The 116618-nt window shown below is 43.4% G+C and overlaps 31 non-coding genes and 85 pseudogenes across 31 annotated transcripts; 30 read left to right on the top strand and 86 right to left on the bottom strand.

Moving 5' to 3' along the window:
• Positions 1–23850: 23850 nt before the first annotated feature.
• LOC136726750 (uncharacterized) lies at positions 23851–23969 on the bottom strand (annotated as a pseudogene).
• A 209-nt stretch (positions 23970–24178) lies between these two features.
• On the bottom strand, positions 24179–24297 carry LOC136727031 (uncharacterized; annotated as a pseudogene).
• A 216-nt stretch (positions 24298–24513) lies between these two features.
• On the bottom strand, positions 24514–24632 carry LOC136726800 (uncharacterized; annotated as a pseudogene).
• A 205-nt stretch (positions 24633–24837) lies between these two features.
• On the bottom strand, positions 24838–24956 carry LOC136727298 (uncharacterized; annotated as a pseudogene).
• A 216-nt stretch (positions 24957–25172) lies between these two features.
• Positions 25173–25291, bottom strand: LOC136726702 (uncharacterized; annotated as a pseudogene).
• Positions 25292–25503: 212 nt separating this feature from the next.
• Positions 25504–25622, bottom strand: LOC136726726 (uncharacterized; annotated as a pseudogene).
• Positions 25623–25838: 216 nt separating this feature from the next.
• Positions 25839–25957, bottom strand: LOC136727248 (uncharacterized; annotated as a pseudogene).
• A 212-nt stretch (positions 25958–26169) lies between these two features.
• On the bottom strand, positions 26170–26288 carry LOC136727363 (uncharacterized; annotated as a pseudogene).
• Positions 26289–26507: 219 nt separating this feature from the next.
• Positions 26508–26626, bottom strand: LOC136727198 (uncharacterized; annotated as a pseudogene).
• Positions 26627–26843: 217 nt separating this feature from the next.
• Positions 26844–26962, bottom strand: LOC136726677 (uncharacterized; annotated as a pseudogene).
• Positions 26963–27173: 211 nt separating this feature from the next.
• On the bottom strand, positions 27174–27292 carry LOC136726933 (5S ribosomal RNA). Its single transcript, XR_010808308.1, has one exon. It is a non-coding gene; the product is annotated as a 5S ribosomal RNA (ribosomal RNA).
• Positions 27293–27512: 220 nt separating this feature from the next.
• LOC136726991 (5S ribosomal RNA) lies at positions 27513–27631 on the bottom strand. The gene has a single exon (XR_010808361.1). It is a non-coding gene; the product is annotated as a 5S ribosomal RNA (ribosomal RNA).
• A 216-nt stretch (positions 27632–27847) lies between these two features.
• LOC136727204 (uncharacterized) lies at positions 27848–27966 on the bottom strand (annotated as a pseudogene).
• A 221-nt stretch (positions 27967–28187) lies between these two features.
• On the bottom strand, positions 28188–28306 carry LOC136726951 (5S ribosomal RNA). Its single transcript, XR_010808325.1, has one exon. It is a non-coding gene; the product is annotated as a 5S ribosomal RNA (ribosomal RNA).
• Positions 28307–28522: 216 nt separating this feature from the next.
• LOC136726579 (uncharacterized) lies at positions 28523–28641 on the bottom strand (annotated as a pseudogene).
• A 210-nt stretch (positions 28642–28851) lies between these two features.
• On the bottom strand, positions 28852–28970 carry LOC136727054 (uncharacterized; annotated as a pseudogene).
• A 224-nt stretch (positions 28971–29194) lies between these two features.
• On the bottom strand, positions 29195–29313 carry LOC136727276 (uncharacterized; annotated as a pseudogene).
• A 214-nt stretch (positions 29314–29527) lies between these two features.
• On the bottom strand, positions 29528–29645 carry LOC136726781 (uncharacterized; annotated as a pseudogene).
• Positions 29646–29870: 225 nt separating this feature from the next.
• LOC136726706 (uncharacterized) lies at positions 29871–29989 on the bottom strand (annotated as a pseudogene).
• Positions 29990–30205: 216 nt separating this feature from the next.
• Positions 30206–30323, bottom strand: LOC136726975 (5S ribosomal RNA). Its single transcript, XR_010808346.1, has one exon. It is a non-coding gene; the product is annotated as a 5S ribosomal RNA (ribosomal RNA).
• A 218-nt stretch (positions 30324–30541) lies between these two features.
• LOC136727275 (uncharacterized) lies at positions 30542–30660 on the bottom strand (annotated as a pseudogene).
• A 219-nt stretch (positions 30661–30879) lies between these two features.
• On the bottom strand, positions 30880–30998 carry LOC136726902 (5S ribosomal RNA). The gene has a single exon (XR_010808280.1). It is a non-coding gene; the product is annotated as a 5S ribosomal RNA (ribosomal RNA).
• A 214-nt stretch (positions 30999–31212) lies between these two features.
• On the bottom strand, positions 31213–31330 carry LOC136726780 (uncharacterized; annotated as a pseudogene).
• A 225-nt stretch (positions 31331–31555) lies between these two features.
• On the bottom strand, positions 31556–31674 carry LOC136726705 (uncharacterized; annotated as a pseudogene).
• Positions 31675–31890: 216 nt separating this feature from the next.
• LOC136727057 (uncharacterized) lies at positions 31891–32008 on the bottom strand (annotated as a pseudogene).
• A 219-nt stretch (positions 32009–32227) lies between these two features.
• Positions 32228–32346, bottom strand: LOC136726936 (5S ribosomal RNA). The gene has a single exon (XR_010808311.1). It is a non-coding gene; the product is annotated as a 5S ribosomal RNA (ribosomal RNA).
• A 221-nt stretch (positions 32347–32567) lies between these two features.
• LOC136726792 (uncharacterized) lies at positions 32568–32686 on the bottom strand (annotated as a pseudogene).
• A 215-nt stretch (positions 32687–32901) lies between these two features.
• LOC136727274 (uncharacterized) lies at positions 32902–33020 on the bottom strand (annotated as a pseudogene).
• A 220-nt stretch (positions 33021–33240) lies between these two features.
• On the bottom strand, positions 33241–33359 carry LOC136726500 (5S ribosomal RNA). Its single transcript, XR_010808207.1, has one exon. It is a non-coding gene; the product is annotated as a 5S ribosomal RNA (ribosomal RNA).
• Positions 33360–33573: 214 nt separating this feature from the next.
• On the bottom strand, positions 33574–33691 carry LOC136726779 (uncharacterized; annotated as a pseudogene).
• Positions 33692–33916: 225 nt separating this feature from the next.
• On the bottom strand, positions 33917–34035 carry LOC136726704 (uncharacterized; annotated as a pseudogene).
• A 209-nt stretch (positions 34036–34244) lies between these two features.
• LOC136727187 (uncharacterized) lies at positions 34245–34363 on the bottom strand (annotated as a pseudogene).
• A 556-nt stretch (positions 34364–34919) lies between these two features.
• Positions 34920–35037, bottom strand: LOC136727152 (uncharacterized; annotated as a pseudogene).
• Positions 35038–35256: 219 nt separating this feature from the next.
• On the bottom strand, positions 35257–35375 carry LOC136727025 (5S ribosomal RNA). Its single transcript, XR_010808392.1, has one exon. It is a non-coding gene; the product is annotated as a 5S ribosomal RNA (ribosomal RNA).
• A 222-nt stretch (positions 35376–35597) lies between these two features.
• LOC136726829 (uncharacterized) lies at positions 35598–35716 on the bottom strand (annotated as a pseudogene).
• Positions 35717–35931: 215 nt separating this feature from the next.
• LOC136727126 (uncharacterized) lies at positions 35932–36050 on the bottom strand (annotated as a pseudogene).
• A 220-nt stretch (positions 36051–36270) lies between these two features.
• On the bottom strand, positions 36271–36389 carry LOC136727236 (uncharacterized; annotated as a pseudogene).
• Positions 36390–36614: 225 nt separating this feature from the next.
• Positions 36615–36733, bottom strand: LOC136727114 (uncharacterized; annotated as a pseudogene).
• A 209-nt stretch (positions 36734–36942) lies between these two features.
• On the bottom strand, positions 36943–37060 carry LOC136726778 (uncharacterized; annotated as a pseudogene).
• Positions 37061–37284: 224 nt separating this feature from the next.
• Positions 37285–37403, bottom strand: LOC136726824 (uncharacterized; annotated as a pseudogene).
• A 216-nt stretch (positions 37404–37619) lies between these two features.
• On the bottom strand, positions 37620–37737 carry LOC136726973 (5S ribosomal RNA). Its single transcript, XR_010808345.1, has one exon. It is a non-coding gene; the product is annotated as a 5S ribosomal RNA (ribosomal RNA).
• A 219-nt stretch (positions 37738–37956) lies between these two features.
• LOC136726948 (5S ribosomal RNA) lies at positions 37957–38075 on the bottom strand. Its single transcript, XR_010808322.1, has one exon. It is a non-coding gene; the product is annotated as a 5S ribosomal RNA (ribosomal RNA).
• Positions 38076–38296: 221 nt separating this feature from the next.
• On the bottom strand, positions 38297–38415 carry LOC136726854 (uncharacterized; annotated as a pseudogene).
• A 215-nt stretch (positions 38416–38630) lies between these two features.
• LOC136727082 (uncharacterized) lies at positions 38631–38749 on the bottom strand (annotated as a pseudogene).
• Positions 38750–38969: 220 nt separating this feature from the next.
• On the bottom strand, positions 38970–39088 carry LOC136726623 (5S ribosomal RNA). The gene has a single exon (XR_010808218.1). It is a non-coding gene; the product is annotated as a 5S ribosomal RNA (ribosomal RNA).
• Positions 39089–39303: 215 nt separating this feature from the next.
• On the bottom strand, positions 39304–39422 carry LOC136726460 (uncharacterized; annotated as a pseudogene).
• A 209-nt stretch (positions 39423–39631) lies between these two features.
• LOC136727129 (uncharacterized) lies at positions 39632–39750 on the bottom strand (annotated as a pseudogene).
• Positions 39751–39959: 209 nt separating this feature from the next.
• Positions 39960–40078, bottom strand: LOC136726953 (5S ribosomal RNA). The gene has a single exon (XR_010808326.1). It is a non-coding gene; the product is annotated as a 5S ribosomal RNA (ribosomal RNA).
• Positions 40079–40633: 555 nt separating this feature from the next.
• Positions 40634–40752, bottom strand: LOC136726727 (uncharacterized; annotated as a pseudogene).
• Positions 40753–40971: 219 nt separating this feature from the next.
• LOC136726722 (uncharacterized) lies at positions 40972–41080 on the bottom strand (annotated as a pseudogene).
• Positions 41081–41288: 208 nt separating this feature from the next.
• Positions 41289–41407, bottom strand: LOC136726603 (uncharacterized; annotated as a pseudogene).
• Positions 41408–41618: 211 nt separating this feature from the next.
• LOC136726666 (uncharacterized) lies at positions 41619–41737 on the bottom strand (annotated as a pseudogene).
• Positions 41738–41953: 216 nt separating this feature from the next.
• On the bottom strand, positions 41954–42072 carry LOC136726828 (uncharacterized; annotated as a pseudogene).
• Positions 42073–42291: 219 nt separating this feature from the next.
• On the bottom strand, positions 42292–42410 carry LOC136726761 (uncharacterized; annotated as a pseudogene).
• Positions 42411–42959: 549 nt separating this feature from the next.
• LOC136726760 (uncharacterized) lies at positions 42960–43078 on the bottom strand (annotated as a pseudogene).
• Positions 43079–43289: 211 nt separating this feature from the next.
• On the bottom strand, positions 43290–43408 carry LOC136726833 (uncharacterized; annotated as a pseudogene).
• Positions 43409–43619: 211 nt separating this feature from the next.
• LOC136726664 (uncharacterized) lies at positions 43620–43738 on the bottom strand (annotated as a pseudogene).
• Positions 43739–43955: 217 nt separating this feature from the next.
• Positions 43956–44074, bottom strand: LOC136726977 (5S ribosomal RNA). Its single transcript, XR_010808348.1, has one exon. It is a non-coding gene; the product is annotated as a 5S ribosomal RNA (ribosomal RNA).
• A 218-nt stretch (positions 44075–44292) lies between these two features.
• On the bottom strand, positions 44293–44411 carry LOC136727251 (uncharacterized; annotated as a pseudogene).
• Positions 44412–44627: 216 nt separating this feature from the next.
• On the bottom strand, positions 44628–44746 carry LOC136726830 (uncharacterized; annotated as a pseudogene).
• Positions 44747–44967: 221 nt separating this feature from the next.
• On the bottom strand, positions 44968–45086 carry LOC136726719 (uncharacterized; annotated as a pseudogene).
• Positions 45087–45291: 205 nt separating this feature from the next.
• Positions 45292–45411, bottom strand: LOC136726539 (uncharacterized; annotated as a pseudogene).
• A 219-nt stretch (positions 45412–45630) lies between these two features.
• Positions 45631–45746, bottom strand: LOC136726752 (uncharacterized; annotated as a pseudogene).
• Positions 45747–45956: 210 nt separating this feature from the next.
• LOC136726615 (uncharacterized) lies at positions 45957–46075 on the bottom strand (annotated as a pseudogene).
• Positions 46076–46966: 891 nt separating this feature from the next.
• Positions 46967–47085, bottom strand: LOC136727265 (uncharacterized; annotated as a pseudogene).
• Positions 47086–47299: 214 nt separating this feature from the next.
• Positions 47300–47418, bottom strand: LOC136727093 (uncharacterized; annotated as a pseudogene).
• Positions 47419–47965: 547 nt separating this feature from the next.
• LOC136726495 (uncharacterized) lies at positions 47966–48084 on the bottom strand (annotated as a pseudogene).
• A 216-nt stretch (positions 48085–48300) lies between these two features.
• Positions 48301–48419, bottom strand: LOC136726647 (uncharacterized; annotated as a pseudogene).
• A 555-nt stretch (positions 48420–48974) lies between these two features.
• LOC136726616 (uncharacterized) lies at positions 48975–49093 on the bottom strand (annotated as a pseudogene).
• Positions 49094–49633: 540 nt separating this feature from the next.
• Positions 49634–49752, bottom strand: LOC136726797 (uncharacterized; annotated as a pseudogene).
• Positions 49753–49962: 210 nt separating this feature from the next.
• On the bottom strand, positions 49963–50081 carry LOC136726461 (uncharacterized; annotated as a pseudogene).
• A 220-nt stretch (positions 50082–50301) lies between these two features.
• Positions 50302–50420, bottom strand: LOC136726846 (uncharacterized; annotated as a pseudogene).
• A 217-nt stretch (positions 50421–50637) lies between these two features.
• LOC136727234 (uncharacterized) lies at positions 50638–50756 on the bottom strand (annotated as a pseudogene).
• A 210-nt stretch (positions 50757–50966) lies between these two features.
• LOC136726545 (uncharacterized) lies at positions 50967–51085 on the bottom strand (annotated as a pseudogene).
• Positions 51086–51301: 216 nt separating this feature from the next.
• On the bottom strand, positions 51302–51420 carry LOC136726629 (uncharacterized; annotated as a pseudogene).
• A 544-nt stretch (positions 51421–51964) lies between these two features.
• LOC136726771 (uncharacterized) lies at positions 51965–52083 on the bottom strand (annotated as a pseudogene).
• Positions 52084–52293: 210 nt separating this feature from the next.
• On the bottom strand, positions 52294–52412 carry LOC136726907 (5S ribosomal RNA). The gene has a single exon (XR_010808285.1). It is a non-coding gene; the product is annotated as a 5S ribosomal RNA (ribosomal RNA).
• A 12262-nt stretch (positions 52413–64674) lies between these two features.
• Positions 64675–64789, top strand: LOC136726893 (U5 spliceosomal RNA). Its single transcript, XR_010808272.1, has one exon. It is a non-coding gene; the product is annotated as a U5 spliceosomal RNA (small nuclear RNA).
• An 8423-nt stretch (positions 64790–73212) lies between these two features.
• LOC136726613 (uncharacterized) lies at positions 73213–73332 on the top strand (annotated as a pseudogene).
• Positions 73333–73548: 216 nt separating this feature from the next.
• LOC136727101 (uncharacterized) lies at positions 73549–73667 on the top strand (annotated as a pseudogene).
• A 215-nt stretch (positions 73668–73882) lies between these two features.
• On the top strand, positions 73883–74001 carry LOC136726715 (uncharacterized; annotated as a pseudogene).
• Positions 74002–74219: 218 nt separating this feature from the next.
• LOC136727141 (uncharacterized) lies at positions 74220–74338 on the top strand (annotated as a pseudogene).
• Positions 74339–74554: 216 nt separating this feature from the next.
• Positions 74555–74674, top strand: LOC136726552 (uncharacterized; annotated as a pseudogene).
• A 209-nt stretch (positions 74675–74883) lies between these two features.
• LOC136726602 (uncharacterized) lies at positions 74884–75002 on the top strand (annotated as a pseudogene).
• Positions 75003–75218: 216 nt separating this feature from the next.
• LOC136726573 (5S ribosomal RNA) lies at positions 75219–75337 on the top strand. The gene has a single exon (XR_010808214.1). It is a non-coding gene; the product is annotated as a 5S ribosomal RNA (ribosomal RNA).
• A 216-nt stretch (positions 75338–75553) lies between these two features.
• Positions 75554–75673, top strand: LOC136726736 (uncharacterized; annotated as a pseudogene).
• A 220-nt stretch (positions 75674–75893) lies between these two features.
• LOC136726457 (5S ribosomal RNA) lies at positions 75894–76012 on the top strand. Its single transcript, XR_010808203.1, has one exon. It is a non-coding gene; the product is annotated as a 5S ribosomal RNA (ribosomal RNA).
• A 221-nt stretch (positions 76013–76233) lies between these two features.
• LOC136726472 (uncharacterized) lies at positions 76234–76352 on the top strand (annotated as a pseudogene).
• A 224-nt stretch (positions 76353–76576) lies between these two features.
• LOC136727094 (uncharacterized) lies at positions 76577–76695 on the top strand (annotated as a pseudogene).
• A 221-nt stretch (positions 76696–76916) lies between these two features.
• On the top strand, positions 76917–77035 carry LOC136727065 (uncharacterized; annotated as a pseudogene).
• A 210-nt stretch (positions 77036–77245) lies between these two features.
• Positions 77246–77364, top strand: LOC136726827 (uncharacterized; annotated as a pseudogene).
• A 216-nt stretch (positions 77365–77580) lies between these two features.
• Positions 77581–77699, top strand: LOC136726660 (5S ribosomal RNA). Its single transcript, XR_010808222.1, has one exon. It is a non-coding gene; the product is annotated as a 5S ribosomal RNA (ribosomal RNA).
• A 6733-nt stretch (positions 77700–84432) lies between these two features.
• LOC136726474 (uncharacterized) lies at positions 84433–84551 on the top strand (annotated as a pseudogene).
• A 216-nt stretch (positions 84552–84767) lies between these two features.
• LOC136727144 (uncharacterized) lies at positions 84768–84886 on the top strand (annotated as a pseudogene).
• A 219-nt stretch (positions 84887–85105) lies between these two features.
• On the top strand, positions 85106–85224 carry LOC136726971 (5S ribosomal RNA). Its single transcript, XR_010808343.1, has one exon. It is a non-coding gene; the product is annotated as a 5S ribosomal RNA (ribosomal RNA).
• Positions 85225–85758: 534 nt separating this feature from the next.
• LOC136727063 (uncharacterized) lies at positions 85759–85878 on the top strand (annotated as a pseudogene).
• A 216-nt stretch (positions 85879–86094) lies between these two features.
• Positions 86095–86213, top strand: LOC136727384 (uncharacterized; annotated as a pseudogene).
• A 219-nt stretch (positions 86214–86432) lies between these two features.
• Positions 86433–86551, top strand: LOC136726574 (uncharacterized; annotated as a pseudogene).
• Positions 86552–86757: 206 nt separating this feature from the next.
• Positions 86758–86876, top strand: LOC136727341 (uncharacterized; annotated as a pseudogene).
• Positions 86877–87093: 217 nt separating this feature from the next.
• LOC136726937 (5S ribosomal RNA) lies at positions 87094–87212 on the top strand. The gene has a single exon (XR_010808312.1). It is a non-coding gene; the product is annotated as a 5S ribosomal RNA (ribosomal RNA).
• Positions 87213–87746: 534 nt separating this feature from the next.
• Positions 87747–87866, top strand: LOC136727247 (uncharacterized; annotated as a pseudogene).
• Positions 87867–88082: 216 nt separating this feature from the next.
• LOC136726534 (uncharacterized) lies at positions 88083–88201 on the top strand (annotated as a pseudogene).
• Positions 88202–88421: 220 nt separating this feature from the next.
• On the top strand, positions 88422–88539 carry LOC136726834 (uncharacterized; annotated as a pseudogene).
• A 207-nt stretch (positions 88540–88746) lies between these two features.
• LOC136726999 (5S ribosomal RNA) lies at positions 88747–88865 on the top strand. The gene has a single exon (XR_010808368.1). It is a non-coding gene; the product is annotated as a 5S ribosomal RNA (ribosomal RNA).
• Positions 88866–89072: 207 nt separating this feature from the next.
• On the top strand, positions 89073–89191 carry LOC136726657 (uncharacterized; annotated as a pseudogene).
• A 213-nt stretch (positions 89192–89404) lies between these two features.
• Positions 89405–89523, top strand: LOC136726462 (uncharacterized; annotated as a pseudogene).
• Positions 89524–90515: 992 nt separating this feature from the next.
• On the top strand, positions 90516–90622 carry LOC136726898 (U6 spliceosomal RNA). Its single transcript, XR_010808276.1, has one exon. It is a non-coding gene; the product is annotated as a U6 spliceosomal RNA (small nuclear RNA).
• Positions 90623–92047: 1425 nt separating this feature from the next.
• trnak-uuu (transfer RNA lysine (anticodon UUU)) lies at positions 92048–92120 on the bottom strand. The gene has a single exon. It is a non-coding gene; the product is annotated as a tRNA-Lys (tRNA).
• A 235-nt stretch (positions 92121–92355) lies between these two features.
• trnay-gua (transfer RNA tyrosine (anticodon GUA)) lies at positions 92356–92444 on the bottom strand. Its single transcript is given in 2 exon segments — positions 92356–92391; positions 92408–92444. It is a non-coding gene; the product is annotated as a tRNA-Tyr (tRNA).
• A 3416-nt stretch (positions 92445–95860) lies between these two features.
• Positions 95861–95933, bottom strand: trnak-uuu (transfer RNA lysine (anticodon UUU)). The gene has a single exon. It is a non-coding gene; the product is annotated as a tRNA-Lys (tRNA).
• Positions 95934–96168: 235 nt separating this feature from the next.
• trnay-gua (transfer RNA tyrosine (anticodon GUA)) lies at positions 96169–96257 on the bottom strand. The gene is given in 2 exon segments: positions 96169–96204; positions 96221–96257. It is a non-coding gene; the product is annotated as a tRNA-Tyr (tRNA).
• A 3542-nt stretch (positions 96258–99799) lies between these two features.
• On the bottom strand, positions 99800–99872 carry trnak-uuu (transfer RNA lysine (anticodon UUU)). Its single transcript has one exon. It is a non-coding gene; the product is annotated as a tRNA-Lys (tRNA).
• A 3728-nt stretch (positions 99873–103600) lies between these two features.
• trnak-uuu (transfer RNA lysine (anticodon UUU)) lies at positions 103601–103673 on the bottom strand. Its single transcript has one exon. It is a non-coding gene; the product is annotated as a tRNA-Lys (tRNA).
• A 235-nt stretch (positions 103674–103908) lies between these two features.
• Positions 103909–103997, bottom strand: trnay-gua (transfer RNA tyrosine (anticodon GUA)). Its single transcript is given in 2 exon segments — positions 103909–103944; positions 103961–103997. It is a non-coding gene; the product is annotated as a tRNA-Tyr (tRNA).
• Positions 103998–106963: 2966 nt separating this feature from the next.
• Positions 106964–107036, bottom strand: trnak-uuu (transfer RNA lysine (anticodon UUU)). Its single transcript has one exon. It is a non-coding gene; the product is annotated as a tRNA-Lys (tRNA).
• A 235-nt stretch (positions 107037–107271) lies between these two features.
• trnay-gua (transfer RNA tyrosine (anticodon GUA)) lies at positions 107272–107360 on the bottom strand. The gene is given in 2 exon segments: positions 107272–107307; positions 107324–107360. It is a non-coding gene; the product is annotated as a tRNA-Tyr (tRNA).
• Between the last annotated feature and the right edge of the window lie 9258 nt (positions 107361–116618).

Below are 116618 nucleotides of genomic sequence, written 5' to 3'. Positions count from 1 at the left end.
AATTGCTAGTTCCCACCCCATTCAGACGAACAGTTCTCAATCTGGCACATGGGCATATCCTGGGGGGACATCTGGGGATGGACAAAACCAAGGATAGACTCCTGAGGAGGTTTTACTGGCCAGGCGTACATGCAGACGTGACAGAACATTGTAGCTCATGTCCTGAATGTCAACTACATGCTCCTAAACCAGCCTTCAGAAGCCCACTGGTCCCTTTGCCCATCATAGAGACCCCCTTTGCTAGGATAGCTATGGATGTGGTGGGACCTCTCCCGAAATCAGCCAGAGGGCATCAGTATATACTGGTTATTTTGGATTATGCCACCAGGTACCCAGAAGCCATTCCACTGCGGACCATGGCTTCAAAAGGTATTGCAAAAGAGCTAATGTTGATGTGTAGTAGGGTGGGGATACCGAGGGAGATATTAACAGATCAGGGCACACCCTTTATGTCTAAGGTTATGACCGATCTGTGTAAATTGTTGCAGGTTAAGCAGTTGAGAACATCAGTCTACCACCCACAAACAGATGGGTTGGTTGAGAGATTTAATAGGACCCTGAAGTCCATGCTAAGAAAGGTAATCGATAAGGATGGGAAAAATTGGGAATTCATGCTGCCCTACTTGATGTCTGCCATTAGGGAAGTCCCACAGGCTTCCCTGGGCTTTTCGCCTTTTGAACTGTTATATGGGAGGCACCCCAGGGGGATATTAGACATAGCCCGTGAAACGTGGGAACACGAGTCCACTCCTTTCCGGAGTGTAGTCGAGCACATCAATGCTATGCAAGAGAGAATAGCCACAGTCACTCCCATTGTGAGAGAGCACCTAAGGCAGGCACAGGAACACCAACAATTCGCCTATAATCGTCAGGCTACACTGAGGGTGTTCCAGCCTGGTGATAGGGTGTTGGTGTTGGTTCCCACTGTAGAATGTAAATTTCTGGCTACGTGGATGGGACCTTATGAGATTATAGAGCGAATACGGGAAGTGAACTATAAGGTTCAGCAACCCGGCCGCCGACCCCCAGAACAAATATATCATGTCAACTTAATAAAAGCCTGGAAGGACAGGGAAGTGTTGATGTTGACTTACCCCCCTCAGCCACTAGGGACACCGAAGGTGAATATTGCAGCTGCCTTGTCACCTGACCAGTTGAAGGAGGTGAACGACTTGATAATACGTAATAGGGAAGTTTTCTCAGGCATACCGGGGCGTACCCATTTAGTCTCTCACAACATTGTGTCTCTCCCAGGAAAGAAGGTAAATATGAGGCCTTACAGGGTACCAGAAGCTCGCAGGAACACTATTAGAAATGAGGTTAAGGAAATGCTGGAGGCAGGGGTTATTGAAGAATCCCACAGTGAGTGGTCCAGCCCTATAGTCATGGTTTCCAAACCTGATGGCTCCTGGAGATTCTGTAATGATTTTAGAAAGGTTAATGAAATTTCAAAGTTTGATGCATACCCAATGCCCCGAGTAGATGAATTGTTAGAGAATATTGGGAATGCTCGCTATATTTCAACTATTGACTTAGCCAAGGGCTACTGGCAGATTCCCTTGACCCCGGGTGCCAAAGAAAAAACAGCCTTTGCAACCCCAGATGGTCTGTTTCACTACACAGTGATGCCCTTTGGCCTGCATGGTGCTCCTGCCACCTTTCAAAGGTTGATGGACCACATACTTAGACCACACAGGACGTATGCGGCAGCATATTTAGATGATGTGGTCATTCACAGTCCAGATTGGGAATCACATTTGTCTCAGCTCCAAGCGGTATTGGATTCAATACATGCAGCAGGCCTGATGGCTAATCCAACCAAATGCAATTTGGGGTTGGAAGAGGCCAAATACTTGGGCTATACAGTAGGGAGGGGTATGGTGAAACCCCAAATATCCAAGGTTGAAGCCATAAACTCTTGGCCTAGGCCTGTCAATAAAAAGCAGGTTAGGGCATTTTTAGGGTTAACTGGGTATTACCGGAGGTTTATTCCCAACTATGCTACCTTAGCGGCCCCTCTGACTGATATGACTAAGGCTACAGAACCCAATATGGTTAGATGGGGTGATACAGCAAACCGGGCTTTCCGGAGCCTACAGGAGGCGCTCTGCCGCAACCCCGTTTTAATGGTACCTGACTTTCAGAAAGAATTTATAGTCCAGACGGACGCCTCTGAGGTGGGGATCGGAGTGGTTTTGTCCCAAAGAATGGGTGATCACGAACACCCGGTGTTGTTCCTTAGCAGAAAGTTGGAATCCAATGAAATAAATTATTTGGTAGTTGAAGAAGAATGTTTGGCAGTGAAGTGGGCTTTGGACAGTCTTCGATACTATTTGTTGGGCAGGCACTTCACCCTGATCACTGACCATGCCGCCCTCACTTGGATGCATCGTTCGAAAGACAGGAATGCCCGTGTGATGAGGTGGTTTTTGAGTCTCCAACATTTTCATTTCACCCTGCAGCACAGGCCAGGGAAGGCCATGGGGAATGTTGATGGGCTGTCCCGGGTGCATGCTTTTTTGCGGCTGTCGCTCGACCTATGGGGTCGCAGCTGGGGGGGAGGATGTGGGACAAACCAAGGGGCAGGGTCATACATGGCAGACATGTCAGGCCAGGTCTGCTGCAAGGTCTGCACTCTAGGGAAGAAAACCGACCCTAGACAACTACACTCCCCAGAAACCCTCAGGCAGCCTAATGTGGTCACTTGGTGCTACTTCCTCAATTATTCACCAAGTATATAAGGCGGAAAGATAGAGTCAAGCTAGAAGGTCAGGCCAGAAGCTAGTTTGATTTCTGTTTGTTATTTACGATGAGAACCTTGGAAACAATGTCAAACGGTATGACCTACGTGCCTGTTCCCTAAAACCATGTGTAGACCTATGGACTCTGTTCTATAATGATATATGTTCTGCTTAGTTAGCCTTTAAGATAACATAGTAATGACTTTCTAGCATGTATGCATGTATGTATGTCCAATTGCTTTGACAATACAAATGAATTGAATTGAGAGGGAGAGAGAGAGAGAGAGAGAGAGAGAGAGAGAGAGAGAGAGAGAGACAGACAGACTGAAAAACAGACAAACAGACACACACACACACACACAGACATACACACACACACACAGAGCCAGCCAGCCAGCCAGCTCAGCGATGACATCACGAGCCTCTCTCAGCTGACTGCTATGACATCACAGAGCACGTACATTCCGTTGCTTGCCGTCTGACAACCACTCAGTCACTGCCAGCCAGACTGGCTGGCTGGCTGGATGTGGGGGATGCTTGTTGCTGCTGCGTACCTTAGCAAGCTTATTTGCTTGACCGGCCTTCCAACTCCTCTGCCCACATGCCCACCTATGCCCGATCTGCTGTTCACCTGGTCACAGCTCCGCCCCAACAAGGCAGATTCTCCCAAAAATGGTACAAACTGATCCACGTTCCCCTCCACGGAAAGCTTTAGCCCAAAATAAGGGACAAATTCTGTAACAACATAATGGATGCCCACCCAACCTGTGACAAAACTGAGAAAAAAGAAAAACGCCAGTCCTCCTGGGGGAGGGACACACAGCCACCCTGGCTGCCCAATATGTCAGCGCCTACCACAGCCTGAGGGACACAGTGACACACGAGCACCGGCTGTAAATATAATGTAAATACTTGTTTGTTATGCATGTCATTGTATTTCAAAAAAGGAATCTGGAAATAGTAAACCTATTTTCTTTATTTGTATGTATTAAAGATCACATTTTTTTACATTTTCATTTTCTGAACTTCATTACATCTTATTGTGATTCATAATTCTATTATTTATTTTCCGTGTAGATGTATGTATGTATGTATGTATGTATGTATATGTATGTATGTCCAATTGCTTTGACAATACAAATGAATTGAATTGAGAGGGAGAGAGAGAAAGAGAGAGAGAGAGAGAGAGAGAGAGAGAGAGAGAGAGAGGAATATGAGCTCCTAAAAAACATTTGTTTTTATACATAAGCGGATTTAATTTGTCATTTACAAATGAATATATAGCACTATAAACATACACAGAAGACATGGAATAGAAATTCAGAAGAATAAGTATTCAAAAAATAATAATTTTAAGAGAAACACAAAAAGAAGAAAGCAGAGAGACAGTTCAGGAAGAAAAGTCAGAAAAGAAAAGCTGAAGACAAGAATTGGAGGTAAGACCTTTCAGCTGCCTTTTGAAATCCGATACCCTGAAGACATTCGCTCTGCACAGGCTATAAGGACTACAAACAAGCTGTGATGAGAGCATCTCCTGAGACCCTCATCCTAGACTACACCGGTAAAGGAGAAAACAGGGTCAAGAACAATCTACTGTTCTACACTCAGTACCCCACCGCCTTTCACAAAACCCTGTGCCAGACATACCCCAATAACAAGAAGAGGGGCATTAGCAGAGGCAGGCAGATCTCAGTGCTGGTAGAGAAAGACACAGACAGTGTGATGCTTACTTTTAATGTATACCACAACGGGACCATCATGGTGCAGGACAGCGAGAGCAGCCTGGACCAATTATCTCTCGGCTTCCACACCTCAAAGCAGCAGACTGAGGTAGAGAAACACGAGCCAGAGCCGGCCACCCTGCAGTCTGCCCCCAGCCACACGGAGCCAGACAGTGCCCCATCTCCCACAGACTGCCCCCCTGTCTCCCCAAAACTCTCCAGCAACATTAAAACACTAAAGGAATGCCTATCAGTGCTGGAGCTGAAGTTTGCGGAGTTCAGGGACTAAAGATGCACCACAAGGCTGAGATCCATAAGCTGAGAGCAGCAGTGAGAGACCAGGAGGAGCAGAGCCAAACCCTGAGGACGGAGCTGCACAGAGCGAGGGAGGAGCTGACCAGGACACCCCAGCACAGCCAGCTGAGGAGCCTGCAGAGCCAGCTGGAGAAGCTAAGAGAGGAGCACAGAGACTGCACTGCACTGACCCCACAACACCTACAACCCCTGACGCACCCACTGACGCACCCACTGATCCACCCACACTCCCCACCACTCCTGACACCCCCACTATCACCAGACCTGCCACTAATACACAAACCCCTGAAACGCCACTCCCCTAAAACACACCCGCTGCCCCCACCACTCCCGACGCAAAACCCGGAGTGGCAGGTCAACACAGAGGTGGTCATTCTGAGCGACTCCAATGGGAAGTTCCTGGATGAGAGGCGCCTCTTCCCTGGGCGAAAAGTGAAAAAGCTTTGGTGCCCGACAGCACAGAGAGCCCTGGAGCTGCTCTCCAAGAGGAGGCTGTGCCAGGTCAAACACATCCTCATCCACACCGGCACTAACGACCTGAGTGCCCGCAGGGGCGATGTGGCCTCAGCCCTGAGACAGGTGGCAAAGAAAGCCACAGAGGAATTCCAAACTGCCAAAATCACCATCTCCACACTGCTGCCCCGCACAGACGTGCCCCTGCACATCATCCAGGCCATCAACGCAGAAGTATCCCGAAGATGTGCCCTCCTCCCCAACGTCCACCTGGCACACCACTGAGACATCCAGCCACATCACCTGTATGACCACGTCCACCTCAACAAGACGGGTGTGAGGAAGGTCCGTTTTTAGTGTTTCTCTGAACACATCCAAGCTTACCTAGGCGCTACATATTATTTTCAATTACCCGTAATTCTGATCTGTATTTTGGCTTGTTAATAGAAGTTATTGAAGTTGGACTCCTAATTCAAAATAACCAATATGTATCTCAACGTAATTTACTGACAGACATCACTCTTTATCACTTTCACTTTTGAAGGAACTGCTTTGTATTCTGTGTATTGTTTTATTGTAGTGCTGCTTCCTTTCTTGGCCAGGTTTTACTTGCAAAAGTGATTTTATTCTCAATGTAAGCTCAAAGTCAAATAGTTTAAATAAGAAAACAATGTATTGAAATGAGAACATCATGAACCTGTGTAATTGTGCTGAAGGACAAGCACTGAAAGCAGAGAGAATTTTGTGTTTGGCATTGAATAGCCTTAAAGAAAACTATGCCGTTTTTGGAAACTTTCATATTTAAGTTGAATGTAGGCAAAAACATTCCAGTCACTCTGAAGAGAGAATACAGTTTACTGTTCGAATAAGTAGCCCCTGAATTGAAGATAAAAATCAAAAGTGCTGTTCGTAATTAGTTTACACTTTTACATCAGATGTCTTGTTTTTGCGTTCCAAATTGAGGAGTTGTGGCATATAATGTAAATGAAGTTACTTCACTAGTAGTGCGATTTTTACGTTGTGTATGTGTGTTTGTATATATGAACTCATACATTTTTTAAAGATTGTATTTGGAAAACAAATTCAGGTATAGCACGTGTCCCCCTTTTGAATGGGTTCTATATATAACATTTTAAAACGAATGGTTCTGTGTAGAACGCTATGTTTGGGGGTTCTTCATGTAACCCCTTTGAAGGGGTTCTACATAGAACCATAAAGGGATCCACCAGAGCGATTACTCGAGGAACCCTTTATGGTTCTGTGCAGAACAATTTCTTCTAAGAGTGTGGAGTGTCGCCACACAATTTCTCTCAGAGGGCTTTTGACCAATGGCAATCCAATCCTGAATGACGTCACCACTATCCTGTTGTACTTTATGGGAGAGATGTATTAAGTAGTTTATAATGAGAAGAATAACAATAATCACCTGTTTTTCATAGGTTTTGTATCCATGGTCTCCTTCATATTAGGAAAGGAAGTTGATCCATAGCCTACTCAGAGACAACTGAGAGTTGGTCTCTGAGCAGCAGCACAAAGGGGTCGAGTCTCTCAATGTCCGTGTGTTGGAGATATTCCACCATATTGGTCCCAGCCTTTAAAACAATGTTAAAGAAGATGTTAAAGATATTGTAGAAATATATTGCAGAAGAGCAGAACTACAATCACACTTTTTCAATGCTATTGCTGTTTTCTACCTCCCTGGTGAGGTACCAATGCGGGAAGTTTGAGAGAGTATTTCTAAAATGTGTATGATCCAATACACACAGTTATTTAAAAAGCTGACGTCTTGTACATGCTCACCAGAACCAAGCCTAATTAAATAACACATTTAATATTAAATAAGTACATGTGCAGTAGCCACTTGGACAATTACAGATCCCCAGGTCAAAACACAACAGAAAGACATGGAAGATCGTATTTTCAAATCACATCTGTGGCCCCCATAACTGTAATTTGGTATTAGTGGGTCAAAGGATTTATTTGGTTCAAGTGATAATAAGATCATATTTTGAAAACAAACACTACAGGATGTCATATTTAAAATGACTGTGAGTACCTTTCTTTAGTGACGGTTCTGAGGGGGGCAGGGATTAGTTGAGTGTGCTAATTGGAGCTGTGAAGTGTGCAGAGAAAATACAAATGTTTTCTTTTAATATGAAAACAAAGAACTTTTTTTTAACACCGACCTGGGATTGTGTTTCTTTCCAAGTTTCCTTATTGTTTCTGAGAAGAGACTGTTCACTTGCAAAGTGAACTGGACCCGTGTGACTCGCAGGTAAGGAGAGCCCGTGTTGAACTAAGATGGCTACAGTGAGTTTTCCTGGACAAAGCTCGGGCAAAGGATAGCGCAGAGTGCACCTGCACCTGAGATTGTGTTGAGAAGCTTTGTGATAAGAGCAGGTAAAGAGGGAAAAGAAACACAAGTATTTTCTTTGTTTGAAGAACACATTTTGTTTTAACTGAAACGGGACTACAACTTTTGAAAGGGAAATAGTTGCTAGTGCACTGTATTTTTATTGAGTTTATTAGAAGAAAAAAGCTTATATTTTGGACAGAACGAACTCGTTTGGCATGCAACTAGCAGCAAACGATGTGAAGCAAACAAAACAGTTAGCAAGTTAGCAAGTTACAGTCTGTCCTAGGTCCGGGGGTGCTTATGGTTGTTTATGGGTTCCCTTACCTTAGCCAGTGTCATGTACGGGTGTCCGTACCTTACTGGAGTGTTTGTTTTTATTATAATATACACTCACCTAAAGGATTATTAGGAACACCTGTTCAATTTCTCATTAATGCAATTATCTAACCAACCAATCAAATGGCAGTTACTTCAATGCATTTAGGGGTGTGGTCCTGGTCAAGACAATCTCCTGAACTCCAAACTGAATGTCTGAATGGGAAAGAAAGGTGATTTAAGCAATTTTGAGCGTGGCATGGTTGTTGGTGCCAGACGGGCCGGTCTGAGTATTTCACAATCTGCTCAGTTACTGGGATTTTCACGCACAACCATTTCTAGGGTTTACAAAGAATGGTGTGAAAAGGAAAAAACATCCAGTATGCGGCAGTCCTGTGGGCGAAAATGCCTTGTTGACGCTAGAGGTCAGAGGAGAATGGGCCGACTGATTCAAGCTGATAGAAGAGCAACTTTGACTGAAATAACCACTCGTTACAACTGAGGTATGCAGCAAAGCATTTGTGAAGCCACAACACGTACAACCTTGAGGCGGATGGGCTACAACAGCAGAAGACCCCACCGGGTACCACTCATCTCCACTACAAATAGGAAAAAGAGGCTACAATTTGCACAAGCTCACCAAAATTGGACAGTTGAAGACTGGAAAAATGTTGCCTGGTCTGATGAGTCTCGATTTCTGTTGAGACATTCAGATGGTAGAGTCAGAATTTGGCGTAAACAGAATGAGAACATGGATCCATCATGCCTTGTTACCACTGTGCAGGCTGGTGGTGGTGGTGTAATGGTGTGGGGGATGTTTTCTTGGCACACTTTAGGCCCCTTAGTGCCAATTGGGCATCGTTTAAATGCCACGGCCTACCTGAGCATTGTTTCTGACCATGTCCATCCCTTTATGACCACCATGTACCCATCCTCTGATGGCTACTTCCAGCAGGATAATGCACCATATCACAAAGGTCGAATCATATCAAATTGGTTTCTTGAACATGACAATGAGTTCACTGTACTAAACTGGCCCCCACAGTCACCAGATCTCCACCCAATAGAGCATCTTTGGGATGTGGTGGAACGGGAGCTTCGTGCCCTGGATGTGCATCCCACAAATCTCCATCAACTGCAAGATGCTATCCTATCAATATGGGCCAACATTTCTAAAGAATGCTTTCAGCACCTTGTTGAATCAATGCCACGTAGAATTAAGGCAGTTCTGAAGGCAAAAGGGGGTCAAACACAGTATTAGTATGGTGTTCCTAATAATCCTTTAGGTGAGTGTATATACATAATATAATATATAATAATGTAATATTTCAGATAAATCGTCACAGTGAGTGACACCAGCATTATTGGTTTTTTGAGAAATAAAAAAACAGAATGTAGAGAAGAAAATGTTGGAAGGAAGTTGGGAGAAAGACTGGTCTCCGAAGGAGCACCGGGACTGGTGGAAGCAACAAAAACCAGATAAGACAGAGAAAGGAATTGTGATATTGTGTCAGGTTGGTGAGAATCAAGAAAAGAAAATAACAGAAATGGAAGATCATCATAAACAGTAATGTGAATTGAGAAAAGAAGTTGTGAAAAATACGATAGAATTAATAGAACTACAAGGCAAATTAGAAGGGCAAGAAAAGGTGAAGGTGTAGGTGCGCGATGTGCTGCCGTGTTAGGAGCGCGTCGCGACACAGATCACTCCGAGGACGACAGGCCCGATTGGGATGATTTAGATCGCAAAGCATGGGAATATGAAAAAGGAGGTTTTGCTAGCGCTCCTCCCCCATATAATCCGGAATATAAATCAATCACTGATTTTGGTTATAATAATACATTGTATCCAGATCTGACCGCTCTGAAAACGGTCCCAGCTGCACCCATGCAAGTCAAAACTAGACAGAGTAAAGAGGAAGGTCAATCAATAGTCTATACGACTAAAACCCATGTCCCCTTCTCCCCAGGAGAAAAAGAAATGATATGGGCGTCCCTCCCAAAATTAAAACCAAACCAGGGTAACACAACTTTTTGGGATATTCTAGATGAAAAGATGGTTATTCACCTCCTTCACCCGCACGATGTACACATCATCGTGAAGGCTAAATGTCCGCCCAACATTTGGATACAGTTACTACGAGAATATCAGACCGGGGAGTGGGCTAATGTAGCCTCTACAGATGAGGAGGAAATAACAGAACTTTTTCACAATGGATCAAGAAAACTGAGATAGTGAAATAATGAAATAATCGAGTGGGATTATTAGACATTTTATTCTAAATAATCATAAGCTTAAATAATAAGTTATAAGGGCTGTTTGAGACACTGCAGGGTCAATAAAACATGCCACAGATCGGATATCTGAATTATCTTTAGATATCAATGTGTATGTGCTTTGTGTGTTTATGAATATGTATAGTTTGAAGGTGATATAAGGTAAATGTCTATGTTTTGGCAATCATTTTAGAATTATATTTAAAAATGTAACAACAGATTTATCATATTCATGAGGATCTTTGGCTCTATACAGAGTGCCTCAAGCATCAGAAATCAGAAAGAAAGACTATTATAAGAAAAGTAATCCAAAATATACATTGAATAAACAGATGGATAATAATAGTAATACATAAATAGTCATGGTGTCTCCACAAGAAGAACCAGAATTTGTTTGTTAAACATCATGTTATGGACAAGCTCTGTCAAAAGTCAAATTCAAGGAAACAAAAGGCTAGAAGAGAGCCTGGTGCAGCCCTGACAGCCTGTGAAAGCAGGAGAATGTAAACAGTCTGGTGACATGTTACAGTCTTTCAGAAAATGTTTGGTTATTGGTGCCTAGCATATAATACCTGAAATGAAAGTCAAAGTAGACCATGGTTTTAAGATGAGTGATGTAGGAAAAGGGTAAGATACCGCAGAAGTATAAGATTACAACTATAGAATAAGTAAGCTCAAGTAATATAAAATGCTTTACAGGAGAAAAGTAAGAATGGAAAGGAAGAGTAAAAGAGAAGGTGTCCTAGGATTATGGGAATCATTATTGAGATCAATGGCCTATTGGCTAATATTTTGTTAGGTACATATATGACTTCAATAAACGAATAATGGAGTGACATCTGTATAAATATAAATAAAACATATTGATAAAAAAACCTGAATACATTTCTTGTAAGAAATTAAGAATAGGAGAAAGAATAGCTGTTAGAATGCAGAGCAATGTTAACCAAAGTTGAAGAGGGTTTGAGTAAGTTGACGAGGGTCTGAGTAAGTTGATAAGGCTTGGGAAGCAGGAAAAGGCGAGTTTGATGTGTGTGAGACTAATGTGCTGCCACTTTTAGCACAGAGAGCTTCTGATGGTGATTGAATGAAACGTGGGAAAATAAATAAACTTGATGTAGGATAAATGAATAAATAATTGAATGAGATATGAGCCGCAGAGACCTCCCACATTGGAAAGTGGACTACAGCAGATAATCCTCTCCTCTCCCAGGGCAGGGTGATTAAGTGGGGACGCGTGTGAAGAGTGCAGGTGGACCCAGGTGAGTTGTGAAAGAAAGAAGAAACAAAAATAATAAGGCACGCGTGCAAACAATCAAAATAATACTAAGTGAATAACAAATTAAACAATAAAGTGAAAGATAATCAACACACAAAATAATGGCAATATAGAACCAAACAAAATACACAAGCCATATTGCATAAAGTGAAGTGAAATATAAATATAATAAGTAATGGTGATTAAGGAGCTAATTAACACCGTCCGTGACATTTACATTGGTTGGGTGTGTGGATACCAGTAATAATTTTTGTTTTATTGAAATACAAAATAATTCTATTTTTCCGAAGTGCTGAACTTTAATACAGTCTAGAAAGATTAATATTTTTTGTCTTGGGCTATATTATTATTACCATAGTTTTTCTATTGTATAAGTATCTTGGAGTAGAGGCATAGGTGGGCATGTGGGCAGAGGAGTAGGAAGGCCGGTCAAGCAAATAAGCTTGCTAAGGTACGCAGCAGCAGCAAGCAGCCCCCACATCCAGCCAGCCAGCCAGTCTGGCTGGCAGTGACTGAGTGGTTGACAGACGGCATGCAACGGAATGTACGTGCTCTGTGATGTCATAGCAGTCAGCTGAGAGAGGCTCGTGATGTCATCGCTGAGCTGGCTGGCTGGCTGGCTGGCTGGCGGACTGGCTGGCTCTGTGTGTGTGTGTGTTTGTGTGTGTGTCTGTTTTTCTGTTTGTCAGTCTGTCTGTCTGTCTCTCTCTCCCTCTCAATTCATTTGTATTGTCAAAAGCAATTGGACATACATACATTCATACATATATATACACTCACCTAAAGGATTATTAGGAACACCATACTAATACTGTGTTTGACCCCCTTTCGCCTTCAGAACTGCCTTAATTCTATGTGGCATTGATTCAACAAGGTGCTGAAAGCATTCTTTAGAAATGTTGGCCCATATTGATAGGATAGCATCTTGCAGTTGATGGAGATTTGTGGGATGCACATCCAGGGCACGAAGCTCCCGTTCCACCACATCCCAAAGATGCTCTATTGGGTTGAGATCTGGTGACTGTGGGGGCCAGTTTAGTACAGTGAACTCATTGTCATGTTCAAGAAACCAATTTGAAATGATTCGACCTTTGTGACATGGTGCATTATCCTGCTGGAAGTAGCCATCAGAGGATGGGTACATGGTGGTCATAAAGGCATGGACATGGTCAGAAACAATGCTCAGGTAGGCTGTGGCATTTAAACGATGCCCAATTGGCACTAAGGGGCCTAAAGTGTGCCAAGAAAACATCCCCCACACCATTACACCACCACCACCAGCCTGCACAGTGGTAACAAGGCATGATGGATCCATGTTCTCATTCTGTTTACGCCAAATTCTGACTCTACCATCTGAATGTCTCAACAGAAATCGAGACTCATCAGACCAGGCAACATTTTTCCAGTCTTCAACTGTCCAATTTTGGTGAGCTTGTGCAAATTGTAGCCTCTTTTTCCTATTTGTAGTGGAGATGAGTGGTACCCGGTGGGGTCTTCTGCTGTTGTAGCCCATCCGCCTCAAGGTTGTACGTGTTGTGGCTTCACAAATGCTTTGCTGCATACCTCGGTTGTAACGAGTGGTTATTTCAGTCAAAGTTGCTCTTCTATCAGCTTGAATCAGTCGGCCCATTCTCCTCTGACCTCTAGCATCAACAAGGCATTTTCGCCCACAGGACTGCCGCATACTGGATGTTTTTCCCTTTTTACACCATTCTTTGTAAACCCTAGAAATGGTTGTGCGTGAAAATCCCAGTAACTGAGCAGATTGTGAAATACTCAGACCGGCCCGTCTGGCACCAACAACCATGCACCGCTCAAAATTGCTTAAATCACCTTTCTTTCTCATTCAGACATTCAGTTTGGAGTTCAGGAGATTGTCTTGACCAGGACCACACCCCTAAATGCATTGAAGCAACTGCCATGTGATTGGTTGGTTAGATAATTGCATTAATGAGAAATTGAACAGGTGTTCCTAATAATCCTTTAGGTGAGTGTATATATATATATACATACATACATACATGCTAGAAAGTCATTACTATGTTATCTTAAAGGCTAACTAAGCAGAACATATATCATTATCGAACAGAGTTCATAGGTCTATACATGGTATTAGGGAACAGGCACGTAGGTCATTCTGTTTGACATTGTATACAAGAGAGAAAAACAGTTGTGAGAAAAGAATTTCTAACTTTCCTTCCACACATACATACATACATACATACATACATACATACATACATACATACAAACCAGAGGCATGCAAAAAAATATAAAGAGGAAGAAAATGTTGTATAGCACATACAAAAGGGATGGTGATGATACAAAATACATAGAATATGTTGAGCTGCAAAGAGATCTTAAGAAAGGGATCAGGAAAGCAAAGAGGGAAATAGAAAGAAACATAGCTCTTGGAGCTACAACCAATGCAATGAGCTTTTTTCAAAATTACAACAGCAAGCGGTCAATTAAGGAGGAGGTGAAACAGATAAAGGGCAAAAATGGAGGTATCTTGGAAAACGAACAAGATGTGGCAAATATTCTAAATGAGTATTTCACAGAGGTTTGTACAAAAGAAAAAACAGATGACATGCCACAGGTTGACAATCAATCCAGTCAAACCCTAAGAGAGATCAGGATAAATGAGGAGGAGGTACTAAAGGGACTAGCAGAATTAAAATCAAACAAATCACCTGGGCCAGATGGGATATTTCCAACAGTACTTAAAGAAATGAGGGAAATTATGTATAGGCCGTTAACTCGATTATTTCAAATGACACTTAGAACAGGGGATGTTCCCACTGACTGGAAGACAGCAAATTTCATACCAATCCACAAGAAAGGGGACAAAACTGAGCCAGGAAATTACAGACCAATCAGTCTCACCTGCATCACCTGTAAAATGTTGGAAAAAATGATTAGACAGAAAATAGAGGAGCATCTCAATGAAAACCATATTCTTGGAGATAGTCAACATGGGTTTAGACGAGGCAGATCATGTCTTACTAACTTAATACATTTTTTTGAACATGCAACTGCAGCTGTAGATCACGTGAAAGCATATGATATGATATACTTAGATTTCCAAAAAGCTTTTGATAAGGTTCCACACCAAAGACTGATCCTCAAATTGGAAGCTGTAGGCATTCAGGGTCATGTAAGTAGATGGATTATGAACTGGTTGATGTATAGGAAACAGATTAGAGGAGTCACTTCTAACTGGAGTGAGGTTGTTAGTGGAGTTCCACAGGGATCAGTACTAGGGCCTTTGCTTTTTCTAATCTATATTAATGATCTGGACTCTGGGATACTTAGCAACCTTGTCAAATTTGCAGATGATACTAAAATAGGTGGCTTAGCAGATACAATCTTGGCAGCACATGCTATTCAGAGGAACTTAGATAAATTCAGTTGTGGGCTGACACCTGGCAAATGAAATTCAATGTGGACAAGTGCAAGGTAATACATGCAGTAAAACAAAAATGTCCACTATAATTACACTATGGGAGGTACAGATCTAGATGAAGTAATGCATGAGAAAGACCTAGGAATCTATGTGGATTCACTTTCTCCATCCAAACAATGTGGGGAAGCAATACAAAAGGCATACAGAATGCTAGGGTATATCGTCAAAAGTGTAGAATTTAAGTAATGTTAAGACTGTACAATGTGCTAGACCTCATCTGGAATACTGTGTACAGTTCTGGGCACCACACTTCAAGAAGGATATTGCTGCTTTAGAGACAGTTCAGAGGAGAGCAACCAGACTTATTCCAGGTCTGAAGGGAAAGTCCTACTCGGAGAGACTGAGGGAACTGAACCTTTTCACCCTGGAACAGAGGAGATTACGTGGGGACTTGATCCAAGTCTTCAAAATCATGAAAGGTTCCTCAAACCAGAGGAGCTTTTCCAGATCAGCAGGGACACACGCACCAGGGGACAACAAATGGAAATTGGGCTTCAAGGCATTCAAGATGGAAAGTGGTAGAAGCTGAAAGTTTGGGAACATTTAAAAATAGACTGGATAGGATCCATGGATCACTTAGATATTAATGGACACCAAACGAGCATGATGGGTCGAATGGCCTCCTCTCGTTTGTAAACTTTCTTATGTTCTTATGTTCTTATGTTCTTATGAATGTTCCCTAAGCATGTTTCAAATGTTCCCTAATTTATGTTACAAATGTGCCTTAGCACCTCTCTCTCTCTCTCTCTCTCTCTCTCTCTCTCTGTCTCAATTCAGTGCATTTGTATTGTCAAAGCAATTGGACATGCATACATACATACATACATATATATGGAAAATAAACAATATGTGTACATCTCTGCATTAATGGTGCCCTAACAGATGTGCAAGTTACATGACAGACAGACAGACAGACACTCACACACACTTTCACACACACACACACACACACACACTTTCACAGACAGACAGACAGACAGACACACACACACACACACACACACACACTTGTATACCTGACACGTATAGAAGACTGGATAGGGAGATATAAATAGCAATGGGGAGACTCTTGTACTTGGTGTGGCTCTATCCATATAGTGGGGCCAGCAGCCACTTAGCAGGTGTAGCAATAGAAGCTCAGCCTGGGGAGACTGGATTTAGCATTTCCTCTCCATTTTGATAAGTATCCATAATCATTTCTGCAAAATACTTCTATGATACCTATGTATGTTTTTTACTTGTACTATATTATACTATCAAGTATCAGTGTACACATACAATGTGACCTGTTACATTAATACAGAGGCCACGGAAGGCCAGATCAGTAATAGCCACTGTCCCCTGATATTACACTTTTTTACAATCACTTTGGCACTCATTTCAGAACCTTGATGTCATTTTTCAAAACTCTAGACACAAAACTCACACCCGATGATCAAAATGCACATTTTTCAATTGCTTGGATACAATACACATCAACCTCAGATCATTTGTTCATTGAACTAAAATGACACAACTTAACATCAAAGTATTACCATTTCAAAATGCAATTCACACATTACATCTGAGATCACTGTCTATTCATTTCATTACAAAGATCTAACTATCAATTGATACAGCTGCTCAAAATGATAAGTGACTGTTGCATTACTCTTAATGCATAGTTTTATGGAAACTGACAAACAGTATTCCATGTTTCGATCATGAAAGTTTCAGGATAATGAGATCCATTGACACCAATAACCGAGGAGCGTGGTTTCTTAGGGTTACCATAGACTTGACTGTGTCTTCTTGTTTGTGAAGGAACAGGACTGTGTTTTCCTGTCTGGGTTCCCGCAGGCTTAAGTGTGTTTGTAAACTGCAGCGTAGGTTTGACCTACTATTAGAAAAAAAAAAAAAAAGGAGCGCTAATTAATTGTTCAATATCTGATACGCCGGTGATAATATAAAATAACGTGTTTATAGTTTATAGAAGTTTATAGTGTTTATGGTAAATGAAGAAAAGTCATTAAGTTATATACAAGTTCTATAAATGCAAACATTGAAAAGCATGTTTGTTGTTATTCCTATATAGGATTTAGTATTATTTGTGTTTTCTTGTTTTTTGCTATGTTTTCTCCCCTGTCGTTTATTGTTATTTTGCGGGCTTGCACGCCTTGGTTGTTGTGTACAAAACGATACATAGAAAATGGGAAAACGTGTTACTGTGTGGGAACAGCTCTAGTAAGACGGGCGACCCGCCACTTAAAGGTACACATGTAAGGTACATGTATGATAACTATGGAGTGAAGCGGTGCGTTTGACTGGACAATAGGTGACAGAAAATTAAGGTTTCCAGAAGATGGGACTTTTGATTCAGATAGACTTGAGCACCTAAAAACGGTTTTGCAAAATAGGAATACAACGCATTTAGAAATGAGAAACCAAAGCTAGCTATCTTAAAACATTTGTTAGAGAAAAGAAAGAAAAGACAACAGGCATAATTCAATCTGAATGCCCCGAAGACAAATTAAAAATATATATATATATGTTTTTCAGTATAAATGACAGTCCTCAAGATACTGAAGGAAAATTACTAGATAAGTAATAAATAAGGGTAGTTTGAGACACTGCAGGTCAATATAACATGCCAACCAAAACCATGGTATCTGAATTTACTATGGATATAAATTAATATGTGTCTCTTTGTATGTTTGTACGTTTTCAGTTTGCGCAAGGTAAATGTCCATATTTTGACTTTTTCATGTACTGTATAGTCCAGAATATGACTAAGAGAGTCATAAGTCACAAATAGTTACAGAATGATAGCTAAAAAACGCCAGTTAAATATGTTGTAATAACAGACCTACAAGAAAGTCAGCATTTAACTGTACACAGAATGCTATTGCAAACAGAAATAATAATACAAAATTAAGTTATTTAAATAGGTCTTACGAATACAGAAGTTAAAAGTAACATGTTAGAAATGGAATTAGAGCCAAATTTAGAAATAGGAATCCGAGGCAACCACAAACATTCGGTGAAGGTTTCTTACATATTGATAAATAGATAACCAGATACTCCAGGAAATTAACGATGTGCTCATTTGGAAGCTATGAGTTCCACAATGAAGAGTTTTTAAATCCCTAGTAATAGATCCCTAAATACAATGTGTAGGTAAGAAATTAACTATTGATCAGTTCAATCTGGATTCGGGAACAGTTCTTCTGAACCTGTACTGGTGTAGATTGGACTTCAATAGGAGGAAGTGACACAATAAAGACATGAGCCGCGCAGGAGGACAGTCTTAGTGCCCACGCAGGTTCTTAGTTGGGGAAATCATTGACTGGACACATTTTTTGAAAATGTGCTTTCCTGAAGTACCTGGACATCATTATTCAGATCAATGAAAAGGCTTATTTTCCAAAGATTAAATACATTCATTAACTACAATAATGTAGTGAAATGTATATAAATAGTAATAATACAAATCGATCAAATATAACTTGCATTTTCTTGTAAGAAATTAGGAATAGGAGAAAGAACAGCTGTTGGGATGCAGTGCGATGTTATCCAAAATTGAAAGCGGTTGAGAAAGGAGAGTTTGTTCTGTGTGAGACAAATGTACTGCCACGAGAGACTCTGATGGTGATTGACTGGAATATGAGGGAAAATAATGAAGTTACTACAGGTATAACTAAAGGTGTAACATAACTAATTTAATGAAACATAGTCATGGCAAGTTATAAAACTGTTTGGAAATAGTCCTTTCACAAACAGAAATACCCTATCAATTAGGAAGAGGGGGGCAGGGGGCAAGGGCCGTATGTGCTCCTCTGCTCCCCCTGTTCGCCTGAGCAGACAAGCAGCCTGAGATGAGAGAGAGAGAGAGAGAGAGAGAGAGAGAGAGAGAGAAGTCAGAGACAAGGCAGAGACTGTAAGTACGTGTAAGGGTTCATAACTTATTACAAACAGAGCAAGAGTGTAATGAATGGTAATTTACACTGCTTGTATTAATAATGATAATAATATTGATGTTGATACAGACGAATACATCACATACTAGATGACAACCGCATAAAACTAATAATAATGAAAATAGGAATAATAGGAGTATGGAAATAATTTCAAATTATGGTTTATTGGTAAAAAATGAATTGAGAAACAAAGATTAATAACTGCCATCATTTACCCAACTACTATTAACTATGGTGTTGAAGGAGCTGCTGTAATAGTTATTGTAATGTTCTCAGGTATTTAAGTTAGATAAAAGGACAAAGATAAGCACATTGTTTTGAAACTTTGACAACTCCACACAAAAAGAGTATCTACACTAGGAAGTAAAGCTGATTCAATAAACACAGGAGATATGATGCTGCTGACGACAGCTGAGTGCTGTACTGAAATAATTTGATAAATGAGATAAATTGGAATCAAGATTATTATTATTTTGAATTGTCCCTTTACTAGAAACCTTATAGATTGTGCGAATGTCAACTAATGTGATAGAGATGCCTTTTAAAAGGACGATCTCTGATGTTGTGTGAACCACACATTGTGTCTTCAGACTGATTTATTCCACATGGCAGATATGCATATTATGAATCGTGTCCTGAAGGAACCGATGTCTGACCCATATGGAGAAGATGGTGGTGTTCTTGTTGAGACACAGTAGGCCAAGGGCGCGGCTTTAAAGACAGCCTCACAGCAACTTGAACAGACCAATGCTGAGGTCCACTACGCTGAAGTGATGCTTGACTCAGTGGAGAAATAAGTTAAAATACTATAATTAAAGGTTTTCCAGATTATAGGAATCTACAATATATTGTGAAACTGCTCAGATGACGTCCGCAGTAGCACATATTCTTCTATTGATAGTTTAATTTATAATGTACTATTAGTGGAGATGTCACATTATTCAAATGAATAGAATGACAGCCATGAAGTCAGAATCAGTCCATTGCCCTTCACTTAAGATTTGTACAATGTATAATGTTTATAAATCAAAACGCAACAAATATATGTACAATACAGTTTACAAACTGAATTTGTAAAAAAGAATGTTTTGCTGAATTTTGTATTCTCTTTGAAGCAACAAAATGTATGTGTTATGTATGTCGTAACTAGGGTTTGACTTTTATGACCTGGGGCTGGATGAAATTTAATTTGAGATGCACTGTAAAAGCTCCAGGAAATTGCAACTGGCCACTGCACCTTCCATAAGAGAGCTCAAACATTTGCTAATGCATTGGTTGCCTCACAGGCACTCTTTCCCTGGTTTGCCCATGTGGCGCATGGTGTTGGCCACACGGGCAAAGGGGGGATGTGTGCATCAGTCTTTTAAATTGGTTTGCCCCAGGTTTTATAGTAACAGCTTAGCAATATTGTAGAACTTGCCACATTTGTCAAGCTCATAATCCTGCAATATGCAAATAGATTGTGTTCAAAAGCTTAAATGTTGTGGATATGAATATATACTTGTAATAATATATAGGTGTTCTAAATGGGTTGAAGCCTATCCCGTAGGAAGGCTGAAGTAGTAAAAGTAGCAAAAATACAGTTAAGGGATGTTATATGTAGATTTCGCATTCCAGGGAAATTTCCAGTGATAGGAACACTCACTTCACTGGGACAATAGTGCAGGAACTATGCAAAGCCCTGCGAGGTAAACAACATTTTCACTGCCCCATCAGGCTCAGTCAGCTGGAGCAGTGGAGAAACAAAATGGGATATTAAAGAATAAGCTGTCTAATATATGCAAACAAACAGGACTCAAACGTCCAGATCCCCTTCCTATAGTCCTAATGACAATGAAATCGTCAGCAAATTGAGAAAAACAGGTCTTTCTCCGTGTGAGATTATTATGGGATGACTTATGAGACTCTCCATCACTCCTCCATTGTCTGTAAGGGAAATGGACATCCACTCGATGGATGATGCTATGTTGTCTTTTTGTATGGGACTAACACATGCTTTCGAAGCTGTCCATTCACAGATGAAAGCCGCCCAGACTGAACCATCCCAGCAGGTTTACCACCCCTTCCAGCAAGATGACTGTGTATATCAAAGCACACAAGAGAAAGTCCTCCCAACAGCCCAGGTGGACAGGGCCCTACCAGGTGCTCCTGACCACCCACACAGCTGTGAAGTGCCTAGGAACGACGACATGGATCCACTCCTCACACTGCAAACTTGCCAATCGAGGCGATCAGCACAACCCTGGTGGAGAACAGAGGGATAAAGGAATTGTTCTTCCACATCAGATTTGACATTACTGTATGTATGCAGGCCCTTGTAATTGCTTTTCCAATACTGCCAACTGGTTATTGATGATTGATTTCACATTGTGGTACGAGTATCGAGTGAAATGCGTGCTATCCACCTCAACAACACAGCGATAACATGGAGCCGGCAGGTGATCCAGGTCACAATAGAGGTCAAGCAGTGGGAGGAGGAAGACGTGGTGGTCAAAGGTGTAGCGTAAGGTACACTTATAAAATTCAATTAAAGAAGTGAATTTATAGTATCACCTTATCACGAATCCTGGAATCTTGTAGAACTCATTTTCTGTAATAATTGGATGCAGACACCAATTCCAAAGATATAAATTGTCAAATTTATTCAAAAACAAAGACTAAATGTAGCACTACACTAATTATACAAAAGGGAAAACTAATTAAAATTCAACTCTAGATCAACAAATCAAAGACAAATCACTTCCGTGACCAAATCAAAGACCATGGGATCGCATATGATAACACACAAATCATTAAACAAAAAGGGTTATAAACACATTGACTACAATACCGGTTAGTAAGACGAAGGTGAGTCTCTCATTAGTATTGTTAGTCAGACATTCAATAACTACGCAGGTTAGTATTTATGTCAGGTAACTTCTCGTTATATATATATCAGTCTCATTAACGTTTAGGTGGAGAGAAAGATCCTATCATTACTTGTTACCACAATTTCCCTTAACTGATTATTATTCAATGATTAAGGATAGGCAGGGCCACCTATAATCTGGTGTCTATTAACTTGTGTCAATTTCAGACTAAACAGTTAAACAGGAATGAGAAGATATTTCTCGGCGTTGACAGATTTTATTTCTAAAATTATCAACAAAACAGTTGAATGCAACACACATTTATATTTAAGAAAACTAAATGATATTACACATTCTAGAGTTATGAATCACAGATTAACATTTCTAATTGATTTCTCAAATGTCATGAATCATGAACTCCAAACTGTTAAACTTATGTGAACTTCGTCGCAGAGAGGCCTCTCTGGCTTCGGGCTCAGATAACAGCACACGGCACGAGGTCCGTGTGGTTTGGAACAAAGGCAGTCCGGTTCGGCTTTGTCCAAGAACTTCCACTCAGTCGATGCACCTGGAAGTTGGGGTTTCGCGAATGTAGAGTCTTTTCCAAACAGATTTTCCACTGGTTTGAAGGCTCCAAGGTTGTGCACAAAATCTTCTTTGTAAGCAGGGTTCCACCGTAGTTACTTGAAGACAAAGTCTTTGAGGAAAGCAGGGCCCTGTTCGTTCCAAGGGTCAAGTTTCTTAAGACTCAAATAGCTATTTAAGTGACTGACACTTTCGTATTCAGTCGACTTAGTCAATTGTCCAGCTGTAAAACTCCACTGATCAGGTGGGTCTGTGAAGTTATTTATTTAATAAAGTCCTTTAAAATAATTCTTCGCTCAATCTCCTTCTCCCAGTTTAACTCTTCTGTTGCCGGCAAAGACTTGGTTGGTTTCTGATTCCGGTTCTGGAAACAGAGCTACAGGTTGAGCTGTGGCAGCGAGATTCTGGTTCAGGTGAGAGAGAGAGAGAGAGAAAGACTGTCCGCTGTTCCTTATAGTCTGTCAGATCAGTAGGTGATTGGTCCCTGAGTTCTTGAGATTGGATTTCGGTTTCAGCCCCCAGTGTCCTATTGGAGGGAGGCTTTATTTATGACTGATGTCAATCCATGCCATCTTTTGGAAATGCCGGTTGGCCTGGGTTCGTAGCTCTATGTCGGGATTTCGGCTCTCATCCACTTCAAAGAGTTTTTATCACCTACAGGCCCCTTTCTCCAGACATCTCATAGCAGAATTCCAAACTATTTGGCCTCTTCTCGGTGCCATCCTCCCCAAAACTGTCACTTTGATGCAAACCAGTTCCAAGCTGATGAGCTAAGGAAATCTGATAACTTTGGGGGGGAGAGGTCTTCTTTAGATCAGTGCTTCAGCTCAGAGCCCAAATGCTCTTATCAAAATACACCCAACATAACGCTACATATGTATGTATGTATGTATATATGTGTAGAAGGAAAATTAGAAATTATTTTCTTACACCTGTTTTTCTCTCTTGTATACTTAAGAAAGATACGGTCAAGCTAGAAGGTCAGCCCAGAAGATAGTTTGATTTCTGTTTGTTATTTACGATGAGAACCTTGGAGACATTGTCAAACGGTATGACCTACGTGCCTGTTCCCTAAAACCATGTGTTGACCTATGAACTCTGTTCTATAATGATATATGTTCTGCTTAGTTAGCCTTTAAGATAACATTGTAATGACTTTCTAGCATGTATGGATGTATGTATGTATGTATATATATATATATATATATATATATGTATGTATGTATGTCCAATTGCTTTGACAATACAAATGAATTGAATTGAGAGGAAGAGAGAGAGAGAGAGAGAGAGAGAAAGAGAGAGAGAGAGACAGACAGACAGACAGACAGACAGCTCAGCGATGACATCACGAGCCTCTCTCAGCTGACTGCTATGACATCACAGAGCACGTACATTCCGTTGCTTGTCGTCTGTCAACCACTCAGTCACTGCTAGCCAGACTGTCCCTAAGACAAAGTGTACAATACTTCAATTATATCTCCTCCAGACAGATAAAGAGTATTAAGAGCTACGATGAAGTTACCCAGGAGACGTAAAAAGCTTGCATCACCTGGTATTTCCTGGAGGTCACCCATCCAAGTACTGACCAGGCCCTGGCCCGTTTAAATTCCGAGATCAGACGAGACGGGGTGCGTCCAGGACGGTGTAGCCGCATGCCGAGAGGCCTGGCTGCATGATGTCTCTTAAAGGCTGACGGGTGTTGACGGAACTTCCAGCAAATAAAAAAAGAAAAATGGAGGGAAAAATATCAGTTCAGCAAAGGGTGTTGAAAGTAGCCGGGTACGTGTACATTTCTTCAATTATATCTCCTCCAGACAGAAAGAGAGTATTAAGATCTACGATGATGTTACCCAGGAGACGTATAAAGCTTGCAGCACCTGGTATTTCCAGGAGGTCACCCATCCAAGTACTGACCAGGCCCTGCCTTGTTTAGTTTCCGAGATCTGATGAGATCGGTCACGTTCAGGACGGCGTGGCCGCAAGCCGAGAGGCCTGGCAGCATGATGTCTCTTAAAGGCGGGCGGTTTTTGACGGACCTTCGAGCAAAAAAAAAAAGAAAAAACAAAAATGGAGGGAAAAATATCAGTGCAGCAAAGGGTGTTGAAAGTTGCCGGGTACGTGTACATTTCTTCAATTGTATCTTCTCCTGACAGAAAGAGAGTATTAAGAGCTACGATGAAGTTACCCAGGAGACGTAAAAAGCTTGCAGTACCTAGTTTTTCCAGGAGGTCACCAATCCAAATACTGACCAGGTCCTGCCACGTTTTGCTTCCTAGATCTGACAAGATCGGGCGCGTTCAGGACGGTGTGGCCGCAAGCCAAAAAGCCTGGCTGCATGATGTCTCTTAAAGGCTGGCGGGTATTGACGGAACTTCCAGCAAAAAAAAGAAAAATGGAGGGAAAAATACCAGTGCAGCAAATGGTGTTGAAAGTAGCCGGGTACGTGTACAAATCCTCAATTATAACACCTCCAGACAGAAAGAGAGTATTAAGAGCTACAATGAAGTTACTCAGGAGACTAAAAAGCTTGCAGCACCAGGTATTTCCAGGAGGTCTCCCATCCAAGTACTGACCAGGCCCTGCCCCGTTTAGCTTCCGAGATCTGACAAGATCGTGCACGTTCAGGTCAGTGTGGCCGCAAGCCTAGAGAGCTGGCTGCATGATGTCTCTTAAAGGCTGGAGGGTATTGACGGAACTTCCGGCAAAAAAAAAAAGAAAAAAGAAAAATGGAGGGAAAAATATCAGTGCAGCAAAGGGTGTTGAAAGTAGCCGGGTATGTGTACAATTCTTCAATTATATCTCCTCCAGACTGAAAGAGAGTATTACGAGCTACGATGAAGTTACCCAAGAGACGTATAAAGCTTGCAGCACCTGGTATTTCCAGGAGGTCACCCATCCAAGTACTGACCAGGACCTGCCCCGTTCAGCTTACGTGATCTGACGAGATCGAGCGCGTTCAGGACGGTGTGGACACAAGCCAAGAGGCCTGGCTGCATGATGTCTCTTAATGGTTGGCGGGTATTGACGGAACTTCCAGCAAAAAAAAAAAAAAAGAAAAACGGAGGGAAAAATATCAGTGCAGCAAAGGATGTTAAAAGCAGCCGGGTACGTGTACAATACTTCAATTATATCTCCTCCAGACAGAAAGAGAGTATAAAGAGCTACGATGAAGTTACCCAGGAGACGTAAAAGCTTGCAGCACCAGGTTTTTCTAGGAGGTCTCACATTCAAGTACTGACCAGGTCCTGCCCCGTTTAGCTTCCGAGATCTGATGAGATCGGGCGCATTCAGGACAATGTGTCCGCATGCCAAGAGGCCTGGCTGCATGATGTCTCTTAAAGGCTGGAGGATATTGACGGAACTTCCAGCAAAATAATGAAGAAAAAAGAAAAATGGAGGGAAAAATATCTGTGCAGTAAAGGGTGTTGAAAGTAGCCGGGTACGTGTACAATTCTTCAATTAAATCTCCACCAGACAGAAAGAGAGTATTAAAAGCTACGACGAAGTTCCCCAGGTGACGTAAAAAGCTTGCAGCACCTGGTACTTCCAGGAGGTCTCCCATCCAAGTACTGACCAGGTCCTGCCCCGTTTAGTTTCTGAGATCTGACGAGATCGGGCGCGTTCAGGACGGTGTGGCCACAAGCCGAGACGCCTGGCTGCATGATGTCTCTTAAAGGCTGGCGGGTATTGACGGAACTTCTAGCAAAAAAAAAAAAAAAGAAAAATGGATGGAAAAATATCAGTGCAGCAAATGGTGTTGACAGTAGCTGGGTACGTGTACAATACTTCAATTATATCTCCTCCAGACAGAAAGAGAGTATTAAGAGCTACAATAAAGTTACCCAGGAGACGTAAAAGCTTGCAGCACCAGGTATTTCCAGGAGGTCTCACATTCAAGTACTGACCAGGTCTTGCCCCGTTTAGCTTCCGAGATCTGATGAGATCGGGCGCGTTCAGGACGGTGTGGCCGCAATCCTAGAGGCCTGGCTGCATGATGTCTCTAAAAGGCTGGCGGGAATTGACGGAACATCCAAGAAAAAAAAATTAAAAAAAAATAGAAAAATGGAGGGAAAAATATCAGTGCAGCAAAGGGTGTTGACAGTAGCTGGGTACGTGTACAATACTTCAATTATGTCTCCTCCAGACAGAAAGAGAGTATTAAGAGCTACGATGAAGTTACCCAGGAGACAAAAAAGCTTGCAGCACCTGGTATTTCCAGGAGGTCACCCAACCAAGTACTGACCAGACCCTGCCCCGTTTAGCTTCCGAGATATGATGAGATCAGGCGTGTTCAGGACGGTGTGGCCGCAAGCCAAGAGACCTGGCTGCATGATGTCTCTTAAAGGCTGGCTAGTATTGACGGAACTTCCAGCAAAAAAAAAAAAAAAAAATAGAAAAAGGGAGGGAAAAACATCAGTGCAGCAAAGGGTGTTGAAAGTAGCCGGGTACATGTACAATTCTTCAATTATATCTCCTCCAGACAGATAGAGAGTATTAAGAGCTACGATAAAGTTACCCATGAGACGTAAAAGCTTGCAGCACTAGGTATTTCCAGGCGGTCTCACATTCATGTACTAACCAGGTCCTGCCCCGTTTAGCTTCCGAGATCTGACGAGATCGGGCACGTTCAGTATGGTGTGGCCGCAAGCCGAGATGTCTGGCTGCATGATGTCTCTTAAAGGATGGCGGGTATTGACGGAATTTCCAGCAAAAAAAAAAATAGAAAAATGGAGGGAAAAATATCAGTGCAGCAAAGTGTGTTGAAAGTAGCCTAGTACGTGTACAATTCTTCAATTATATCTCCTGGAGACAGAAGGAGAGTATTAAGAGCTACGATGAAGTTACCCAGGAGACGTAAAAGGCTTGCAGCACCTGGTATTTCTAGGAGGTCTCCCATCCAAGTACTGACCAGGCCCTGCCCCGTTTAGCTTCCGAGATCTGACAAGATCGGGCGCATTCAGGACGGTGTGGCCGCAAGCCGAGAGGCCTGGCTGCATGATGTCTCTTAAAGGTTGGCGGGTATAGATGGAATTTCCAGCAAGAAAAAAAAAAAAAAAAATAGAAAAATGGAGGGAAAAATACCAGTGCAGGAAAGGGTGTTGAAAGTAGCCGGGTACGTGTACAATTCTTCAATTATATCTCCTGCAGACAGAAAGAGAGTATTAAGAGCTACGATGAAGTTACCCAGGAGACGTAAACAGCTTGCAGCACCTGGTATTTCTAGGAGGTCTCCCATCCAAGTACTGACCAGGCCCTGCCCCGTTTAGCTTCCGAGAGCTGACGAGATCGGGCGCATTCAGGACGGTGTGGCCACAAGCCGAAAGGCCTGGCTGCATGATGTCTCTTAAAGGTTGGCGGGTATTGACGGAACTTCCAGCAAAAAAAAAAAAAAAAAAAAAGAAATGGATGGAAAAATATCAGTGCAGCAAAGGGTGTTGACAGTAGCTGGGTACGTGTACAATACTTCAATTATATCTCCTCCAGACAGATAGAGAGTATTAAGAGCTACGATAAAGTTACCCAGGAGACGTAAAAGCTTGCAGCACCAGGTATTTCCAGGAGGTCTCACATTCATGTACTGACCAGGTCCTGCCCCGTTTAGCTTCCGAGATCTGACGAGATCGGGCGCGTTCAGGATGGTGTGGCCGCAAGCCGAGATGCCTTGCTGCATGATGTCTCTTAAAGGCTGGCGGGTATTGACGGAACTGCCAGCAAAAAAAAAAAAAAAAAAAAAAAAGAAAAATGGATGGAAAAATATCAGTGCAGCAAAGGGTGTTGACAGTAGCTGGGTACGTGTACAATTCTTCAATTAAATCTCCTCCAGACAGAAAGAGAGAATTAAGAGCTACGATAAAGTTACCCAGGACACGTAAAAGCTTGCAGCACCAGGTATTTCCAGGAGGTCTCCCATCCAAGTACTGACCAGGTCCTGCCCCGTTTAGCTTCCGAGATCTTACGCGATCGGGCGCGTTCAGGACGGTGTGGCCGCAAGCCGAGAGGCCTGGCTGCATGATGTCTCTTAAAGGTTGGCGGGTATTGACGGAACTTCCAGCAAAAAAAAAAAAAAAAAAAGAAAAATGGATGGAAAAATATCAGTGCAGCAAAGGGTGTTGACAGTAGCTGGGTACGTGTACAATACTTCAATTATATCTCCTCCAGACAGATAGAGAGTATTAAGAGCTACGATAAAGTTACCCAGGAGACGTAAAAGATAGCAGCACCAGGTACTTCCAGGAGGTCTCACATTCATGTACTGACCAGGTCCTGCCCCGTTTAGCTTCCGAGATCTGACGAGATCGGGCGCGTTCAGGATGGTGTGGCCGCAAGCCGAGATGCCTGGCTGCATGATGTCTCTTAAAGGCTGGCGGGTATTGACGGAACTGCCAGCAAAAAAAAAAAAGAAAAATAGAGGGAAATATACCAGTGCAGCAAAGGGTGTTGAAAGTAGCCGGGTACGTGTACAATTCTTCAATTATATCTCCTGGAGACAGAAAGAGAGTATTAAGAGCTACGATGAAGTTACCCAGGAGACGTAAAAAGCTTGCAGCACCTGGTATTTCTAGGAGGTCTCCCATCCAAGTACTGACCAGGCCCTGCCCCGTTTAGCTTCCGAGATCTGACGAGATCGGACACATTCAGGACGGTGTGGCCACAAGCCGAAATGCCTGGCTGCATGATGTCTCTTAAAGGTTGGCGGGTATTGACGGAACTTCCAGCAAAAAATAAAAATAAAAAAAGAAAAGAGAAAAATGGATAAAAAAATATCAGTGCAGCAAAGCGTGTTGAAGGTAGCCGGGTACGTGTACAATTCTTCAATTATATCTCCTCCAGACAGATAGAGACTATTAAGAGCTACGATAAAGTTTCCCAGGAGACGTAAAAGCTTGCAGCACCAGGTATTTCCAGGAGGTCTCACATTCAAGTACTGACCAGGTCCTGCCCCGTTTAGCTTCCGAGATCAGACGAGATCAAGCGCGTTCAGGACGGTGTGGCCGCAAGCCGAGATGTCTGGCTGCATGATGTCTCTTAAAGGTTGGCGGGTATTGACGGAACTTCCAGCAAAAAAAAAAAAAAAAAGAAAAATGGATGGAAAAATATCAGTGCAGCAAAGGGTGTTTACAGTAGCTGGGTACGTGTACAATACTTCAATTATATCTCCTCCAGACAGATAGAGAGTATTAAGAGCTACGATAAAGATACCCAGGAGACGTAAAAGCTTGCAGCACCAGGTATTTCCAGGAGGTCTCACATTCATGTACTGACCAGGTCCTGCCCCGTTTAGCTCCAAGATCTGACGAGATCGGGCGAATTCAGGATGGTGTGGCCGCAAGCCGAGATGCCTGGCTGCATGATGTCACTTAAAGGTTGGCGGGTATTGACGGAACTTCCAGAAAAAAAAAAAATATAAAAAAAGAAAAAAGAAAAATGGATGGAAAAATATCAGTGCAGCAAAGGGTGTTGACAGTAGCTGGATACGTGTACAATACTTCAATTATATCTCCTCCAGACAGAGAGAGAGTATTAAGAGCTACGATAAAGTTACCCAGGAGACGTAAAAGCTTGCAGCACTAGGTATTTCCAGGAGGTCTCACATTCATGTACTGACCAGGTCCTGCCCCATTTAGCTTCCGAGATCTCACGAGATCGGGCGCGTTCAGGATGGTGTGGCCGCAAGCCGAGATGCCTGGCTGCATGATGTCTCTTTAAGGCTGGCGGGTATTGACGGAACTTCCAGCAAAAAAAAAAAGAAAAAAGAAAAATGGAGGGAAAAATATCAGTGCAGCAAAGGGTTTTGAAAGTAGCCGGGTACGTGTACAATTCTTCAATAATATCTCCTACAGACTGAAAGAGAGTATTAAGAGCTATGATGAAGTTACCCAGGAGACGTAAAAAGCTTGCAGCACCTGGTATTTCCAGCAGGTCACCCATCCAAGTACTGACCAGGCCCTGCCCCGTTAGCTTCCGAGATCTGATGAGATCGGGCGCGTTCAGGACGGTGTGGCCGCAAGCCAAGAGGCCTGGCTGCATGATGTCTCTTAAAGGCTGGCGGATATTGACGGAACTTCCAGCAAAAAAAAAAAGAAAAAAAATGGAAAATGGAGGGAAAAATATCAGAGCAGCAAAGCGTGTTGAAGGTAGCCGGGTACGTGTACAATTCTTCAATTATATCTCCTCCAGACAGATAGAGAGTATTAAGAGCTACGATAAAGTTACCCAGGAGACGTAAAAGCTTGCAGCACCAGGTATTTCCAGGAGGTCTCACATTCAAGTACTGACCAGGTCCTGCCCCGTTTAGCTTCCGAGATCAGACGAGATCAAGCGCGTTCAGGACGGTGTGGCCGCAAGCCGAGATGTCTGGCTGCATGATGTCTCTTAAAGGCTTCGGGTATTGACGGAATTTCCAGCAAAAAAAAAAAAAAAAAAAATAGAAAAATGGAGGGAAAAATATCAGTGCAGGAAAGGGTGTTGAAAGTAGCCGGGTACGTGTACAATTCTTCAATTATATCTCCTGGAGACAGAAAGAGAGTATTAAGAGCTTCGATGAAGTTACCCAGGAGACGTAAAAGGCTTGCAGCACCTGGTATTTCTAGGAGGTCTCCCATCCAAGTACTGACCAGGCCCTGCCCCGTTTAGCTTCCGAGATCTGACGAGATCGGGCGCATTCAGGACGGTGTGGCCGCAAGCCAAGAGGCCTGGCTGCATGATGTCTCTTAAAGGTTGGCGGGTATTGACGGAACTTCCAGCAAAAAAAAAAAAAAAAAGAAAAATGGATGGAAAAATATCAGTGCAGCAAAGGGTGTTTACAGTAGCTGGGTACGTGTACAATACTTCAATTATATCTCCTCCAGACAGATAGAGAGTATTAAGAGCTACGATAAAGTTACCCAGGAGACGTAAAAGCTTGCAGCACCAGGTATTTCCAGGAGGTCTCACATTCATGTACTGACCAGGTCCTGCCCCGTTTAGCTCCAAGATCTGACGAGATCGGGCGAATTCAGGATGGTGTGGCCGCAAGCCGAGATGCCTGGCTGCATGATGTCACTTAAAGGTTGGCGGGTATTGACGGAACTTCCAGAAAAAAAAAAAATATAAAAAAAGAAAAAAGAAAAATGGATGGAAAAATATCAGTGCAGCAAAGGGTGTTGACAGTAGCTGGATACGTGTACAATACTTCAATTATATCTCCTCCAGACAGAGAGAGAGTATTAAGAGCTACGATAAAGTTACCCAGGAGACGTAAAAGCTTGCAGCACTAGGTATTTCCAGGAGGTCTCACATTCATGTACTGACCAGGTCCTGCCCCATTTAGCTTCCGAGATCTCACGAGATCGGGCGCGTTCAGGATGGTGTGGCCGCAAGCCGAGATGCCTGGCTGCATGATGTCTCTTTAAGGCTGGCGGGTATTGACGGAACTTCCAGCAAAAAAAAAAAGAAAAAAGAAAAATGGAGGGAAAAATATCAGTGCAGCAAAGGGTTTTGAAAGTAGCCGGGTACGTGTACAATTCTTCAATAATATCTCCTACAGACTGAAAGAGAGTATTAAGAGCTATGATGAAGTTACCCAGGAGACGTAAAAAGCTTGCAGCGCCTGGTATTTCCAGCAGGTCACCCATCCAAGTACTGACCAGGCCCTGCCCCGTTAGCTTCCGAGATCTGATGAGATCGGGCGCGTTCAGGACGGTGTGGCCGCAAGCCGAGAGGCCTGGCTGTATGATGTCTCTTAAAGGCTGGCGGGTATTGACGGAACTTCCAGCAAAAAAAAAAAAAAAAAAAATGGAAAATGGAGGGAAAAATATCAGTGCAGCAAAGGCTGTTGAAAGTAGCCGGGTACGTGTACAATACTTCAATTATATCTCCTCCAGACAGATAGAGAGTATTAAGAGCTACGATGAAGTTTCCCAGGAGACGTAAAAAGCTTGCAGCACCAGGTATTTCCAGGAGGTCTCCCATCCAAGTACTGACGAGGCCCTGTCCCGTTTAGCTTCCGAGATCTGACGAGATCGGGCGTGTTCAGGACGGTGTGGCCGCAAGCCAAGAGGCCGGGCTGCATGATATCTCTTAAAGGCTGGCGGGTATTGACGGAACTTCCAGCAAAAAATACAAAATAAATAAATAGAAAAATGGAGGGAAAAATATCAGTGCAGGACAGGGTGTTGAAAGTAGCCGGGTACATGTACAATTCTTCAATTATATCTCCTCCAGACTGAATGAGAGTATTAAGAGCTACGCTGAAGTTACCCAGGAGATGTAAAAAGCTTTCAGCACCTGGTATTTCCAGGAGGTCACCCATCCAATTACTGACCAGGCCCTGCCCAGTTTTTCTTCCGAGATCTGACGAGATCTTGCGTCTTCAGGACGGTGTGGCCTCAAGCCAAGAGGCCTGGCTGCATGATGTCTCTTAAAGGCTGGAGGGTATTGATGGAACTTCCAGGAAAAAACAAAAGAAAAAAGAAAAATGGAGGGAAAAATATCAGAGCAGCAAAGCGTGTTGAAGGTAGCCGGGTACGTGTACAATTCTTCAATTATATCTCCTCCAGACAGATAGAGAGTATTAAGAGCTACGATAAAGTTACCCAGGAGACGTAAAAGCTTGCAGCACCAGGTATTTCCAGGAGGTCTCACATTCAAGTACTGACCAGGTCCTGCCCCGTTTAGCTTCCGAGATCAGACGAGATCAAGCGCGTTCAGGACGGTGTGGCCGCAAGCCGAGATGTCTGGCTGCATGATGTCTCTTAAAGGCTGGCGGGTATTGACGGAATTTCCAGCAAAAAAAAAAAAAAAAAAAATAGAAAAATGGAGGGAAAAATATCAGTGCAGGAAAGGGTGTTGAAAGTAGCCGGGTAGGTGTACAATTCTTCAATTATATCTCCTGGAGACAGAAAGAGAGTATTAAGAGCTACGATGAAGTTACCCAGGAGACGTAAAAGGCTTGCAGCACCTGGTATTTCTATGAGGTCTCCCATCCAAGTACTGACCAGGCCCTGCCCCGTTTAGCTTCCGAGATCTGACGAGATCGGGCGCATTCAGGACGGTGTGGCCGCAAGCCAAGAGGCCTGGCTGCATGATGTCTCTTAAAGGTTGGCGGGTATTGATGGAACTTCCAGCAAAAAAAAAAAAAAAAAGAAAAATGGATGGAAAAATATCAGTGCAGCAAAGGGTGTTTACAGTAGCTGGGTACGTGTACAATACTTCAATTATATCTCCTCCAGACAGATAGAGAGTATTAAGAGCTACGATAAAGTTACCCAGGAGACGTAAAAGCTTGCAGCACCAGGTATTTCCAGGAGGTCTCACATTCATGTACTGACCAGGTCCTGCCCCGTTTAGCTCCAAGATCTGACGAGATCGGGCGAATTCAGGATGGTGTGGCCGCAAGCCGAGATGCCTGGCTGCATGATGTCACTTAAAGGTTGGCGGGTATTGACGGAACTTCCAGAAAAAAAAAAAATATAAAAAAAGAAAAAAGAAAAATGGATGGAAAAATATCAGTGCAGCAAAGGGTGTTGACAGTAGCTGGATACGTGTACAATACTTCAATTATATCTCCTCCAGACAGAGAGAGATTATTAAGAGCTACGATAAAGTTACCCAGGAGACGTAAAAGCTTGCAGCACTAGGTATTTCCAGGAGGTCTCACATTCATGTACTGACCAGGTCCTGCCCCATTTAGCTTCCGAGATCTCACGAGATCGGGCGCGTTCAGGATGGTGTGGCCGCAAGCCGAGATGCCTGGCTGCATGATGTGTCTTAAAGGCTGGCGGGTATTGACGGAACTGCCAGCAAAAAAAAAAAGAAAAATAGAGGGAAATATACCAGTGCAGCAAAGGGTGTTGAAAGTAGCCGGGTACGTGTACAATTCTTCAATTATATCTCCTGGAGACAGAAAGAGAGTATTAAGAGCTACGATGAAGTTACCCAGGAGACGTAAAAAGCTTGCAGCACCTGGTATTTCTAGGAGGTCTCCCATCCAAGTACTGACCAGGCCATGCCGCGTTTAGCTTCCGAGATCTGACGAGATCGGGCGCATTCAGGACGGTGTGGCCACAAGCCGAAACGCCTGCCTGCATGATGTCTCTTAAAGGTTGGCGGGTATTGACGGAACTTCCAGCAAAAAATAAAAAATAAATAAATAGAAAAATGGAGGGAAAAATATCAGTGCAGGACAGGGTGTTGAAAGTAGCCGGGTACATGTACAATTCTTCAATTATATCTCCTCCAGACTGAATGAGAGTATTAAGAGCTACGCTGAAGTTACCCAGGAGATATAAAAAGCTTTCAGTACCTGGTATTTCCAGGAGGTCACCCATCCAATTACTGACCAGGCCCTGCCGAGTTTTTCTTCCGAGATCTGACGAGATCTTGCGTCTTCAGGACGGTGTGGCCTCAAGCCAAGAGGCCTGGCTGCATGATGTCTCTTAAAGGCTGGAGGGTATTGATGGAACTTCCAGCAAGAAACAAAAGAAAAAAGAAAAATGGAGGGAACAATATCAGTGCAGCAAAGCGTGTTGAAGGTAGCCGGGTACGTGTACAATTCTTCAATTATATCTCCTACAGACTGAAAGAGAGTATTAAGAGCTATGATGAAGTTACCCAGGAGACGTAAAAAGCTTGCAGCACCTGGTATTTCCAGGAGGTCACCCATCCAAGTACTGACCAGGCCCTGCCCCGTTAACTTCCGAGATCTGAGGAGATCGGGCGCGTTCAGGACGGTGTGGCCGGAAGCCAAGAGGCCTCGCTGCATGATGTCTCTTAAAGGCTGGCGGGTATTGACGGAACTTCCAGCAAAAAAAAAAAAAAAAAAAATGGAAAATGGAGGGAAAAATATCAGTGCAGCAAAGGCTGTTGAAAGTAGCTGGGTACGTGTACAATACTTCAATTATATCTCCTCCAGACAGATAGAGAGTATTAAGAGCTACGATGAAGTTTCCCAGGAGACGTAAAAAGCTTGCAGCACCAGGTATTTCCAGGAGGTCTCCCATCCAAGTACTGACGTGGCCCTGCCCCGTTTAGCTTCCGAGATCTGACGAGATCGGGCGTGTTCAGGACGGTGTGGCCACAAGCCAAGAGGCTGGGCTGCATGATGTCTCTTAAAGGCTGGCGGGTATTGACAGAACTTCCAGCAAAAAATTAAAAAATAAATAAATAGAAAAATGGAGGGAAATATATCAGTGCAGGACAGGGTGTTGAAAGTAGCCGGGTACATGTACAATTCTTCAATTATATCTCCTCCAGACTGAATGAGAGTATTAAGAGCTACGCTGAAGTTACCCAGGAGATGTAAAAAGCTTTCAGCACCTGGTATTTCCAGGAGGTCACCCATCCAATTACTGACCAGGCCCTGCCCAGTTTTTCTTCCGAGATCTGACGAGATCTTGCGTCTTCAGGACGGTGTGGCCTCAAACCAAGAGGCCTGGCTGCATGATGTCTCTTAAAGGCTGGAGGGTATTGATGGAACTTCCAGGAAAAAACAAAAGAAAAAAGAAAAATGGAGGGAAAAATATCAGTGCAGCAAAGCGTGTTGAAGGTAGCCGGGTACGTGTACAATTCTTCAATTATATCTTCTCCAGACAGATAGAGAGTATTAAGAGCTACGATAAAGTTACCCAGGAGACGTAAAAGCTTGCAGCACCAGGTATTTCCAGGAGGTCTCACATTCAAGTACTGACCAGGTCCTGCCCCGTTTAGCTTCCGAGATCTGACGAGATCGGGCGCGATCAGGACGGTGTGGCCGCAAGCCGAGATGTCTGGCTGCATGATGTCTCTTAAAGGCTGGCGGGTATTGACGAAATTTCCAGCAAAAAAAAAAAAAAAAAAAATAGAAAAATGGAGGGAAAAATATCAGTGCAGGAAAGGGTGTTGAAAGTAGCCGGGTACGTGTACAATTCTTCAATTATATCTCCTGGAGACAGAAAGAGAGTATTAAGAGCTACAATGAAGTTACCCAGGAGACGTAAAAGGCTTGCAGCACCTGGTATTTCTAGGAGGTCTCCCATCCAAGTACTGAGCAGGCCCTGCCCCGTTTAGCTTCTGAGATCTGATGAGATTGGGCGCATTCAGGACGGTGTGGCCGCAAGCCAAGAGGCCTGGCTGCATGATGTCTCTTAAAGGTTGGCGGGTATTGACGGAACTTCCAGCAAAAAAAAAATATAAAAAAAGAAAAAAGAAAAATGGATGGAAAAATATCAGTGCAGCAAAGGGTGTTGACAGTAACTGGATACGTGTACAATACTTCAATTATATCTCCTCCAGACAGAGAGAGAGTATTAAGAGCTACGATGAAGTTACCCAGGAGACGTAAAATGCTTGCAGCACCTGGTATTTCTAGAAGGTCTCCCATCCAAGTACTGACCAGGCCCTGCCCCATTTAGCTTCCGAGATCTGACGAGATCGGGCGCGTTCAGGATGGTGTGCCCGCAAGCCGAGATGCCTGGCTGCATGATGTCTCTTAAAGGCTGGCGGGTATTGACGGAACTGCCAGCAAAAAAAAAAAAGAAAAATAGAGGGAAATATACCAGTGCAGCAAAGGGTGTTGAAAGTAGCCGGGTACGTGTTTAATTCTTCAATTATATCTCCTCCAGACAGATAGAGAGTATTAAGAGCTACGATAAAGTTACCCAGGAGACGTAAAAGCTTGCAGCACCAGGTATTTCCAGGAGGTCTCACATTCATGTACTGACCAGGTCCTGCCCCGTTTAGCTCCAAGATCTGACGAGATCGGGCGAATTCAGGATGGTGTGGCCGCAAGCCGAGATGCCTGGCTGCATGATGTCACTTAAAGGTTGGCGGGTATTGACGGAACTTCCAGAAAAAAAAATATATAAAAAAAGAAAAAAGAAAAATGGATGGAAAAATATCAGTGCAGCAAAGGGTGTTGACAGTAGCTGGATACGTGTACAATACTTCAATTATATCTCCTCCAGACAGAGAGAGAGTATTAAGAGCTACGATAAAGTTACCCAGGAGACGTAAAAGCTTGCAGCACTAGGTATTTCCAGGATGTCTCACATTCATGTACTGACCAGGTCCTGCCCCATTTAGCTTCCGAGATCTCACGAGATCGGGCGCGTTCAGGATGGTGTGGCCGCAAGCCGAGATGCCTGGCTGCATGTTGTCTCTTTAAGGCTGGCGGGTATTGACGGAACTTCCAGCAAAAAAAAAAAGAAAAAAGAAAAATGGAGGGAAAAATATCAGTGCAGCAAAGGGTTTTGAAAGTAGCCGGGTACGTGTACAATTCTTCAATAATATCTCCTCCAGACAGATAGAGAGTATTAAGAGCTATGATGAAGTTACCCAGGAGACGTAAAAAGCTTGCAGCACCTGGTATTTCCAGCAGGTCACCCATCCAAGTACTGACCAGGCCCTGCCCCGTTAGCTTCCGAGATCTGATGAGATCGGGCGCGTTCAGGACGGTGTGGCCGCAAGCCAAGAGGCCTGGCTGCATGATGTCTCTTAAAGGCTGGCGGGTATTGACGGAACTTCCAGCAAAAAAAAAAAAAAAAAAAATGGAAAATGGAGGGAAAAATATCAGTGCAGCAAAGGCTGTTGAAAGTAGCCGGGTACGTGTACAATACTTCAATTATATCTCCTCCAGACAGATAGAGAGTATTAAGAGCTACGATGAAGTTTCCCAGGAGACGTAAAAAGCTTGCAGCACCAGGTATTTCCAGGAGGTCTCCCATCCAAGTACTGACGAGGCCCTGCCCCGTTTAGCTTCCGAGATCTGATGAGATCGGGCGTGTTCAGGACGGTGTGGCCGCAAGCCAAGAGGCCGGGCTGCATGATGTCTCTTAAAGGCTGGCGGGTATTGACGGAACTTCCAGCAAAAAATACAAAATAAATAAATAGAAAAATGGAGGGAAAAATATCAGTGCTGGACAGGGTGTTGAAAGTAGCCGGGTACATGTACAATTCTTCAATTATATCTCCTCCAGACTGAATGAGAGTATTAAGAGCTACGCTGAAGTTACCCAGGAGATGTAAAAAGCTTTCAGCACCTGGTATTTCCAGGAGGTCACCCATCCAATTACTGACCAGGCCCTGCCCAGTTTTTCTTCCGAGATCTGACGAGATCTTGCGTCTTCAGGACGGTGTGGTCTCAAGCCAAGAGGCCTGGCTGCATGATGTCTCTTAAAGGCTGGAGGGTATTGATGGAACTTCCAGCAAAAAACAAAAAAAAAAAGAAAAATGGAGGGAAAAATATCAGTGCAGCAAAGCATGTTGAAGGCAGCCGGGTACGTGTACAATTCTTCAATTATATCTCCTCCAGACAGATAGAGAGTATTATGAGCTACGATAAAGTTACCCAGGAGACGTAAAAGCTTGCAGCACCAGGTATTTCCAGGAGGTCTCACATTCAAGTACTGACCAGGTCCTGCCCCGTTTAGCTTCCGAGATCTGACGAGATCGGGCGCGTTCAGGACGGTGTGGCCGCAAGCCGAGATGTCTGGCTGCATGATGTCTCTTAAAGGCTGGCGGGTATTGACGGAATTTCCAGCAAAAAAAAAAAAAAAAAAAATAGAAAAATGGAGGGAAAAATATCAGTGCAGGAAAGGGTGTTGAAAGTAGCCGGGTACGTGTACAATTCTTCAATTATATCTCCTGGAGACAGAAAGAGAGTATTAAGAGCTACGATGAAGTTACCCAGGAGACGTAAAAGGCTTGCAGCACCTGGTACTTCTAGGAGGTCTCCCATCCAAGTACTGACCAGGCCCTGCCCCGTTTAGCTTCCGAGATCTGACGAGATCGGGCGCATTCAGGACGGTGTGGCCGCAAGCCAAGAGGCCTGGCTGCATGATGTCTCTTAAAGGTTGGCGGGTATTGACGGAACTTCCAGCAAAAAAAAAAAAAAAAAAGAAAAATGGATGGAAAAATATCAGTGCAGCAAAGGGTGTTGACAGTAGCTGGGTACGTGTACAATTCTTCAATTATATCTCCTCCAGACAGAAAGAGAGAATTAAGAGCTACGATAAAGTTACCCAGGAGACGTAAAAGCTTGCAGCACCAGGTATTTCCAGGAGGTCTCCCATCCAAGTACTGACGAGGTCCTGCCCCGTTTAGCTTCCGAGATCTTACAAGATCGGGCACGTTCAGGACGGTGTGGCCGCAAGCCGAGAGGCCTGGCTGCATGATGTCTCTTAAAGGCTGGCGGGTATTGACGGAACTGCCAGCAAAAAAAAAAAGAAAAATAGAGGGAAATATACCAGTGCAGCAAAGGGTGTTGAAAGTAGCCGGGTACGTGTACAATTCTTCAATTATATCTCCTGGAGACAGAAAGAGAGTATTAAGAGCTACGATGAAGTTACCCAGGAGACGTAAAAAGCTTGCAGCACCTGGTATTTCTAGGAGGTCTCCCATCCAAGTACTGACCAGGCCCTGCCCCATTTAGCTGCCGAGATCTGACGAGATCCGGCGCGTTCAGGATGGTGTGGCCGCAAGCCGAGATGCCTGGCTGCATGATGTGTCTTAAAGGCTGGCGGGTATTGACGGAACTGCCAGCAAAAAAAAAAGGAAAAATAGAGGGAAATATACCAGTGCAGCAAAGGGTGTTGAAAGTAGCCGGGTACGTGTACAATTCTTCAATTATATCTCCTGGAGACAGAAAGAGAGTATTAAGAGCTACGATGAAGTTACCCAGGAGACGTAAAAAGCTTGCAGCACCTGGTATTTCTAGGAGGTCTCCCATCCAAGTACTGACCAGGCCCTGCCGCGTTTAACTTCCGAGATCTGACGAGATCGGGCGCATTCAGGACGGTGTGGCCACAAGCCGAAAGGCCTGCCTGCATGATGTCTCTTAAAGGTTGGCGGGTATTGACGGAACTTCCAGCAAAAAATAAAAAATAAATAAATAGAAAAATGGAGGGAAAAATATCAGTGCAGGACAGGGTGTTGAAAGTAGCCGGGTACATGTACAATTCTTCAATTATATCTCCTCCAGACTGAATGAGAGTATTAAGAGCTACGCTGAAGTTACCCAGGAGATGTAAAAAGCTTTCAGTACCTGGTATTTCCAGGAGGTCACCCATCCAATTACTGACCAGGCCCTGCCGAGTTTTTCTTCCGAGATCTGACGAGATCTTGCGTCTTCAGGACGGTGTGGCCTCAAGCCAAGAGGCCTGGCTGCATGATGTCTCTTAAAGGCTGGAGGGTATTGATGGAACTTCCAGCAAGAAACAAAAGAAAAAAGAAAAATGGAGGGAAAAATATCAGTGCAGCAAAGCGTGTTGAAGGTAGCCGGGTACGTGTACAATTCTTCAATTATATCTCCTCCAGACAGATAGAGAGTATTAAGAGCTACGATAAAGTTACCCAGGAGACGTAAAAGCTTGCAGCACCAGGTATTTCCAGGAGGTCTCACATTCATGTACTGACCAGGTCCTGCCCCGTTTAGCTTCCAAGATCTGACGAGATCGGGCGAGTTCAGGATGGTGTGGCGGCAAGCCGAGATGCCTGGCTGCATGATGTCTCTTAAAGGCTGGCGGGTATTGACGGAATTTCCAGCAAAAAAAAAAAAAAAAAAATAGAAAACTGGAGGGAAAAATATCAGTGCAGGAAAGGGTGTTGAAAGTAGCCGGGTACGTGTACAATTCTTCAATTATACCTCCTGGAGACAGAAAGAGAGTATTAAGAGCTACGATGAAGTTACCCAGGAGACGTAAAAAGCTTGCAGCACCTGGTATTTCTAGGAGGTCTCCCATCCAAGTACTGACCAGGCCCTGCCCCGTTTAGCTTCCGAGATCTGGCGCATTCAGGACGGTGTGGCCACAAGCCGAGATGCCTGGCTGCATGATGTCTCTTAAAGGCTGGCGGGTATTGACGGAACTGCCAGCAAAAAAAAAAAGAAAAATAGAGGGAAATATACCAGTGCAGCAAAGGGTGTTGAAAGTAGCCGGGTACGTGTACAATTCTTCAATTATATCTCCTGGAGACAGAAAGAGAGTATTAAGAGCTACGATGAAGTTACCCAGGAGACGTAAAAGCTTGCAGCACTAGGTATTTCCAGGAGGTCTCACTTTCATGTACTGACCAGGTCCTGCCCCGTTTAGCTTCCGAGATCTGACGAGATCGGGCGCGTTCAGGATGGTGTGGCCGCAAGCCGAGATTCCTGGCTGCATGATGTCTCTTAAAGACTGGCGGGTATTGACGGAACTTCCAACAAAAAAAAAAAAAAGAAAAATGAAGGGAAAAATACCAGTGCAGCAAAGGGTGTTGAATGAAGCCGGGTATGTGTACAATACTTCAATTATATCTCCTCCAGACAGAAACAGAGTATTAAGAGCTACGATATACTTACCCAGGAGACGTAAAAGCTTGCAGCACCAGGTATTTCCAGGAGGTCTCACATTCAAGTACTGACCTGGCCCTGCCCCGTTTAGCTTCCGAGATCTGACGACATCGGACACGTTCAGGACAGTATGGCCGCAAGACAAGAGGGCTGGCTGCATGATATCTCTTAAAGGCTGGCGGGTATTGACGGAACTTCCAGCAAAAAAAAAAAAGAAAAAAGAAAAATGGATGGAAAAATATCAGTGCAGCAAAGGGTGTTGAAAGTAGCCGGGTACGTGTACAATTCTTCAATTATATCTCCTCCAGACAGAAAGAGAGTATTAAGAGCTACGATGAAGTTACCCAAGAGACGCAAAAGCCTGCAGCACCAGGTAATTCTAGGAGGTCTCCCATCCAAGTACTGACTAGGCCCTGCCCCGTTTAGTTTCCGAGATCTGACGAGATCGGACGCTTTCATGACGGTGTGTCCGCAAACCGAGAGGCCTGGCTGCATGATGTCTCTTAAAGGCTGGCGGGTATTGACGGAACTTCCAGAAAAAATAAATAAATAAATATATATAAAAATGGAGGGAAAAATATCAGTGCAGCAAAGGGTGTTGAAAGTAGCCGGGTACGTGTACAATTCTTCAATTATATCTTCTCAGACAGAAAGATAGTATTAAGAGCTACAATGAAGTTACCCAGGAGCTGAAAAAGCTTGCAGCAACAGGTATTTCCAGGAGGTCTCCCATCCAACCACTGACCAGGCCCTGGCCCGTCTAGCTTCCGAGATCTAACGAGATCGGGCGCGTTCAGGACAGTGTGGCCGCAAGGCAAGAGGCCTGGCTGCATGATGTCTCTTAAAGGCTGGCGGGTATTGATGGAACTTCCAGCAAAAAAAAAAAAAAGAAAAATGGAGAGAAAAATATCAGTGCAGCAAAGGCTGTTGAAAGTAGCCGGGTACATGTACAACACTTCAATTATATCTCCTCCAGACACATAGAGAGTATTAAGAGCTACGATGAAGTTACCCAGGAGACGAAAAAGCCTGCAGCACCAGGTAATTCTAGGAGGTCTCCCATCCAAGTACTGACAAGACCCTGCCCCGTTTAGTTTCCGAGATCTGACGAGATCGGACGCTTTCATGACGGTGTGTCCGCAAACCGAGAGGCCTGGCTGCATGATGTCTCTTAAAGGCTGGCGGGTATTGACGGAACTTCCAGAAAAAATAAATAAATAAATATATATAAAAATGGAGGGAAAAATATCAGTGCAGCAAAGGGTGTTGAAAGTAGCCGGGTACGTGTACAATTCTTCAATTATATCTTCTCAGACAGAAAGATAGTATTAAGAGCTACAATGAAGTTACCCAGGAGCTGAAAAAGCTTGCAGCAACAGGTATTTCCAGGAGGTCTCCCATCCAACCACTGACCAGGCCCTGGCCCGTCTAGCTTCCGAGATCTAACGAGATCGGGCGCGTTCAGGACAGTGTGGCCGCAAGGCAAGAGGCCTGGCTGCATGATGTCTCTTAAAGGCTGGCGGGTATTGATGGAACTTCCAGCAAAAAAAAAAAAAAGAAAAATGGAGAGAAAAATATCAGTGCAGCAAAGGCTGTTGAAAGTAGCCGGGTACATGTACAACACTTCAATTATATCTCCTCCAGACACATAGAGAGTATTAAGAGCTACGATGAAGTTACCCAGGAGACGAAAAAGCCTGCAGCACCAGGTAATTCTAGGAGGTCTCCCATCCAAGTACTGACAAGACCCTGCCGCGTTTCGCTTCCGAGATCTGATGAGATGGGGCGCGTTCAGGACGGTATGGCCGCAAGACAAGAGGGCTGGCTGCATGATATCTCTAAAAGACTGGCGGGTATTGACGGAACTTCCAACAAAAAAAAAAAAAAGAAAAATGAAGGGAAAAATACCAGTGCAGCAAAGGGTGTTGAATGAAGCCGGGTATGTGTACAATACTTCAATTATAACTCCTCCAGATAGAAACAGAGTATTAAGAGCTACGATATACTTACCCAGGAGACGTAAAAGCTTGCAGCACCAGGTATTTCCAGGAGGTCTCACATTCAAGTACTGACCTGGCCCTGCCCCGTTTAGCTTCCGAGATCTGACGACATCGGACACGTTCAGGACAGTATGGCCGCAAGACAAGAGGGCTGGCTGCATGATATCTCTTAAAGGCTGGCGGGTATTGACGGAACTTCCAGCAAAAAAAAAAAAGAAAAAAGAAAAATGGAGGGAAAAATATCAGTGCAGCAAAGCGTGTTGAAAGTAGCCGGGTACGTGTACAATTCTTCAATTATATCTCCTCCAGACAGAAAGAGAGTATTAAGAGCTACGATGAAGTTACCCAAGTGACGTTAAAAGCTTGCAGCACCTGGTATTTCCAGGAGGTCAACCATCCAAGTACTGACCAGGCCCTGCCCCGTTCAGCTTCCGAGATCTGACGAGATCGGGCGCGTTCAGGACGGTGTGGCCGCAAGCCAAGAAGCCTGGCTGCATGATGTCTCTTAAATGCTGGCAGGTATTGACGGAACTTACAGCAAAAAAAAAAAAAGAAAAAAGAAAAACGGAGGGAAAAATATCAGTACAGCAAAGGGTGTTGAAACAAGTCGGGTACGTGTTCAATACTTCAATTATATCTCCACCAGACAGAAAGAGAGTATTAAAAGCTACGATGAAGTTACCCAGGAGACATAAAAACCTTACAGCACCTGATATTTCCACGAGATCTCCCATCCAAGTACTGACTAGGCCCTGCCCCGTTTAGCTTCCGAGATCTGACGAGATCGGGCGCGTTCAGGGCGGTGTGGCCGCAAGCCAAGAGGCCTGGCTGCATGATGTCTCTTAAAGGCTGGCGGGTATTGACGGAACTTCCAGCTAAAAACAAAAGAAAAAAGAAAAGTGAAGGGAAAAATATCAGTGCAGCAAAGGGTGTTGAAAGTAGCTGGGTACTTGTACAATTCTTCAATTATATCTCCTCTAGACAGAAAGAGAGTATTAAGAGCTACGTTGAAGATTCCCAGGAGACGTAAGAAGCTTACAGCACCTGGTATTTCCAGGAGGTCTTCCACCCAAGTACTGAACAGGCCCTGCCCCGTTCAGCTTCCGAAATCTGATGAGATCGGGCGCGTTCAGGACAATGTGTCCGCATGCCAAGAGGCCTGGCTGCATGATGTCTCTTAAAGGCTGGCGGGTATTGATGGAACTTCCAGCAAAAAAAAAAAAAAAAAAAAATAGAAAAATGAAGGGAAAAATATTAGTTTAGGAAAGGGTGTTGAAAGTAGCCGGGTACGTGTACAATACTTCAATTATATCTCCTCCAGAAAGAAAGAGAGTATTTAGAGCTACGATGAAGATACCCAGGAGTCGTAAGAAGCTTGCAGCACCTGGTATTTCCAGGAGGTCTTCCATCCAAGTACTGAACAGGCCCTGCCCCGTTCAGCTTCCGAAATCTGATGAGATCGGGTGCGTTCAGGACAATGTGTCCGCATGCCAAGAGGCCTGGCTGCATGATGTCTTTTAAAGGCTGGCGGGTATTGACGGAACTTCCAGCAAAAAAAGAAAAATGGAGGGAAAAATATCAGTGCAGCAAACGGTGCTGAAAGTAGCCGGGTACGTGTACAATACTTCAATTATATCTCCTCCAGACAGAAAGAGAGTATTAAGAGCTACGATGAAGTTACCCAGGAGACGTAAAAAGCTTGCAGCAACTGGTATTTCCAGGAGGTCACCCATCCAAGTACTGACCAGACCCTGCTCCCGTTAAGCTTCCGAGATCTGACGAGATCGGGTGCGTTCAGGACGGTGTGGCCGAAAGCCGAGATGCAGGGCTGCATGATGTCTCTTAAAGGCTGGCGGGTATTGACGGAACTTGCAGCAAAAAAAAAAAAAAAAAAAAAGAAAAATGGAGGGAAAAATATCAGTGCAGCAAAGGTTGTTGAAAGTAGCCGGGTACATGTACAATTCTTCAATTATATCTCCTCCAGACAGAAAGAGAGTATTAAGAGCTATGATGAAGTTACCCAGGAGACGTAAAAAGCTTGCAGCACCTGGTATTTCCAGGTCTCCCATAAAAGCACTGACCAGGCCCTGCCCCATTTAAATTCCGAGATCTGACGAGATCGGGGGCGTTCAGGACGGTGTGGCCGCAAGCCAAAAAGCCTGGCTGCATGATGTCTCTTAAAGGCTGGCGGGTATTGACGGAAATTCCAACAAAAAAAAAAAAAGAAAAATGAAGGGAAAAATACCAGTGCAGCAAAGGGTGTTGAAAGAAGCCGGGTATGTGTACAATACTTCAATTATATCTCCTCCAGACAGAAAGAGAGTATTAAGAGCAACGATGAAGTTACCCAGGAGACGAAAAAGCTTGCAGCACATGGTATTTCCAGGAGATCACCCACCCAAGTAGCGACCAGGTCCTGCCCCGTTTAGTTTCCGAGATCTGACGAGATCGGGCGCGTTCAGGACGGTGTGGCCGCAAGCCGAGAGGCCTGCCTGCATGATGTCTCTTAAAGGCTGGCGGGTATTGACGGAACTTCCAGCAAAAAACAAAAGAAAAAAGAAAAATGGAGGGAAAAATATCAGTGCAGCAAAGGGTGTTGAAAGTTGCCAGGTACGTTTACAATTCTTCAATAATATCTCCTCCAGACTGAAAGAGAGTACTAAGAGCTACGATTAAGTTACCCAGGAGACGTAAAAAGCTTGCAGCACCTGGTATTTCCAGGAGGTCTCCCATAAAAGCACTGACCAGGCCCTGCCCCATTTAAATTCCGATATATGACGAGATCGGGGGCGTTCAGGACGGTGCGGCTGCAAGTCGAAAAGCCTGGCTGCATGATGTCTCTTAGTGGCTGGCGGGTATTGACGGAACTTCCAGCAAAAAAAAAAAAAAAAAAAGAAAAATGGAGGGAAACGTATCAGTGCAGCAAAGGGTGTTGAAAGTTGCCGGGTACGTGTACATTTCTTCAATTATATCTCCTCCAGACAGAAATAGAGTAGTAAGAGCTATGATGAAGTTACCCAGGAGACGTAAAAAGCTTGCAGTACCTGGTTTTTCCAGGAGGTCACCAATCTAAATTCTGACCAGGCTCTGCCATGTTTTGCTTCCAAGATCTGACAAGATCGGGCGTGTTCAGGACGGTGTGGCCGAAAGCCAAAAGGCCTGGCTGCATGATGTCTCTTAAAGGCTGGCGGGTATTGACGGAACTTCCAGCAAAAAAAGAAAGAAAAAAAAATAGAAAAATGGAGGGAAAAATATCAGTGCAGCAAAGGGTGTTGAAAGTAGCTGGGTACTTGTACAATTCCTCAATTATATCTTCTCCAGACAGAAAGAGAGTATTAAGAGCTACGATGAAGTTACCTAGGAGACGAAAAAGCTTGCAGCACCTGGTATATCTAGGAGGTTACCCATCCAAGTACTGACCAGGCCCTGCTCCGTTTAGCTTCCGAGATCTGACGAGATCGGGCGCGTTCAGGACGGTGTGGCCGCATGCCAAGAGGCCTTGCTGCATGATGTCTCTTACAGGCTGGAGGGTATTGACGGAACTTCCAGCAAAATAAAAATAAAAAAATAAAAATGAAGGGAAAAATATCAGTGCAGCAAAGGTTGTTGAAAGTAGCCGGGTACGTGTACAATTCTTCAATTATATCTCCTCCAGACAGAAAGAGTGTATTAAGAGCTATAATAACTTACCCAGGAGACGTAAAAGCTAGCAGCACCAGGTATTTCCAGGAGGTCTCACATTCAAGTACTGACCTGGTCCTACCCCGTTTAGCTTCCGAGATCTGATGAGATCGGGCGCGTTCAGGACGGTGTGGCCGCAAGCCGAGATGCCTGGCTGCATGATGTCTCTTAAAGGCTGGCGGGTATTGACGGAATTTCCAGCAAAAAACAATAAAATAGAAAAATGGAGGGAAAAATATCAGTGCAGGAAAGGGTGTTGAAAGTAGCCGGGTATGTGTACAATTCTTCAATTATATCTCCTCCAGACTGAAAGAGAGTATTAAGAGCTACGATGAAGTTACCCAGGAGACGAAAAAAGCTTGCAGCAACTGGTATTTGCAGGAGGTCACCCATCCAAGTACTGACCAGGCCCTGCACCATTTAGCTTCCTAGATCTGACAAGATCAGGCGCGTTCAGGACAGAGTGACCGGAAGCCAAGCTGCCTAACTGCATAATGTCTCTTAAAGGCTGGCGGGTATTGACAGAACTTCCAGCAAAAAAAAAAGAAATAGAAAAATGGAGGGAAAAATTTCAGTGCAGCAAAGGGTGTTCAAAGTAGCCTGGTACGTGTACAATACCACAATTATATCTCCTCCAGACAGAAAGAGAGTATTAAGAGCTACGATGAAGTTACCCAGGAGACGAAAAAAGCTTGCAGCAACTAGTATTTCCAGGAGGTCACCAATCCAAGTACTGACCAGGCCCTGCCATGTTTAGCTTCCGAGATCTGACGAGATCGGGAACGTTCAGGACGGTGTGGCCGCAAGCCAAGAGGCCAGGCTCCATGATATCTCTAAAAGGCTGGCGGGTATTGACAGGACTTCCAGCAAAAAAAAAAAGAAAAAAGAAAAATGGAGGGAAAAATATCAGTGCAGCAAAGGGTGTTGAAAGTAGCCGGATACGTGTACAATTCTTCAAATATATCTCCTCCAGACAGATAGAGAGTATTAAGAGCTACGATGAAGTTACCCAGGAGACGTAAAAAGCTTGCAGCACCTGGTATTTCCAGGAGGTCTCCCATAAAAGCACTGACCAGGCCCTGCCCCATTTAAATTCCGAGATCTGACGAGATCGGGGGCGTTCAGGACGGTGCGGCTGCAAGTCGAAAAGCCTGGCTGCATGATGTCTCTTAGTGGCTGGCGGGTATTGACGGAACTTCCAGCAAAAAAAAAAAAAAAAAAGAAAAATGGAGGGAAACGTATCAGTGCAGCAAAGGGTGTTGAAAGAAGCCGGGTACGTGTACATTTCTTCAATTATATCTCCTCCAGACAGAAATAGAGTAGTAAGAGCTATGATGAAGTTACCCAGGAGACGTAAAAAGCTTGCAGTACCTGGTTTTTCCAAGAGGTCACCAATCTAAATTCTGACCAGGCTCTGCCATGTTTTGCTTCCAAGATCTGACAAGATCGGGCGTGTTCAGGACGGTGTGGCCGCAAGCCAAAAGGCCTGGCTGCATGATGTCTCTTAAAGGCTGGCGGGTATTGACGGAACTTCCAGCAAAAAAAGAAAGAAAAAAAAATAGAAAAATGGAGGGAAAAATATCAGTGCAGCAAAGGGTGTTGAAAGTAGCTGGGTACTTGTACAATTCCTCAATTATATCTTCTCCAGACAGAAAGAGAGTATTAAGAGCTACGATGAAGTTACCTAGGAGACGAAAAAGCTTGCAGCACCTGGTATTTCCAGGAGGTCTCCCATAAAAGCACTGACCAGGCCCTGCCCCATTTAAATTCCGAGATCTGACAAGATCGGGCGCGTTCAGGACGGAGTGGCCGCAAGCCGAAAGGCCTTGCTGCATGATGTCTCTTAGTGGCTGGCGGGTATTGACGGAACTTCCAGCAAAAAAAAAAAAAAAAATGAAAAATGGAGGGAAACATATCAGTGCAGCAAAGGGTATTGAAAGTAGCCGGGTACGTGTACAATTCTTCAATTATATCTCCTCCAGACATAAAGAGAGTACTAAGAGCAACGATGAAGTTACCCAGGAGTCGAAATAAGCTTGCAGCACCTGGTATTTCCAGGAGGTCACTTATCCAAGTACTGACCAGGCCCTGCCACGTTTTGCTTCCAAGATCTGACAAGATCGGGCGCGTTCAGGACGGTGTGGCCGAAGCCAAAAAGCCTGGCTGCATGATGTCACTTAAAGGCTGGCGGGTATTGACGGAACTTCCAGCAAGAAAAAGAAAAATGGAGGGAAAAATATCAGTGCGGCAAAGGCTGTTGAAAGTAGCCGGGTACGTGTACAATTCTTCAATTATATCTCCTCCAGACATAAAGAGAGTACTAAGAGCAACGATGAAGTTACCCAGGAGACGTAAAAAGCTTGCAGCACCTGGTATTTCCAGGAGGTCACCCATCCAAGTACTGAACAGGCCCTGCCCCGTTTAGAATCCGAGATATTAGGAGATAGGGCGCATTCAGGACGGTGTGGCCGCAAGCCGAGAGGGCTGGCTGCATGATATCTCTTAAAGGCTGGCGGGTATTGACGGAACTTCCAACAAAAAAAAAAAAAGAAAAATGAAGGGAAAAATACCAGTGCAGCAAAGGGTGTTGAAAGAAGCCGGGTATGTGTACAATACTTCAATTATATCTCCTCCAGACAGAAAGAGAGTATTAAGAGCTACGATGAAGTTACCCAGGAGATGAAAAAGCTTGCAGCACCTGGTATTTCCAGGAGATCACCCATCCAAGTAGTGACCAGGCCCGGCCCCGGTTAGCTTACGAAATCTGACGAGATCGGGCGCGTTCAGGACGGTGTGGCCGCAAGCCAAAAGGCCTGGCTGCATGATGTCTCTTAAAGGCTGGCGGGTATTGACGGAACTTCCAGCAAACAAAGAAAGAAAAAAAAATAGAAAAATGGAGGGAAAAATATCAGTGCAGCAAAGGGTGTTGAAAGTAGCTGGGTACTTGTACAATTCCTCAATTATATCTTCTCCAGACAGAAAGAGAGTATTAAGAGCTACGATGAAGTTACCTAGGAGACGAAAAAGCTTGCAACACCTGGTATTTCCAGGAGGTCTCCAATAAAAGCACTGACCAGGCCCTGCCCCGTTTAAATTCCGAGATCTGACGAGATCGGGCGCGTTCAGGACTGTGTGTCCGCAAGCCGAGAGGCCTGGTTGCATGATGTCTCTTAAAGGCTGGCGGATATTGACGGAACTTCCAGAAATAATAAAAAAGAAAAAGAATAATGGAGGGAAAAATATCAGTGCAGGAAAGGGTGTTGAAAGTAGCCGGGTACGTGTACAATTCCTCAATTATAACACCTCCAGACAGAAAGAGAGTATTAAGAGCTACGATGAAGTTACCCAGGAGACATAAAAAAGCTTGCAGCACCTGGTATTTCTAGAAGGTTTCCCATCCAAGTACTGACCAGGCCCTGCCCCGTTTAAATTCCGAGATCTAAGGAGATCAGGTGCGTTCAGGACGGTGTGGCCGCAAGCCAAGAGGCCTGGCTGCATGATGTCTCTTAAAGGCTGGCGGGTATTGACATAACTTCCAACAAAAAAAAAAAAGAGAAATGGAGGGAAAAATATCAGTGCAGCAAAGGGTGTTGAAAGTAGCCGGGTACATGTACAATTCTTCAATTATATCTCCTCCAGACAGAAAGAGAGTATTAAGAGCTACGATGAAGATACCCAGGAGACGTAAGAAGCTTGCAGCACCTGGTATTTCCAGGAGGTCTTCCATCCAAGTACTGAACAAGCCCTGCCCCGTTCAGTTTCCGAGATCTGATGAGATCGGGCGCATTCAGGACGGTGTTGCCGCAAACCAAGAGGCCTGGCTGCATGATGTCTCTTAAAGGCTGGCGGGTATTGACGGAACTTCCAGCAAAAAAAAAAAGAAAAATGAAAAATGGAGGGAAAAATATCAGTGCAGCAAAGGGTGTTGAAAGTAGCCGGGTACGTGTACAATACTTCAATTATATCTCCTCCAGACAGAAAGAGAGTATTAAGAGCTACGATAAAGTTACCCAGGAGACGTAAAAAGCTTGCAGCACCAGGTATTTCCAGGAGGTCTCACATTCAAGTAATGACCAGGCCCTCTCCCGTTTAGCTTCCGAGATCTGACGAGATCCGGCGCGTTCAGGACGGAGTTGCCGCAAGCCGAGAGGCCTTGCTGCATGATGTCTCTTAAAAGCTGGTGGGTATTGACGGAACTTCCAGAAAGATTAAAAAGAAAAATGAAAAATGGAGGGAAAAATATCAGTGCGGCAAAGGCTTTTGAAAGTAGCCGGGTATGTGTACATTTCTTTCACTTGTATCTCCTCCAGACAGAAAGAGAGTATTAGAGCTACGATTAAGTTACCCAGGAGACGTAAAAAGCTTGCAGTACCTGGTTTTTCCAGTTGGTCACCAATCCAAATACTGACCTGGCCCTGCCACGTTTTGCTTCCAAGATCTGACAAGATCGGGCGCGTTCAGGACGGTGTGGCCGAAGCCAAAAAGCCTGGCTGCATGATGTCTCTTAAAGGCTGGCGGGTATTGACGGAACTTCCAAAAAAAAACAAACAGAAAAATTAAGGGAAAAATACCAGTGCAGCAAAGGGTGTTGAAAGAAGCCGGGTATGTGTACAATACTTCAATTATATCTTCTCCAGACAGAAAGAGAGTATTAAGAGCTACGATAAACTTACCCAGGAGACGTAAGAAGCTTGCAGCACCTGGTATTTCCAGGAGGTCACCCATCCAAGTACTGAAGAAGCCCTGCCCCGATCAGTTTCCGAGATCTGATGAGATCGGACGCATTCAGGACGGTGTTGCCGCAAACCAAAAGGCCTGGCTGCATGATGTCTCTTAAAGGCTGGCGGGTATTGACGGAACTTCCAACAAAAAAAAAAAAGAAAAATGAAGGGAAAAATACCAGTGCAGCAAAGGGTGTTGAAAGAAGCCTGGTATGTGTACAATACTTCAATTATATCTCCTCCAGACAGAAAGAGAGTATTAAGAGCTACGATGAAGTTACCCAGGAGACGTAAAAAGCTTGCAGCACCTGGTATTCCCAGGATGTCACCCATCCAAGTACTAACCAGGCCCTGCCCCATTTAGCTTCCGAGATCTGACGAGATCGGGCGCGTTCAGGACGGTTTGGCCACAAGCGGGGAGGCCTTGCTGCATGATGTCTCTTAAAGGCTGGCGGGTATTGACGGAACTTCCGGCAAAAAACAAAAGAAAAAAGAGAAATGGAGGGAAAAATATCAGTGCAGCAAAGGGTGTTGAAAGTAGCCGGGTACGTGTACAATTCTTCAATTATATCTCCTCCAGACAGAAAGAGAGTATTAAGAGCTACGATGAAGTTACCCAGGAGACGAAAAAGCTTGCAGCACCAGGTATTTCCAGGAGGTCTCCCATCCAAGCATTGACCAGGCCCTGCACCGTTTAGTTTCCGAGATCACAGCGTACACTGGCCAGCCATGTTTTGGCTTTTTCCCTTTCTGCCATTCCACAGCAGCTGAACAGTCAGTTTGCGGGTATCCATCGTCATCCATCTTGGTGTCATCATATTTAAGTATGGCTTCGGTTTCCACCTCGCTATACATCCCAGCATCCTCCCCACTGACCCATTGGACCACTGCAAACTTTCTCATCACACCTTGGGCTTTAGAAGACTTTGGCTTTTAGTGAATTTAGATCACGGCTGTTTCATCAGATCTCACATGGGAAGGTCACAGTTTTGTGTCTTGTGAGTCTGATTGTAGAGTCATGGGCATCATTTTTGCTTTGTAAGAACAGTTTGCCAGACACAGACATAATGCTAGGCCAGCTAAATGTCAGCTGCATGATCTGTGAAAGATTAGTACAATCGATAATTAGGGCTGTCGATTTAACGCGGTAATCTGATTCATTAACGTTAGTTGTGAGAAACGAACGCGATTCAAATATTTTAACTCAATTAACCCACCCGCCCCTGACCAACGTAGGTAGATTTGTGTAATGAAATAGATTAAAAACTGAATCGCTTGACAGTAAAAAAAGTAAATGTAGTCTAATGTTAACGGTATAATACCCATTCAACATAAACCAACAAATACATGAATCCAGTTCACGTTACCTAAATACACGAAGCGAGGGCAATATCAAAGTTGTTACTGGCTCAGTTAGCTCCTAGCAAGGTAACCTTAACTCTTGCAACTGTTGTCTTATTGAACAAACCAACTACTTTGCTTATAAATTACTAAATGAACCAACCTGAATCAACACAAATCCCTGAGTAATAATTACAACAAGATACAATTATTCTTTCCTTCGGGGTGACGTTAGAAATCCATGTTTAATCGATCTGAAACCTCTGTTGAAACTTAAAGCAACGGCCCGTTTTACTGCTGTCTGGCTGCTTCAATGAGTCAGTGATCTGGATTTCTATTGGATCCCGCGCAGCAGTTCAAACTTCAACCAATCGGCATATTGTATGGTCTTATGGCCCTAATTCACTTGCCTACATGTAGCTATGTGTTCAGAAAATAGGCTACTTTTATATTATGCAAAATGGCGAAACGAAAATTGTGTTGCTTTAACAGTTGCCAAGAAGAAAGAATGATTCCTCGTCGTACTCGGACCAGGTGGAAAACAAGGCAAAACTTGTTTTTCCAGCAAAGTTTTGGTCATATTGATAATTTATAGGCCGTATTAAATATGATAAACTATAATATATTCATAAATAGGCATTATACTTATTGTTGAACATAATTGTACAAATAATGTTTAGTTTAAGTTATGTTAAGTTTTAAGGTTTTAAAAATGTGTTTAAAATGTTGTAAAATGCATTGACAAACATATCTGAAGGCGAGTAGATTTCCCACTACAGCTGGTCATGTTGTTTTAAAATGCTGCCCGTGAACTGAACAATGAACGAAGTCACCATATCTAAATATTCACAACAAACACCCTTTCGACATGAAACCAAGAAATGAGAGCAATGCTTTCACTGCTCGCCATAGCGTCTCAATGTTAGTGTCCCTCAGCAGGATATGTCGCCCATTTTAGGTTTACAGGCATTCTATAAATTAGCAGCCTGGCATTAGTACTGTCAGTAAAATATTATGCATGGCTAATAATTTTATGTCATAATAATATATTCATCTGTAGCCTATGGAGTTGGCTTCCATCTCAAGACACCAATATAAATCTAAGCACAACAGCAATGCTAAAATGTAATGTATTATTGTGTCTGTAAAAGTGAAAGGAGCATACAGGTAGATGGTGGGGTGGGTTGTGAACACTAGCTTTAATCTTGATGAACATCCTGGGAATTAATAAAAGTCAAAACAGCTTGCCATATTGTTGAACAAGAATATCAACATTTAGAGTAAAACAGGTTTCTTTTGGTACACACTTTGCTTATGATCACTCAAATTTGGATTCTTTCCCATTTGTTACAGAATACCAACCAATCAAACCAGGTGTCTTAAGGTCCCTCAAATGACCATGTCACAGATGCCAGTTGGCTGAACATCCTCGCATTTTCCATGAAGCACAATGTAACAGAGGCTTTAATGGAGGACCTACTGAAGCTGTTAAGGTTATGTAGTGGGGATGCTGCAAGCATCCCAAGTAGCAAGTACATGCTAGAGAAGGAGTTTAAAGATTATGTAGACAAATCAGAATACCATCATTATTGTGGTGTTTGCAGCTCTTACATTGGCCTCTCAGTGTCAAAGGACGGTGAATTAAAATGTCAGATTTGCTCATCAACCCAAACTGTGAGACAAAGTTTAGAGTTGGGTCAATTTTTTATTTGTATACCTTTGAGGAATCAACTTCAAGCTCTTTTGGAGAATGAGCCTATTCCAAATATTTACAATGACCAAAACAGATGGAATAACAGATTTTTCAGATGGGAAGTTGTACAAATATCTGAAATCAGTTAGTGATTCATTCTTTTCCCTGTCTTTCAATTGTGACGGAGTGCCAGTGTTCCAGTCATCTAAATACAGCATATGGCCCTTACTATGCTCTGTTAATGAATTACCCCCAGAGGAAAGAGATACAAATGTCATACTATGTGCCTTGTGGTTTGGGTCATCAAAACCACAAATGACTAGCTTCCTCAAACCTTTTGTGGAGGAATGCAAAAGTCTTGGACAAACAGGTCTTCAGTGGCAGGATCCAGTAGATCACTCAATCAAAACGACAAAGGTCTATGCATTATGTGCCATATGTGATGCTGTTGCACGACCTTTACTGCAAAATTTCAAGCAGTGTAATGGAGAGTATGGGTGTGGGCACTGTCTTCATCCAGGTGTTCCTTAGAGATCATGACACAACTGTGCAAATAGGTGAGATTGCCAGATTTTGACCTGATCAATGGCATGGTCCCTGATTACATGCATTGTGTGTTGCTGGGGGTTTGCCGGCAAATAGCCACTTTATGGTTGGTTGGAACACTGTAACAGTGGATGTAAATCTTTTAGCAATCAAGCCTCTAAGCATTTTTTCCAGAATCCCACGGTCTATTGTTGAGCTAAGGTTTTGGAAAGCTCACGAATGACAGAACTGGCTTTTATATTACAGTTTGCCAGTCCTGAAGGGGATACTTCCAAACAGGTATCTTTGCCACTGGGCTCTACTTGTGGAGGTTGTGAGCATTTTGCTAGGTTCAGACATTAGCCAAGAGGATATTGACCATGCTCATGAGGCTCTTGAGCTTTATGTTAAATCAGTTCAGTCTTTGTATGGCGAAGATCAGGTGACCTACAATATGCATTCACTTCTGCATTTGACTAAGAGTGTTGAGAATTTGGGTCCTCTCTGGGCCCAGTCTGCTTTCATGTTTGAGAGCTATAATGGCTACTTGCTCAAGCAAGTCAAAAGCAGTAATGCAGTGCCTCAGCAGCTTTGCAAAAGAGTAGCATGGTCTCGGGCATTGCCACGCATAGCTAAGGCCTGCTCATCCAATGATGTCTCACCTGAAATTAAATCATTCTACACAGAAATTACCTCTGGTAAACGTCATGTAAAGAATTATGCTAAATATGACTTGCACTTGGAGTGCCAAAGATTAGGCCAGTGTCTGAAAATAATATGAATGCATTGCATGCATTGCTAGATGTACCTGGGACCTCTATTGGCAGGTACTACAACAGAATAGTTATCAACGGAAAGGTCATTCAAAGCCAAACATACACAAAGAAAAGGAACAACTCGGTTGTGATATTGAAAGATGGCAGTATTTTCACGGTTTCACACTTTCTCTGTGTCAGTGATGACCAATATCACTTATATGCAGTTGGCAAATTTGGAAATTGTACAGTGCAGAAGCTGGTTCGAGGATCTGCTGTCAAAATATCACTGACCTTTATGCGGCTGTTCATTTTCCTACAGGATTTGAAAGAGCAGTTGATCTAAGGTTGATTATACAGTATATGACCATGTTTGATTATAGGCATAGGGCTCCACTTAGGACAAGGCAAGAGCATGAGTTAAGTACAGCCTTATACTGCTAAACTGCACTGTGTTTTATACATGTCTTCATATGCTGGAAATTCATATTAAATTTGCACTATTTTCCTATGTTTTTATTTCATCAAAAACTATATGCCTTTAGTTGTATGTAGGGCATATATGATTAAAAATACATTAATATTATGCAATTTATATATGTGTTTTTTGCAGCATATATGTCCCTTACAATATTCTGTTTGAACATATAAGAATCACAGGTTTTTTTAGGAAAAGGAAAGGATACAAGTGCAGGCTTTAGAGTTGAAGCAGATAATCCAATAAGGGCAAAATGAGAGAGCATAAACAGGGACAGTCCAGGTCAAACGATCAAGCGAACAGGCTAGTAGGGAGATCCAAAAGGGGTAAACGAGAGAAGGAAGCAAGAGGTCAAAAATACATGGGAAGGCAATCAAGAAACAAGGCTTAGAATTGATCCAGAAGAGAATGCAAGACTTCACGATGAATCTAGAAAACAGAGGGGTACTGTGTACTGTGAAGGAGAGAGGGATTGAACGAGGTGAATGAAGGATTGACCAATGATAGGAGAGGAGGACAGAACAGGTGCACCTGGTAGGGAAGAATGTGGAAAGACTGGTTTGACTGGACAAAGGAAAAGAGAAGCACTAAACTAGTATTTGGGATAGGGAGACCTCTGGTGGTGAACTAAGGTAGAAGCAGGGGAGACCGTGACAGTCTCCAAGGTTCTCATCGTAAATAACAAACAGAAATCAAACTACCTTCTGCCCTGACCTTCTATCTTGACCTTATCTTTCTTAAGTATACAAGAGAGATTAACAGGTGTGAGAAAAGAATTTCTAACTTTCCTTCCACACATACATACATACATACATACATACATACATACATGCATACATACATACGGAAAATAAATAATAGAATTTTGAATCACAATAAGATGTAATGAAGTACAGAAAAAGAAAATGTAATAAAATGTGATCTTAAATACATACAAATAAAGAAAATTGGTTTACTATTTCCAGATTCCTTTTTTGAAATACAATGACATGCATTACAAATGAGTATTTACATTATATTTACAGCCGGTGCTCGTGTGTCACTGTGTCCCTCAGGCTGTGGTAGGCGCTGACATATTGGGCAGCCAGGGTGGCTGTGTGTCCCTCCCCCAGGAGGACTGACCGTTTTTCTTTTTTCTAAGTTTTGTCACAGGTTGGGTGGGCATCCATTATGTTGTTACAGAATGTGTCCCTTATTTTGGGCTAAAGCTTTCCGTGGAGGGGAACGTGGATCAGTTTGTACCATTTTTGGGAAGATCTGCCGTGTTGGGGCGGAGCTGTGATCCAGGTGAACAGCAGATCGGGCATAGGTGGGCATGTGGGCAGAGGAGTAGGAAGGCCGGTCAAGCAAATAAGCATGCTAAGGTACGCAGCAGCAGCAAGCAGCCCCCACAGCCAGCCAGCCAGCCAGTCTGGCTAGCAGTGACTGAGTGGTTGACAGACGGCAAGCAACGGAATGTACATGCTCTGTGATGTCATAGCAGTCAGCCGAGAGAGGCTCGTGATGTCATCGCTGAGCTGTCTGTCTGTCTGTCTGTCTCTCTCTCTCTCTTTCTCTCTGTTTCTCTCTCTCTCTCTCTCTCTCTCTCTCTCTCTCTCTCTTCCTCTCAATTCAATTCTTTTGTATAGTCAAAGCAATTGGACATACATACATATATATATATATATATATATATATATATATATATATATACATAGATACATACATCCATACATGCTAGAAAGTCATTACTATGTTATCTTAAAGGCTAACTAAGCAGAACATATATCATTATAGAACAGAGTTCATAGGTCAACACATGGTTTTAGGGAACAGGCACGTAGGTCATACCGTTTGACATTGTCTCCAAGGTTCTCATCGTAAATAACAAACAGAAATCAAACTATCTTCTGGGCTGACCTTCTAGCTTGACTGTATCTTTCTTAAGTATACAAGAGAGAAAAACATGTGTAAGAAAAGAATTTCTAATTTTCCTTCTACACATATATACATACATACATACATATGTAGCGTTATGTTGGGTGTATTTGGATAAGAGCATTTGGGCTCTGAGCTGAAGCACTGATCTAAAGAAGACCTCTCCCCCACCAAAGTTTTCAGATTTCCTTAGCTCATCAGCTTGGAACTGGTTTGCATCAAAGTGACAGTTTTGGGGAGGATGGCACCGAGAAGAGGCCAAATAGTTTGGAATCCTGCTATGAGATGTCTGGAGAAAGGGGCCTGTAGGTGATAAAAACTCTTTGAAGTGGATGAGAGCCGAAATCCCGACATAGAGCTACGAACCCAGGCCAACCGGCATTTCCAAAAGATGGCATGGATTGACATCAGTCATAAATAAAGCCCCCCTCCAATAGGGCACTGGGGGCTGAAACCGAAATCCAATCTCAAGAACTCAGGGACCAATCACCTACTGATCTGACAGACTATAAGGAACAGCGGACAGTCTTTTTCTCTCTCTCTCTCTCACCTGAACCAGTAACTCGCTGCCACAGCTCAACCTGTAGCTCTGTTGCCAGAACCGGAATCAGAAACCAACCAAGTCTTTGCCGGCAACAGGAGAGTTAAACTGGGAGAAGGAGATTGAGCCGTACGAAGAATTCTTTTAAAGGACTTTATTAAATAAAGAACTTTACAGACTGCGCTGCCCGCCTGTGCCCACCTGATCAGTGGAGTTTTACAGCTGGACAATTGACAAAGTCGACTGAATATGAAAGTGTCAGTCACTTAAATAGCTATTTGAGTCTTAAGAAACTTGACCCTTGGAACAAACAGGGCCTGCTTTCCTCAAAGACTTTGTCTTCAAGTAACTACGGTGGAATCCTGCTTACATAGAAGATTTTGTGCACAACCTTGGAGCCTTCAAACCAGTTGAAAATCTGTTTGGAAAAGACTCTACTTTCGCGAAACCCCAACTTCCAGGTGCATCGACTGAGTGGAAGTTCTTGGACAAAGCCGAACCGGACTGCCTTTGTTCCAAACCACACGGACCTCGTGCCGTGTGCTGTTATCTGAGCCCGAAGACAGAGAGGCCTCTCTGCGACGAAGTTCACATAAGTTTAACAGTTTGGAGTTTGTGATTCATGACATTTGAGAAATCAATTAGAAATGTTAATCTGTGATTCATAACTCTAGAATGTGTAATATCATTTAGTTTTCTTAAATATAAATGTGTGTTGCATTAAACTGTTTTGTTGATAATTTTAGAAATAAAATCTGTCAACGCCGAGAAATATCTTCTCATTCCTGTTTAACTGTTTAGTCTGAAATTGAAGTTAATAGACATTAGATTATTGGTGGCCCTGCCTATCCTTAATCATTGAATAATAATCAGTTAAGGGAAATTGTGGTAACAAATAGGATCTTTCTCTCCACCTAAACGTAAATGAGACTGATATATATATAACGAGAAGTTACCTGAGATAAATACTAACCTGCGTAGTTATTTAATGTCTGACTAATAATACTAACGAGACTCACCTTCGTCTTACTAACCGGTATTGTAGTCAATGTGTTTATAACCTTTTTTGTTTAACGATTTGTTAAACGGAATGTACGTGCTCTGTGATGTCATAGCAGTAAGCTGAGAGAGGCTCGTCATGTCATCGCTGAGCTGGCTGGCTGGCTGGCTGGCTCTCTGTGTGTGTGTGTGTGTGTGTGTGTGTGTGTGTGTCTCTCTGTCTGTCTGTCTGTCTCTCTCTCTCTCTCTTACTCTCTCTCTCTCCCTCTCAATTCAATTCATTTGTATTGTCAAAGCAATTGGAAATGCATACATACATACATACATATATATGGAAAATAAACAATATGTGTACATCTCTTTCTGCATTAGTGGTGCCCTCACAGATGTGCAAGTTACATGACAGACAGACAGACAGACAGACACACACACACTTTCACACACAGACAGACAGACACAGACACACACAGACACACACACACATACTTTGACAGACAGACACACGCATATTATGGGTCTTTGTTGGGTAGTGAAATGGGTAGCATCAGTCGCAGTGTGGGTAATGTCAGGGAGCCAATCATAGTCCCCGTTATTTGCATATCGTGGCGCAAAGCATTCTGGGAAAAGCAACTAAACACGTTTAGTCATGTATTTGTCCATAGTTTACACATGAGATGAAAGAGACAGTATGATGTATTGAGCACCTAGGATTCCTCATGTGAATGTGAGGGGCAGAGGAACCGGATCCCAAGTGTGCGTCCCAGGCGCTATAGGTTTCAAAGGATTCAGGGGAATAGGCACCCCACCCTGACTCATAAAGAAGACTGGATAGGGAGATATAAATAGCAATGGGGAGACTCTTGTACTTGGTGTGGCTCTATCCATATAGTGGGGCCAGCAGGTGTAGCAATAGAAGCTCTACCTGGGGAGACTGGATTTAGCATTTCCTCTCCATTTTGATAACTATCCATAATCATTTCTGCAAAATACTTCTATGATACCTATGTATGTTTTTTACTTGTACTATATTATACTATCAAGTATCAGTGTACACATACAATGTGACCTGTTACATTAATACAGAGGCCACGGAAGGCCAGATCAGTAATAGCCACTGTCCCCTGATATTACACTTTTTTACAATCACTTTGGCACTCATTTCAGAACCTTGATATCATTTTTCAAAACTCTAGACACAAAACTCACACCCGATGATCAAAATGCACATTTTTCAAAACTCTAACACTTGTTTACAATTGCTTGGATATAATACACATCAACCTCAGATCATATGATCATTGAACTAAAATGACACAACTTACATCAAAGTATTACCATTTCAAAATGCAATTCACACATTACATCTGAGATCACTGTCTATTCATTTCATTACAAAGATCTAACTATCAATTGATACAGCTGCTCAAAATGATAAGTGACTGTTGCATTACTCTTAATGCATAATTTTATGGAAACTGACAAACAATATTCCATGTTTCGATCATTAAAGTTTCAAGATAATGAGATCCATTGACACCAATAAACGAGGAGCATGAACCAGTTGGACTACATTATCTATGGATGTAATATTTCATCATCATTCATCATCATGTAGCACTTTTCCACACCATGTTTTCAGTGTGGAAGGAAAGTTAGAAATTCTTTCTCTAATACCTGTTTTTCTCTCTTGTATACTTAAGAAAGATAAGGTCAAGCTAGAAGGTCAGGCAAGAAGGTAGTTTGAGTTCTGTTTTTTATATACGATGAGAATCTAGGAGACAATGTCCAACAGTATGATTGAAGTGCCTGCTCCCTAATCCATGTGTTGATCTATGAACTCTGTCCTATAATGATATAAATTCTGCTTAGCTAACTTTTAAGCTAACATAGTAATGACTTTCTGATTATAACCAGCTCTTTGATTTTTGTGTAAAAAAGCTCTGACTGTTAAAATGAAGGCAGAGCGACTTTGGGATCTACTTGAGTCACTGTTCCTCTCCACGCTGCGTGTATTAAAGGCATTGCAACTAACGCTCCAACCTGGTTGAAGATGATTGTTCTTCCACATCAGATTTGACATTACTGTATGTATGCAGGCCCTTGTAATTGCTTTTACAATACTGCCAACTGGTTATTGATGATTGATTTCACATTGTGGTATGAGTATCGAGTGAAATGAGTGCTATCCACCCCAGCAACACAGTGATAACATGGAGCCGGCAGGTCATCCAGGTCACAATAGAGGTCAAGCAGTGGGAGGAGGAAGACGTGGTGGTCAAAGGAATGGAAGGGGACATGCACCCCTTCTGAGAGGTGGTCGTGGGCCTCGTCATAGAGGAGGGCTTAGGCCTCACCAGAGAGGCAGCCATGGGCCTCATTTGAGAGGTGTTGGTGGAACGTGGTAGAGGACAAGGCCACGGACCAGACAGCGGCAGCAACAGCAAATAGTGTCCAGTGAAATCCGAGAAATAGTTGTAGAGCATGTTGTAAATCATGGCATGACCATGACTGAGGCAGCTACAATGGTTCAATCCAACCTCAGAATCAACTCAGGATCAACTGTGGCCTCAATCATCAGAAATTTCCGTACTGAGAAGCGGCAAGTCTTCAGCATGCACTAAACATTAGGCTACTCTCAATTGTCAAATGACTGTATACTGCATACCAATGTGTAGCACAGAGTATAGTTCGCCTTTTGAAAGAAATGCAGACAGAGTGAAGCAGCTGATGACTGAGTATGTTCAGGTATGTTCAGTTTCAAGATGCCTCTTGTGAAAAATGGTTGTGAGAACCTGAACCTGAACACAGGGCTGATGGAAATTTAGAAGTACAGTAATCAATCCTTTGTTTTGCTTTTTACACTAAGCCAGGTGAGGAACACTGCAGTTGACATTTTACTGTAGTTTTGTTCTTTTTTGAAGCTAATTATTGTTACATGGATTCAAAGAAACCTATGGTGTGATTTGATTGTATTGCATCAATACATTTCAGATTTTGTTCAATGATTCCACTGTGTCTGTAGTATTCTCTCCACTAGTCCTTTTACAGTGATGTATTTATGTGTAGTACCATAATGAAACATGTATCACATATTTTGTACTACAATATTTAATGATTGTACGAACAACTACACAGTGAAAATATCGGTATCTTCTGTGTGGGTGATCTAAATAAATGTTACTGTGGTATTTCATAATAAATGAATTATTTGAACCAACAAGTCTGCAAGTGCAAGGTTTCTTTAAAGATATGAATGCACAATGCAATGTCTCGAACATTGGACAGCCTGTGTTACAAGTGATGACCGTTTTGAGTTTTGTGTCTAGAGTTTTGAAAAATGACATCAAGGTTCTGAAATTAGTGACAAAGTGATTGTAAAAAACTGTATATTCATCCTATTTAATGTGCTCTTTTAAAATGTACTTTTCTTTTTTATGTTGCCATTTCTGTTCTACCAATGTTTCAGTTGTTAGCCAAAGATTGACAGAGTACATCTCATACACACAGGCCAGACAGCAAGGATTTCTTTTTGAAATTCAATTACAAATGCTGCATGAACTCATCAATACGATTAGAGCTCCTGAAAGCAATATAACTAACTCACTCTACAGCATCTCATTAGCAGTGAAAAGAAACCAAGAAAGTTGGGACAGTCGACTGTTTACCACTATGTAACATCACCTTTTCTTTTAATAACACTTATTAAGCACTTGGGCACTGAAGACACCATTTGGTTAAGTTTAGCAAGCGGGATTTCCCCCCATTCATCCATTATGCATTTCCTCAGCTGCGCAACTGCACAGGGCCTTCGTTGTCTTAATTTGCACTTCATAGTGCGCCACACATACACAGACAGGTCAGGACTGCAGGCAGGCCATGCTAGCACCCGCACTCTCTGCCTACGCAACCATGCGCTTGTAATCTTGGCAGAATGTGGTTTGGCGTTATCCTGCTGAAAAATGCAGGGACGTCCCTGGAAAAGACGATGTCTGGATGGCAGCATATGTTGCTCCAAAATGTGTACATCTCTTTCTGCAAAAATGGTGCCCTCAGAGATGTGCGAGTTACATGACAGACAGACACTCATACACACTGTCACACCCACACACACACACACTTTCACAGACAGACACACGCACACACACTCACTTTCACACAGAGACAGACACACAAACACAGAGACAGACACACACACTTACAGACACACACACACACACACTCACTTTCACACAAAGACACACAAACACACACACTTTCACACAGACACACTCACACACACACACACATACATACATACATACATATATAAGGAAAAGAAACAATACATTTAAAAATCACAAAAAGATGTAATAAAGTACAGAAAATCTAAATGTAATAAAATGTGATCTTTAATACACACAAATATGTATGGCTGGTCGGATGCGTCTTGGACTCGGGTTCCTCTTCATTACGTATAATGCTTTTGCCTTTTGCTATAGCTTTCCGTGGAGGGGATCGTGGATCAGTTTGTACCATTCTTGGGAGGCTCTGCCTTGTTGGGGCGGAGCTGTGATCCAGGTGAACAGCAGATCGGGCATAGGTGGGCATGTGGGCGGAGGAGGAAGGCCGGTCAAGCAAATAAGCTTACTAAGGTACGCAGCAGCAGCAAGCAGCCCCCCCATCCAGTCAGCCAGCCAGTCGGGCTGGCAGTGACTGAGTGGTTGACAGACAGCAAGCAACGGAATGTACGTGCTCTGTGATGTCATAGGAGTCAGCTGAGAGAGATGTTTGTGATGTCATCGCTGAGCTGGCTGGCTGTGTGTGTCTTGCTGGCTGTGTGTGTGTGTGTGAGAGAGAGAGAGACTTTTTGACTTTCATCAGACTTCATTGTCTGTTTGCAACACGCAATAATTCATACAAAAGAAAATAAATAAATAAATAAAAAATAGTGTTCCCCTTTGTTTGTCTCCCCCCAACAAGCATTAACTCCGCCACTGATCTGTACACTTTTAAAGAAAGCAACCCAATACACACAACAAATCAACCATCAAATACTAAACCCTATAAATGAATTACATAATAAAAACCAACTCCCCGTCATACAATTCACAAAGGGCATCATTAATACACCAGACCTGTTCAAAACTCTCCAAATCATTCATCAGCCTGTAATAGTTAAACTCTAGTCTGACTCTGCACTAGACCAGCATGGCAAACACTCTCACTGCATCCTCACTGCCCTCACCACACACTCTGTTCTTCCTAGTCTTATAGATGGCCATTTTAGCCTGGCCCAGCAAGAAGTTTACCAGCTGGTCCACATGTTTGGTCTTTCTGGTGTATCTTGCCCCTAAAATAAAAACCTTTGTGTTAAAAATCAGGTTAAGATCAGTAAAAAGACGAGTTAAAAGACTAAAAATGGGTGACAACCGAGAGCAAGTGCTAATACAGTGAAACACGGTCTCTCTCTGAGCACAGAATGGCCAGGCGTCGGACACAGCAGGGTTAAGAACAGTAATAAAACAATTGACAGCAATAATGGTGTGTAACACCCTCCACTGCAGATTGCCAACTCTCTTATTGAGGGGGGCTTGTACAGGCTTCTCCAGGCGGGCGCAGTGTCTTCCCCCAGCCCCAGCCTGTAAAGTAATTTTAGGAATCACAAAGAAACAGTTGAAAGTGCTAAATAAGTATTTTGATGCACCATATTAATTTAGGAAATTTACATGTTGTTTTTCATCAGCTTCTGTATCTGATGGCTCCACATCACTGGCTGGATTGACAGCAACGACACTCTAAAAAAAGAAGTGTTAAGTTTGAGCATTCAGGACTTGTTTTGAAGATCCTGAATTTCACTGGTCCACAATTTATCTGTGAAACTATGGGTTAATCTCCATATACAAAATACTTTTCACACACACTTTAAATTTACAACTAAATTTACATGTTGATGTCTTTCGTCAGCTTCTGTATTTGATGGCTCAATATAACTGGTTGCATTAACAGCAACAGCACACTACAAGAAAATAACATTATATTTAAACATTCAGGACTGGTTTAGCATCACAACGAATATCCCTAGCCTTTGAGGTCGATTGTTATTGTGGTCTTCAAGACCAGTGCTTCTCAACCTTAGTCCTGGAGGAGGCCCACTGTCTGCTGATTTTCATTACAACAACATTGTAGGTTATATCAGTGACTGTGGTCCTAAAGTACCCCTATACCTGCTGTTTTTTTTCCAGTTGAGCTCTTAATTACCTAATTGGCTTAACTGAAGCCATTTAACCCTTTTCCCAGGTCTTTGGTTGTTGATGAGTTACAAAGAGCTGGATTGTGGCCCGCCATGACTGGAAGTGAAGAACACTCACTCTAGGCCTTTAACTTAATGTTCATATGTAGGGGCCTATCCATCTGATTTGTTTTTGCACATTTATTAACAGAAAAATTGATGGTATGTGAAATCATCTGAGCTGAAAAATATAATGTTCCACCAATAATAAAATAAATGTATTTATTAAAATTATAGAGATAATAGAATGTTCACAGATTATTAGTTCAGAAAACAAAATATTTTTTTATATCTTAAATAGAATTAACACTCAAATCAGTTGTAGGGTAAACAAGGTCTATTTTTTGGATTGATTTTATAATTATACATGTATGGCTGCATGAAGCTTACCTGAGAATCTGATATTTTAGTAACTTTGTTGCTTCTTGTTGGGTAGTCCACGTTTGCCGCCATTCTTTTTCTGTAAATGTAAATCAAAAGGCAATAATTACATACTGTAATTAAAATATAAAAAGTATAAACATTGTATTATTATTTTTTATCCTGTTTCTCCATCTCGATGCTGTTCTTTTTGGAATTGCATATCTAGGTTTACTTAAATACTGTTTATAAGATTGTAAACTCATCATCCAAATTTCTTCATTTGCCAAACTTTATGTAGTGCACTTGCAGTTTCAGAAGAAGAAAAAAAACTGTAACAGATGGGATATGTAGTACTTTATACTCGAGTGGTCTATGCGATTACACCCTGTTGGTGTTATTAAGAACGCCAAGTACCAGAATGCAGAGCGGGACTGTTTTTTGTGCCGTGACTTGTCAGGCGAAAAAGGCGCAGAAAAAACGGACGAGAAGGTGAAGGTAGTATGGCGGTGATGCACGCGTTGGTGAAGTTGGAAAGCGGGGTCGACAAAGACTCTTACAGCGTGATTCCCACTGCTTGCTTTCGCAATTTTGATTTATTCAGCATTGCTGATGATGACGAAGAGACGACTCGAAACTTCAGAGCAGAGTGGAGAGACACGAACAAACCTCCAAAAGGTGGATGGCCTGTCCATGAAGCGCAGATCATTATGACTGGTAACAATGTTTATTAAAAAAAAAAACATTAAAGTCTTTACATGCTATTTGATATATACAATCACAGTATATTTGAAATGAATGTTTAAGTTATTAATGTGTTGTACTTCTAACATACTCTTATAACATGATAGGTGGTGGTGAGGGCGCTAAAAACTCGTCATACTTGACTGGCATTTGTAAGAACGATTTATTGTGTGTTGTGCTTTACAATAAAATCCCCCAAATCACAAAATAAATTAAACCAGATATAATTTAACTTCAGTTTTGATTCAGTGTTGGCTGTTCATCTTAATTTGTATGGTCAAAGCACAGTATTTTTATGACAAATAAATATAATCCCCAAATATCTGTGGACATAATGCAGGGTTTTATTTATTTTATTTTTATTTTAGGAAAAGAAGGCGAACTAAGAAGAAAACTTAATGACCTAACAAAAATGCCCTGTCCTAAAATGAAGAGAGTACCTAAACCAAACAAAAAACTTCAAATTTCAGATGATAGTGACCTTGATGAACCACAGTTACCGGTGAGATAATTACTGCAAATATTAAATAAATGTATTGCAGGATTGTTTTTTTTAAATCATATTCATATATATATATATATATATTTTCATTTTAAACTCTGTTCCTCTCTGAATACAGCACAAAATAAGAAAGAAAACCGATGGAGCTTCAAGAATTAGATCCCGTCATATTCTACAGACATTTAAAGAGTCCAGTGAAGTTGAGCTACAGCAAAAAGTTAAGCAGCTCGAAAAGGAAAACACAAGACTTAAAAATGAAAACCAATGTCTTCGAAACCGTATGGTTGATGGTAAGTTTTTTTATTTATAGCAAATAATTCCTTACCTTGATAAATGTTATTCTTCAGTAATTTAGATTCCAGAGTAATGTATTATAGTTGATCATACTGAAGTAATCTAGAACCACAATACAGACTCTTAATGTGCACTGTCTAATAGTTTAATAATACTGATTATTAAATAAAGTTTTTTAACATAACTTCATAATCCTACATTAATGACTATATGCATTACATTAGACCTGGTAATTCTTGTATTTTATCTTTTTTATTTTTTTCGTAGCTAATGTTAATGACCCACAAAAAGGTCAGTTTGCCAATAACATAGAGCAAGTCTCTCAAGTATAATTGCAGGCATTGATGGTTTTGTTTTCACTTTGTATTAAATATATTACTAGAAATGATTATCATTTAATACTAAGGTTTTTTTCTCCAGAGATTCCAGACCTTTTGGACAATCTGAAAAAAATTGTAACAAAAGCCACATTTATCAGAGATGAAGACAAAAGTGTGTCAACATCAAGTGGTTCTGACAGCCCCACAGCAAATTGTTCTGAATCTGACAAAGAATCACCAAAACAGGTATAACACTCTTGGTCTACAATATTACAAAGACAAGGTAAATATATATATTGAAAACAAATATTGGTTGTAAACAATCTAATGATGCTACATTATCAGTTATATTCATAGTTATAGTTGATAATAAGAATGTAATTGAATTATGGGTGTCACAGATTCACTGACTTTATTATGTCTGTAAATTAATAAACTTAGAATTGAGACATACTGTGGTCTTTAATAACACATTTCTGTAACAAAATCACAGCCTTACTGATAATGTATTCCACTTAACATAATATAAGAATAGTTTGGGGATAAACTTGTTTTTTATTTACCATTGTCTTTTAGGTGGAAAAGTTCCCAGGCACTGGAGTTTACATTGACAAACTGTCCTGGATCCTTGCAGAGAGGTGCAGCACGAATATGTCATATGCAAGAACCCTGACGGTTGCTGACTTTGACTTTCCAACATTACTAAAGAGCAATCTTCGTGGTGGTGGCAGAAAGAGAGATCCAACTTCGGAGACATTAAGATCCTCATTGATGTTATTGAGGATCATATACAGCTGCCTTCGGAAGGACACGACGTGTTTCAGTTGCGGGGCTTTGCAGCCCAGCGGGACCCTCTTAATGCCGGACTTCAGCTGCCCGAGCCGGTGCGGATGAACGGAGGGACGTTAGACAGCGTTACCTGCCGGGCAGGAGCAGCGAGCGGCAACACCGGGGTGAAAGTGTCGTCTAACACTGTGCCATTAGCCACTAGTTGATTGACCAGATCAGTGGTTTTTAAGAAGATAACAATGGCAGCAGACTTGATATTTTCACACCCTGCTACCTCCCCAACCGCTAACACACACTGCTCTAGGGGGCAGAACTGCACCAGAGCGATCTTGACTCCATGGCGTCGGGTCAGTTTTTCAAAAGACGCATTCAGGGGGTCCGACCCCCCGACCCGGGAAGAACTACCGGTACTCCCCCCTCCCCTCCCCTGTTCCCCCACAATAAGAAAAGCACTGAAAACAGAAGACAAAATAAACAAACTGAAAAAAGTAAAGCAACAAAAAAACGCAGCCAAAGGACAGAGCTCTCAGCAGCACTCCCGCTCACTGCAGACCCCTCCCACACACTCCCAGCTGAGAGAGAGAGAGAGAGAGAGTTAGTGTCTGTCTCTCTCTCTCTCTCTCTCTCTCTCTCTCTGTAGATGCATCATAGGGAACATATGTAACAATCTCTCTTTTTGTTTACCAAAAATCAGAATGAACGTATTTCAAGTGGGTGTTGCCTTGGTTGGAAACGTTTTAAGATTATTTATGAAGTGTAAAGTGGATTTGTCTCAGTTCTCCGTAGTTTTCAATGTATGTGCCATTCAGTAGCGTTCATGTTACAGATGTGCCCTATGCAGTGGTAGGGTCAATAAAATGTCAGTAAAACTTTATTTTAGCAATTATGGAGGGGAAGAACTGCAAATAGAGGGTCCCCACTAATTATCTAACTTACCAACAACGTTTAAAATTAGGTCTTGCGAAGCTGCCAAATAATGCTGTATAATCGTAGCTTTGATAGCTTTGATTATATATATATATTTTCTCGTGAACCACAAATGCTATTTGCTTGATTTTTACAGAGTATGTTATAAATACCATTCTTATAAAGCCTGACAAATTGTATGCTGTAATTATGAATATTTTCTAATCATGTGTTTGTTTTTCCTAACATGTTACAAATGTTCCCTATGTGAAAGATGCATTATATCTTAATAACGTCTAAACAATTAAAGATCTGATGAGTCTCGATTTCAGAGTCAGAATTTGGCGTAAACAGAATGAGAACATGGATCCTTGTTACCACTGTGCAGGCTGGTGGTGGTGGTGTAATGGTGTGTGGGATGTTTTCTTGGCACACTTTAGGCCCCTTAGTGCCAATTGGGCATCGTTTAAATGCCATGGCCCATTGTTTCTGACCATGTCCATCCCTTTATGACCACCATGTACCCATCCTCTGATGGCTACTTCCAGCAGGATAATGCACCATGTCACAAAGGTCAAATCATTTCAAATTGTTTTCTTGAACATGACAATGAGTTCACTGTACTAAACTGGCCCCCACAGTCACCAGATCTCAAACCAATAGAGCATCTTTGGGATGTGGTGTGTAGCGTTATGTTGGGTGTATTTGGGCTCTGAGCTGAAGCACGGATCTAAAGAAGACCTCTCCCCCCCGAAAGTTATCAGATTTCCTTAGCTCATCAGCTTGGAACTGGTTTGCATCAAAGTGACAGTTTTGGGGAGGATGGCACCGAGAAGAGGCCAAATAGTTTGGAATTCTGCTATGAGATGTCTGGAGAAAGGGGCCTGTAGGTGATAAAAACTCTTTGAAGTGGATGAGAGCCGAAATCCCGACATAGAGCTACGAACCCAGGCCAACCGGCATTTCCAAAAGATGGCATGGATTGACATCAGTCATAAATCAAGCCCCCCTCCAATAGGACACTGGGGGCTGAAACCGAAATCCAATCTCAAGAACTCAGGAACCAATCACCTATTGATCTGACAGACTATAAAGGACAAACACGGCCTTTCTTTCTCTCTCTCTCTCACCTGAACCAGTAACTCGCTGCCACAGCTCAACCTGTAGCTCTGTTGCCAGAACCGGAACCAGAAACCAACCAAGTCTTTGCCGGCAACAGAAGAGTTAAACTGGGAGAAGGAGATTGAGCCATACGAAGAATTCTTTTAAAGGACTTTATTAAATAAAGAACTTTACAGACTGCGCTGCCCGCCTGTGCCCACCTGATCAGTGGAGTTTTACAGCTGGACAATTGACTAAGTCGACTGAATACGAAAGTGTCAGTCATTTAAATAGCTATTTGAGTCTTAAGAAACTTGACCCTTGGAACAAACAGGGCCCTGCTTTCCTCAAAGACTTCGTCTTCAAGTAACTACGGTGGAACCCTGCTTACAAAGAAGATTTTGTGCACAACCTTGGAGCCTTCAAACCAGTGGAAAATCTGTTTGGAAACGACTCTACTTTTGCGAAACCCCAACTTCCAGGTGCATCGACTGAGTGGAAGTTCTTGGACAAAGCCGAACCGGACTGCCTTTGTTCCGACCACACAAACCTCGTGCCGTGTGCTGTTATCTGAGCCTGAAGCCAGAGAGGCCTCTCTGCGACGAAGTTCACATAAGTTTAACAGTTTGGAGTTCATGATTCATGACATTTGAGAAATCAATTAGAAATGTTAATCTGTGATTCATAACTCTAGAATGTGTAATATCATTTAGTTTTCTTAAATATAAATGTGAGTTGCATTAAACTGTTTTGTTGATAATTTTAGAAATAAAATCTGTCAATGCCGAGAAATATCTTCTCATTCCTGTTTTACTGTTTAGTCTGAAATTGACACAAATTAATAGACATTAGATTAGTGGTGGCCCTGCCTATCCTTAATCATTGAATAATAATCAGTTAAGGGAAATTGTGGTAACAAGTATTGATAGGATCTTTCTCGGCACCTAAACGTAAATGAGACTGATATATATATATATATATATATATATATATATATATAAAACGAGAAGTTACCTGACATAAATACTAACTTGCGTAGTTATTTAATGTGTGACTAATAATACTAACGAGAGACTCACCCTCGTCTTACTAACCGGTATTGTAGTCAATGTGTTTATAACCTTTTTTGTTTAACGATTTGTGGTATCATATGCGATCCCATGGTCTTTGATTTGGACACGGAAGTGATTTGTCTTTGATTTGTAGATCTAGAGTTGAATTTTAATTAGTTTTTCCCTTTTGTATAATTAGTGTAGTGCTACATTGAGTCTTTGTTTTGAATAAATTTGACAATTTATATCTTTGGAAATGGTGTCTGAGTCCAATTAATACAGAAATTGAGTTCTACAAGAATCCAGGATTCGTGATAAGGTGATACTATAAATTCACTTCTTTAATTGAAATTTATAAGTGTACCTTACGCTTCATAATTGGTGCCCCGTGTGAGGAATATTAGACTGAAAAGAACTAAGTTCTGTAATAGTTATTGGATAGCTTTGTCCAGAAATCCAGATTCCAAAGTTTAGTAACAAGAAAACTTTTGTAGGCACGATACACTGTTTATACTCTAGAGGACGCTCTAGAATTGCCCACGTGGTATGTGTATTTTTCTTTTTTTTTTTTTTTGCAGGAAGTTCAATACCCGGCAGCCTTTAAGAGACATCATGCAGCCAGTCCTCTCAGCTTGTGGCCACACCGTCCTGAACGCGCCCGATCTCGTCAGATCTCGGAAGCTTAACGGGAGCAAGGCCTGGTCACTACTTGGATGGGAGACCTCATGGAAATACCAGGTGCTGCAAGCTTTTTACGTCTCCTGGGTAACTTCATCGTAGCTCTTAATATTCTCTTTCAGTCTGGAGGAGATATAATTGAAGAATTGTACATGTACCCGGCTACTTTCAACACCCTTTGCTGCACTGATATTTGTCCCTCCATTTTTCTTTTTTCTTTTTTTTTTTGCTGGAACTTCCGTCAAAACCCTCCAGCCTTTAAGAGACATCATGCAGCCAGGACTCTCGGCTTGTGGCCACACCGTCCAGAACGCGCCCGATCTCGTCAGATCTCGGAAGCTAAACGGGGCAGGGCCTGGTCACTACTTGGATGGGTGATCTCCTGGAAATACCAGGTGCTGCAAGCTTTTTCGTCTCCTGGGTAACTTCATCGTAGCTCTTAATATTCTCTTTCAGTCTGGAGGAGATATAATTGAAGAATTGTACATGTACCCGGCTACTTTCAACACCCTTTGCTGCACTGATATTTGTCCCTCCATTTTTCTTTTTTCTTTTTTTTTTTCCTGGAATTTCCGTCAATACCCGCCAGCCTTTAAGAGACATCATGCAGCCAGGCCTCTTGGCATGCGGACACATTGTCCTGAACGCGCCCGATCTCATCAGATCTCGGAAGCTGAACGGGGCAGGGCCTGTTCAGTACTTGGATGGAAGACCTCCTGGACATACCAGGTGCTGCATGCTTTTTCGTCTCCTGGGTAACTTCATCGTAGCTCTTAGTACTCTCTATCTGTCTGGAGGAGATATAATTGAAGTATTGTACACGTACCCGGCTACTTGCAACACCCTTTGCTTCACTGATATTTTTCCCTCCGTTTTTCTTTTTTTTTTTTTTTTTTTTTGCTGGAAGTTCCGTCAATACCCGCCAGCCTTTAAGAGACATCATGCAGCCAGGCCTCTTGGTTTGCGGCCACACCGTCCTGAACGCGCCCGATCTCAACAGATCTCGGAAGCAAAACGGGGCAGGGCCTGCTCAGTACTTGAATGGGAGACCTCCTGGAAATACCAGGTGCTGCAAGCTTCTTACGTCTCCTGGGTAACTTCATTGTAGCTCTTAATACTCTCTTTCTGTCTGGAGGAGATATAATTGAAGAATTGTACACGTTTCCGGCTCCTTTCAACACCCTTTGCTGCACTGATATTCTTCCCTCCGTTTTTCTTTTTTCTATTTTTTTTTGCTGGAAGTTCCGTCAATACCCGCCAGCCTTTAAGAGACATCATGCAGCCAGAACTCTCGGCTTGCGGCCACACCGTCCTGAACGCGTCCGATCTTGTCAGATCTTGTGAAGCTAAACGGGGCAGGGCCTGGTCAGTACTTGGATGGGTGACCTCCTGGAAATACCAGGTACTGCAAGCTTTTTCGTCTCCTGGGTAACTTCATCGTTGCTCTTAATACTCTCTTTCTGTCTGGAGAAGAAATAATTGAAGTATTGTACACGTTCCCGGCTACTTTCAACACCCATTGCTGCACTGGTATTTTTCCCATCATTTTTCTTTTTTTTTTTTGCTGGAAGTTCTGTCAATACCCGCCAGCCTTTAAGACACATCATGCAGCCAGGCCTCTTGGCTTGCGGCCACACCGTCCTGAACGCGCCCGATCTCAACAGATCTCGGAAGCAAAATGGGGCAGGGCCTGCTCAGTACTTGGATGGGAGACCTCCTGGATTTACCAGGTGCTGCAAGCTTCTTACGTCTCCTGGGTAACTTCATCGTAGCTCTTAATACTCTCTTTCTGTCTGGAGGAGATATAATTGAAGAATTGTACACGTTTCCGGCTCCTGTCAACACCCTTTGCTGCACTGATATTTTTCCCTCCATTTTTCTTTTTTCTATTTTTTTTTGCTGGAAGTTCCGTCAATACCCGCCAGCCTTTAAGAGACATCATGCAGCCAGGCCTCTTGGCTTGCGACCACACCGTCCTGAACGCACCCGATCTCGTCTGATCTCGGAAGCTAAACTGGGCAGGGCCTGGTCAGTACTTGGATGGGTGACCTCCTGGAAATACCAGGTGCTGCAAGCTTTTTACGTCTCCTGGGAAACTTCATCATAGCTCTTAATACTCTCTTTCTGTCTGGAGGAGATATAATTGAAGAATTGTACACGTACCCGGCTACTTTCAACACTCTTTGCTGCAGTGATATTTTTCCCTCCATTTTTCTTATTTCTTTTTTTTTTTGCTGGAAGTTCCGTCAATACCCTCCAGCCTTTAAGAGACATCATGCAGCTAGGCCTCTTGGCTTGCGGCCACACCGTCCTTAACGCGCCCGATCTTGTCAGATCTCATGAAGCTAAATTGTGCAGGGCCTGGTTACTATTTGGATGGGTGACCTCTTGGAAATACCAGGTGCTGCAAGCTTTTTTCGTCACTTGGGTTGCTTCATTGTAGCTCTTAATACTCTCTTTCTGTCTGGAGGAGATATAATTGAAGTATTGTATACGTACCCGGCTACTTTCAACACCCTTTCCTGCACTGATATTTTTCCCTCCATTTTTCTATTTTTTTTTTAATGTATTTTTTTGGATGTTCCGTCAATACCAGCCAGCCTTTAAGAGACATCATGCAGCCAGGCTTACTGGCTTGCGGCCACACCGTCCTGAACGCACCCGATCTCGTCAGATCTCGGAAGCTAAACGGGGCAGGGCCTGGTCAGTACTTGGATGGGTGACCTCCTGGAAATACCAGGTGCTGCAAGCTTTTTACGTCTCCTGGGTAACTTCATCGTAGCTCTTAATTCTATCTTTCTGTCTGGAGGAGATATAATTGAAGAATTGTACACGTACCCGGCCACTTTCAACTCCCTTTGCTGCAATGATATTTTTCCCTCCATTTTTCTATTTTTTTTTCTTTCTTTTTTTGCTGGAAGTTCCGTCTATACCCGCCAGCCTTTAAGAGACATCATGCAGCCAGGCCTCTTGGCTTGCTGCCACACCGTCCTGAACGCGCCCGATCTCGTCTGATCTTGGAAGCTAAACTGGGCAGGACCTGGTCAGAACTTGGATGGGTGACCTCCTGGAAATACCAGGTGCTGCAAGCATTTTTCGTCTCCTGGGTAACTTCATCGTAGCTCTTAGTACTCTCTTTCTGTCTGGAGGAGATATAATTGAAGAATTGTACACGTACCTGGCTACTTTCAACACCCTTTGCTGCACTCATATTTTTCCCTTCATTTTTCTATTTTTTTTTTTTTTTTTTTTTTTTGCTGGAAGTTCCGTCAATACCCGCCAGCCTTTAAGAGACATCATGCAGCCAGGCCTCTTGGTTTGCGGCCACACCGTCCTGAACGCGCCCGATCTCAACAGATCTCGGAAGCAAAACGGGGCAGGGCCTGCTCAGTACTTGGATGGGAGACCTCCTGGAAATACCAGGTGCTGCAAGCTTCTTACGTCTCCTGGGTAACTTCATCGTTGCTCTTAATACTCTCTTTCTGTCTGGAGGAGATGTAAATGAAGTATTGAACACATACCAGGCTTCTTTCAACACCCTTTGCTGCACTGATATTTTTCCCTCCATTTTTCTATTTTTTTTTCTTTCTTTTTTTGCTGGAAGTTCCGTCAATACCCGCCAGCCTTTAAGAGACATCATGCAGCCGGGCCTCTTGGCTTGCGGCCACACCGTCCTGAATGCACCCGATCTCGTCAGATCTCGGAAGCTAAACGGGGCAGGGCCTGGTCACTACTTGGATGGGTGATCTCCTGGAAATACCGGTTGCTGCAAGCTTTTTTGTCTCCTGTGTAACTTCTTCGTAGCTCTTAAAACTCTCTTTCTGTCTGGAGGAGATATAATTGAAGTATTGTACACGTACCCGGCTACTTTCAACACCCATTCTTGCACTGATATTTTTCCCTTCATTTTTCTTTTTTTTTTCTTGTTGGAAGTTAAGTCAATACCCGCAAGCCTTTAAGAGACATCATGCAGGCAGGCCTCTTGGCTCGCGGCCACACCGTCCTGAACGCGCCCGATGTCGTTAGATCTCGGAAGCTAAATGGTGCAGGGCCTGGTCAGTACTTGGATGGGAGAACTCCTGGACATACCAGGTGCTGCAAGCTTTTTTCGTCTCCCGGGAAACTCCATCGTAGCTCTTAATTCTCTCTTTCTGTCTGGAGGAGATATAATTTAAGAATTGTATACGTACCCGGCTACTTTCAACACCCTTTGCTGCACTGATATTTTTCCCTCCATTTTTCTTTTTTCTTTTTTCTTTTGCTGTACGTTCCGACAATACCCTCCAGCCTTTAAGAGACATCATGCAGCCAGGCTTCTAGGCTTGCGGCCACACCGTCCTGAACGCACCCGATCTCGTCAGATCTCGGAAGCTAAACGCGGCAGGGCCTGGTCAGTACTTGGATGGGTGTCCTCCTGGAAATACCAGGTGCTGCAAGCTTTTTCGTCTCCTGGGTAACTTCATCGTAGCTCTTAATACTCTCTTTCTGTCTGGAGGAGATATAATTGAAGAATTGTACACGTACCCGGCTACTTTCAACACCCTTTCCTGCACTGACTTGGACTTGGGTTTCCCTCCAATACTGAGAGAAACCTTTGTCCAGCAGGGGGCCTTTAGAGCTGTATTTGACAGTCTTTCTTTTTTCCCTGCAGGGAGCTGATCCATCAGGCCAGACCAGACGAGACGGGGAGGTGCCGGTTGACAGAGCTGCAGAGTCCTGGGTCCTTGGAGCGGTCCGGAGGCCGAGGCGAGTGGAGATTGGGACGGACCGGGTGCGACAGGGGACCTAGCCAGAGGAGTCGGAGGACTCCTCACGGAGTGGGTCCCATCCAGAAGCCCGGCCGACCATCTACCCGGAGCCCGGCCTGACCAGGACTGCTCCCCGCTGACGTCACCAGCCAGGATCCAGGAGAGGCCTCGGATTCCAGGGACCGACCAGGCCGATCGGCAACGTCCCTGAGGGAGTCCTCCTGCAGCCAGGGCCCGGACTTCTCCCCGCAAGGCCCACTCCCTGCAAGAGCCCCGGAGGTGGAAGCTGCTCCCCAGCCAGGTGGACTTGCCCCGACCTCCGGATTGAGAGCCTCCCGACCCTTCTCCCAGGTAGGAAAGTGCAGCATGGCCCAGCGAACCGCCGGTGTGAGGCGCCATAATGCGGTGCGCTTCAGCCGTGAGGCTGGAGCCGAGACCGCGGCCCTCACCCGGCTGGAGTTCAGCAGGTCCGTGCTGCAGAGGGGCCTGGGCTTTGCCCCTTCTGAGCTGAACTGTGTGGTAAAACTGCCTGGACCTAGGGACGTATTCGAGGTGAGCTTTTAGAACCCTCAAGTGCTGGAGAGTTTTTGGAACCTGTATAGGGAAAAAAAAGACAGCATGCCCCTGAATGACTTTGTGGTCGACGCCCTGACAGATAGAGAAATCAAAATTGTAACTATTCAGTTTTATAACGAAGCAGTGGCAGAGTACGACGTAGAAGTATGGCTGAGGAGACACTGTGAGATCCTGTCTGAAAGCAGGAGAGTTAATGATGAGGATGGGGTCTGGACCGGTGCTCGGCGGTGGCAGGTGCGCCTGCAGGTGGAAGTGGCCTCCATCGGCGGAGTACGCCATCTACCAAGCACCGTGGTTTTAGGAGCAAATAGGGGGCTTGTCTTTTATCATGGCATGCCCAAATTATGTAGAAACTGCGGGGCCCTGGGTCATTTAGCCGCAGCCTGTACTGTTGTCAAGTGCAAGGTCTGCGGCGGAGAACATCAGACCAGGGCCTGCAAGCAGGAGAGGGCCTGCAACCTGTGCGTGGGGGGAGGGCATCTCTTTAGGAATTGTCCCTCCTCCTATGCAAATAGGGCGCGGGCCCTCGGGGGTGGTGGAGAGAGAGAAAATCAAGCGGAGGCTCCTCCAAAGGTGATACCCCAAGATGGGGGGAGAGAGGAAACAATCCTCAGGAGCCTCATAGGCTCCCTCTCTGACTCTGGGTCAGAAGTGGAGGCAGAGGGAGAGTGGACAGTGGTAGCGGGGAAGAGAAGGAGGGCTGAGAAGAGGAGTATGGGTAGGGGGGGTATGATGAAAAAAAGGATTCATTCTGCAGATTCTCCCCCCCCTGCCGGCTCCTCCCCCGCTCCAGAGTCCCCTCCCTCTAATTTCTACACGCCCCACTCTGACTCCGGAGAGGAGAGTAGTGGGCCTTCTCCACTGCCCCGAGTGGGCAGCCTGGTGGACGAGAGGCCCCCTAGAAATAACATTCCTCCTGCCCCACAACTGAGACTCTTCCAGGGGAGGGGTCAGGTATGCCCTCCCGGCAGTAGTGGGAGAGCCGCAGGTCCTCAGGAGATGAGAGCCGGCGCCAGTGTCCTTTCCCAGAAAGACATCAGGGACGTGATGGTAAGGTCACTGGCGCGGGGGGAGGAGGCCTGCGGCGGCAGACAGCCGGGAAGGGAGAGACCACCCCCTCCCCCACCATTAGTTAAAAGAACAACTAGCGGGGTCTACACAGTTTTCTCCCCAGTCGTACATAAAGCCTCTGCCCTGCCATCTGTTCGTCGGGCCTCGGCCTCAAAGGAACCAGGGAGAACCTCCAGCACCACGGGCCCTGAGCCCAGTGGAGTTTTGCCAGCCTTACCGGGTGGCGGGAGCCGAGCCCCCCCCATAGTCTTCCTAGAGGATCAAGCGGTGAGGCAAATGATTGAAATGATGGGTGCTAGCGCTAAGCTAGGTGAGGGAGAAGAGAGGAGTGGGGAAGAGAAAGGTTTCTTTACATGATTGTTACGGAGCGGGTAATTGCCCTCACAGCCATTATGGCATTAACCATTATTTCAATAAATGTGAGGAGTATTGCTGAGGTGAAAAAGAGGACCGATGTTTTAAACTCTCTGGCTGGAATGAAGGCAGACATTATTTGTTTACAGGAGTGCGGCATCCCGTTCCAAAAAGAATATAAAGATCTCCGGGACACTTGGACCCTAGGAGAATCCTTCTGGTCGGGGTCCAATGTGTCCCGAGCGGACGGGATTGCCGTACTCCTGAAAAACCCCTTCTTAACAGTGAAAACATTTAAGGTAATAGAGGCGGGCAGACTGGCCAGCCTCGATTTTAAATACAAGGGGGCTGTATTGAGGCTGGTCAATGTCTATGCCCCCACCAGCCAGAGAGAGAGAGTCCTCTTTCTCCCTCAGCTACGCCCGCTCCTGATCGGCACCTTACCAGTTATCATTTCAGGTGATTTCAACTGTGCTCTGAGGGATGTAGACCGGAGTAAGCCCCGCAACGATAGATCCAGCAGAGACCTCGCTGCGTTCGTGGAGGACTTTGAACTCTGCGACGCAGGTCGGGACCTGGTCCCCTTGTTCACCTGGGTGAGTTCTTCTGGCTCCTCCTTCTCCAGGATAGATCTCGTCCTCCTCAGCAAGCCACTGGAGAGGACCGCCATGTCTTCGGAGGCGGTCTTCTTTTCAGACCACAGGCTCCTGACGACAGAGGTGCTCATTCCGAGCACACGGGAGTCGGGGCCTGGGGTCTGGAAGCTCAACACCTCTCTGCTCGATGACCCTCGTGTGATTAAGACCTTTAGCAGACGCCTCGAGGAGTGGAGGACCCTGAAGGACCTTTTTGATTCTCCCATAGAGTGGTGGGAGATGATGAAGAAAAGAACCAAGGGCTACTTCATTCAGCTGGGGAAACGGAAAGCTCGCGAGAGGCGGGCGAGATATTCCCATCTAAACGCCTGCCTCCAGCGCCTGAGTCTTTTACAGCTCAGAGGCTTCGACCTAGCTGAGGAGATGGCCTGGGTCAAACTGAGTCTCTCCGCCCTCTATCGGGAGGAGCAAGAGAAGATCAAGGTCCTTTCCAGGGTCCGCATCATGGAGGACGACGAGAAATGCAGCCGCTTCTTCTTCAAGAAAACGAAGGAGAGGCGGCCTGCAATGTCCTCCATGATCGACTCCTCGGGGCAAGAGGTGGAGGGCAGAGAGGCTGTTGAGACAGTGGTGCGGGATTTCTACAGGGAGTTGTACGACCAGAAGGTGGTGGATCAAAATCTGATCCATCACTTTCTGTCCCTGTTGGAGTCCCGCAATGAGGGGGACGAGGAGGAGGAGGAGGATCCAGAGATCACCACCACTGAACTCTCCCAGGTGATAAAGAGTCTTAACTCTGGAAGGACACCGGGTCCCGACGGGATCCCTGCTGAGTTCTATAAGATCTTTTGGGAGGTGCTTAAGGAAGATCTGGGCCAGGTCCTGGGGTCGATGTACAGAGAGGGCAGATTGGCCCCTTCGATGAAGAAGAGTATCCTCTCCCTTCTTCACAAGAAGGGAGACCCGAAAGATCTGAGGAACTGGCGGCCAGTCAGCCTCCTGTGCACCGACTACAAGATACTGGCCAAAGCACTGACGCTCCGGCTGCAGCGGCCACTCCCTCAAGTCGTGGGTCCCGACCAGGTCTGTGGTGCCCGGGGGAGATCGGCGGCCGACAACACCATGCTGCTCAGGGATGTCGTGGCCTACTCGAACGAGAGAGGGCTTCCCCTGGTCCTAATCAGTTTGGACCAGGAGAAAGCCTTCGACAGAGTGGGCCACGAATACCTGCAGCTTGTTATGGAGAGGATGGGTCTCGCTCTTGGCCTGAGGAAGTGGGTTAAGATCATCTACAGCGGCCTAAGCAGCAGGGTCCTTGTGAACCGCCACCTGACCGAACCATTTCCGGTCGGGTCGGGGGTCCGGCAGGGTTGTCCCCTGTCGGCCCTGCTGTACGTCCTCTGCTTGGAGCCGTTCATGCAGGCGATCCGCCGGGACGTCCGGGTGACAGGTTTCCATCTCCCGGGTTCCGGCGGAGAGCAACTGAAGGCCCTGGCCTATATGGACGACGTGGCCGTGGTCTGCACGGACGCTCCGTCCGTGGCCAGGGTCGAGGAACTGCTGGACGGCTTCTGCAGGGCGACGGGGGCCGCTGTGAACAAGGCCAAGAGCGAGGTCTACCTCTCCAGGGCATGGCCTGTCGGCTGGGGCCCGCCGACCGTGTTCCCTGTGAAGCCGTCTATCAAGGTTCTGGGGATCACGATCGACGGGACCAACACGGGCACCCGGAGCTGGGAGGAGGCCATAGCAAAGGTCCAAAGGAAGATCCACGGCTGGAGCACAAGGACCTTGATGATGGCTGGTAAGGTGCTGGTTGTAAAGGCCATCCTCTTCCCGATACTCCTCTACGTAGGAATGATCTTCCCCCCAGACAAGGTTATCGCAAAACTAGTGACCCGAATTATATTTCGGTTTGTCTGGGGGAGCAAAATGGAGAGGCTGAAAAGAGTGCAGATGGTGAAGGGTACCCTGGATGGAGGCAGGGGGGTCCCGGACGTTGTGCGGCTGATAAAGGCGCAGGGGCTGGCCTATGTGGTCAAGAACATCCAGGCTGCTGGCAAGAAAGTGAGTTTCATGAACCGCTTTTATTTTGCCAGCAGCCTGAGACCATTCGGCCTCTGCGCCATGGATAACACCAGGCTGCACTCGTGGGATCCCCCGCCGTTCTACAGGGCGCTCCGAGCCTTTGCGCTCGAAGTAGGCCTCCATAAAGTCGTGCTGGCCTCCTGGGATTATAAGACCATCTGTAATCAGATGAGATCTACCCAGGAGACCAGCCGGATAGAAGATTTCCCTCCCGAAACCTGCCGGTTTATCTGGGCTAACGCTACGCACGTTTGCCTCACGAACACGCAGAAAGATGTCTCCTGGATGGCTGTGAGTCGGTGTCTCCCCACCCGAGTGTTCATGCACAGAAGGGGCATAGCTCCTTATGACACCTGCCCCTATAAGGGTTGCCTGGGGAAGGAGACGGAGGCTCACATCTTTAGTGAGTGCCCCTCCGCCCACAGGGTCTGGCTCCTGTTTTCTCCGTTCCTCCACAGGTTTGCCGTTCCTGCGCGGGCGACCGCCCAGCAGATCTTGTACGGTCCGGCCAAGGGAATTTCTTCATCTACCTTGAGGTGCTGGTGGCGTGTCGTCTGCGCAGTGAAGCAGGCACTGTGGGAGGGACGGAACATCTGTTTGTTCAATAAGCAGGAGCTGGACCCGATCGTCATCGCGCGGAGGGGCATGGTGTTTGTAAAAGACTATGTCAATCTGGAGGTCCATCAGAGGGGCAAGGAGGAAGCCTATAAGAACTGGCGCATACAAGATCTGGGGGAGCTCAGGATCCCATGATGGGACCCACCTCCGGGGACGGTCAGTTCCCCCTGCTGGAGCCCGAGTCCAAGATCTTTTAAAGATTTTACGAATGATTGTTTTTTAAAAAAGATTTTAAATAACGAATCTTAATTGTTTTAAAAGATTTAGTTGTTTTTAAATCACAATTGTTCAGGGTTTTTGGTAGAGGTTTGTTATATTTTGTTGTCAAATACATTGACCGTTTTGGGTTTAATTTAAAATGCATTGGACCTTTTTTGTTTGTTTTTTATTTTTTCCTTTTAATTGTTTCTTTATTTTGTTCAATGCATTTTCAGTTATTTTCAATGTATTTGACTCTTTTGTTGGTGTGCAGTTTTTGCTTTTATCACGTTTTGTTTATTTGATTTGAGCACGTTTATTTTAAAGTTAATTGTTTTAGTTTTTTTTTAAAAGTCACAAAGATTTTAAAAATTTTAAGTGATTTTAAGAATTGATATTTTAAATGATTTTAATCATAAGTATTAAAAAAATATTGAATTGTTATTATTTTAAGAAATGAAAAATACTTAACCTAATAAACAGTATTTTACTTTCCTGCACTGATATTTTTCCCTCCGTTTTTCTTTTATCTTCTGTTTTTTGCTGGAAGTTCCGTCAATACCCGCCAGCCTTTAAGAGACATCATGCAGCCAGGCTTTTTGGCATCGGCCACACCGTCCTGAATGCGCCCGATCTTGTCAGATCTTGGAAGCAAAACGTGGCAGGGCCTGGTCAGTATTTGGATTGGTGACCAACAGGAAAAACCAGGTACTGCAAGCTTTTTACATCTCCTGGGTAACTTCATCGTAGCTCTTAATACTCTCTTTCTGTCTGGAGGAGATATAATTGAAGAATTGTACACGTACCCGGCTACTGTCAACACCATTTGCCGCACTGATATTTTTCTCTCCATTTTTCTATTTCTTGCTGTAAGTTCCGTCAATACCCACCAGCCTTTAAGAGACATCATGAAGCCAGGCTTTTTGGCTTGCGGCCACACCGTCCTGAACGCGCCCAATCTTGTCAGATCTTGGAAGTAAAACGTGGCAGGGCCTGGTCAGTATTTGGATTGGTGACCTCCTGGAAAAACCAGGTACTGCAAGCTTTTTACCTCTCCTGGGTAACTTCATCGTAGCTCTTAATACTCTCTTTCTGTCTGGAGGAGATACATTTGAAGAAATGTACACGTACCCGGCAAGTTTCAACACCATTTGCAGCAGTGATATTTTTCCCTCCATTTTTCATTTTTCTTTTTTTTTTTGCTGGAAGGTCCGTCAATACCCGCCAGCCTTTAAGAGACATCATGCAGCCAGGCCTCTTGGTTTGCGGCCACACCGTCCTGAACGCGCCCGATCTCATCAGATCTCGGAAGCAAAACGGGGCAGGGCCTGCTCAGTACTTGGATGGGAGACCTCCTGGAACTACCAGGTGCTGCAAGCTTCTTACGTCTCCTGGGTTACTTCATCGTAGCTCTTAATACTCTCTTTCTGTCTGGAGGAGATATAATTGAAGTATTGTACACGTACCCGGCTACTTTCAACACCCTTTCCTGCACTGATATTTTTCCCTCCATTTTTCTATTTTTTTTTTTTTTTTTTTTTTGGATGTTCCGTCAATACCCGCCAGCCTTTAAGAGACATCGTGCAGCCAGGCTTATTGGCTTGCGGCCACACCGTCCTGAACGCGCCAGATCTCATAAGATCTCGGAAGCTAAACAGGGCAGGGCCTGCTCAGTACTTGGATGGGTGACCTCCTGGAAATACCAGGTGCTGCAAGCTCATTTCGACTCCTGGGTAACTTCATCGTTGCTCTTAATACTCTCTTTATGTCTGGAGGAGATATAATTGAAAAATTGTACACGTACCCGGCTACTTTCAATACCCTTTGCTGCACTGATATGTTTACCTAAATTTTTCTTTTTTTTTTTTTTTTTTGCTGGAAGTTCCGTCAATACCCTCCAGCCTTTAAGAGACATCATGCAGACAGGCCTCTCGGCTTGCGGCCACTCCATCCTGAACGCGTCAGATCTCGGAAACTAAACGGGGCAGGGCCTGGTCAGTACTTGGATGGGTGACCTCCTGGAAATTTCAGGTGCTGCAAGGTTTTTATGTCTCCTGGGTAACTTCCTCGTAGCTCTTAATACTCTCTTTCTGTCTGGAGGAGATATAATTGAAGTATTGTACACGTACCTGGCTACTTTCAACACCGTTTGCTGCACTGATATTTTTCCCTCCATTTTTCTTTTTTTTTTTGCTGGAAGTTCCGTCAATACCCGCCAGCCTTTAAGAGACATCATGCAGCCCTGCCACTTGGCTTGCGGCCACACCATCCTGAACGCGCCCGATCTCGTCAGATCTCGTAAAGCTAAACGGGGCAGGGCCTGGTCAGTACTTGGATGGGTGACCTCCTGGAAATACCAGGTGCTGCAGGCTTTTTTCGTTACCTGGGTTACTTCATCGTAGCTCTTAATACTCTCTTTCAGTCTGCAGGAGATATAATTGAAGTGTTGTACACGTACCCGGCTACTTTCAACAACTATTGCTGCACTGATATTTTTCCCTCCATTTTTCTTTTTTCTTTTTTATTTTGCTGTAAGTTCCGTCAATACCCTCCAGCCTTTATGAGACATCATGCAGCCAGGCCTCTTGGCTTACGGCCACACCGTCCTGAACGTGCCCGATCTCGTCAGATCTTGGAAGCTAAACGGAGCAGGGCCTGGTCAGTACTTGGATGGATGACCTCCTGGAAATACCAGGTGCTGCAAGCTTTTTTCGGTTCCTGGGAAACTTCATCGTAGCTTTTAATACTCTCTTTCTGTCTGGAGGTTATATAATTAAAGAATTTTACACATTCCCGGCTACTTTCAACACCCTTTGCTGCACTGATATTTTTCCCTCCGTTTTTCTTTTTTTTTTTTTTTTTTTTTGCTGGAAGTTCCGTCAATACCCGCCAGCCTTTAAGAGACATCATGCAGCCAGGCCTCTTGGCTTGCGGCCACACCGTCCTGAACGCGCCCGATCTCATCAGATCTCGGAAACTAAACGGGGCAGGGCCTGGTCAGTACTTGGATGGGAGATCTCCTGGAAATATCAGATGCTGTAAGGTTTTTACATCTCCTGGGTAACTTTATCGTAGCTCTTAATACTCTCTTTCTGTCTGGAGGAGATACAATTGAAGAAATGTACACGTACCTGACTACTTTCAACAGCCTTTGCTTCACTGATATTTTTCTCTCCATTTTTCTTTTTCTTGCTGTAAGTTCCGTCAATACCCACCAGCCTTTAAGAGACATCATGCAGCCAGGCTTTTTGGCTTGCGGCCACACCGTCCTGAACGCGCCCAATCTTGTCAGATCTTGGAAGTAAAACGTGGCAGGGCCTGGTCAGTATTTGGATTGGTGACGTCCTGGAAAAACCAGGTACTGCAAGCTTTTTACGTCTCCTGGGTAACTTCATCGTAGCTCATAATACTCTCTTTCTGTCTGGAGGAGATACATTTGAAGAAATGTACACGTACCCGGCAACTTTCAACACCATTTGCAGCAGTGATATTTTTCCCTCCATTTTTCTTTTTTCTTTTTTTTTTTTGCTGGAAGGTCCGTCAATACCCGCCAGCCTTTAAGAGACATCATGCAGCCAAGCCTCTTGGTTTGCGGCCACACCGTCCTGAACGCGCCCGATCTCATCAGATCTCGGAAGCAAAACGGGGCAGGGCCTGCTCAGTACTTGGATGGGTGACCTCCTGGAAATACCAGGTGCTGCAAGCTCATTTCGACTCCTGGGTAACTTCATCGTTGCTCTTAATACTCTCTTTATGTCTGGAGGAGATATAATTGAAAAATTGTACACGTACCCGGTTACTTTCAATACCCTTTGCTGCACTGATATGTTTACCTAAATTTTTCTTTTTTTTTTTTTTTTTTGCTGGAAGTTCCGTCAATACCCTCCAGCCTTTAAGAGACATCATGCAGCCAGGCCTCTCGGCTTGCGGCCCCTCCGTCCTGAACGCGTCAGATCTCGGAAACTAAACGGGGCAGGGCCTGGTCAGTACTTGGATGGGTGACCTCCTGGAAATTTCAGGTGCTGCAAGGTTTTTATGTCTCCTGGGTAACTTCCTCGTAGCTCTTAATACTCTCTTTCTGTCTGGAGGAGATATAATTGAAGTATTGTACACGTACCCGGCTACTTTCAACACCGTTTGCTGCACTGATATTTTTCCCTCCATTTTTCTTTTTTTTTTTGCTGGAAGTTCCGTCAATACCTGCCAGCCTTTAAGAGACATCATGCAGCCCTGCCACTTGGCTTGCGGCCACACCATCCTGAACGCGCCCGATCTGGTCAGATCTCGTAAAGCTAAACGGGGCAGGGCCTGGTCAGTACTTGGATGGGTGACCTCCTGGAAATACCAGGTGCTGCAGGCTTTTTTCGTTACCTGGGTTACTTCATCGTAGCTCTTAATACTCTCTTTCAGTCTGCAGGAGATATAATTGAAGTGTTGTACACGTACCCGGCTACTTTCAACAACTATTGCTGCACTGATATTTTTCCCTCCATTTTTCTTTTTTCTTTTTTATTTTGCTGGAAGTTCCGTCAATACCCTCCAGCCTTTATGAGACATCATGCAGCCAGGCCTCTTGGCTTATGGCAACACCGTCCTGAACGTGCCCGATCTCGTCAGATCTCGTAAGCTAAACGGAGCAGGGCCTGGTCAGTACTTGGATGGGTGACCTCCTGGAAATACCAGGTGCTGCAAGCTTTTTCGTCTCCTGGGTAACTTCATCGTAGCTCTTAATACTCTCTTTCTGTATGGAGAAGATATAATTGAAGTATTGTACACGTTCCCGGCTACTTTCAACACCCTTTCCTGAAATAATATTTTTCCCTTCATTTTTCTATTTTTTTTTTTTTTTTTTTTTGCTGGAAGTTCCGTCAATACCCGCCAGCCTTTAAGAGACATCATGCAGCCAGGCTTTTTGGCTTCAGCCACACCGTCCTGAATGCGCCCGATCTCGTCACATCTCGGATGCTAAACGGGGCAGGGCCTGGTCAGTACTTGGATGGGAGACCTCCTGGAAATACCAGTTGCTGCAAGCTTTTTATGTGTCCTGGGTAACTTCATCGTAGCTCTAAATACTCTCTTTCTGTCTGGAGGAGATATAATTGAGGAATTGTACACGTACCCGGCTACTTTCAACACCCTTTGCTGTACTGATATTTTTCCCTCCATTTTTCTTTTTTTTTGCTGGATGTTCTTTCAATACCCGCCAGCCTTTAAGAGACATCATGCAGCCAGGCCTCTTGGCTTGCGGCCACACCGTCCTGAACGCGCCCGATCTCGTCAGATCTCGGATGCTAAACGGGGCAGGGCCTGGTCAGTACTTGGATAGGTGACCTTCTGGAAATACCAGGTGCTGCAAGCTTTTTATGTCTCCTGGGTAACTTCATCGTAGCTCTAAATACTCTCTTTCTGTCTGGAGGAGATATAATTGAAGAATTGTACACGTACCCGGCTACTTTCAACACCCTTTGCTGTACTGATATTTTTCCCTCCATTTTTCTGTTTTTTTGCTGGATTTTCTTTCAATACCTGCCAGCCTTTATGAGACATCATGCAGCCAGGCCTCTTGGCTTGCGGCCACACCGTCCTGAACGTGCCCCATCTCATCAGATCTTGGAAGGTAAACGGGGCAGGGCCTGGTCAGTAAATGAATGGGAGACCTCCTGGAAATACCAGATGCTGCAAGCTTTTTACGTCTCCTGGGTAACTTCATCACCGCTCTTAATACTCTCTTTCTGTCTGGAGGAGATATAACTGAAGAATTGTACACGTACTCGGCTACTTTCAACACCCTTTGCTGCACTGATATTTTTCCCTCCATTTTTCTTTTTTTTTTTTTTTGCTGGAAGTTCCGTCAATACCCACCAGCCTTTAAGAGACATCATGCAGCCAGGCCTCTCGGCTTGCGGACACACCGCCCTGAACGTGCCCGATCTCGACAGATCTCGGAAGTTAAACGGGGCAGGGCCTGGTCAGTACTTGGATGGGAGAACTCCTGGAGATACCAGGTGCTGCAAGCTTTTTACGTCTCCTGGGTAACTTCATCGTAGCTCTTAATACTCTCTTTCTGTCTGGAGGAGATATAATTGAAGAATTGTACACGTACCCCGCTACTTACAACACCCTTTGCTGCACTGATATTGTTCCCTCCATTTTTTTTTTTTTTTTTTTGCTGGAAGTTCCGTCAATACCCGCCAGCCTTTAAGCAACATCATGCAGCCAGGCCTCTCTGCTTTTGGCCACACCATCCTGAACGCGCCCGATCTTGTCAGATCTCGGAAGTTAAACGGGGCAGGCGACCGATTGTCATTTCTCACTACTTCTTTCTTAGCAGACGCCCTCTTCCTGTGCGACTTGCCAAGGCACAAGAGATTTTTATAATGGTGCAATTCAGAATCAAATTACCCACCAAGGCTTAGTACCAATGACGTGTTCAAGACGTTACACAGGTGCAGTGGAGAAATCTACAGGTCACGCACGTCCTGCAGCCCACATTGTGAGCTTATCATTGCAGACCAGGTATGGAGTCATCTTTAATGGCTCAGGGGAGGGGGGCTGTAAGGGAACATCAAGATACGATACGATACGATACGATACGATACGATATGATACGATACACCTCACCTCACTAGCGCAGCCCTGGCCGCTCCGCCTGGCGGCTGGCAGGGGGGAAGCATCTCTGCCCACTACTTCGGCGTCTCGGGGATTGTAGTGGATTTCTGCTCCGTTTTCCAATGACACTTGGGATTCCGGTTGATTGATTACCTCTCCAGATTTGCACATTCCCCCAGCATGCCTCTGCCCAGCATGGGGATGGGGTGAAGTGTCCCTGTCTGCCATGGTGGCACGGACGTTTGGTGAAAGAGAGGCGCTAGAGTCTCTCCAGGGAAGGCCCCCGGCCTCACCGCCAACGAGCAGGGAGTGGGACACACTTCCCGGCCCCAAACCGCGAGTCGCCTGGCTCCCCCGGCCCACCTGGGTACAAAGGCGGGTGCTCTCTAACCCAGCCCTTGTGTTCGCGACGGCAATACGTATAATAAAATTGGAACGATACAGAGAAGATTAGCATGGCCCCTGTGCAAGGATGACACGCAAATTCGTGAAGCGTTCCATATCTTGGTCAGTTTCTCCGCAGCGCGCCGGTTCCCCTTATCCTTGCGGGCATCTGGTGCTTGCGTCGCGGGCAGTTTCTCACACCACGGGTATCTCTCCCTCTCGCGCCCGTGCTCGGTGGTGTCGAGTCCTCTCGCACTCCTGCGTCACAGCGGATCTCTCGACCCCATTCGGCGCAAGCGAATTTTCCCTCCGTTTTTGTTCTTTCCACTGCTAGCGCTGCCTTTGTGAAGGCGGATGGTGCTTGTGAGAAGTCAACAGCGTGTCCACCGAAAAGGGTGTCTGAATCCTGTTTTGGATCCGGAAGGGTTGATAACAAACCAAAACGGTTACAATATGATACTGCTTAGATTAACTGTGGATATGTATTGTGATCGTGCTCGGATCAGGTGTGCGTTCAGTCCGCACACAACGCATGTCGGTCGCGAAACGTCTAATCAAATCGAATAAAACGGCGGGGATAGCATGTTTGATCCGTGTGCTATTTTTTTTCAACAATTGTAATGCCCTTTGTAATGTTCAACCACTTCGTTGAATAGAGCTTGTTATAGGAAATTGTGAACTGAACCTATTTTGCTGTGAATTTATATTTAGTGCAAATAGTTTATTGTGTCTGGTCTTGGTCTGACTGCACAAAATAAATGATTTGTATCAAGTAATTATTTAGTTTGTCTGTGTACTTTTTTACCTAACCACTAAAGGCCACTCCTTGCACTTCACACATTTGCCCTTTTAATTACTCCCTTACTGACATACTTTAACATGCAATGTGGGTGTGATAATAGTTTTAGCAGCCTGTTGCCATTCAGGTGAGACAATACCTAGTAATTCCTTTTTTTTTTCATGTTGGTGCGCCACGAAGGTTTTTGGTCTCTACAAAGTGTGCCGTGGCATTACAACGCTTGGGAACCACTGGCTTGGCTTGTTGCGCATCCAGGTATGCACTCAGATTACGATCGGCACGATGATTGTCGTTCTCAGGAGAATTGTGTTTCTTTGCTGATCACGTTCTCTGTCGCTTTTTACACAGTTCTTACAAGTGGCACATTGGGGATGAGGAGCAGTGCATGCTGACACGCATAGCTGTGGACTTCTGCATGGCATGGGGCCACAGGTCATTCCAAGTATTTCAAGACGCCAGCAAATATGTGGACACGTTGTGTAGGTTGTGTTGGCCCAACCCTCACAGATTGAGCCAAGTCAAGTAGAGATGCATGTTGTCCTGTTCTAAAGTGACACGTCGTCAACGGCAAAAACATCTCTCAGAGTTCCTGGCTTGACTTGCCTCTGGAAGACAACACTTGCCCAGGCTGGATATTTGCCGAAAGAAGCAAAGAGGACTAGACAACTTGCCTAGACGCAACTGCATATTTTATTGTCACCTGGAAGGCCATCCAGGCTTTTCACCATCATGGCCCTTGGTCAACAAGGCGCCCGAACAGGGACTCGAACCCTGGACCCTCAGATTAAAAGTATTATGCTCTACCGGCTGAGCTACCCGGGCTTCAGTGAAGTGCTTCACAATGTGTTGGCTTCATGATTGTTCCAGACCGCTTTCTGGCCGGTTTAGAAAACTGGGCTCAGGGTGACAAGGGTCACATGCATATGAGATGTTTGGGCAATGCGAGTTCTCCACAACAAATCCGAATTTCCGGGGTTTTCTCCTTGTCCTCATGCAATTCCAATGGCTTGACATTTGGGAGCTCGTCCAAAACCGATGTCAAACCATAATCACGCCTTCCTTCGAGCCGGAATTGAACCAGCGACCTAAGGATGCCTGCTGCCTGAAACCTACAGTCCTCCGCTCTACCAACTGAGCTATCGAAGGTAAGCTTCTCACCGTCTTCGCCTGGCAGTCTCAGTGGCAGTGCAAAGCCAAGAAGCACCGTGACTTGGCTCAGTGGTTTTCAACCCGTGTGCCGTGAGGACTACCCAATTGTGTCGTGAGATTTTTATCCCCTGAAAAATATTATGTCATTTTGTTTGGTCAACTTCATAAATCTTGTATCAAATCAAACTTATTCAAATGTGTGAAAATATTACATTTATACATCACCTGTAGAAAGCGTTTCATAACTGAAATGTTGTGTTTGCCGGACTGAACGCACACCTACACTGAGTTGCAGTGCTATCAGTTGTATCGTAAGGTACACTTATAAATTTCAATTTAAGAAGTGAATTTATAGTATCACCTTATCACGAATCCTGGAATCTTGTAGAACTCAATTTCTGTAATAATTAGACACAGACACCAATTCCAAAGATATAAATTGTTAAATTTATTCAAAAACATAAACTAAATGTAGCACTACACTAATTATACAAAAGGGAAAAGCTAATTAAAATTCAACTCTAGATCAACAAATCAAAGACAAATCACTTCCGTGACCAAATCAAAGACCATGGGATCGCATATGATAACACACAAATCGTTAAACAAAAAAGGTTATAAACACATTAACTACAATACCGGTTAGTAAGACGAAGGTGAGTCTCTCCTTAGTATTGTTAGTCAGACATTAAATAACTACGCAGGTTAGTATTTATGTCAGGTAACTTCTCGTTATATATATATATCAGTCTCATTTACGTTTAGGTGACGAGAAAGATCCTATCATTACTTGTTACCACAATTTCCCTTAACTGATTATTATTCAATGATCAAGGATAGGCAGGGCCACCAATAATCTAACGTCTATTGACTTGTGTCAATTTCAGACTAAACAGTTAAACAGGAATGAGAAGATATTTCTCGGGGTTGACAGATTTTATTTCTAAAATTATCAACAAAACAGTTTAATGTAACACACATTTATATTTAAGAAAACTAAATGATATTACACATTCTAGAGTTATGAATCACAGAATAACATTTCTAATTGATTTCTCAAATGTCATGAATCATGAACTCCAAACTGTTAAACTTATCTGAACTTCGTCGCAGAGAGGCCTCTCTGTCTTCGGGCTCAGATCACAGCACACGGCACATGGTCCGTGTGGTTTGGAACAAAGGCAGTGCGGTTCGGCTTTGTCCAAGAACTTCCACTCAGTCGATGCACCTGGATTTTGGGGTTTCGCGAAATTAGAGTCTTCTCCAAACAGATTTTCCACTGGTTTGAAGGCTCCAAGGTTGTGCACAAAATCTTCTTTGTAAGCAGGGTTCCACCGTAGTTACTTGAAGACAAAGTCTTTGAGGAAAGCAGGGCCCTGTTTGTTCCAAGGGTCAAGTTTCTTAAGACTCAAATAGCTATTTAAATGACTGAACACTTTCATATACATTCGACTTACTCAATTGTCCAGCTGTAAAACTCCACTGATCAGGTGGGCACAGGCGGACATGCACAGTCTGTAAAGTTCTTTCTTTAATAAAGTCCTTGAATAGAATTCTTCGTACGGCTCAATCTCCTTCTCCCAGTTTAACTCTTCTGTTGCCGGCAAAGACTTGGTTGGTTTCTGGTTCCGGTTCGGGCAACAGAGCTACAGCTTGAGCTGTGGCAGCGAGTTACTGGTTCAGGTGAGAGAGAAAGAGAGAGAGAGAGAGAGAGAGACTGTGCACTGTTCCTTATAGTCTGTCAGATCAATAGGTGATTGGTTCTTCAGTTCTTGAGATTGGATTTCGGTTTCAGCCCCCAGTGTCCTAATGGAGGGGGGCTTGATTTATGACTGATGTCAATCCATGCCATCTTTTGGAAATGCCGGTTGGCCCGGGTTCGTAGCTCTATGTCGGGATTTCGGCTCTCGTCCACTTCAAAGAGATTTTATCACCTACAGGCCCCTTTCTCCAGACATCTCATTGCAGGATTCAACCTATTTGGCCTCTTCTCGGTGCCATCCTCCCCAAAACTGTCACTTTGATGCAAACCAGTTCCAAGCTGATGAGCAAAGGAAATCTGATAACTTTGGGGGTGGAGAGGTCTTCTTTAGATCAGTGCTTCAGCTCAGAGCCCAAATGCTCTTATCAAAATACACCCAACATAACGCTACACAGTGGAACTGCAAGGCAATTGATTAAAGGGACAGATGGTGAATTCCTTTTTATCTTTACACTGTTGTTGGATGTCTCCTGTTCCTCTAAGTCTCATTTGGCTTTGGTTTCCCCCCTCTGTGTTGAATAATCGGGCTCTAAATAGCCCCGGCGTTTCTCCTGCAGTTCTTCGTTCTTTCCACTGCTAGCGCTGCCTTTGTGAAGGCAGATGGTGCTTGTGAGAAGTCAACAGCGTGTCCACCGAAAAGGGTGTCTGACTCCTGGTTTTGGATCCGGATGGGTTGATAACAGACCGAAACGGTTACAATATGATACTGCTTAGATTAACTGTGGATATGTATTGTGATCGTGCTCGGCTCAGGTGTGCGTTCAGTCTGCACACAAAACATTTCGGTCGCGAAACGTCTAATCAAATCGAATAAAACGGCGGGGATAGCATGTTTGATCCGTGTGCTATTGTATTTCAACAATTTTAATGCCCTTTGTAACGTTTAACCACTTCGTTAAATACAGCTTGTTATAGGATATTGTGAACTGAACCTATTTTGCTGTGAATGTATATTTACTGCGAATAGTTTATTGTGTCTGGTCTTGGTCTGTCTGCACTAAATAAATCATTTGTATCAAGGGATTATTTAGTTTGTCTGTGTACTTTTTTACCTAACCACTAAAGGCCACTCCTTGCACTTCACACATTTGCCCTTTTAATTACTCCCTTACTGACATACTTTAAAATGCAATGTGCGTGTGATAATAGTTTTAGCAGCCTGTTGCCATTCAGGTGAGACAATACCTAGTAAATCCTTTTTTTTTTTTTTCATGTTGGTGCGCCGCGAAGGTTTTTGGTCTCTGTCGCTTTTTACACAGTTCTTACAAGTGGCACATTGGGGATGAGGAGCAGAGCATGCTGACACGCATAGCTGTGGACTTCTGCATGGCATGGGGCCACAGGTCATTCCAAGTATTTCAAGACGCCTGCAAATGTGTGGACACGTTGTGTTGGCCCAACGCTCACAGATTGTGCCAAGTCAAGTAGAGATGCATGTTGTGCTGTTCTAAAGTGACACGTCGTCAACGGCAAAAACATCTCTCAGAGTTCCTGGCTTGACTTGCCTCTGGAAGACAACACTTGCCCAGGCTGGATATTTGCCAAAAGAAGCAAAGAGGACTAGACAACTTGCCTAGACGCAACTGCATATTTTATTGTCACCTGGAAGGCCATGCAGGCTTTTCACCATCATGGCCCTTGGTCAACAAGGCGCCCGAACAGGGACTCAAACCCTGGACCCTCAGATTAAAAGTCTGATGCTCTACCGGCTGAGCTACCCGGGCTTCAGTGAAGTGCTTCACAATGTGTTGGCTTCATGATTGTTCCAGACCGCTTTCTGGCCGGTTTAGAAAACTGGGCTCAGGGTGACAAGGGTCACATGCTTATGAATTGTTTGGGCAATGCGAGTTCTCCACAACAAATCCGAATTTCCGGGGTTTTCTCCTTGTCCTCATGCAATTCCAATGGCTTGACATTTGGGAGCTCGTCCAAAACCGATGTCAAACCATAATCACACCTTCCTTCGAGCCGGAATTGAACCAGCGACCTAAGGATGCCTGCTGCCTGAAACCTACAGTCCTCCGCTCTACCAACTGAGCTATCGAAGGTAAGCTTCTCACCGTCTTCGCCTGGCAGTCTCAGTGGCAGTGCAAAGCCAAAAAGCACCGTGGCTTGGCTCAGTGGTTTTCAACCCGTGTGCAGTAAGGACTACCCAATTGTGTCGTGAGATTTTTATCCCCTGAAAAATATTATGTCATTTTGTTTGGTCAACTTCATAAATCTTGTATCAAATCAAACTTATTCAAATGTGTGAAAATATTACATTTATACATCACCTGTAGAAAGCTTTTCATAACTGAAGTGTTGTGTTTGCCGGACTGAACGCACACCTACACTGAGTTGCAGTGCTATCAGTTGTATCGTAAGGTACACTTATAAATTTCAATTTAAGAAGTGAATTTATAGTATCACCTCATCACGAATCCTGGAATCTTGTAGAACTCAATTTCTGTAATAATTGGACACAGACACCAATTCCAAAGATATAAATTGTTAAATTTATTCAAAAACAAAGACTAAATGTAGCACTACACTAATTATACAAAAGGGAAAAGCTAATTAAAATTCAACTCTAGATCAACAAATCAAAGACAAATCACTTCCGTGACCAAATCAAAGACCATGGGATCGCATATGATAACACACAAATCGTTTAACAAAAAAGGTTATAAACACATTAACTACAATACCGGTTAGTAAGACGAAGGTGAGTCTCTCGTTAGTATTGTTAGTCAGACATTAAATAACTACGCAGGTTAGTATTTATGTCAGGTAACTTCTCGTTATATATATATATCAGTCTCATTTACGTTTAGGTGCCGAGAAAGATCCTATCATTACTTGTTACCACAATTTCCCTTAACTGATTATTATTTAATGATCAAGTATAGGCAGGGCCACCAATAATCTAACGTCTATTGACTTGTGTCAATTTCAGACTAAACAGTTAAACAGGAATGAGAAGATATTTCTCGGGGTTGACAGATTTTATTTCTAAAATTATCAACAAAACAGTTTAATGTAACACACATTTATATTTAAGAAAACTAAATGATATTACACATTCTAGAGTTATGAATCACAGAATAACATTTCTAATTGATTTCTCAAATGTCATGAATCATGAACTCCAAACTGTTAAACTTATCTGAACTTCGTCGCAGAGAGGCCTCTCTGTCTTCGGGCTCAGATCACAGCACACGGCACATGGTCCGTGTGGTTTGGAACAAAGGCAGTGCGGTTCGGCTTTGTCCAAGAACTTCCACTCAGTCGATGCACCTGGATTTTGGGGTTTCGCGAAATTAGAGTCTTTTCCAAACAGATTTTCCACTGGTTTGAAGGCTCCAAGGTTGTGCACAAAATCTTCTTTGTAAGCAGGGTTCCACCGTAGTTACTTGAAGACAAAGTCTTTGAGGAAAGCAGGGCCCTGTTTGTTCCAAGGGTCAAGTTTCTTAAGACTCAAATAGCTATTTAAATGACTGAACACTTTCATATACATTCGACTTACTCAATTGTCCAGCTGTAAAACTCCACTGATCAGGTGGGCACAGGCGGACATGCACAGTCTGTAAAGTTCTTTCTTTAATAAAGTCCTTTAATAGAATTCTTCGTACGGTTCAATCTCCTTCTCCCAGTTTAACTCTTCTGTTGCCGGCAAAGACTTGGTTGGTTTCTGGTTCCGGTTCGGGCAACAGAGCTACAGCTTGAGCTGTGGCAGCGAGTTACTGGTTCAGGTGAGAGAGAAAGAGAGAGAGAGAGAGAGAGAGACTGTGCACTGTTCCTTATAGTCTGTCAGATCTATAGGTGATTGGTTCTTGAGTTCTTGAGATTGAATTTCGGTTTCAGCCCCCAGTGTCCTAATGGAGGGGGGCTTGATTTATGACTGATGTCAATCCATGCCATCTTTTGGAAATGCCGGTTGGCCCGGGTTCGTAGCTCTATGTCGGGATTTCGGCTCTCGTCCACTTCAAAGAGTTTTTATCACCTACAGGCCCCTTTCTCCAGACATCTCATTGCAGGATTCAACCTATTTGGCCTCTTCTCGGTGCCATCCTCCCCAAAACTGTCACTTTGATGCAAACCAGTTCCAAGCTGATGAGCAAAGGAAATCTGATAACTTTGGGGGTGGAGAGGTCTTCTTTAGATCAGTGCTTCAGCTCAGAGCCCAAATGCTCTTATCAAAATACACCCAACATAACGCTACACAGTGGAACTGCAAGGCAATTGATTAAAGGGACAGATGGTGAATTCCTTTTTATCTTTACACTGTTGTTGGATGTCTCCTGTTCCTCTAAGTCTCATTTGGCTTTGGTTTCCCCCCTCTGTGTTGAATAATCGGGCTCTAAATAGCCCCGGCGTTTCTCCTGCAGTTCTTCGTTCTTTCCACTGCTAGCGCTGCCTTTGTGAAGGCAGATGGTGCTTGTGAGAAGTCAACAGCGTGTCCACCGAAAAGGGTGTCTGACTCCTGGTTTTGGATCCGGATGGGTTGATAACAGACCGAAACGGTTACAATATGATACTGCTTAGATTAACTGTGGATATGTATTGTGATCGTGCTCGGCTCAGGTGTGCGTTCAGTCTGCACACAAAACATTTCGGTCGCGAAACGTCTAATCAAATCGATTAAAACGGCGGGGATAGCATGTTTGATCCGTGTGCTATTGTTTTTCAACAATTGTAATGCCCTTTGTAACGTTTAACCACTTCGTTAAATACAGCTTGTTATAGGATATTGTGAACTGAACCTATTTTGCTGTGAATTTATATTTACTGCGAATAGTTTATTGTGTCTGGTCTTGGTCTGTCTGCACTAAATAAATGATTTGTATCAAGGGATTATTTAGTTTGTCTGTGTACTTTTTTACCTAACCACTAAAGGCCACTCCTTGCACTTCACACATTTGCCCTTTTAATTACTCCCTTACTGACATACTTTAACATGCAATGTGCGTGTGATAATAGTTTTAGCAGCCTGTTGCCATTCAGGTGAGACAATACCTAGTAAATCCTTTTTTTTTTTTTTCATGTTGGTGCGCTGCGAAGGTTTTTGGTCTCAGCAAAGTGTGCCGTGGCATTACAACGCTTGGGAACCACTGGCTTGGCTTGTTGGGCATCCACTGAGATTACGATCGGCACGATGATTGTCATTCTCAGGAGAATTGTGTTTCTTTGCTGATCACGTTCTCTGTCGCTTTTTACACAGTTCTTACAAGTGGCACATTGGGGATGAGGAGCAGAGCATGCTGACACGCATAGCTGTGGACTTCTGCATGGCATGGGGCCACAGGTCATTCCAAGTATTTCAAGACGCCTGCAAATGTGTGGACACGTTGTGTTGGCCCAACCCTCACAGATTGTGCCAAGTCAAGTAGAGATGCATGTTGTGCTGTTCTAAAGTGACACGTCGTCAACGGCAAAAACATCTCTCAGAGTTCCTGGCTTGACTTGCCTCTGGAAGACAACACTTGCCCAGGCTGGATATTTGCTGAAAGAAGCAAAGAGGACTAGACACCTTGCCTAGATGCAACTGCATATTGTCACCTGGAAGGCCATCCAGGCTTTTCACCATCATGGCCCTCAGTCAACAAGGCACACGAACAGGGACTTGAACCCTGGACCCTCAGATTAAAAGTCTGATGCTCTAACAGCTGAGCTACCTGGGCTTCAGTGAAGTGCATCACAATGTGTTGGCTTCATGATTTTTCCAGACCGCTTTCTGGCCAGTTTAGAAAACTGGGCTCAGGGTGACAAAGGTCACATGCATATGAGATGTTTGGGCAATGCGAGTTCTCCACAACAAATCCGAATTTCCTGTGTTTTCTCCTTGTACTCATGCAATTCCAATGGCTTGACCTTTGGGAGCTCGTCCAAAACCGATGTCAAACCATAATCACACCTTCCTTCGAGCCGGAATTGAACCAGCGACCTAAGGATGCCCGCTGCCTGAAACCTACAGTCCCCCGAGCTATCGAAGGTTAGCTACTCACCGTCTTCGCCTGGCAGTCTCAGTGGCAGTGCAAAGCCAAAAAGCACCGTGGCTTGGCTCAGTGGTTTTCAACCCGTGTGCAGTAAGGACTACCCAATTGTGTCGTGAGATTTTTATCCCCTGAAAAATATTATGTCATTTTGTTTGGTCAACTTCATAAATCTTGTATCAAATCAAACTTATTCAAATGTGTGAAAATATTACATTTATACATCACCTGTAGAAAGCTTTTCATAACTGAAGTGTTGTGTTTGCCGGACTGAACGCACACCTACACTGAGTTGCAGTGCTATCAGTTGTATCGTAAGGTACACTTATAAATTTCAATTTAAGAAGTGAATTTATAGTATCACCTTATCACGAATCCTGGAATCTTGTAGAACTCAATTTCTGTAATAATTGGACACAGACACCAATTCCAAAGATATAAATTGTTAAATTTATTCAAAAACAAAGACTAAATGTAGCACTACACTAATTATACAAAAGGGAAAAGCTAATTAAAATTCAACTCTAGATCAACAAATCAAAGACAAATCACTTCCGTGACCAAATCAAAGACCATGGGATCGCATATGATAACACACAAATCGTTAAACAAAAAAGGTTATAAACACATTAACTACAATACCGGTTAGTAAGACGAAGGTGAGTCTCTCCTTAGTATTGTTAGTCAGACATTAAATAACTACGCAGGTTAGTATTTATGTCAGGTAACTTCTCGTTATATATATATATCAGTCTCATTTACGTTTAGGTGCCGAGAAAGATCCTATCATTACTTGTTACCACAATTTCCCTTAACTGATTATTATTCAATGATCAAGGATAGGCAGGGCCACCAATAATCTAACGTCTATTGACTTGTGTCAATTTCAGACTAAACAGTTAAACAGGAATGAGAAGATATTTCTCGGGGTTGACAGATTTTATTTCTAAAATTATCAACAAAACAGTTTAATGTAACACACATTTATATTTAAGAAAACTAAATGATATTACACATTCTAGAGTTATGAATCACAGAATAACATTTCTAATTGATTTCTCAAATGTCATGAATCATGAACTCCAAACTGTTAAACTTATCTGAACTTCGTCGCAGAGAGGCCTCTCTGTCTTCGGGCTCAGATCACAGCACACGGCACATGGTCCGTGTAGTTTGGAACAAAGGCAGTGCGGTTCGGCTTTGTCCAAGAACTTCCACTCAGTCGATGCACCTGGAAGTTGGGGTTTCGCGAAATTAGAGTCTTTTCCAAACAGATTTTCCACTGGTTTGAAGGCTCCAAGGTTGTGCACAAAATCTTCTTTGTAAGCAGGGTTCCACCGTAGTTACTTGAAGACAAAGTCTTTGAGGAAAGCAGGGCCCTGTTTGTTCCAAGGGTCAAGTTTCTTAAGACTCAAATAGCTATTTAAATGACTGAACACTTTCATATACATTCGACTTACTCAATTGTCCAGCTGTAAAACTCCACTGATCAGGTGGGCACAGGCGGACATGCACAGTCTGTAAAGTTCTTTCTTTCATAAAGTCCTTTAATAGAATTCTTCGTACGGCTCAATCTCCTTCTCCCAGTTTAACTCTTCTGTTGCCGGCAAAGACTTGGTTGGTTTCTGGTTCCGGTTCGGGGAACAGAGCTACAGCTTGAGCTGTGGCAGCGAGTTACTGGTTCAGGTGAGAGAGAAAGAGAGAGAGAGAGAGAGATAGACTGTGCACTGTTCCTTATAGTCTGTCAGATCAATAGGTGATTGGTTCTTGAGTTCTTGAGATTGGATTTCGGTTTCAGCCCCCAGTGTCCTATTGGAGGGGGGCTTGATTTATGACTGATGTCAATCCATGCCATCTTTTGGAAATGCCGGTTGGCCCGGGTTCGTAGCCCTATGTCGGGATTTCGGCTCTCGTCCACTTCAAAGAGTTTTTATCACCTACAGGCCCCTTTCTCCAGACATCTCATAGCAGGATTCAACCTATTTGGCCTCTTCTCGGTGCCATCCTCCCCAAAACTGTCACTTTGATGCAAACCAGTTCCAAGCTGATGAGCAAAGGAAATCTGATAACTTTGGGGGTGGAGAGGTCTTCTTTAGATCAGTGCTTCAGCTCAGAGCCCAAATGCTCTTATCAAAATACACCCAACATAACGCTACACAGTGGAACTGCAAGGCAATTGATTAAAGGGACAGATGGTGAATTCCTTTTTATCTTTACACTGTTGTTGGATGTCTCCTGTTCCTCTAAGTCTCATTTGGCTTTGGTTTCCCCCCTCTGTGTTGAATAATCGGGCTCTAAATAGCCCCGGCGTTTCTCCTGCAGTTCTTCGTTCTTTCCACTGCTAGCGCTGCCTTTGTGAAGGCAGATGGTGCTTGTGAGAAGTCAACAGCGTGTCCACCGAAAAGGGTGTCTGACTCCTGGTTTTGGATCCGGATGGGTTGATAACAGACCGAAACGGTTACAATATGATACTGCTTAGATTAACTGTGGATATGTATTGTGATCGTGCTCGGCTCAGGTGTGCGTTCAGTCTGCACACAAAACATTTCGGTCGCGAAACGTCTAATCAAATCGAATAAAACGGCGGGGATAGCATGTTTGATCCGTGTGCTATTGTTTTTCAACAATTGTAATGCCCTTTGTAACGTTTAACCACTTCGTTAAATACAGCTTGTTATAGGATATTGTGAACTGAACCTATTTTGCTGTGAATTTATATTTACTGCGAATAGTTTATTGTGTCTGGTCTTGGTCTGTCTGCACTAAATAAATCATTTGTATCAAGGGATTATTTAGTTTGTCTGTGTACTTTTTTACCTAACCACTAAAGGCCACTCCTTGCACTTCACACATTTGCCCTTTTAATTACTCCCTTACTGACATACTTTAACATGCAATGTGCGTGTGATAATAGTTTTAGCAGCCTGTTGCCATTCAGGTGAGACAATACCTAGTAAATCCTTTTTTTTTTTTTTCATGTTGGTGCGCCGCGAAGGTTTTTGGTCTCTGTCGCTTTTTACACAGTTCTTACAAGTGGCACATTGGGGATGAGGAGCAGAGCATGCTGACACGCATAGCTGTGGACTTCTGCATGGCATGGGGCCACAGGTCATTCCAAGTATTTCAAGACGCCTGCAAATGTGTGGACACGTTGTGTTGGTCCAACCCTCACAGATTGTGCCAAGTCAAGTAGAGATGCATGTTGTGCTGTTCTAAAGTGACACGTCGTCAACGGCAAAAACATCTCTCAGAGTTCCTGGCTTGACTTGCCTCTGGAAGACAACACTTGCCCAGGCTGGATATTTGCCGAAAGAAGCAAAGAGGACCAGACACCTTGCCTAGACGCAACTGCATATTTTATTGTCACCTGGAAGGCCATCCAGGCTTTTCACCATCATGGCCCTTGGTCAACAAGGCGCCCGAACAGGGACTCGAACCCTGGACCCTCAGATTAAAAGTCTGATGCTCTACCGGCTGAGCTACCCGGGCTTCAGTGAAGTGCTTCACAATGTGTTGGCTTCATGATTGTTCCAGACCGCTTTCTGGCCGGTTTAGAAAACTGGGCTCAGGGTGACAAGGGTCACATGCATATGAGATGTTTGGGCAATGCGAGTTCTCCACAACAAATCCGAATTTCCGGGGTTTTCTCCTTGTCCTCATGCAATTCCAATGGCTTGACATTTGGGAGCTCGTCCAAAACCGATGTCAAACCATAATCACACCTTCCTTCGAGCCGGAATTGAACCAGCGACCTAAGGATGCCCGCTGCGTGAAACCTACAGTCCTCCGCTCTACCAACTGAGCTATCGAAGGTAAGCTTCTCACCGTCTTCGCCTGGCAGTCTCAGTGGCAGTGCAAAGCCAAAAAGCACCGTGGCTTGGCTCAGTGGTTTTCAACAAATCAAAGACAAATCACTTCCGTGACCAAATCAAAGACCATGGGATCGCATTTGATAACACACAAATCGTTAAACAAAAAAGGTTATAAACACATTAACTACAATACCGGTTAGTAAGACGAAGGTGAGTCTCTCCTTAGTATTGTTAGTCAGACATTAAATAACTACGCAGGTTAGTATTTATGTCAGGTAACTTCTCGTTATATATATATATCAGTCTCATTTACGTTTAGGTGCCGAGAAAGATCCTATCATTACTTGTTACCACAATTTCCCTTAACTGATTATTATTCAATGATCAAGGATAGGCAGGGCCACCAATAATCTAACGTCTATTGACTTGTGTCAATTTCAGACTAAACAGTTAAACAGGAATGAGAAGATATTTCTCGGGGTTGACAGATTTTATTTCTAAAATTATCAACAAAACAGTTTAATGTAACACACATTTATATTTAAGAAAACTAAATGATATTACACATTCTAGGGTTATGAATCACAGAATAACATTTCTAATTGATTTCTCAAATGTCATGAATCATGAACTCCAAACTGTTAAACTTATCTGAACTACGTCGCAGAGAGGCCTCTCTGTCTTCGGGCTCAGATCACAGCACACGGCACATGGTCCGTGTGGTTTGGAACAAAGGCAGTGCGGTTCGGCTTTGTCCAAGAACTTCCACTCAGTCGATGCACCTGGATTTTGGGGTTTCGCGAAATTAGAGTCTTTTCCAAACAGATTTTCCACTGGTTTGAAGGCTCCAAGGTTGTGCACAAAATCTTCTTTGTAAGCAGGGTTCCACCGTAGTTACTTGAAGACAAAGTCTTTGAGGAAAGCAGGGCCCTGTTTGTTCCAAGGGTCAAGTTTCTTAAGACTCAAATAGCTATTTAAATGACTGAACACTTTCATATACATTCGACTTACTCAATTGTCCAGCTGTAAAACTCCACTGATCAGGTGGGCACAGGCGGACATGCACAGTCTGTAAAGTTCTTTCTTTCATAAAGTCCTTTAATAGAATTCTTCGTACGGCTCAATCTCCTTCTCCCAGTTTAACTCTTCTGTTGCCGGCAAAGACTTGGTTGGTTTCTGGTTCCGGTTCGGGGAACAGAGCTACAGCTTGAGCTGTGGCAGCGAGTTACTGGTTCAGGTGAGAGAGAAAGAGAGAGAGAGAGAGAGATAGACTGTGCACTGTTCCTTATAGTCTGTCAGATCAATAGGTGATTGGTTCTTGAGTTCTTGAGATTGGATTTCGGTTTCAGCCCCCAGTGTCCTATTGGAGGGGGGCTTGATTTATGACTGATGTCAATCCATGCCATCTTTTGGAAATGCCGGTTGGCCCGGGTTCGTAGCCCTATGTCGGGATTTCGGCTCTCGTCCACTTCAAAGAGTTTTTATCACCTACAGGCCCCTTTCTCCAGACATCTCATAGCAGGATTCAACCTATTTGGCCTCTTCTCGGTGCCATCCTCCCCAAAACTGTCACTTTGATGCAAACCAGTTCCAAGCTGATGAGCAAAGGAAATCTGATAACTTTGGGGGTGGAGAGGTCTTCTTTAGATCAGTGCTTCAGCTCAGAGCCCAAATGCTCTTATCAAAATACACCCAACATAACGCTACACAGTGGAACTGCAAGGCAATTGATTAAAGGGACAGATGGTGAATTCCTTTTTATCTTTACACTGTTGTTGGATGTCTCCTGTTCCTCTAAGTCTCATTTGGCTTTGGTTTCCCCCCTCTGTGTTGAATAATCGGGCTCTAAATAGCCCCGGCGTTTCTCCTGCAGTTCTTCGTTCTTTCCACTGCTAGCGCTGCCTTTGTGAAGGCAGATGGTGCTTGTGAGAAGTCAACAGCGTGTCCACCGAAAAGGGTGTCTGACTCCTGGTTTTGGATCCGGATGGGTTGATAACAGACCGAAACGGTTACAATATGATACTGCTTAGATTAACTGTGGATATGTATTGTGATCGTGCTCGGCTCAGGTGTGCGTTCAGTCTGCACACAAAACATTTCGGTCGCGAAACGTCTAATCAAATCGAATAAAACGGCGGGGATAGCATGTTTGATCCGTGTGCTATTGTTTTTCAACAATTGTAATGCCCTTTGTAACGTTTAACCACTTCGTTAAATACAGCTTGTTATAGGATATTGTGAACTGAACCTATTTTGCTGTGAATTTATATTTACTGCGAATAGTTTATTGTGTCTGGTCTTGGTCTGTCTGCACTAAATAAATCATTTGTATCAAGGGATTATTTAGTTTGTCTGTGTACTTTTTTACCTAACCACTAAAGGCCACTCCTTGCACTTCACACATTTGCCCTTTTAATTACTCCCTTACTGACATACTTTAACATGCAATGTGCGTGTGATAATAGTTTTAGCAGCCTGTTGCCATTCAGGTGAGACAATACCTAGTAAATCCTTTTTTTTTTTTTTCATGTTGGTGCGCCGCGAAGGTTTTTGGTCTCTGTCGCTTTTTACACAGTTCTTACAAGTGGCACATTGGGGATGAGGAGCAGAGCATGCTGACACGCATAGCTGTGGACTTCTGCATGGCATGGGGCCACAGGTCATTCCAAGTATTTCAAGACGCCTGCAAATGTGTGGACACGTTGTGTTGGTCCAACCCTCACAGATTGTGCCAAGTCAAGTAGAGATGCATGTTGTGCTGTTCTAAAGTGACACGTCGTCAACGGCAAAAACATCTCTCAGAGTTCCTGGCTTGACTTGCCTCTGGAAGACAACACTTGCCCAGGCTGGATATTTGCCGAAAGAAGCAAAGAGGACCAGACACCTTGCCTAGACGCAACTGCATATTTTATTGTCACCTGGAAGGCCATCCAGGCTTTTCACCATCATGGCCCTTGGTCAACAAGGCGCCCGAACAGGGACTCGAACCCTGGACCCTCAGATTAAAAGTCTGATGCTCTACCGGCTGAGCTACCCGGGCTTCAGTGAAGTGCTTCACAATGTGTTGGCTTCATGATTGTTCCAGACCGCTTTCTGGCCGGTTTAGAAAACTGGGCTCAGGGTGACAAGGGTCACATGCATATGAGATGTTTGGGCAATGCGAGTTCTCCACAACAAATCCGAATTTCCGGGGTTTTCTCCTTGTCCTCATGCAATTCCAATGGCTTGACATTTGGGAGCTCGTCCAAAACCGATGTCAAACCATAATCACACCTTCCTTCGAGCCGGAATTGAACCAGCGACCTAAGGATGCCCGCTGCGTGAAACCTACAGTCCTCCGCTCTACCAACTGAGCTATCGAAGGAAAGCTTCTCACCGTCTTCGCCTGGCAGTCTCAGTGGCAGTGCAAAGCCAAAAAGCACCGTGGCTTGGCTCAGTGGTTTTCAACAAATCAAAGACAAATCACTTCCGTGACCAAATCAAAGACCATGGGATCGCATTTGATAACACACAAATCGTTAAACAAAAAAGGTTATAAACACATTAACTACAATACCGGTTAGTAAGACGAAGGTGAGTCTCTCCTTAGTATTGTTAGTCAGACATTAAATAACTACGCAGGTTAGTATTTATGTCAGGTAACTTCTCGTTATATATATATATCAGTCTCATTTACGTTTAGGTGCCGAGAAAGATCCTATCATTACTTGTTACCACAATTTCCCTTAACTGATTATTATTCAATGATCAAGGATAGGCAGGGCCACCAATAATCTAACGTCTATTGACTTGTGTCAATTTCAGACTAAACAGTTAAACAGGAATGAGAAGATATTTCTCGGGGTTGACAGATTTTATTTCTAAAATTATCAACAAAACAGTTTAATGTAACACACATTTATATTTAAGAAAACTAAATGATATTACACATTCTAGGGTTATGAATCACAGAATAACATTTCTAATTGATTTCTCAAATGTCATGAATCATGAACTCCAAACTGTTAAACTTATCTGAACTACGTCGCAGAGAGGCCTCTCTGTCTTCGGGCTCAGATCACAGCACACGGCACATGGTCCGTGTGGTTTGGAACAAAGGCAGTGCGGTTCGGCTTTGTCCAAGAACTTCCACTCAGTCGATGCACCTGGATTTTGGGGTTTCGCGAAATTAGAGTCTTTTCCAAACAGATTTTCCACTGGTTTGAAGGCTCCAAGGTTGTGCACAAAATCTTCTTTGTAAGCAGGGTTCCACCGTAGTTACTTGAAGACAAAGTCTTTGAGGAAAGCAGGGCCCTGTTTGTTCCAAGGGTCAAGTTTCTTAAGACTCAAATAGCTATTTAAATGACTGAACACTTTCATATACATTCGACTTACTCAATTGTCCAGCTGTAAAACTCCACTGATCAGGTGGGCACAGGCGGACATGCACAGTCTGTAAAGTTCTTTCTTTAATAAAGTCCTTGAATAGAATTCTTCGTACGGCTCAATCTCCTTCTCCCAGTTTAACTCTTCTGTTGCCGGCAAAGACTTGGTTGGTTTCTGGTTCCGGTTCGGGCAACAGAGCTACAGCTTGAGCTGTGGCAGCGAGTTACTGGTTCAGGTGAGAGAGAAAGAGAGAGAGAGAGAGAGAGACTGTGCACTGTTCCTTATAGTCTGTCAGATCAATAGGTGATTGGTTCTTGAGTTCTTGAGATTGGATTTCGGTTTCAGCCCCCAGTGTCCTAATGGAGGGGGGCTTGATTTATGACTGATGTCAATCCATGCCATCTTTTGGAAATGCCGGTTGGCCCGGGTTCGTAGCTCTATGTCGGGATTTCGGCTCTCGTCCACTTCAAAGAGTTTTTATCACCTACAGGCCCCTTTCTCCAGACATCTCATAGCAGGATTCAACCTATTTGGCCTCTTCTCGGTGCCATCCTCCCCAAAACTGTCACTTTGATGCAAACCAGTTCCAAGCTGATGAGCAAAGGAAATCTGATAACTTTGGGGGTGGAGAGGTCTTCTTTAGATCAGTGCTTCAGCTCAGAGCCCAAATGCTCTTATCAAAATACACCCAACATAACGCTACACAGTGGAACTGCAAGGCAATTAATTAAAGGGACAGATGGTGAATTCCTTTTTATCTTTACACTGTTGTTGGATGTCTCCTGTTCCTCTAAGTCTCATTTGGCTTTGGTTTCCCCCCTCTGTGTTGAATAATCGGGCTCTAAATAGCCCCGGCGTTTCTCCTGCAGTTCTTCATTCTTTCCACTGCTAGCGCTGCCTTTGTGAAGGCAGATGGTGCTTGTGAGAAGTCAACAGCGTGTCCACCGAAAAGGGTGTCTGACTCCTGGTTTTGGATCCGGATGGGTTGATAACAGACCGAAACGGTTACAATATGATACTGCTTAGATTAACTGTGGATATGTATTGTGATCGTGCTCGGCTCAGGTGTGCGTTCAGTCTGCACACAAAACATTTCGGTCGCGAAACGTCTAATCAAATCGAATAAAACGGCGGGGATAGCATGTTTGATCCGTGTGCTATTGTTTTTCAACAATTGTAATGCCCTTTGTAACGTTTAACCACTTCGTTAAATACAGCTTGTTATAGGATATTGTGAACTGAACCTATTTTGCTGTGAATGTATATTTACTGCGAATAGTTTATTGTGTCTGGTCTTGGTCTGTCTGCACTAAATAAATGATTTGTATCAAGGGATTATTTAGTTTGTCTGTGTACTTTTTTACCTAACCACTAAAGGCCACTCCTTGCACTTCACACATTTGCCCTTTTAATTACTCCCTTACTGACATACTTTAACATGCAATGTGCGTGTGATAATAGTTTTAGCAGCCTGTTGCCATTCAGGTGAGACAATACCTAGTAAATCCTTTTTTTTTTTTTCATGTTGGTGCGCCGCGAAGGTTTTTGGTCTCAGCAAAGTGTGCCGTGGCATTACAACGCTTGGGAACCACTGGCTTGGCTTGTTGGGCATCCAGGTATGCACTGAGATTACGATCGGCACGATGATTGTCGTTCTCAGGAGAATTGTGTTTCTTTGCTGATCACGTTCTCTGTCGCTTTTTACACAGTTCTTACAAGTGGCACATTGGGGATGGAAACATCTCTCAGAGTTCCTGGCTTGACTTGCCTCCGGAAGACAATATTTGCCCAGGCTGGATATTTGCCGATGGAAGCAGGGAACACCTTGCCTAGACGCAACTGTGTATCTCATTGTCACCAGGAAGGCCGTCCAGGCTTTTCACCATCATGGCACTCGGTCAACAAGGTCTCAACACAGCACAGGTTTAGAAAACTGGCCTCAGGGTGAAACGGGTTAGGGTTAGGGGTTAGGGTTAGGGTTAGGGGTTAGGGTTAGGGTTAGGGGTTAGGGGTTAGGGTTAGGGGTTAGGGGTTAGGGGTTAGGGTTAGGGGTAGGGTTAGGGTTAGGGTTAGGTTTAAAAAAATAGGTTATTGAGGTTGTCAGGTGAATCAAACCTTTGGTTCCTCTGACATCCTCAAGTGCACTGGCACTCACAGGTGTTGAGGCTATTGTTGTGTCCTTAAAAGATGCATCCGAAAGTATTCGTTCTATAGTCTGTTTTGTTAAGGTAATTCAGTGGGATGAGATGTGGTGTAATTGAATGATGTGAAGTTTGTATGTACAAGAATATGTCTTAAAAGTAAGGGGAATGTTTGGAATTGGGATTAAAATTTAATTATGGAATCTGGAAGTCTATTACCTAGGTTTTTAAGGGAGTCTGGGTTTTGTTTTGGGGGAATAAGTTATGGGGAATAAATTTAAGGATAAGTTGTGAAATTGATTATTGGGGATAGGATTGAGGGTTACATTTGAATAATGGTTAGGTTTAGGGATTGGGTTTAGAGGTTGGTTTGAGTGCCTAGTTAAATTGTGGGCTAATTATATTTTAGGGTTAGGGTTGGGGTTATTTTAGGGTTGAGTTTAAGGGTTAAGTTTAAGGGATAGGGTTAGGGTTGGGGTTATTTTAGGGTTGAGTTTAAGGGTTAAGTTTAAGGGATAGGTTTAGGGTTTAGGTTCAGGGGTAGGTTTAAGCTTGAAGGCCTAATTAAATTATGGGTTATTCATATTTGAGGTTAAATTTAGGGGTTAAATTTAGGGTTAGGGTTGGGGTTAGGGTTGGGGTTAGGGTTGGGGTTAGGGTTAGGGGTTGAGTTTAAGGGTTAGGTTTAGGGATTGGGTTTAGGGGTAGGTTTGAGTGCCTAGTTAAATTGTGGGGTAATTGTATTTTAGGGTTGAGTTTAAGGGTTAAGTTTGGGGTTTGAGTCTTAAGTTAAGGTTAGGTGTTGAGTTTAATTAGTCTAATTGTATTTTTGTGGTTGAGTTTTAGGAGTTAAATTTCGGGGTTAAGTTTGAGGGCCTAATTAAATTGTGAGATTGAATTAGGTGATAAAGTTTAGGGATTGGGTCTAAAATTTGGGTTGGAGATTAAGTTTGATGGCCTTGTTGGGTTTTTGGGGTTGGGTCTGAGGTTAGGTTAGGGTTGGGTTTTGGGGCTAAGTTTTTAAGTTTTAGATTACATTTTGGGACTACATTAAGGGGTAGAGGGTAGGTTGTAGTTTTGTATTTAGGGTTAAGGAGTAAGTTTGGGATTCGACTTATTATTTATTTTTTGACTTGTAAAATTGGGGGTTGTGATTGAGCTGAACGAATTGCTTGAAATTGAAGTTTAATTTTTTGGGGTGTAGGAAGTTAAATGTGGGTAGGTCTGAGGGCAACTACTGGGATTTTTTTGTGTTTGTTTTAAATCTTTCATTGAGTCCTAATGGGTAAATTGTATTTAGTTTGTGAATCCAGTGTCTCTCTCTTATTTGTCGTTGCATTGTATTCCAATTATGATTAGTTTCTAGACCTGTAACTGTCATTTGTTGTGTGTGATGTTCTATGAAGTGTTGCACTAAATGTGTGCGTCTATCCTTTTGTTTGTTAATATTATAAATGTGTTGACCTATTCTAGTACTAATCTGGTTTTTAGTCTCTCCGATGTATTTTAAATTGCAAGTTTTACATTGAATGAGGTATATTGCATTTTTTGTTTTATGTGTGATGCCTGACTGTAACTTGAATGTAGTTTTATTGCTTGTATTGGTGACATAGGCCAGCTGACGGAAGTAGGTTGGTTTAGACTTGGGTTTTCGGTTGGTGTTTTGGCATTTACTATGGACTAGTAGGTTATGTAGACTTTTGTTTTTCCGATATGCAGATATTATTTTGTGATTTGGGAGTATCTGGTGTCTGGATTGTTGTTTTTGAAAGTTTAGTTTAATGGAGTTGTTGATTTGAACTGTATATTGGGAATAAGTAGTGATTAGAGGTATAATAGTTTTATTGTCTTTAATTTTAGGTTGCAAAAATGTTTTTTTAATGTTCCTGAGGAAGGTTCTACTGTACCCTCTCTTGTAGAGTGCTGTAAATAGTGTATTGGTGGCCTTCTTAAATTCTGTGTCTTCTGTGCAGATGCGGTGAAATCTTAATAACTGTGATTTGATAAGACCTTTAAAGGTGTGCTTTGGATGGAAACTGTGTCTATGTAGTAGTGTATGTGTATCGGTTTCTTTAAAAAAAACTTTTGTGTCTAAAGTGTTGGTGCTCAAAAATTGTGGACCTTTATAAGTGCAAGTGTCCAGAAAATTAATTTCGGTCTTGTGAATGGTGCTCGTTACTTTAATGTGAGGGTGATGGTGATTGAGTTTCTGTATAAAAGTGTTGAATTCTGTTAAAGGATGGGGCCAGATTCCCCAAATGTCATCTAAAAATCTGTAGTAGTGGGTAGGTAGCAGTGTACATTGTTCTAGTATCGTCTGTTCCCAGTCAGCCATATAGATATTAGCATATGCTGGTGCAAACCTTTTTCCCATAGCTGTGCCCTTTATTTGTAAAAAGTGTTTGTTATTGAATTCAAAGTCATTTCTTTCTAGGCTAATTTGTAATAATTGTAGGATTTGGTTGTCTGGTCTGTTGATGTCTGGATAAAGTTTGAACCATTTTGAGACTGTGTTTAAACCTGTTATTGTATCTATGTTAGTGTAGAGATTTGTGACATCAATGGAGAAGAGCCAGGCATCATGTGGTACTATTATGCATTTTATTTTGTTGATGAAGTCATAGGTGTCTTTTATATAACTGGGGTGTTTTTGCGAGATGGGGTTAAGGAAATGGTCAATGTATTCCGCAATGTGGTATGTTTCGCTGTTACAATCTGATACTATGGGTCTACCAGTGGGGATTTGATAGGGAATGGTCCATGTGGAAGGGTGTTTGTGAATTTTTGGAAGTAGATAAAATTGTCTTGGTCTGGGTGCATTGGTCCCTCTTAAATATTGTTCCTGTTTGTTATTGATGTATTGTGTATGTCTAAGGGTCTGTAATATGTCCCGTATGTATATTTGATTTTGTAAGTAAATGGGTTCTGTTAATTGTTGATAATGTTCTGTATTGTCTAGTTGTCTATATGCTTCTGTTAGATATTGTGTTTTGTCCATAATTACTATTCTGCCCCCTTTATCCGCTGGTTTTATAATAATGTTCTTATTTTTTTGTAATTGTTGTAAAGCTCTCCTTTCCCCCTGTGTTAGGTTATCCAAGCGGTTATCTTGATTGTATTGTATATTGTAGCTGTAATTTTGGTCTGTTGTTATTAGTTGTCTTATATGTGGATGCATTTGATTATTTTTTGGTTCCCAAGTTGATTTGGGAATAAAAGGTCTAGGTGAATGTTGTGTATCCTTAAAGAAATCTGCTAATTTTAATCTACGATGATATGTTTGTATGTCTGCTTTAAGCTGTGTAGAAAAAATAAGGTCGGGGGTCGGGACAAAGGAAAGCCCTTTGTTTAAGAGATTCCTCTGTTCCATATTTAATCTGAATATTCTGGATAAGTTCAATATGTTAGGTGTGTCCTGTTGTATTAATTCTGTAGTGTTCCTGTTCACTGAAATGTTTGTGCTCACAGGATTTATAAGTTTAAATGCCTTATCCAGTGGTATAGGATTGTTTGTGCTGTTTGGGTAGTCCAGTGGATGTCATCGGAGAGAGTTCTATATGTTGTTGGGTCTATTGACGTGATATTATTGTAATTGTTCATTATGTATGAGTTTATTTCTCTAATGTTGTTTTGTGTATGTTCCTCCAGATGAGTTGAAAAGTTGATCATAGGGATATGTATCTGTGCCCGAGGAAATTTTATTTCTGCTGTTCGAACCATTTTCTGTAATTGCTTAATTGCGGTTTCTTTTACTTTTTGGTCCCTGTTATTGATTCCAAATGAAAGGATTAGATGTTGTACTTCCTTATTGAGGGCTGTGCGTTCTAGAATACTGGAAGCATGTATAAATTTGGCTCCTGGGTAGCTATCGATTTGTATATGTGAATTATTATGTTGCCCTATGGTATCCAAATTGGAATCCCCTATGATTACTATCGGTTTTGTTGTAGTTAAATGCCAATCTGTTAGTTTTCTCTCTGTGTTTGGGTGTCTATGAACCGTATATCGTGTATTTTCATGAGGTGGTGTTGTATTGAGGCTATCATTGTTTTCGAATTGTGAATCTGTTCCATCAGTATTATCCTGATCTGCGTCAATATTACTTGTGTCTATTATGGGGCTGTCCAGTGGAATCATATTTGTTGTAGAGTGGTGTATCTGGGCTGGTATTGTGGTTTGTCTAGGTTTGGCTATGGTTCGGGGAGGTAAGGGGTTAGTATATGGTAGTCTAGGGAGGCTGGGGTTTTCTTCTATTGGGGTTGATATTATGGTTGGTCTTGGTTTGGGTATATTGTGTGGGAGCAAGGGACTAGAATATGATAGTCTTGTAGGGATAGGAGTTTCTTCTATAGGGGACGAGTGAATGCCTTGTGAATCCGAAACTACCACATTACTGTAGAATCTAGCAGTTTTGGGTCTCTGTGTAGATAGGTTGGGTTCTAGTGTGGCTAAAGAAGCAAACTGATTACATAGTTGTGAATTAACATTCTGTGTGTCTATTAATCCGTTTGTTGATGCGATTTGTGTTTGATTAGTTAGGAGGATTTCAATTCGGTGCTTGGTTTTATGTAGAATTTCTGGCTTTAATCTATTTCCATAATTTCGTTTTGCCCATGTCATAGCTTGGTGCAGTTTATCTTTCCAGTTCGTTCCTTTGTATTGTAGAATGTCTTCTAGTAATGTGTTTAATGCATTTTCATAATGTACTTGCAATATCTGTAAATTTGTGTGCATCCAATTAATTGCGTTAGCTGTCAGTAGTTCTAAAGTATCAAATGTAGGGATAGCAGGTTTGATGTACTGTCCTAGTATTTTAGTTTGTCTTTGGAAGGCTATTGGTAATTTGTCTTGATAAATAGCACTATTTGTTATTGTTAGGTGATGACTAATCTGTATAATTTTGTAGAAATGTTTAACCATTTGTGTTCTGTCCATAGTGTTTGTAGATAGGATACAATACTATATAGTATGACAATTTATTTATTAATGGTTTTTAAAAAAAGGAAAAAATAATGTTGTAGTTAGCATTAACAAATTGCTCCAGCTAGTAAAAACAAAGGCTCTGCTATTGTTGTTCTTTAAGAAACCTCAGTATGATGTGCTTAAAATATCCTAAAAACAGAGCATAAAACAGTCTTTTAAAACAAAAATATACAGGAGTAATACAGATAAAAGAAAAGTCATACAAAATGCATCAATATATCGTACATGGGTAGGATGACTTTTTTCCGGTTTTGGGTTTAAAAGCAAGAGTAAATAAGTCCAATTCCTACCCTTGTAATTCCGTTGAAAGTCTTCCAAGTCCTGGTATCCGGTGTGTTGTCCGTTCTGTATCCGAGTTTGCCGAAAATAACAGTATGAATGTGTTGGTGGCCGTAGCGCTCCAGCCACTGTTCTCCAACCCGGGTTGGTTGAAGTTGATCTTCTTCTCCTGATCTTTTGGTGAATTTGCACGACGTTTCGCCAATTGTTAGGCTTTTTCAAGTGCTATATAATTCCCGTAATAGAAGGTGAGTATATTGGTGATTTGCAGTTATTATCCTGCAGTTTTAGGTCTTCATAATGCACTATGGGATTTGCTCCTTTGAATAAATGAAGTACCCATAGTGCTTTGGTCTTTTTTAATTCCCTTTTTAAAGGTGTAATTGACCTCCTGATCTTAATATAATCTGCAAAAGGAAACAAACTGTATAATTCTTCTGTATCAATCATTTGTACATTTCTTGAATTTTGTTGACTTATCATGTAGCCTAACCTGGTGGCACTGGCTGGTTAGGTTTAAAAAAATAGGTTATTGAGGTTGTCAGGTGAATCAAACCTTTGGTTCCTCTGACATCCTCAAGTGCACTGGCACTCACAGGTGTTGAGGCTATTGTTGTGTCCTTAAAAGATGCATCCGAAAGTATTCGTTCTATAGTCTGTTTTGTTAAGGTAATTCAGTGGGATGAGATGTGGTGTAATTGAATGATGTGAAGTTTGTATGTACAAGAATACGTCTTAAAAGTAAGGGGAATGTTTGGAATTGGGATTAAAATTTAATTATGGAGTCTGGAAATCTATTACCTAGGTTTTTAAGGGAGTCTGGGTTTTGTTTTGGGGGGAATAAGTTATGGGGA

Source organism: Amia ocellicauda, unplaced genomic scaffold, assembly GCF_036373705.1.
Source record: "Amia ocellicauda isolate fAmiCal2 unplaced genomic scaffold, fAmiCal2.hap1 HAP1_SCAFFOLD_26, whole genome shotgun sequence".
Taxonomy (NCBI): domain Eukaryota; kingdom Metazoa; phylum Chordata; class Actinopteri; order Amiiformes; family Amiidae; genus Amia; species Amia ocellicauda.
Note: the sequence above shows the minus strand (reverse complement) of the source record. Positions and strands in the feature narration are given on the sequence as shown.